General features: G+C 56.0%; 1 protein-coding gene across 1 annotated transcript; it reads left to right on the top strand.

Annotated features, from left to right (window-relative positions):
- The first annotated feature begins 53,769 nt into the window (after positions 1-53,769).
- On the top strand, positions 53,770-135,346 carry JPH3 (junctophilin 3). Its single transcript, XM_026004955.2, has 5 exons — positions 53,770-54,612; positions 86,501-87,278; positions 129,068-129,192; positions 131,041-131,939; positions 133,545-135,346. Exons 1-5 carry the CDS (start codon positions 54,231-54,233, stop codon positions 133,623-133,625), a joined length of 2,265 nt encoding a protein of 754 aa, XP_025860740.1. The 5' UTR covers positions 53,770-54,230; the 3' UTR covers positions 133,626-135,346.
- The last annotated feature ends 6,008 nt before the right edge of the window (positions 135,347-141,354 follow it).

Here is a 141,354-nt window from a genome sequence, read left to right as displayed (position 1 = left end):
AAAAATTATAGCTCAGCTGGGTAAGCCACGGGAGTGGGTTTTCTGTAACAGCTGAGCACAATCCTAGTTTATACTCAGAACAAACAGCCACTTTCACATCCACCCCATGTTCATCACTGAAGCGAACACAAAGCCCAGGATCACCGTGGATGGTGACTCTATTTGAATAGCTATTCACAGATGGACCACGTCTCTTTTGTTCATCTTTCCAAGCACTGGACATAAAAGACTCTCAATAAACTTGTCTTGGATGCATGAGTAAGTGGAGCAGAATAGCAGAAGGCTCTGTGGGTCTGGTGTCCGATAAATCTGGGTTCAAAGCCCACTCCCTCCCTCACCAGCTTTTGGATCTTGGGCAGGTCCATGAACTTCTCTCAGCCTCATTTCCTTCTGTGTAAAATGGTGATACTGTGATCAACCACATCTGAGGGTTGTGGTGAGGATGAGGAGGTTGAATGAGAGTTCGCTCTCATTGGCTGGAATGAGGGCCGCACTGCGGACAGAGGAGGTGGAGAGTGATGGGGAGGTGCCCCCACCTCCACACCTAAAGGGGTGGGATCTGGTCCCACCCTTTACAAGTTGCTAGTCCTTAAGTGGGGTGGCTTGGGCTGGGCTCAGCAGGTGATTCTTCCGTGGGATGCTGTGGGATCCCTTGTGTGGCTGCAGTGATCTGATGGCTCACTGGGGCTGCATGGTCAGAGTAGCTGCTGCCACATGCCTGGTGATTGGTGTGGCTGCACTGCTGTCCTCCGTTCAAGGGGCCTCATCTTCCCTAGGCAGATGGGGCCTCCTCATGGCCATCTGAGAGAGTGAGAGTGGGGTCAGAGGTTGCACATCTCTTCTGCCATACTGTATGGGCCAAAGCCCTTTGCAGATTCGCAAAGTCGCATTGCAGAGAAGCAGTGCACAGGCCTGCATGTTTCAGCTCCATACTGAGAATCACCTTCTTCCAACTATATCATCCCCTTGGTAACCTATCCCCTAAATCTGCAGCTTTTCCTCTGAATAGCATTCTACCGCTGTTGTCATAGATTACCACAAATCTAGTGACTTAAGCAACATGATTGTATTAAAGCTCTGGGGGTCAGAAGTCTAAAGTGGTTTGCAGCTCTGCGTTTCTTCTGGAGGCTCTGGAGGCAAATGTGTTTCCTTGCTTTTCCCAGTTTCTGGAGGTACATTGCTTCCTGGCCTGCGGCCCCTCCCTCCCTCTTCCCTGCCAGCATCTTAAGTGTCTGACCCCCCTGCCTGCCTCTCATGAGGACACTTGGGATTGCATTTAGGGCTTGCCTGAATCATCCAGAGCAATCTCCTCATCTCAGCACCATTCATCATATCGACACAGTTCCTTCTGCCAAGTGAGGTAAATATTCACGGGTTCCAGGGACTTGAGACACAGACATCACTGGGGTGGTTATTCTGTGCAGCACAGATTCTCACATGCTTTCTGTCTAATCTGGTAGTTTCCAGACTTTTTCTAACATATTCTAATATGAGCTTGGAAAAAAAAAAAGCATGCCCCATTCTATGTAATTAAAAGTCTGGGTTCCTCAGCTAAACTCCCTGGATTTACGTCCCAGGCCCACCCCCTGCCTGCTGCCCTGCACACTCCTCAACCTCCCCACACTTCCGTTTCCCAACCTGCGTGATGAGAGGTGCTCGTGTCCTGTGGTGCCTTATCACACGCTGGGTGATTTAAACAGCACACTTCCTCTGATGGCTCTGGAGGCCAGTAATCCAAGATCAAGGTTTCCAGGGAGGACTCTGGCTCGCAGGCCGCCAACCCTCTTGCTGTGTCTTCACATGATGGTTGGAGCAGGCGTGCTGGGCTGTCTGACGTCTGTTCTTATAAGGACACCGAACCTCTCGGGTCAGGGCCCCCCTTAGGAACTCATTTCATCTGCTTTGTCATTGCCACAAGTTCAACCATATTGGAGGTTAGGGCTTCAACATGTGGATGGGGGTGCACAGTTCTGTCCACAGCAGGGGTGATAGCATCTCACTGAAGTGTGAGGAGTGAATCGGTGTGGGTCTGTGAGTGGCTGGGGCAGGGCTGTGTAGCGTGGGCAGCACAAGGGCTAGCCGGCCCTGTTTTATCTCTCGGAAGGCATGGATCTGTGCTCTGCTGCTGCTGCTTTATGCACGTTGTCAAACATAGCTGAGAAACTTTAAAAGGATGAGATGAATTGAAGTGGAAATTATAATTGTTTCTTCCTGTACTGCCAACAGATTCTCTTACATACGTCTTAGGGCACGTGTGCCCTGCTGTCCTGGCCTGGGGGTTCAGTCACTTGTGGCTCTTACAATGCAGCTTCCTGAGCCCCCTCTGAGCACTGGGCTCCCTGATGGTGGAGCCCAGTGTCTGCATTTTTAAAAAATATTTTATTTATTTATTTGAGAAAGAGAGAGAGTGTTGGGGAGAGAAAGAAGCAGGCTCCCCATTGAGCAGGGAGCCCCACGTGGGGCTTGATCCCAGGATCCTGGATCCTGACCTAAGCCCAAGGAAGACACTTCACCAACTGAGTCACCCTGCTGCCCCCAATATCTACATTTAAAAAACATGTTCATGATGTCTGAGAAACTGCTTTTGCTCCTAGGAAAGCACCTGAGCCCCTGGACATCTCTCATGCTGGCCGGGCTCTGAGTCATGGTCACTCTGCTGATCTGAGTGCAGATGCTGCTGAGGAACATGAAGTTCTTATATCCACAGGGGCCACACCACCACGCCCATGCCCAAACCATCCCGGCAGCCCCTCACACCCTGCCCCCCCCATTTCCCATTTTTTTTTCTTTGAGATACAAAACCATCCTGAAAAGTTTGAGATTGGACTGTCACACCCAGGCCAGCACTTCCCTTTAAAGGGTGCTTCCCATGGGACGCCTGGGTGGCTCAGTGGTTGGGCACCTGCCTTTGGCTCAGGTCGTGATCCCGGGATCCAGGATCAGGTCCCGCATCAGGCTCCCTGCGAGGAGCCTGCTTCTCCCTCTGCCTATGTCTCTGCCTCTCTCTCAGTCTGTGTCTCTCATGAATAAATAAATAAATCTTTAAAAAAAATAAAGGGTGCTTCTCATGTTCTCAGTGTCCAGCGAAGCTTGCCCTGGACTTCCATCACTGACTCCGCTTCTCCCTCACTGTGAGCCCAGCTGCTCGCCAGGGACACCAGTTCTGGAGGTCCACCTGCCTGAGGCCGGCATTCATTTTAGAAATGTGGGAAATGCCAGCACCCTGGGCTGTGGCTGGCTGGCTGGGCGAGGGTAAATGCAGCTGCCCTCCAGAGCTGCTTCCTGTTCACTCAGCTTCTCCAGAATCGCAAACCCCAGCCTCCACTCAGTTGGGGAAAACAAACTCACAGTTTGCCCTTTGCCCTCCAGGAAGCATTTACTAACAGAGCAGGGACTGATGAATGCAGAGAGAAACTCTCTTTTCTGATTTACATTTTCATTGCCTGTGCTGGGTGCACAGATTGAAACCACACTGGGGATCCGGTCTGCTGACCTCCCAGCCATGCACCCCTGACATCCAGAAGAGGTGAAGATTCCTGCCTCCTTTCCTGGCTCCCTCCCTTCTTCCTGCCTCCTTTTGTTTTCTTCCCTTCATTGTGTTTTTCCATTCATCTTTTCTTTTAATTGCAAAATTACAGTATGCAGATGGTAAAACATAACCCAAACGCTACAGACAGGTATGCAATGAAAAGTCTCCTTCTACCCCGAACCTTCATGGTGCCAGGCCCACCTTTCCAGAGCCAAGCAAAGTCATCATTTTCTCCATGTATGTTTTCAGAAACCATCTCTATCCACACACACGTATGCACATGCACAGATCTGTTGTTTGTACACATGATTGTGAACATGTGTGCGCAGATGCAAATGTGTGTTTATAATACGTTATACATCTCTTCTTACAGAAATGGGAGCATCCATATGCCTCATTCCTTTTCCTTCATCTGTCCCAGAGACTGTTCTGCATCACCTTGGACAGACCCACGTCTTCTTTCTCACTGACTGAGAGCTGCGTGTTGGTATACGGACATCAAGCTGAATTTATCCACTGCTCACTCCAGAGGCATCAGGCTGTTCTGGGTCTTCACTCTAGTAAACAGAGTTGCATGGAACATCGCTCCTGCACGCTTGTAGGAATGTGCCTTGGCACACATGTGCTGGTGCCATAGACAATGTGGGGAGCCTCCTCCGAGGCAGAACTGTGCTGGGGGAACTTCCATCGTGCTCCTGCCCAAGGCAGCACAATGCCCTGTGGTCTCGTCACTTTAGGTGTTTCGTGGGGGGACTCACTCTCACCAGAGAGCAAAGATGTTCCATCAGCTTGGTTTTCAAATGACTTAACCACAGAATCTACCTCGTCAGCCCTTGGTTTGTGAATATGAGTCCTTCCCTGGAAAACACTGTTATTAAAAAAAAAGAAGAAGAAGAAGAAGAAGCAGAAGAAGAGGGCTGGTGGAGAAGAGCATCCTCAGAACATGGCCAACATTGCTCCCTGAACGGAGGGAGCCAGATGGACTAGAACCCAGACCCGCAGACCCCAGTTCCTTTGTTCTGCTGAGCTCCCCCACACCACAGGAACATTAAACAGCACCATCTCTGTCAGCTCAGACAGTAAGATCTGTGCCTGCGCCCCTCTGAGCCTTCCTCAGTTGCCAGAAAGAGTTTGGAACACACACATCACCCCCTGCCACCGTGTAGCCAGTTAGCATCTGAACATCTCTGGGGTTCGCAGAGGAGATGGAACGGCCCCAGATATGTTCTCCAAAGCAGAAACTTCTTCGGGATGGGACCAGGCCACCCCTGCCCAGCTGGACAGAACAGGACTTTGGGCAGACTTGCCGGCTGCCACCTTGCTTCCCAAACATGGCCGTTTCCGTGGACGATGGCCTGGCCTGCTGCCACCGCGAACCGCCCTGCCGAGCCCACCCCATTCATACCAAAGCAACTGGTCTAGAAATTATTTATAGATCCGAACTCCACAGAAACCATTGTGTCCTCCGTTGCTGTGACAACAGGGATGTGGCGCAAGAGCTGGGCTTGGAGGGACCATGGAGGCCAGTGAAGGCGATTGATTTCCAGCCGGGAGCCCCGGCTCACACACGCCATCGGGGGTCACTGGGAATGAAAGGAGGCTTTCAATTGTGCTTCCAGTGAGGGCTGGCTCGTGTCCCGGAAAACAGCACCACCTGGGTGTTCAGCTGCTGGCTAGGGGTTGGGTTTTGTTCAAACCTCTTGATGAAATCATCCAGAACAAGCCTGGCGGAGCATCGGCCAGCTGTGAAGTCTTCAAGATCTGGCTCCTCACCCCAGGCCAGCTGCAGCAGGCTCCTGGGAGGATGGGGCCCAGGAATCTGTATTGTAGTTTCTGGATTGGTGAAAACCCATGGGACGTGGTGACCTAAACCTCTAGAGAGTCACACACACGCATCTGCATCCACTCACTGTCCTAGGCACTTTTGTTAGCTTTTCCATTTCTTCTGGTTTTCTGCATGGATATCAAACACGTAGAATATAAGTGCTTTCCTTTCAAAAAATAAGGGTACTGTGTCCCCTCTTACGCACTTTGCTTTTTTCACTCAACAATACATTTAAAAAATTTTTTTTAAAGATTTTATTTATTCATTCATGAGAGACACACAGAGAGAGGTAGAGACACAGGCAGAGGGAGAAGCATGTTTCATGCAGGGAGCCTGACGTGGGACTCGATCCCGGGTCTCCAGGATCACGTCGTAGGCTGAAGGTAGCGCTAAACCGCTGAGCCACCTGGGCTGCCCTCAACAGTACATTTTAAAGGTGTCTCCAGGGCACCTGGGTGGTTCAGGGGTTGAGCATCTGCCTTTGGCTTAGGTCATGATCCCAGAGTCCCGGGATCGAGTCCTGCATTGGGCTCCCTGCAAGGAGTCTGCTTCTTTCTTTCCCTGCGTCTCTGCCTCTCTGCATCTCTCATGAATAAATAAATAAAATCTTAAAAAAAAAAAAAGGTGTCTCCAAAATAGTAGCTGCCGCTTCTGTGTTTTTATAACCACACAGTGCTGTCCCTCTGTGTGCGTGTACCACATGCTTACCCGGATCTTTATCCTTAGGACAAATTGCCCAGAAGCAGAACCTAACAGGATTTGTTTTCAGGTGACTTTTAGGAGTGTCCATCTGCTGGAGGAACAGGTACAGGTGTGGGGGAAGGAGGCCACACAGGGTGCCCACATCTGGGTGAAGGGCTGCCTGGAGTGATAAACTCCCAGGCATTTCCACTGGGGAGAGCAGAACAGCTGCAAGAGCCAAAGGTATCTTCCGAACCATCACCACAGCCCTGCCTATTGGACGTGTCAACATGCCAAAGCTTCAGGTTCACAGAAATGGCAAACATGGATCCCCAAGACCAGGGAGGATTCCTGACATCATCCACTCAACTGAAGCTTGTTCTGTTGAAGTTGATTCAGACAGGCAGCTTCTCAGAGGTGCTACCCTAGCTCGGGGGCCACCTGTATTTATAGAGTGCTCCCGTGAACAAGGGAGTGCAAAGGATCTGCGGGGTCCAGAATGATGCTTATTTCCTCCTGAAGCCTGGGGCCCAGCAGGTGGGCACAATCAGACATGCTGGCCTGCTCCCATCACCCTGCTGCCAGGGCCTCAAGATCAGGAACCCTGTCTGCCAGCACCCTCTCTCCATGGTGTACATGGAGCACCAATGCCAAAATGACTCCGGTCGTCACCACATTTAATAATCTGTGTCAATCAAATACCCACCATTTGCTTCAACGTGGATGGAACTGGAGGGTATTATGCTGAGTGAAATAAGTCAATCGGAGAAGGACAAGCAGTGTATGTTCTCATTCATTTGGGGAATATAAATAATAGTGAAAGGGAATATAAAGGAAGGGAAAAGAAATGTGTGGGAAATATCAGGAAGGGAGACAGAACATAAAGACTCCTAACTCGGGGAAACGAACTAGGGGTGGTGGAAGCGGGGAGGAGGGCGGGTGTTGGAGGGGAATGGGTGACGGGCACTGAGGTGGACACTTGACGGGATGAGCACTGGGTGTTTTTCTGTATGTTGGTAAATTGAACACCAATAAAAATTAATTAAAAAAAAAAACAATGAAAAAAAAATAATCTGTGTCATTAGTGTGAAATACATTTATTGGTAATGACGTGGTGATTGATTTCCCGCATTTGATAGTAAACGCTCAGGTCTTTCAAGTAAGCAGAATCCCAAACATGCTGGGATGGACTGTGTCATCCCAGGCCTCTTAGCGGTCTCTGCGATCACTGGGCGCTGCTCCCACACAGGCCTGCCTGCCGGGCCTGCTCTGTAAATCATCCTACAGCTGGAGGCCTGGCTCCAGCAGAAGCTGTGTGGTCCCGAGTGAGCCACAGGCTTCTCAGTTGAGATGTGTTTCTGGAAGCAGCTCCCTGTAAGGACTTCTGACTCTGCTGGCCACCATCATGCTGTGATGGGCCTCACCGCCTCCCCCCTTCTGTGCAGATCCTGCTGTGGGCAGTCCTCAAGCCATGTGGCATGTGGGGCTTGAGCCAGTCTTTGGGATGTCTTAGGGCAAATGAGAAAAAGCACAGCCCTCTGGGTGCAGGAAGCTTAAAGGTTCACATGGTGACAGGGACTCAGCCCATCTGGGCTGCCCGAGCATCTGTGCAGCCTGGTCTGTTAACTAACAAAGAAAACCAAAGCAGCAGAGGTGGAGGTTTCTATCTGCTTCTCTCATGTCAAGGGCAAGCTGGCACGGTTCAGGCACCCTCTGATTTACTCATAACTCTCTGAGTCCCCTGTGCTGATTTGTTTGCCAGCCATAGGCTGTAGGCCGGCCCCCAGGGAAGATCTGCATGCAGGAGGGGCCCCAAGGTGCTGCCAGGCAGAGGGAGCACCTGCACTGTGATGAAGCCTCATGGGCCTCAGCTGTCCCCACAGTGAGCTCTGAGACTAGGGTGACCTTTGGAGGTGTCTCAAGCATGGGTGAGGGGCTGAGCCTTCGTCTCCCCTTAGGGATCACAGGGGACTATGGCTCTGGACAAGACCACTGTCTTCAGCTTGAGGATGGTCCCAGAGAGGGCTGAGAGCGGAGGGCCACCTCCCAGAGCAGTCGGAACCAGGTGGAGTGCAGCATGTAGTGCCTAAGCAAGCTGGCTCACCTCAGGCCGCATCCCAGTCAGCAGGAAGGGGTGCAAGGGAGGGTGCTCCCCGGGCTTTAAGGGTGTTCGGGAGCTGTGCACATCACCTCTGCTCAAACCCCTGGCAGGAACTCAGTCACATGCTGTGTCTCCCTGCAAGGAGGCTGGTGGTGCCATGAGCTGAGTATGCCTGTTAGAAGCCAGGGGTCTCTGCTTATGAGAGGGGCAGGGAGATAGATCATGGCACCAGTGCCACCACAGGCCAGCCCAGAACCCAGGGCCCCAAACATTAATGATGGCAAAGAAGAGACTGGGGCCTGACTCTCTGGGGCAGATAAGAAAGATGGGATGTTTAGAACTCAGAAGGACCATGTGTGTTTGTTTTCTAGGCTACATAATAAATTACCGCAAGCTTAGTGGCTGGAAACACCCGGTAACTATGGGTCAGGAGTTCAGGCTCTCGGCTGTGCTAGGTCTCTGCTCCAGGCCTGCAGTCTTGATGTTGGCAGGGCTGTGCTCTCATCCCAAAAGCCAGCTAGGGAGGCTGGTTCCAAGCTCACTCATATTGTTGGTGGTATTTCTTTCCTTGCGGCTGGAGGACCTCACTTCATCACTGGGTATCACCTGGAGGCCATGCTCAGGCCCAGCCTCACGGCTCTGTCCATGGGCATTTCCAGCACGGCTGTTTATTTCTGCAAGGCCTGTGGGAGGCTTTCCCTTCCTCTATCTAAGACAGAGCCTAATGCAGTCCTAGCAGTGGCATCTCATATTCTAGTGGTGAGAAGCAAAGCACAGGGTGCTTGGAGGGGCTCAGTTGGTCGAGCATCTGACTCAGGTTATGATCTTGGGGTCCTGGGATCAAGCCCCTCATTGGGCTCCTCACACAGCATGGAATCTGCTCTAGGATCCTCTCCCTTCCACCCCCTCAAATAAATAAATCTTTAAGAAAAAAAAGGGAAGCAAGTCATAGGTCTTGCCCATACTTGCAGGGAGGGGATCCCACAGGGTGTGGTTCATTACTGGTCACTCTAGGATATGTCTGCCACAGCATGAGATTGTGGAAACAGTTTCAGAAGGTCTGTGTTCCATTCTAGACTCACTTCTGCTACTGCTGTGTGACTTCAGGCAAGCTACGCACCTTTTCTGGGCCTCAGTGTCCTCATCTGTGTGACTAAGCAGTAGAGATCATGGTTAGTAGTTTTGACATTGAAGTAGATGCACAGTTTTCTTATGTTCAAAGGGTGTGTTTAGCTGTGCTGTTTTTGTATTAATCCTAAGAATGCTCCCAGCTGTGGCTACAGATGCTAGCAATAAGTGTGCCAAGTTTAAATGGTCCGTGTACACATCTGTATAATTCTACAAGGGCCAGAATGCTGCCCTCACTTCACGGACCAGGACAGCTAGCTCAGAGAGGCCAAGAGACCTGCCCAAGTCACCCAGTGAGAAAGCTGCAGGGCTGGGCACTTGGCCGAGGCAGTCCCAGCCTCAAAGCATGTGTCCTTCCTGCTGTCCCTCTACTTCTAATTGGCAGCTGTCACTGCTCTCTGATGGAATTTAACTTTCTAGCCAGTAGGCTGGGGGTGGAGGGAGGCTGCCTTTTTGACCTTGACAAAGTACTGGGCAGGGGGAACCTGGGCCACCACACCATCCTGCCTACCCCCTCCCCTCCCTCTGGCCAGCTGCCTCTATCAGAGCTCAGGACACATTCAGGAAAGGATGGCTAAGCCTTCTGGTGGCAAGGTGGGCCCTGGAGCGGGCTAAGCATCACCATACATCGTTATGACATCCCATCTCAAGGAGAACAATGATCCAACCAGTCATCACCAATGATTGCCTTTGGAACCCATTGCTGCATTTGCCACCACTGCCTTTCTGACTTTTACTGGGGTTTCTGTCTCACAGGAATTGGGGTTTCCGAAGTGGGGGGCATTGCACACTCACAGTAGGACAGCATGAGTAGGTGCTTATGGGGTATGGCTTACAGTATGGTAGGCAGAGGGCAATGAGGATACTGCAGTGACCCCACATGCACAGCTGCAGAGCTGCTTCCACACTGGGCCTGGGGGATGCAGGTGAACATGGAGGGAGCACATGACGCCATTGCCTGAGGGGGGCGACCCTCAGTTGAAGGACTTGGCCAGACACAGTCCTGGGGGAAGGGTCCAGAGGAGTACACACTTGGGGCTCCTTCTGCACCTCACACTCCATTTGCACCAGGGCACCCTAGAGGCATCCAGAAGCCAGAGGAAAAGGATGGCTATCTCTGCAGAATGTGTAGCTCAGCTCGTTGGGCAGACAACAGGGTGGACGGGGGCAGGACGCAGATGTGCAGGGTGGTTTTGGTGACACCTGTGCAGTGGCAGCCGTCTGAGCAGGTGTTTGTGCATTTGCACCAGGTTTTGGGGCACGTGTTTGTGGCAGGCTGAGGATGTAGCCAAAGTCACATGGTGAGCAAGGAACAGAGCCGACATGTTAGTCAGTCTCTCTGGCCTGGATCTGGGTGCAGGAGGAGGTGCAGCAGAACCATTCTGCATGATACATGGAAGATTGGGAGGTGGGGAGAGCAGACCCAAGGGAGGACGCGAGGAGGGATGGAGGTGGAGGCAGTCTGACTCTTTGATGGCACGCTGCCTTTAACAGCAAAGGGGCCTGTGACTACAAAAAGCAAACATCTACAACTCTGGGAAACAAAAGTCATATCTTCCTGACTTTATGGCTGGGAAGGAATTTTTTTAACAAGATCCCCAAAGCACAAATCATGGAAGAAAATACTGGTGGCTTTGATGTTAAAAATGTAAAAATTTCTGGGGGCGCCAGGGTGGTTCCATCCATGAAGTGTCTGCCTTCGGCTCCGATCATGATCTCAGGGTCCTGAGATCGAGCCCCACACTGAGCTCTCTGCTCTGCGGGGAGTCTGCTTCTCCCTCTCCCTCGGCCGATCCCCCCACTTGTGTTCTCTCACTCTTTTTCTCAAATACATCAATAAATAAAATCCTTAAAAAAATGTAAAAATTTCTGTGAAAAAGTGAAAAACTACGAGACACAGACTAAAAGTTACTTGCAATATAAGTAACGGATGAAAGATTAGCAACCAGACCATAGGAAGAGCCTCTGAAACTCTGTATGAAAAAGACAAGGAACCAAGTGGAAAGACGAGCAGAGGACACAAGCTGGCGAGGCGAGGGGAAGAGAGAATGTGCTTGGGCCACGTGTGCTGCACACTGCGGGACTCTCCAGTCCACAGGACCACACAAGTGAAATCACAGCGTGATGCCTCTTCATGCCCAACAGGTCAGTGAAGCACCGGGTGTGGTCAGGATGAGGGAGAGTAGGTGTCTGACACTTGGCTGCAGAGAAAGTCCCAACGTGCAGCACCCAGCAGGGGAGACACCGCAGACATGCAATGACCCAGCAGTACTCGTTAGAGTTCAGGCCACATAAAAATGCTCCCAGATGTGCAAAGACACACGCATGAATGCTCACTGTATTATTGTTTGTAATAGCAAGCAGCCTGGAAGTGTCAATCAGTGGGAGAATGAATCACTAAATTATGGTAAATTTGTATAACGTGATCCTGGAGCCATTGCAATAAATGAAGTAAAGCTGATAAAATCTCCCAACATAATGAAATAGAAAAGCTTAATGGCAAATGTGGCATAACACTACTTCCATACAGTTTGAAAGGAAGCCCAGAAAAGGTGGTCTAGGGTTTACCTGGGATGGCTCGCAGGGCTGAGATGCAGACTCCTCCCTCCACCCTCCTTCCACCTTCTCAGAGAGCACCACTGCACAGGCTGGGAGGGGCTGGGGTGTGAGGCAGTGTGTAGGGGTGTGTGGGTGTGCGGGAACATGAGTGTGAATGTGCATAGCACATGGTGCTCAGCTGCGAGTGTGCCAGAGTGTAAGTGGCAGGGATGGATATGTGAGCGTGGGTGTGAGTGTGTCAGAGTTTAGGTGGCAGGGCTGTGTATGTGAGCATGGGTGGGTGTTAGTATGGAACAATGTGTAACTGAACACATGTGCACATGTTGGGCGAGTGTGAGAAGGTGTGTTTATATGAGCATGTGTAGGAGTGTGTGCGAGTGTGTGACTGTAGTGCATGTGAATGTATGTGAGAGCGAGCATATGAGTCTGACTATGAACATGTATGTGTGTACTGTGATGAGTGTGACGATGGGTGTATGAGTGTGTGCTAAGATGGGGCTGAGTCTCTGGGTCACAGGTGTGAAACCCTGAGCAGCTGGCTATGCTGGTGACTTGGGGGCCATCCCCGAGGTCCCCGTCACTGGGCACGGGTCACTCTTGCAGCCAGAGCCAGAGGGGAGACACCCGAGGAACAGGGCCGCCAGCCTCCTTGGGAGTCACCTTTGAGGGAAGAATTCGGTGATGGGGCCCCAGGCTTGAGGACCTTGTTCCCCACCACCCCCCCCCCCCCCGCCCCCCTTTCGGTTTTAGGAAGGTTCCTACCACGTGCGCTACCCGGGCTGTCCGGCAGGTGGCGCTGCCCAGGCAGTTTGCAGCAGGATATCTGGGTCTGGGCCCACCGCTCTGGGTGCAAGCCGGGGAAACTGAGGTAAGAGTTCTCGTGCCCCCGAGACTTTTCCTTCCACACCAGGGAATTCATTTGCACAGGCGCCACAGGTTTGTGAGGACCTGCTCCATGCTGGGGGCTGTGAGCAGTGGTGAGCAGAGCTTGGGGCTCCCCCTGGAACTCGCATCCCTGAGACAGGACAGGTGTGTGCCTGTGGGAAATGCCTGGCCCTGACACAGGCACAGTCTGTGTCAGACCCCACACCCAGCACAGTCTGCATGTAAGGCCCCCAGTGTCGGCTGGCCCTGAGCCCCGTCTGGGTTCTACAGTTATGGCTGTGCACCTCATCTCTATCGTTAGCCCCTGGTCTCTTCTGTCTCCATGTTTCAGGGATAGGAAGCACATCCTTGTGCACAAGAATGGGGACATCGATGGACCTGACACACTGTGCAAAGGCACTGGGGTCCCTCCACGCAGGCACCTGATTTGTTGGAAAGTGTATGTTCAGGATGTGCTCAAGTCTTGTTACCTGCGGACGTGGCCTTCTTTGGAAATAGAGTCTTTGGAGATCATCAAGTTAAGCTGGGGTCATGTTGGGTGGAGTAGGGTGAGCTTTAAATCCAGTGTCAGTGTCCTTATAAGAAGAGACACAGGACAGACACACAGCGGAGAGCCCCTGTGGTGACAGAGGCACAGCCTAGAGGGCCGGGTCTAGGGGCCCAGGAACACCCTGGGTTGCTGGTCACCAGCAGAAGCTGTAAGAGACAGGAAGGCACCTCCTCTAGAGCCTTGAGGGAGTGTGGTTCTACTGACATCTCACTCTCAGGCTTCTGGCTTCTGGGAAAGCCCTGGGCCTGCGTGCTTTGCGATGGCAGCCCCAGGGCGCTAGTGCAGAGGGCACGCCCAGCACTGGGAAGGAGGCTTCTGGCTCACAGCAGCCCTGAGGGGCAGGCTGGCTCCCCAGGCTTGGCAGCCGACACAGGCCAGATGCGTGCCTCCGGGGCTGGAGAGCAAAGGGCTCCCACCCAGACTCGGCCCAGATCTCTGCTCAGCAGCTGCAAGCTGACCCCTCAGCCACCACTTTCATGCACACATGTCCCTGTGTGCACCCCCCTCTGGCCAGTGTGTGCTCTGGGCACGCACCTGAGCGGCGCTCCAGGCCGAGCATGGTGAGGGGTCCTGTGCCTGCCACTCGCGAGCAGGGACCGGCCTGTGAGCCTCAGCTGTCTCACCTGCAGGAGCATAGTAATAGCTGGCTCACGGGGCTGTCGTAAGGATGAAGGCAGCCCCTGCTGCCCCGCTGCCTCGCCGGGGAAGAGAGGTGCTCTGCTAACGGTGGGTCCCGACTGTGAGGACTGCGTGTGGCTCAGAACACAGGCTGAGTGCTCAGAGGGACTACGGCACCTTGGTTCCCACTGGGAAGTGGCTAGCCTGCAGCAGGGGGCTGGCAGTCGGTCAGGCGGGGTGGGGTGGGGGGTGGGGCTGGAGCAGCCGGGGGCTCAGAGGAGATGCTGCACCCCAGGACTGAGGGGAGAAAGTCCACCTATGCATAGGGCTCACACGTAAAGCTCCGGCACAGATTGTGGGTTGAAACCCCTGCTGGAAGAGCTTTGGACACGGACAAGCAGATACCCCATGGGTCCCTGGGTGGAACATGAATGCTTAGGACGCATTGATTCCACCGGGAAGACTCCCAAAGTTGGGGTAGAGTGTACAGCATGCAGCGGATCACGTGATTTTCTAGCAACACCTGTCAAGATCCAGTTTCAGACACTGACTAAAATCCATTCATGTGAGGGGCACCTGGATGGCTCTGTGGGTGAAGCGTCTGCCTTTGGCTCAGGTCATGGATGTCATGATCCCGGTGTCCTGAGATTGAGCCCCAGGGTGGGGTTCCCTGCTCAGCAGGGAGTCTCCCTCTGCCTCTCCTCCCTTATCCCTGCTCCTGCTCTCTCACTCTTTCTCTCTCTCTCTCAAATAAAATCTTAAAAAAAAATCCATTCACATGAGTATGGGAACCAAAAACAGACTGTGGGGCAGCAGGAAGCACAGGCAGGAGCAGGGGGCCTGAGAGGACATTGGGGCCCGGTCTCCCACCCTCTGCAGAGGGGGGCCTGCATGGTCTGGCCCACAGGATCATCCTCTGTGGCCAGAAGTATCTGCTTCTGTCTGTAGCAGGAATAGGCAGCTGGAACCCCAGGTGAGAGACACTGAGGTTCGATTTTTGTCACTTTTTTAAGGTCAGATATTTCTGTAGGAGCCACATGCTGGCTGTCTAATGGGGGGCATATTACTGATGTCAGTGGACACATAGACTATGAGATACAGTAGTCATTCTGGTCAGATTTGTCACTCTCTCTGATGTAAACTTTGGCGCACCTGGCTGTTTTAAATGAACTGTCAAACACGGCCTGAGGGTCCCTGGGCATCTTCTCTGCAGCCAATTCGGTAAAGCCAGGCTGGCCAGAGGTGCTTTGTGCTTGAAGATGTTCCCCCTCAGTGTTATTTATTGTGGAAGATGTTGGGAACAGTGGACGCATCCAACCACAGGAGATGGCAGGGTGAACAGCGTTGCTTTCTCCAGCCAGAACGTTCCAGGATCCTCCACCAAGGCGGCCAGAAATGTGAACACATGCACTCTCAGGTCCAGCAATTTCACTTCCCAGAATCCCTCTCAAAGGCACGCCCAAGGGAGAGTATACGGTGTTGCACAATTATTGTGAAAAGTCGGACTCCACCTCGCTGTCCCCCAGCAGAGACGGTGTTCAATAAGTTTCTGAACTTGGATGGTGCAATAGAATGCAGAAACAGATGATGGGCAAGCTCAGAGAATTCAGTGGACGGTGGGTTTGTGAAGGTGTGCATGGGGCCGAGGGCCGTTAGCAGGGGATGCGGGAGCCTGCATCCCTAGGCCGGTGGGAATGCAGCCCCTGACCGCCCACCCACCCGGGACACTGTGCAGGGCCAGCAGGACAGTAGGTTCCCAGACAGACGCTGTGGCATTTACAATGTAAAAATGCGTGTGAGTATACCCAGAACTCCTAAATCCGATATATTTTAGTGTCCTCTCTTTGTGGGGGTGTGAGGTTATATAATGAGGTAAAACATATGAATATATGTACATGTGTGAATATATATGTATGTGTGGATACCTCTACACACACATATGTGCATATAGATACATCTATAGAGATGATTTTTAAAAACTCAGTCTGGAGGCACCTCGGTGGCTCAGTTGGTTAAGCATCTGCCTTCGGTTCAGATCATGATTCCAGGATCCTGAGATCGGGTGCCACAATGGGCTCCCTGCTCAGCAGGGAGTATTCTTCTCCCTCTCCCTCTGTGCATACACTTTCTCTCTCTCTCTCTCTCTCAAATAAATAAATAAGGTCTTAAAAAAAAAAGTATAAAAAAATAAAACTCAGTCTGGCCTGGTGAGCACCAAAGGGTTACCAGTGACAACCCATGGATATTAGGGTTAAGGGCAATCTTTTTTTCCTCTCTCTTTGTTATACTTTTCATTTTCTGAAAATTTTGCAATGAGTACGTACTGCTCTTACAATAAGAAAAATAGCTGTTTTGCAATAAATACATAAATAAATGTTGCAAAGGAAAGCAGTGTTACCAGGATTACAAAACAGTACGGACAGACGCTTCCAGAGGTGCCGTGACATGGGCCAAGAAGGTGGGCGGCCTGCAGGTGCTCGTTGTGTGTAGGATGTGTGCAGACAGAGGCGACCCTGCCTGGGCAGGGGGTGCAGGGTGCCCCTCTGGTGGGCGAGGTAGCATGCGAGGGGCTGCTTCTTCCCCTTGTCTCTGCACTCAGCTTTTCTGTAAGATTCCGGCACAAAAATGAACTGAACAGGCTTTTCAAAGAGGGCAGTGAGGCTCAGCTGCGAGGAAGGGGGCTGGACACCATCTCCAGACAAGAGGAAGGGATCACATTGGATTTAGAAGGTTCTATAAGATGGGACAGAGTCTGCTTTCCCAGTTCCCATATGGGAAAACTGTGGAGCTAAAGCTCCTTCCACTCTCGCTGTGCCCTCAGTGTGGCCACTGGCTCTCTGCAAGAGCTCTTAAGACTAGATGCTCTGATAATCCACATCTTCTTGAAAAAGAGCAGTTACGCAACTGGCCCAAGGCCGCACAGCCAGAAGCGGGCTTTGAACCCCAGAGCCAGACTCTGAGGCCGCATGCTTGGCCAGGCTTGCTGCTCCAGGAGAGCTTTCCGCTCCAGCCCACGGTTCCATCCTTGTTGCTGAACGCTGCTGTCCTGCCTGCGTCCAGGCTGTTCCTTGCCTGAAACACCCTCACTTCTACGCTCTGCCTGGGGGGAGGAGTGGCTGGGCCACTAAGTGGGCAACGTCCCTTCCCACACACTGACTTGCCAGCCGGCTTTGGGCCATGCCGCTCACACCCAGGGTCACCGGGCACAGTGGCCGCTTACTCACAGCTGGGTTAGCGTCTCCACTTCCCAGCCAGACAGCATTTTCCCATCCTGCCTACACTTTCCGGAAAACCAGGGTGATGGTTGGTGACTGGACGGGCCCGGCCCTGAGTGGCCTTTCTGGCGGATTGGGCCCCGGGGACACAGGCACAGGAATAGCCTAGCTGCTGGCTATTCCTAGCTGCTAAAAGACCACCCAGCTGCTGGCGTCAAGGTCCTAGTGCCCGATAGACCTGTCCTCTGCGTAGGACTGGCCCTATTTCCTTCCTGGGCAGAACAGAACACAAAGCCTCAGACTGTGACCCCGGGGTTTCCGGGCTGGGACTTGGGGTACAGTGGGACTTGGGGTACAGTGGGGTACAATGGCAGAGGCCGTTGTCTCCAACAGCCTGGACATTCCTGTCACCACTTGGGCTCACAAGGTCCCCACTTCTCAGGAAGGACAAGGACAGGCTGCCTGGAAGCCCAGCAGTGAGATCTGGTTCCCATTGGAACAGGGATTCCTATGGGGTTCATGGAAGGTCTTCAAGGGTCTGTAATCTTAGATGGGAAGAAGGAATTACACTTTTTCTCCACCGATTTTTATCTGATACACGCAGTACCCAGCCTCAATAGGATTCACCGGGAGGCAACTGTACTGCCCACAGAGACTGCAGAAGGTCATATCAGCCAGAGTCAGGGAGTCAGGGCAGGCATCTCAAAGAAATGCTATCCTCACCTCCAACCTTCCAGGCAGGTGCCGTGATCATCCCCACTTTACAGATGAGAGAACCAAGGGTCGGCCCAGAGACGTTACTCAGGCTTGTGAATTCCAGTGCAGGTCCACCTAGGCCCCCCTGCCCATCCATCCTCTTATTTTTGGACATATTTGAGAGTACGTTTGCTTCTCCCTAAGCACTTCGGCATGCATGCCATTAACAAGATGTTAATACTGCGGACACTTAATTTTACTTCTGGAGGTACAGATGTCTTGCCTCCCTCTTGCCTGTCTTCACTCCTACCCTGCAACCAGAGGCTGGGAGATCCTAGACCAGGAACCAGCAGGACCCTCTGAATTCCCCCCCTTGACCCCCGGTTTCTGGAGGACCTTATTCCTGGGAGAATCTGAGGACAGAAGCTGGTGTCTTAGCTTGCCTGGGGCTCATTTCTCTGGAAGCCTTCAGTGCTGTCTTTCTGCTATGGGGACACAAATGCAACTTCTCCCCCTGGATGTCCTGCCAGCTCTGGCACCGATGCCGAGCTCCTCACCTTGGACCAACTGATCCCACAGGTAGTGAGCCCTTCGTCGCTGGAGGCAGTTAAGCAAAGGCTGAATGGAGCTCTGGAGTGGGAGGAAAGATATCGTGGAGCTGATTTGAAACCAGAAAGGGACCTGAACTGCATCAGGGTTTCTCCACCTCTGCTGCGTTGGCACTCTGGGGCTGGTGGCTCTGCTGCTCCGCCCTGTGTGCTGCGGGCTGTTTTGCAGTGTCCCTGGTCTCCATGCACTAGAGGCCAGAAGCACCTCCCACCCAACCAGAATGACCATCAGACACGCCCGCGGCCATTACTAGACGTCCCCTGGGCAGAACTCATGCCCTGCTGAGAACTCGTGAATTAGAGGAAATTGAAGGTCCCTTCTATCCTCAAATCCCAGGATTTATTTTGCTCCCAGGACAACCCCCTCCATCCTCTGTTCACCGCTGCAGCCTTTCCGTTGCTATGGAAACTGGGCATTTCCCTGCCTCTCCATCTCCTTGCCCACCTCATTTATACCTTCTTCCAACCAGCAAAATTCATGTGTGGAGCTGAGGGGGCAGCCCCACATGCAGCCCTCAGTTTCTCCTTCTGCCAGATGGGAGTGACAGTCGTCTCACCCCCCAGGACTGAGGGTGAAGTGAGAGGTGCTGGCCAAGTGCGCAGAATCAAGGAGTCTGCAGGGGAGGAGGGGCAGCAGACAGAAGTGGCTCACTGCCCGGAGCGGGTGGGGTGGGGAAGCTGACACCCAGTTGGAAATGAAGGAAGGGGGTGCACGAGCAGCCATGGACAGCTGGGCAGTGTGCTGGGCTTGCAGACAGACCTGCCCCGGGGGCAACACGCCCTTAGGGGCCTTTAGGGAGGGGCGAGAATGGGGCAGGAGAGGGGGTAGGAGGCAGGCTGGAGGCAGTTACAGCCGTCCAGAAATAGGCAGTGAGGATTGGGCCCGGAGGTGATGGCCAGAGGCGGGCTGGGCAGGGGAATGCAGAGGGAGGGAGGACAGGATCTAATGGAGAAGGAAGAGCCAGGTGTGGGGGCCCAGGTCGCCTGGGGGTGGGGCAAGGCGTGCTGGCCTTCTGGTGGTCTCCCAGCCTGCTTTCCACGGGGCTACCTCTGTGTTTCCCTCATAGTCTCAGCCATCTGGCCAAATGGTACCTTTAGAAATCATTGCCTGGAAAGCACGTGCCTGGAGTGGTTGGAGACAGCCCGGTGTCCATCAGTGGGGTTCTGGTTATGTCTTCAGATGGTGTCACACAGGAAACACACACATCCTCTGTAGCAACTTCGCCTGGCCTGGGAGGGAATCGCGCGCAGAACCCTGTGCCTCATGCCACCATTCCGTGGAGAAGGAAAACAACACGTAATGATGGTGCTTGTATGTGCATCCAGATTTCTGAGATGACCCCGAGAACCTGGCCACATTGCTTGCCTCTGGGGAAACTGGGTGCTGGGATGGCTTCCCTTATTCCCGAGCCGGTTGGGAACTGCACGTGTGCACTTCAGGAAATAGAACCACACTCGGTAGAGTGGACAAGGAGCATGTCTCATCATGGGACCCAGAGGTGAGCAGATGTGGCCATCCTGGTTGGGGCGGCAGCATGTTGGCAACAGTGACCTCCCCCAGCTCCTGTCTTCATGGCTGCAAGTCAGTGGCTGCACCACCACCTTCCATGGCCTCTGCACAGGAAAGAGGACAGTGCAAAGTGCAAAAACCAGCTGAGTGGGAAGGGCTTTTCCAGCAGCCTCTTCCTGACGTGTATGTGTTGTCAGCGGTGCTGGGTCCCACCACCTAAACCAGCTACAAAGAAGTCTGGGAACTGGGGGTTCTCAGTAAGGACCTTGATGCCCTGGATGAAATTGGAGCCCGGGTGGGAAAGAAGATGGAAGGTGTGGAGGCAGGGTGGGCACGCTATGTGCCTTTTGAATTTTGTGCTGGGAAACTGTCACCTATGTAAAACAGAGACCTCTCCAGCACTGGTGGAGGGGGTGCTGGAGAGCCAGTTGCCTGTCCTGCCCCCAGGGTCCCTGCTTGCATCTGTCCCACAGCCTTGGCCTCAGCACACAGCCCCCCATGGGAGCAGGATGCAGGCACAATTTGGAGAGAGGAGGCTCAAGGCAGTGTGGTCGCCCCCCTTCCTGCAGAGGGAGGATGGAGATATGCCAGGGACAGGTGAGATGGCAGATGGTGGCAGAGGGGGGTGGCAGTCTGCAAGGTAATGAGGTAGCTCATTATCAGGCAATTTTTGCTGGTGGCTGAGGGCCCAGCCCCAGTCCAACTCACTCAGCCCAGGGAGGTGAGGTCTGGCCCTGGCCCTGCCTGTTTATAGAAGGCACAGTCCTGCCTGCATGCAAAGGGTCCTTGACGCCCCTCTGTGATGGGCCAGGATCCCCAAATCTGCTACCTAGAGATAGGTGTGCTTCAATGGCAGATCCTGGGCTCCTCCACCCAGAGAAGAAGATTCAGCAGGTCAGAAAGGCCCAACAACTTGCTTTTTTTTTTTTTTTTTTACAACTTGCTTTTTTAAGACAAAGCTTGGGTGATTCTGATGCAGTCAGGTCCCTGGCCCCACCTGGGAGCATATGCAGAGGCGTTTTGCTGAGCGCCTAGGGGGAGCCTGAGCACAACTCCTTTTGTACGCATTAAGTTTCATCCAGTCCTTGGGATTGCCACCAGAAGGTAAAACGGTCATTAGCCCATTTCATAGACAAGGAAATAGAAACCTAGGATGTCAAGGTCAAGGTCAAGGTCACACCGCTGTCCAGAAGTAGCCTCTATCCTGCAGACAGGCTTACTCTCAGGAGCAGGCAAAGCCTCGCAAACCCTGTGCCTGTTGGCCCATGTGGTCTCAGTGACCCGAAGGTGGGCCGGTGTTGCTCCTTTTTGGCAGAAAGGCAGACTGAAGCCTTAGGGCTGTGTCCTTACCCTGAGTTCCAGTCCTGCTGGAAAATCGGCACCTGTATTTGTCAGAGAAACAGAACTAATATTATGTAAACGAGATCTATCTATCTGCACATCATATATTTATATATAAAAATCTCTCTCAGATATATACTTACATATTATATATACACACACGTCTATATTTATGGACAAGTTGACTCATGCAGTGATGGAGGCCAGCATTCCAGAATCTTCAGGGTGGGCTGGCCTCTGCCGGACACCAGGAATACAGCTGATGCCACAGGCCCAGGCTGTTGTGTGCTGCCATAATTCCCTCATACTTGGAGAAGGTCAGTCTTTTGTTCTATTCAGGCCTTCAACTGATTGGATGAGGCCCACTCTCACTATGGAGGGAGATCTTTCCTCAATTCACCGATTTAAATGCTAGTCTCATCTAAAAACATCCAGCATAAGGTTTGGCTAAATAAATATCCGGACACAGTGGCCCAGTCACTTTGATGCATAAAATGGAACATCACAGCACCCAGCAGATATTTATTAAATGAATAAATCAACCCTGTTGGGGCCAGGCAAGGCCCAATTCTCTCAGGGCAGATTCCTTTGATGGGCATGGGAAAGCCTGCTGTGTCCTAGGCCAGCCCTTGCCCTGCTGGCCACCTCTTGCTGTGGTCTCAGTCCTGGGCTCTCATTTGTTCCTTTGCTGGAGGGAGACCAGCTCAACAGGGGCCAGCTGGGTACCTGCCCACTGCTCTGCACAAGCAGAGGTGTCCAGCCCCGCAGGGCGTGGTGGCCTCCCCCGGGGGCAGCCGCCAGTTCTGCTTGCCATTGGAACTGTCCCGGGACTGAGCACTTACCACCCCTTCTGGGAGATTATGGAGGTGTGTGTCTCCACACATTGACCTTGAGGCCCGGGCTTGGCTTCCCTCTCTCGTTATGTAACCTGCTGCCTGCGGGAAGGTTCCAAATGTTGACCGTGCCAAACTGACTTTGCCATCACCAGGGGGCACGCTCAGGGCCCAGGCTACCTGTGGGGAGGTGATGTCCAGCAGGTGGCTCTGGAGTCCAGCTTTCTGGGTTCCAATCACCACCCTGCCACCTGGCGCTGTATGAGTGACATGGCTTGTTTCCTTGGCTGTTGAATGCAGGACACCCTGAGTGGTCGGGAGAGCCCAGGAGGTGATGCGCACAGGCTCTGAGAGGCCTGGCAGGCCGGAAGCCATCCATGAGCTGCCACTGTCACCATCAGTACACTTGGCCGCTCTCCGGCTGTAACGTGGGGTTTTAGGACGTTATAGTCACCCCTAAAAGAATCCCTGCATGGCCTAGGTATCATCCTCAAGGCGCCATTCCATCCAGCCCTGGGCAATCTCTGATTTACCTTCTGCTTCTGTATAAATGCATTCAGACAGGACGTGGTCTTTTGTGACTGCTTTTCATTTTGTTTTCAAGGTTCCCCCATGTGTGGTGTGGGTCAGCACCTCATTCCTGTTTGTGGCTGATTAATGTTCCAGTGTGTGGACAGCTCACATTTCATCTATTCATTCATCAGGAAACGGTCACTTGGGTGGGTTCCACCTTTTGGCTGTTGTGAAGAATGTTGCTGTGGATATTCCAGTGCTAGTTTTTGTGTGGACACCTGTTTTCGTGTCTCTTGGGTAGATACCCAGGAGGGGCATTTCTGGGGCAGAGGGTAGCTCTGTGTTTAGCTATTGGAGGAACTGCCAGACTGTCTTCCACAGGGGTGGCACCAATGTACACACGGCCGCTCAGCAGCCACCTCTGTGCCCAGCAAGCATGGCGCTCCAGCAGGCGGTGCGAGCATAGGCAGCCTCAGGGAAGGCGGCGTCTTCTTGCCGGGTGCATGCTGGTGGGGAGCAGGAAGGCCAGCATCTGGGGAGCATCCAGTTTGCCCTTGGGGGTCAGCCGTGTACATAGTGGCCATTGCAGTGTCTTGAGGCAGCGTCCGGCCTAGAGTCAACAGTGGGATTTATTGCCTGTGGCCACAGCTTTTCACCATGAGCTGTCCCGCTTCTCTGGTGGCAGGAGTCTTCCAGGAAGGACCATTGGTGCAAATTCCCCACACAGTTTGGGGGGGGGGTGCCCAGGCTTGATTTATTTTGTTGTTTCTAGGGAATTTCACAGAGGCCTGGCCAGCCTCTGTGAAATGTTGTCCAGCCCTGACTGGCAGTCCCATGCTCATGTTTTGCCAAAGCCTAGCTTTTGCTTGTTGGGGAGGGTGGGGCTGAAAAAGCTCCTTGGTTCTTAGTCACTCTCAGAAAGTTCCAGAAGTTGCCTTTGACGTGGAGAAATCCCCCATTGGCTGCTGACTGCAAAGTGGTCAGCCCTCCCAGGGGGCCGTTGCCACTTGGATGGAAGCATAGAGGTGTCTGAGCAGACTCTGGTCAGTGGGGACACCGCAGCTTCGGTGTGAAGGCCCCGGTTGCTGGGTGGTCACTGGGCACCCTTGTGCCCACAGAGGAGGCCCTCCTCCTTGCCTGAGCCCTCGACCTCTTGCTCTAACAAGATGCCCAGTCTGGTGCAAGCTGGGCTCAGTGGGGTGGCAGTGGCTTGGAATTTGCCCCTGGCTCCTGAGTGGCCTTGGGCAGGTCACTGGCCGTCCTGGTCTCAGTTTGCCCATCAGCAGGAGCATGGGGTCAATCAACCCAGGGATGTCCTGCGCTTTCCCAGCTCTCTCGGGAAGCGGGCCCAGCTGCACGCTGGTCTTTGGACAGCCGTGCTCCGAGTCGGCTAGCAGGGCCTGTGGCCCTCCCGGAGGCCGAGGCCGGGTGGAATGTGTTTATACTCTGGAGCTGAGGAATGCCTGGTTTCTGGAGGCGGCCGCCCTGGCAAGGGTTCCTGTCTGCTGGGGACTGCCCAGCGTCCGTGGAGCCCTTAGGCCTCCCAGTGGCAGGAGGGAGAAGGGACAGCTCCTGGGAAGCTCCAGACATTTCCTTTTCAACCAAGATAGGAACTTCTCCAAAGCCGTGAGATTCTCTTTCCTTTCTTTCATTTACTTAGCTTTTAGCTCAATGACCTACACTCAGTACCTGTTTGATAAATTCATTCGCTCATTCACTCGATGACAATGTTGGAGTCTGTGCTCAGAAACTGGCTGCAAAGGTCGCGTAGGCTAGTTTATCCCCTGCATGCTGCAGTGGCCACGTTGGGTTAGGTCTGTACCCACGACCTCTTGATGGCCTCCATAGAGCCCTGGAGAGGCAGGGGTTCTTCTGTCCCCTTGAGGAGGAAGAAGTGCCAGGCGCAGAGAGGCAGGGCCGTGGGCCCAGGACTGACTGCCTCCAGCACCCCATCTTTGCTCCACACTGCCTGTCCCCTCAGGCCCAAGCAGGAGGGACTCCTCTCCTGCCCATGTTCTGACTGCCTCCCCCCCAAGGCAGGGTGGTGCTATGGGGACATCTGTGTGCTGTGGGAAAGCCACGAGGGGCCTGTGGTGCCCTGAGGAGTGTGGGGGAAGGCACTGCAGAGTGGCCACCCTCTGGACCTCTCTGCAGACAGCCAGACGTGCCCAGTGCAGGAGAGGGCACTCTGGGAGACTTGGTGAGGCTGTCTGCACAAGGGCCGTGACAGTCCTTGTCTCATACGGCCATGTGAGAATGCTGGGCACTTAGCAAGAGCTCAGTTTTAGAAAGGCTGCCACACTGGGGCTCTGCAAGCCCCTCACTTCATAGATGCCATGGGGCTGGGGGGCTCGGGTTCAGGACCAGTGATACTGAGATAGTTTAATGGTGAAGACAATGGTGCCACTGACCACTGGCAGGATGCACATCCTGACAGCACTAGGGGCTGAGCCGAGGAGCTCCTAGGTAGAGGCTTGAGAAGAACCCTATCATTTGAAACCTGAACCCAGGGACACCTGGGTGGCTCAGGGGTTGAGCGTCTGCCTTTGGCTCAGGTTGTGATCCCAGGGTCCTGGGATTGAGGTCCACATCAGGCTTCCTGCAAGGAGCCTGCTTCTCCCTCTGCTTGTGTCTCTCTCTGTGTCTCTCATGAATAAATAAATAAAATCCAGAGAAAAAGGTTAAAAAAAAAAGAAACCCACTGCAGCCTCTGAGGCTTAAGAAGAACCCTATCATTGAAACCTGAACCCACTGCAGCCTCCTTTGCCTTCCAGAGCTGTATGGGCATCCTGGGGCTGCCCCAGCATAGCCCACACACCTAGTGGCTTAGAACCACACAGCTTATTCTCTGGCAGGCAGGAAGCCAGAATCAGGTGTGGCCTCCCTGGGCTGAAGTCCAAGTGCCCGCAGGATTGGCTTCTGCTGGAGTCTCCAAGGGGAGTCTGTTTCCTCATCTCTTCCAGCTGTGGAGGTGTCCACCCTCCTTGGCTTGTGGCCATGGACTACATGGTTCTTCCTCCCGCTGCGTCCCCACCACCCTGCCACCTGCCTCTCCTGCAGACAGACCTTCTTTGGCCTCCCTTTTCCAAGGCTCACCTCCCACCTTCAGATCCTCAATCCCACAGGCACATTTGCCCTTTGCCCTGCAAGGTCGCATATCTACAGAGTCCAAGGATGGGAACGTGGATGTCCTGCAGGACTATTATCCAGTCGAGCACAATGACATAATGAGCCCCCGGGGGGTGGGGTGGGGGAAATGCTCGTGTATACTGTTCCCTTCCACTGACAAAAACTAGAGGTGCCCAGAGAAGGATGTGAAAGCATAAGAGTCATGGCCTATTCTTCCTGCCATGCAGTGTGAGACCCAGAGCAGAGTTTCCTGACTAGAGTGTTCAGTGAGCTGGGAGTCACCCCAAGGTGAAGCCCCAGGGAGCTGGAGGTCCCGATGGTAAGAGCCCTTGGTGGCACTCAGCGTGTGCCCTAATCCCCACTGCCTCGGCCTTATCTGTCCCAGATGGGATCCCTGGGCTGACAGAGCCTTCGTCCCCAACCCAAGGCTGGCCTCAGACAAGGTCCTGACCCTGAATGGCCTCTCTAACCTGGGTGCAGCGGCACACTCCCTGGCAGGCTAGAGGGCAAGACACACACAGTGGGGGAGACCTGGATGTCCTCTGGAGGGCCCCACAGCCTCCCTGCCTCTTGTGAGCCTCCCCTCCTTCATGAAGCCGCCTTTCCTGACCAGGGACCATAACTAGCTTCTTGGCATCACTCAGGGACCTTCACAGCCAAGGCTGCCAAAGGAAACCTCCAGTTGGTCCTCCTCGGATTCGCATCCTCATGTTGGGGTATGAAGGGCAGCCTTACCCAGGGAGGCCTAGGCATGGAGGTGGGCAGGGCCTCCTGTCGCTGAGTCTCCTTATTTCACAGGTGCGAGTCGTCCAGGTAACAGAGGCAAGCCCTCTGGGGACACGGAGCCTGGGGTGGCAGCTCTGGCTTGTGGACTTCTGAACGCTGTCCCTTGCTGCTGCCGACAGCAGTGCACTGGATCCCTCCTGAGTCCCATTCCCAGCCCGGATGGGGTCACTTCTTCCCAAAGCGATGGGCTACTCTGTGGAGTCTGAAAGTACAAGCAACACTGGATGAGGAGCAGGACAGCCCCCCAAAAGGAAGACGGGTGTGGTGGGGTTGGGGGGTCCCCCAGAACTCCAGGGCCAGGCCAGTTCTCAGGGCAAGACGCACCATGGAGACTAAGAGAGCCTTGCTGGGGCCAGGGACACAAACATGGCCCCCTTGAGGCCACAGTAATTGTGCGGTTCGAGGTTTCTGTGATTTGCACCCTGAAATCTCTCCGGTATTTTCCTATTGACCTCTGAGAATCCTTGTTGTGACCTCTGATCACTGACCTCCTCTGCCCCCATCAGTAATACTAACAACCAGCTCACTGAGTGCTCGAGGGGCTTCCTCGTCCCGCTGCCATCTGGTTCCAGAGCACTGACTTCCGTCTGGTGACAGACAGCTGGCCCTTGGCGTGGCCCTGCTCTGCCGGCCTGTACCCCAGGCTTCCCTCTGCCTCCCCTCATGGGAAGAAGCCTCTGAAAGCCAGGTCCAGCTGATTCTCTTCAGCTCCAGGGGCACAGGTGGCCTCGGAAACCCTGGCTTGGGTGACCACTGTGGTCTCTACTCTCTCTGGCTTGCAGCTGGGCGCTGTCATAGGGGAGAGCCACAAACTAGGCCCCAGGTTGACATACCCTAGCCAGTGCCCTTAGGGCCTGGTGGACTGCCCAATGCATTGGGCACTACCTTCCCTAGGAGCTAAGTTGGAAGTTTCTGGAAGGAGGTTTTTTGCCACAATGATCAGGGGTACAGCCTGCACTTGGGTGGGGGGCTATCGTAAAATTAACATTGTCCCTGCCAGCATGGACAGTATAGTCAAGCGGGAAAGGCAAAGCGGGAAAAAAAAAGCTGCTCCCATAGAGAAGGACGAGCAGCCCTCTGTCTCCTTCCTCCTACCTGCTCTCAGTTCAATTCCCTGCTGCTCCCAAGGGGCCTGATTTATTAATTACCTCTACTTCCCTCCCGTGCCACCTCCCCCATGCTCAGAAGCACTCCTAGCTACTTGCTATCATGCTCTTGATTTAGTGACAGTGGCCCTCGGGTATTCACACCGGGCTAAGCCCCCCACCCAGGTCAGCTGGTCACTCTCACGACTCCCTCCAGAGGCAAGGACAATGGTTACAAAGTCCCTTTCACCAACCAGGCTTGGAGGAGTGAACTTGCCCAGGCTCACACTGCTACTCAAACTCCGAGGGCGATTCAAACGCCAGCACAGTCAGGTGTTCCAGCTCTTGGTTGTGGGGTCTTTTGTCACTGATGGCTGAAGCGGCTGAATTGAGGTGGACACTTCTGTTTCTCTAAGTTTAGATGAGCTGTATCAGGTTGGCAAATCGAGCCACTGCCAGTTTTTGTAAATAAAATGCCCACAGGCCAAATCGAGCCACCGCCAATTTTTGTAAATAAAATGCCTTTTCATTCATTTCTGGCTGCTTTGGTTCTGCAACCCCAGAGCCCAGTAGGTGCTGCAGAGACCCTATATCTGCAAATCCTCAAATATTTACTGCCTGGCCCTTCTTAGGAAAAGTTGGCTAAGCCCTGAGCTGCATGTTTTACACAACAAAGAAAAAGGGAAAGGAGCTTCTCCCCCCAACCTCAACTACTTAATAGCTTCGTCTTGAACTGGCTCTGGAAAGGATTTCCTCTTTTTCTGGAAGGCAGATGGTATTATATTGTCCCAGGTGCAGTGGGCACATGAGTGTCCCTTATACACTTCACTCTACTTTTATATATGTTTGAAAATCTCCAAACTAAAAAGTAAATAATGATAAAAATAAAACATATCAGGTTAAAAATAAAGTCATCTAATAATTGTGTCTTTAGAGGTCATTCAATTATTTTATTTTGAACTAGCAAAATTCAATTATATTATTTTATATATATTCAATTCAATTATATTATTTTATATATATAAATATATATTAAATATATATAATATATTTTTTTCATATATATTTATATATATAAAATATATATAATATATATAAAATAATATAATTATATTATTTATAATATAATTATATTATTTTATAATATTCAATTATATTATTTTATTTTGAACTAGCAAATTTATTTGGAGCACAAACCTTCTGGAACGACCTCAAATGAGGCCCTTAGGGGGGTAACAGGAGGGAAGCAATGAAAGAGAATGCAGATGGCTAACATGGGTTTAGCAAATCTTCTGTGGGAGGACCTCCCAAGTGTAGGCATCATAGCTAATAAGCCTTTCAAGAGTCTCTTTCAAAAGGAATCCTGTAAACGCTTAGGTTGTGAAGACCAAGCATTGAAACCTACAAGTGAACTTGGGAAAACACCACCCTAATGTTCTGTCTGTGGAGACGTGTGTCTTGGAGAAGCGATCAACAACACAGGATGGATTCCAACCTCAGAACTTGAAGGGAGAGCAAGATGATGAGCTTGGGGAACTGAGCGTGAAGGCTCAGGAAGCAGTTCTGATGTTGACAACACACATGATGAGTTTGAATAAAATTGACTCAGGAGACATGAAGTGGAACAAGCACCACGTATAAGTTAATGTGTTGAGTCAGAGCAGGTCAAGCACTGCACCGAACACTGAGACATTCGTGTGAAAAGCCATGGGTTTGTTCTTTCTCAGCTCAGTCATGGTTGGGTGTCTAGTGGGTGGTCTTTGGGGGCCCAGGGCCTGTCATGCTATGGGTCCACTGTCGCCTGGGCATGAGCATCCTGGGCTGGATTCGGTGTCCATCCAGCACTTGAGCTGCAAGCTGGGGAAGGCTGGATGTGGAAGGTTTCTGAGCCAGGCCTGGAGTGACACAGTGTCACCACTGGAGTTCCACCAAGTAAACCATTGTGTGCCTATGCTACCTGCAGGGGTGGCTGGGTAGTGGAGTCAGCCCGTGTCCCCAGGAGTAAGAGGGAGCAGCTGGGTGGACAGTTTGCCAGCCTCCACCATAAGTTCTTTTATTCTTTTTAAGATTATTTATTTATTTATTTGAGAGAGAAAGAGTGCGAGTGCCAGTGCACAAGCAGTGGAGAGCAGAAGTCCGAGAAGGAGAAGCAGACTCCCTGCTGAGCAGGGTTCCATCCCAGGACCCTGGGATCATGACCTAAGTTGAAGGGAGATGCTTCATTGATTGAGCCTCCCAGGAGTCTCCCCACATGTTCTATGTGACCTTATTTATGATCTAAAAATGCATTTCTAATTAATGAGTTAAATTTCATAAGCATTCCTGTGAAGACTTCATTGACATCCAGAACATTTGTATATTCAAGTTGGAGTGAAACCAATTCGGAGGATTCCACCGGGCATTTCCGTGGATTGGAGGCCCCCTCATATCCAGGCACAGGTGAGATTTCCTGATTGAGAAAGATGTTTGCATAGACGAGGAGCCAAGAGCAACTTGCAAAACAGAGCGCTTTCCTGCCTGCTGGCTGCTGCCCTCCCTCAACGACGCAGGGGTGGACCTGCTCGAGGGTTGGTGGTGGGACAGCTGCCTCAGTCTGACCAGTGACAACATGGCAGGCAGGGTGGATTTCATCTTCCCACGAGATAAACACACGCATATCTGCACGCAAGAAGGTCTGTACGGTCAAGATGAATGGTGGCGAACCCCAGGAATAGGAAGGGCGAGTGCTTATTTGGTCAAGATGTTGCTGAACGTAGGGGTGGAAAAGTGCACGTGTGGTAAGTGGAAGGGACACAAGGGCACACCCTCCTTGCAGGGCCCTGCTCCTCTCTGACTGGTGCCTCCCGCTTCAGCTTCCAGTGGCCACCATCCTGGCTTCAGTGCCTCCATCCCCAGACTCCGGTGGCCGCCACCTGGCCTCCGTGCCCACCCCACAGTAGTCTGCACTGTCTGAAGTTCAGCGGCAATCCTGGAGGCCCTGAGCCCGGCTCCCTGCCAGGGGTGCCGTCGCTGGGCTCATAGGGAGGTTCACCTCCTCACTGTGCAGTGGACTCGGGAGGCTTTAAATGCCTCCCAAGGAATTTAAATGCTTATTTTAATTTTCTCATTTTTTTCTGCAATGTGTATATATTACATTATGAAACAGTTTTAAAAAATGAAACAGTTTTTAAAAATCAAAGCTGGGTGGGGGAGAAGCAAGTTGACTGCAAGGAGCATTCAAACAACAAAATGGCACTGTCCTGGGGCTTCTGTTTGGGAGCAGCTTCACGACATGCCAGTCCTGGCCAAGACCAGTCTGTCTGGTGGCCAAAGGCGGGGAGCGCGGGCGGCTGTCACCACAGGCCACGTCCTCCTCCTGCCCCATGATCCGACCCCGGTGTGCACAGGCCCGGTGCCAGGAGCGAGGCTGCCTCTCCGCTCTCTCTGGGCCTCTGCCCACTCCCAGCCTCTGGCCTCTGCCCGCCTTTCTCTTTCCTGCTAAAGCTGGCAGTGGGGCGAGAAAGGGCAGCCACCCTCCGCGAGAATGAGTGGTCAGGCAGCAGGGGCCCTGGGCAGTGAGCGTGGCTGGGCGCAGGTGGGTGCTGGCTGCGGGTGGGCAGAGGCTCACCCCGACAGAGCGGGTCCTGGCAGCCGTGGAAGAAAGGCCGCAGCTTGTGCAGGCTGGGCCGGACGTCGTGCTGCATTCTGGCAGACATGTGGGGTCTACGTTTCTGCTGGAACCGCCAGGATGTGGGGAGGGGGGTTGGAATCACACCTGTCACTGAGGTCCCGTGAGCGGGGGGGAAGGACATGGTGCCTCTCCCTGGAGTCCTTCCTCTGGATTGTAAAGTGAGCATACGGACCAGATACACTCTGGGAGTTTTTGCTCTCCTCGGCTGTGAAGGAGCCTGCACACAAAGATCACTGAGCAGTGGCTCAGAGGGAAACAGATTTATGTCTTCAAGAACATGCCCTAGAGGTTCAGAGCGTGGGTTCCAGAGTCAGAATGTCTGCTCTTGCATCCTGGTCCCAATCTACCAGTTGTGTAGCATAAGGAAAATTACTTTGCCTCTCTGAGCCTCAGTTTCCCCATCTGCAGAATGGGAATAATAGTAGGAGCGACCTCAAAGTGTTGTGCAGATTAAGCGGGTTAGTACATGTAAAACCTTGAGGATGATGTTGGGCCTATGACAAGTGCTCAGTAGCTACCATGATGTGTGCACATACTCACACATGCACAATTCACTTAGGCAAACATACACACAAATACACACAACACATACTCACCTACACACCCACGTGTGTTACACACATGTATATACATATGCATGCATACATGGCCACAGGTGCAAAACATGCAAATGTACACATACATGCATACACACGTGTTCACCCATGTACACACTCAAACGTGTGCATACATGTGTCCACAGAAGCCTTATCTACTGTCAGGACGAGGGTCACCAGGACAAGGGGGTGCCACCCCCCAGGTGTAAGCCTGCACTGCAGGACTTTGAAGGCACTTGCTTGCCTCCCCTCCCCTGGTCCCAGCCTGACCTGTTTCTTCAGAAGGAGGCGGTGCAGCACCACACAGCTGTGCAGAACCAGAATGTAACTGTGCCTAGTCCAGCAGCCCCTTGATTCTGGTAAATTCTTGTTGTAAATGATCAGTCACTCCTCCCAATGGCAAGTCCAGTCTTCAGCTGGACCAGAGGGCACACCTACCATCTTAGATTAGGTTCCAGGAACAGACCTAAGCCAGGATTCAAGTGGGTTCATTCAATCTAGAGGTGATGGAGGAAGATCTGAGGGGCAGATGGGGAGTGGAAGGAAGTACATGGATGGGTGTGTTAATTCTAACCACATTAGGATGCCATCCAACTGTTGTCCTTGGGGGTAGCGTAGGACATAGTGTAGGTCCTGCACCCCATCAGCCATTCAATAAAGGCTGCCTCTGTGCACTACCTGCGCATAAACTCCCAGCACTTCAGCCTACCCCATGGCCAACTGAGTGTGCACTGCATCTGCCGGGTGGCCCTCCTCCTGGATTCTCGGGCTTCCTGCTAAAATCTCTGCTCACCCGTTGGCTCATACCTGCAGTCCATTCTCACATTAACAGGTGCTCACTGAGTATTTTCATGCACAAGGCCTGGATGCAGGGTGAGCAGGCCCTTCCCTGCTCACATGAGGCTCACAGACCACCATTCAGATCTTTCCCCCAAAGTCTCATGGAATGTGGCCCCTGGAGAGTGTGCAATGACAGCACTGCACTCTGAGGGCATGGTGGGAGCTGGCAGGCAGGAGTGGGTGTCTTCAAAAGCAAACAATCTCTCAGGGAGCTCACACCCAGGTATCTCCCCAGGAGAACTGAAACTGCAGGTCCACACAAAAATCTGTGCATGAGTGTTCACAGAGGCATTATTCATGACAGTCAAAACAGGCCAACAAGCAAATGTCCACCTGCTGAGGAATGGACAAAGGCAGTCCACACAATGTAATGTAAACCTCAGCCATAAAGAGGGATGACACTCTGACACAGGGTACAACGCGGATGCACCCCAAAAACGTTTTTCGAAGTGAAAGAAGCCTGCCTCAGAAGGTCACATAGTATATGATTCCTCTTACAGGAAACGTCCAGAGGAAGCAAATTTGCACAGACAGAGGTAGATTCATAGTTGCCAGGGGTGGGGGGCGGGGGCGGGTAGTGAATACTCATGGGGGAGGGTTTCCTTTAGGGTAATGGAATGTTCTGGAACTAGCTTGCAGTGACAGTTGCAACAGCTCAGTGCATGTAATAAATGCCACTGGATTGTTCACTTTAAACAGTTAATTTTATGTTGTGTGAGTTTTACTTCAATAAAAAAAGAAAGAAAAAATAGAGTTAGCAGGGGGTGGGAGGCAGCATGCTTCCATGTGGAGCCTAGAGAAAGTCCTGCGGGACATGAGAGACACCAGAAGGAACCAGGAGGGACCCTCCCTGCTTGGAAGCACCTCCCCGGCCACACCCCACCGCATCCCGCCCCAGGCCTCCCTTGGAAGCCACACTCAGCCATGGTCTCAGGCGTCCCCCAGGGCTGGACTGCCAAGTACCTCCTGTCATCATGTTAATAAAGGGATGACACCTGCACAGCATGTTTGCTGAGGGCTCTCCACTACGCACTGGCCCTCCCCGTCTGCTTCCATTATTCTCTCTGTTGTCCTGGAGATGGGCATGATTACGGAGCTGCTTTCCAGAGTGAGCCTCGGGGGCAGAGATGGTGGGAGGAAATTGGAAACCCAGTCTGTCTGTCTCCAAAACCTCTTGACTTGGGAGCAAAATTCCAAAACACTTTCTGTGGTAAGGATTGCTGGATTCTGTGTCGGAACTGATGTTGGCAAGGAAGCTCGGCCAGGCGATTGAGCAGCAGATCAGAGCTGGTCTGAGTTAATTCTGTGCTGTCCATCCCTGGAGGGGCAGATGGTCGGGTGATAAGGGGACAGGCTGAGGATGGCCTCCTGGAGGACAAGGAGGGGGCCGGGAGGAGGCATGTGCCACCGCTGCTCATACAGACATGCTGCCTGGATTCAGCCCTCCAGGGCACAGCTCAGCATGCTGGGTCAGGGGTCCACACTGGTGACTCCTAGGTCATCACGCCACATCCAATGCCAGGACACTGTAAGGAAGAGATGCTTTGAGACTGTTGGTGATGGAGCCAGGTGATGCTCAAGTCTGCCTATGTCCTGGCCCCAGCCTCTGAGTGATGCCAAATGGGTGTATTAGTTATCCATTGATGTATAACAAGTACCTCCAAACTCAGGCTGAAAACAACACACATATATTAGTTCATAGTTTTAGCAGGTCAGGAATCTGGGAGCTGGCTCCTGATGTTTCCTGTGGTTGCGGTCAGAGGGTCATGTAGGGCTCTAATGGGGCAGAAGGGTCAACTTCCAAGCTATCTTCATGGTTGTTGACAGGCCTCAGATCCTTGCTGGCTGTTCATGGGAGGCCTTCACTCTTTGCTATGTCTCTCCATAGGGTGGGTCCCAACCTGGCAGCTGGCTTTCCAGAGTGAGTGATGAGAGAGAAAGAGAGAGAAGTAGGGAGAGGAGTACTTCAACTCTAACTTCGATCTCCTTAAAAAACATTCAAAGCAAATATGAAAAAAATTAACATTTGTTCGATCTGGGTGGTGGTACATGGGCGTCTGGTACATGCTGAACTATTCATAATTTGGAATCTTGAGTGTATATTGACAATGGAACTGGTATGAGGATGCTCTGGGAGAGGTGGGCTGAACACACTCCCACAGACACTAATAGGATGGAGACTCACAGGGTCATCACGCTCCCCGTGTGTAATATGCTCACATGTGCACATGTATGCCTGCCATGCATGTCACTGAGTGTCTTGGAACCGGGAAGCCGGCCTGCCCACATGTGGTGGCATCTGACTCCATCTGAGATGCTGCACTGCTGGTGGCTGTTAAGCCCTACCCCCATTTCCTTGTGCCTCATGTCCTAGCCGGCTGATAAAAAGTCCAGCTGCTCCCTTCTTTGGTGCTACAGTAGGTTCACACCACACAGCTCCTTTCTGAGTGGAGGAACCCTCACTCTGGCCCCCCCTCCAACCACAGGACAGTCTCCCTTCCCTGCTCCTTCCTGCAATTTTGGAGAAATTGGGAACTGCCCTGCTTTCCCCAGAAAGCCTTAGCATAGGAGTAGCAACCTGTTCCTACTCTTTGAGTGTATGTGTGACTCATCACTCTTGGCATCCGAACCGAACACTGGGTGAGGATCTGCCCTGTTTCTCCAGTGTGGACACCACATAGTGGAGGGAAATTTTCACCTCCTGATTCTGGAAGGCCAGGGCCAAAGGAGTCAGTAATCTGGCTATGTATTCGCATATTAGCATCTTTGTTTCCTGGGAGCAGGCCAAACTCAGCCCCACGCTGGGTTAGCATATTCTGGGGCATGGAGCCCTTGGCCTGGCCTCCATCCCCACCCCACCTGCTGTTCTTCCCTGGGGCTGACCCTCAGGGTCTTAGTGGGAGAAGAAAGAGGAAGAGGACGGCCCCCTACTGACACAGACAGACACCAGGCTCTTGAGGGGCCTCCTCCCCTGTGTCAGCTCATTATCCCTCACAGGCATGTGGCTCTGCTGTACCATGAGGTGCAGCAGCCCTATTACGCTGGAAAGAGGAAATAGGAGCCGTGACTCTCTAAAGTCCCCAGAGCACTGTCTGGGATTCCTTAGGTGTTGGAGTGACAGAGGGACCCAGAGTACCTGACACTTGGCGGCATCTCAGATTCCATGAAATACGGCACCCGTGGTGCCAATGTGTGTTAAAGCAATATGTGTGAAATATGTGATTGTGTGCAAATATACCAGCTTCATGCATCCATAGAACGGGGTGGGGGGACTTATACAAACAACCTCAAGGTTGCTCTGAGCATTAACATGGAAAGCAAAACTCTATGTGTTCTGTGTTCTCCCTCCAACTTTTACCAGGATTAAAGTTATTTTAATATCTTTGCTTCTCCCCTCCCCCCACCCGGACACAAGGAAAGCACAGGCATTTGCAGCTCTGGGAATAGAATGGAAACCCCTGTCCCACGTACACGTCTCCAGTTCATTACACGTCTCATTGCTGGGATTTGCAGTGGAGTCCGCTGCGGTGCTGCATGGCCACTCCTGTCCAGACGGGGTCTCCCTCGGCCCGCCATCCTCTCTGGACTTGCTCACTGCCGCGCTGCAGGGACAGTAGCCCGCAGGCCCAGGAGGCTGCAGGAAGGCCCTCCATGCACAGGGCTGGACCCCGGCTGCCTGGCCTTGGTGCAGAGAGCTGGACTCTCTAATCCTCTCTGGGTGGATTAGGTTTGCAGAAGCTGGCTGCGTAAACAGCCAGGCTGGGCTAGTGGCTAACGGCGGAGGTTCAGGCTCTGCGGGGTGGGCAGGAGCTGTGCTGGCCGTAGGCGGCATGCCAAGAACCAGCTTTCTCCAGCTCCCACAGCCACGTGCGGCTGACCATTACCACCCCACCCGAGGCGGTGGTCTGCCCGGCCCCGCCAAGCACCAGGTTTCCTGCAGGAGGGGCAGTGGCAGAGAACGCGTGGACACCTGGGGACCCCTACCACCCAGAGGGTGCTCCTGGACCAGCGGCATCAGGATTGTTTTAGAAATGCAGAGCTCAGGCCTCACCCAGCCCCGCCGAACCAGCATCTACTTTTTCACAAGGGTCCAGGAAGGACCATGGTGCCATGGGAGGCTGAAAAGCACTGTGACAAGGGGGACCTTCAGGGGACAGCAGCAGGTGCCCTTTGACCTGGTCCTTGCACACTTTGGAATTTATTCAACAGAAGCAATCAGAGGCATATACGTGGGAACGTTTGATCTAGTGATGAAGCACTTACCATGGATGTTTCATTCCATCTTTGTGGCAACCCTGGGGGATGGGTCTCCAAGGCTTATGCAAGTTTGGGAGGCCAGAGTCACCCAGCCAGGACATGGCAGGGTTAGGAATTAAGGTCAGTCACCTGCAGACTGTTTGCCTGCCCCCATCAGCATCTGGGCTGCCTGCTTGTGGGAGTTATGTTATTTATTTGCAAGGGGCAGGATGATGCATCTCCCACCTGGGGGGCTGGCCAGGTATGTTGCAGTCTGTCTCTATAGCTGGCTGCCCTGCTCTCTGGTTTGGGGATCCCTCATGGACACTTAAAAACAGCCCTCCACACTGACCTGAAGACTATGCTTTCCTTCCTTCTTCTTCCCCTCTTAAGGAGTCCCAGAGCTCCAGGGGCTCATATGGCTTCCCAGGGGACGGCGTTCCCCTTCTGCCAGCTGAGGCCTGTGATCTGGCTCTTGCTGTGTGGCTGTTATTGGAATCGCTAGTTTCCACGGACCAGCGAAGCCCCCGTCTGTGGCAATGTAGGGCAGCAATGCCACAGGCAGCCCGAGGCAGTCCTCGTTCTAGAGCATGATGCTTGGGACCAAAGGGGTTGGGAGCCGTTACTGAAGCTAATGCGAGCTCCATGTCAAATGGGTTTCCAGCACTTTATGCAGGTGCAAGAGGGCACACAGGTCCACACAGGCAGGTGTAGCCACCTTCCCCACTGCAGACTCCTGGGAATGGTGTGGCGGGGCCATAGACAGCCCAGCACCAGTTACATGCTTGGGCGCAGAGTTGGCCAGGCATCCTGCTGCCTCTCAGGATGCTTCCAGAACTCTGAAGAGGACAGCATGCCCTCACCACCCAGTGCCACCCCTGTCCCATTTGCGCCCATGATGAGAGCACATCAGAGGCAGCGTGGATTCCTGAGTCAGACTCCTGGGTTCAAATCCTGGCCCCACCACTTAGCAACTCTGTGACCTTGAGCAAGTGGCTTTGCCTCTCTGTGCCTCGGCCTCCTCCTCTGTAAAATGGGTCTTAATAGGATACCTAGTTCATGCAGGTATGAGGATTAAATGAAGAGCACTGAGAACATATGAGCAGGAGGTAAGTGTTACCAGGCTCTAAAGCACGATATAAACCACACCCATATATAAACATTTGCCATTATTGACGGCTACAGACAGACCCCAACAACTATTAAGATGGGCTGTAGAACACCATTTAATGAAATGGGGAAATGTCTGGGATATATTGCTAACTGAAGAAAAAGTAAGTATCAAACAGCCTTCTTAGTACGACGCTGATTTCGTAAACTATATCCGTGTTAACTGTGCCCTGAAGAAAACAACTTAAAGGGCATAAATTATTTACTGTAAGCACTGGGTGTTCGGATAATGAGGATTTTCATTTCTCGTGTGTGCTTTTCTGCATTTCCCAGAAGGTGTACAGTAAGTGCGATGGCTCCTATTTGAATCAAGCACGTCCTTAACAGCTGCTCTACAAAGAAGAAAGCTATAGTTCAGGGGTCCTGACTCTTCCTGCAAGGGAGCTTCCTCTCATTTCCCCAGAATCGACACCCAGCGGCAGGACAGGGTGAGGTGGGGGGATTCAGACAGCGTGGGATGTGACAACCGCTGCTCTCTTCCCATCTTGGTGAGCACAGAGGCCCTGCCTCTCCCATTCTGGGGTGTCTGTCTCCTTTCCTGAGGTGCCACTCACATGGGGCACAGTCCCTGGGAAATGCCTAGGCCAGGTCCTGGCACACAACTCTCCATGAGCAGGGAGATTGTCACCACCTCCTACCAGGTCAGCCCATCTGTGCAGGGAGGAGGGGCTGCTGTGTCTTCCTATGTGACAGGGCCACTCTGAGGCTCAGAGAGGCTTAGTGACCTGCTCAAGGCCTCACTGCCAGCGAGGGGAAGGATTACAACTGAGCACAGCTCTTGCATCCACTCTGGGCTTCGGGAAGTTCTTTATTTGGGCAGTTCTTCATTTGGATAGGAGGTTCCTTTACTGACATAACTGCTTACCATCTGAACCTGATTGCCATTTGCCAGTAGAATGTGTTGAACTTCCACAGTGTGATAGCTTTCTGGCCACGTGGACAGAGACTGCACCTGTCTTATTCCCTGTGCATCCCCAGCCCCAGCCTTGAGCTCTTAAATGTTGAGGGTGAAGGGTCTATGTTTTGGAAGCAAGCTGTAGGGTTTCAGCCCCCAAAGGGATGGGATGGGACTTGCACTCACACTCCATGATTGGCCCCCTCCCTGTTGCCAGCTTCCTTCTGGTCATTCCTTCAGGAAGCCCTCGAATGTCCATCTGCTCTGGGTGCCTTGGGGGCAGGAATGTGTGGCTCAGATCCTGGTCCCCCCTGGCCCCCGAGATGCTGTCTTTGAGAACACACTGTTGTGGGAGCGGGCGACCCAGGCATCATGGGCTCACATACCCCCGTCCTCAGGTTCTCATTGAGAGGGAGGCCAGGCTGCTATGCTGGGAGGACAGAGGGCAGGGACAGACTCTTGAAAGTGAGCAGTCCTCTCAGAGAAGGTGGGTGTGTTAAGATTCTTAGCAATGACACCAAACACACAAGTGATGAAAGGAAAAATAGGTACATTGGGCTTCATCAAAATAAAAAACTTAAAAAAAAAGATTTTATTTATTTGTTTGACAAAGTGATAGAGTTAGAAAGCCCAAGCAGGGGAGATGGTAAAGGGAAAGGAAGAATCAGGCTCCCCACTAAGCAGGGAGCCCGATGTGAGGCTCAATCCCAGGCCCTAGAGATCACGACCCGAGCCGAAGACATATGCTTAACCAACTGAGCCACCCAGGTTCCTCAAATTGGAAACTTTTGTGTTGCAATGAAATACGCCATAAAAAATAAAAATAAAAAAATTCCATAAAGACATCAAAAAGACAACTCACAGTAAAGGAAGAACTCTTCTGCAAATCATCTATCTGACAAGGAGTTTGTATCCAGAATATATAAAGAACTACAGCTCATAATAAAAGCACAAATTTAGAAAAAGGGAAAAGTTTTGTGTTTTTTTGTTTTTTAAAGATTTTTTAAAATTTATTCATGAGAGACACATACAGAGAGAGAGAGAGAGGCAGAGACATAGGCAGAAGGAGAAGCAGGCTCCAGGCAGGGAGCCGGACGTGGGACTCAATCCTGAGACTCCAGGATCACGCCCTGGGCCAAAGGCAGGTGCTAAACCACTGAGCCACCCATGAATCTCCAAGGGGAAAAGTTTTGAATACATATTTCTCCAAAAGAAGACATATGAGTGGCCAGTAAGCTCATGCAGAGACAGTCCACATCAGTAAGCACCAGAGCAGTAGGGTGGCTGGTCCCAGAAATGGGTGGGGACTCCTTAGAAGGTGAAACAGTCACCTCATGACCGGGCAATGTCATCCCTAGGTTTACACCCACAGCAGGTGAAGACATACATGCACACAAAGGCTCAAACACAAACGTTTACCGCAGGGCTATTCACAGGACCCCAAGTTAGAAATAACCTAGACACCCATCAGCTGAGGAAGAGATGCACAAAATGTGGTCATCCACACGGTGGAATATGACTCAGACATAAAGAGGGAGGAAGTTCTGACACCTACCGCAACATGGATGGACTATGAGGACATTATGTTCAGTGAAAGAAGATGGTCCCAAAGGCCCTTCTTGGATGGTTCTGTCTCTATGAAACGTCCAGAGTCAGCAAATCTGTAGAGACAGAGAGCAGATTTGTGCTTTCCAGGGGCTGGGGGAGGGAAGAACAAGGAGTAACTGCTAATAGCTCAAGGTTCCTTTTTGGGGTGATTAAAACGTAAAATTACACTGTGGTGGTAGTTCATAACTTTATGATTATACTGCAAACACTGACTTACATGCTTTAAATGTATATATTATGTGACATGTGAATTATATCTCAGTAAAGTTTTTTTTTTTTAATTCCTGTTGAAAATGCCAGGAAATCCAGCTCAGAGTGATGTGAGCAAAAAGATAATTTATTGGTTTTTATACATCAATAAGTGGGTAAGTTCAAACATAGGCTGGCTTCAGGTTCTGCTGGATTCAGGGGCTGAAACAGGTCATCAGTGCCTGGGTGAAGACTGCCAACACCCAGGCTAAAAACTGGGGAGTGGTCTGAGTGCTTTTGCCTGAGTTGCAGGTTATGGATCCTGAGCACCCATTGCAGGCTTGAGTTGGCTCAGGAGGCAGCCCCCACGAGAAGCAGGGAGGGAGACCTTCCTGGCTTATCTATAGGGAAGGCAAGGCTGGGGGACAGGCCCAGAAGAGGAAAGAAGCTGTCCCCACACCTGATTACACTTTTCTATGCTTTGCAAATACTTGATGACCTTATTCACTCAGTCACCCAGAACATATTTACTGAGCACATGCTGTGTCCAGACACTGAGTTGAGAGAAAATGTGAATACAGCAGCCGTGGTGTCTGTTCTTAATCATCCAGCAGAGAATGGTGCAGAAGAAACAAGCCTGGACCATATCGTGTGCCAGGTGCTACGATTCAGAAGGTCCAAGGGGCATTGGGAGCAACTGTCCTGGCCTTGAACGGGCTGGGAGGTCAAGCAGACTTCCTGGAAGAAGAAGTCACTAAGTGGGGCCAAACAAGAGTGCAGCAGGCAGGGAAGCAGAACCTGTGAGGGAGGAACAAGCCCAGGCAACGTGAGGCAGAGGAGCAGGAAGTAAGGAGTAGACCATGGAGAGACCGAGAGGTTGGCAGGCACTGGGCAAGGAGGCCTGGCAAATTGTGTTAAGGAGGCTGGACGTTATCTGAAGGTCAGTGGGTGCTCATGAAATCTATCATTAATAGGACTATGTGAACACACCTGGCCTGGCCTGCTTGTGGAACAGAGCTGGTCTACACTGGCCAGGGCTCCAATCCACTAGTGTGACTTCTGGACTTGCATCCCCAACTTCTGAGCCTTTCTATGTTGGCTTGGACCCTTGGCTACACCTACCCAACCTATGGGAGCTCAGCCCTCTGCCTATGGCCCTTGTTCAGACTCCATGACTTTCATCTTCCTCTTCAATAAAGGAGCAGATCTGGGAGTCTTCTGCTGCTGCCCAGCTCACTCCTCTTCCCAGGATGGACAGATCAGATACACGGTAGGTGAGGAAAAGTTGGGAGGAAGCCACTAGCTGCCTCCTTCTGAGGAGATCTAATCACCCTTATTAGCCCTGGGAAGCAGAGGAGGAGGAGAAGGAGAGGAAAGGAATCCAGCTGGGAAGCGTTTCTCTAGATGTCTTTATGTCCAACACACCATCTGCTAAGCAGGAAGAGAGGTCTCCTCCTCTCTCCTCCGCCAGTAGACTGTGTCCCCAAGTGCCATGTCGGTGATGCCAGCCGGTGTCGAACAAGGTCAAAATGCAGATCGGAAACAGCCACAGCTGAGCGTCTTAACAGTACCTCCAAGCTCTACTATTTGCTTCTGTGACGTGCTTTGATTCAGCACATGTTGAGGGAATGCTGATTGTTCATTCATTTATTCCTTTGCTCATTCATCATTGACTCTATGATGAATTCTATGATCGCATTCCTAGTGCCAGATATTGTGCTGGGCACTGGGTGGGGAGGAGAGGAACCCAACAGGGTCCCTGCCCCAGGTGAGTGGGTGAGGCCATGAATTAAAGCACAACAACCTGGCAGAGTGGCATATGCAATAATGGCGGGGAGAGCACAAGTGTTGACAAAGGTCAGAGAAGAGGCAGCCCCTGGGCCTGGGGATCCTTGGAGAGGGAGGTTTATTTATTTATTCATGAGAGGCACGGAGAGAGAGAGAGGGGCAGAGACATAGGCAGAGTGAGAAGCAGGCTCCATGCAAGGAGCCCAATGTGGGACTCGATCCTGGATCTCCAGAATCACACTCTGGGCTGAAGGTGGCGCTAAACCGCTGAGCCACCTGGGCTGCCCATGGAGAGGGAGGTTTATGGTAAGTGTTCCTGTGCATACATTTTAGGATACACAGACAATACCCCCTAACTGAAAACAACCCAAATGTCCAGTTACAGTGGAATGGGTATCCATACCATGGAACATTGTGCAGCCAAGCGGACAAAGGACCCCAAGAGACATATAACCATGAGGATGAACCCCAAGAACAACGTTGGGCAAATAAAGAATGTGGACAGTCCAATTCCAGCCACATAAAGTCCAACAACAGCCAGAACTAAACTACAGTGTGAAGGAACATACATTCACAGGTGGGAAAACAAAATGACCGTAGATTTAGATGAACGGTTCTGTCTCAGGGGTGGAGATGGTTATGACTAGGGAGGGGCACACAGCAGGTTTTGGGAGTGTGAAAAATGTTCAGTTCCTGGGCCTGGGTGCTTGATTGTTCATGGACATTTGATATATTACCAATCATTAAATTGTACAAATATGTGGCTTGAACGCAGACAATAGCTCATCTTCTCCAGTGAGGGGACATTTATACTCTTAAAACAAAGAAACATGGTAGTTATATGCTCATGCTCTGCTGTCAGCTGCTTGAGTTCATTTCTACTTGGGCAAGTGACTTGACCTCTCTAAGCCTCGGGTTTCCTCGCCTGTAAAATGGGGATAATAATAGTAGCAGCCTCATAGAATTGTTTTAGGATGAAATGTGATAGTAAACATAAAGTGCTCAGTACAGAGCCAGGTACAAAAATGTAACCACTATCAATCATCATCACCACCATCATCACTATCATCATCACCATCCTCATCCTCATCACCTTTATCTTAATTATCACCACCATCATCATCATCACCATTATCATCACTATTATCATCCCCATCCTCATCCCTCTCATCTTTATCATCACCATCCTCATCACCATTATCATCATAATCACGATCCTCATTACCATCACCATCACCATCATCACTATCCTCATCACCAACATCACTATCATTATCACCACCATCATCATCATCCTCATCGCCCTCTCATCATCATCACTATCATCATTACCATTAACATCACCATTATCATCATCACCATAATCATCACTATCATCACTATCATTATCACCACCACCATCATCATCCTCATCACTCCCCTCACCATCATCACCACCACCATCACCACCACTGTCATCACCACCAACATCACCATCATCATCATCATCGTTGTCATCCTTATCAATGCCCTCATCCTTTTTCTGTTCATCACCACCAATATCATCATCACCATCATCACCACCATCCTCATCATCACCATCACCATCATACTCATCACCACCATCACCATCATCATCATCACCACAACCTCTCTTTTTCTTCTTGCTAATCCATCCAAATCACCTCTACATTATCCTTCTTTTCCTCTTCATCCTTCCCTTCTGTACCTCTCTCTTTTTCATAATAATCTTCATTTAGAAATTAAATAGCCAGTGACAGTGCCCCCGGGGTCATAGACAGTTCTAGATCTTGACAAGGAGGTATAATTATGCCTACTATTTTTCAAAGCTCTTTCATTTTCAATTTCAAATTATCTGTTCCATCAACAGAATATCCCAACTTTTGCCTCAGGATGTCCTTCCTCTACTTGTGCTGGAAAGGCCAATCATGTATTCTTCCTGCTGTCACAATGTAGGTCCTCACTCCCAACTATGGCTGATGGTCAGGAATCAGTGCCTGACTCGAGCTGACCCTATCAGAGTCTCTCCCAGGAATTTAGATCTGTAGAGTCAGCTGGTTTATTGACTGTCAGGGTTGGGACTGAGAGGTGAAAGAAAGAGCAAAGTACAGCAAACCCAGAAGAGTAGACACACAGAGCAGATGGGCCAAGAGGAGAGATGGGGGGCCCAGGATGAGGAGCAGACTTGGGTTCTGACTTCTTTGTTCTCAGCTTCTGTCCAGAGCCTACTTTTACCTCTATCCTCAAGGTTGGAAGGGTCTCTATCTCTTCAACAACTGCCACATTCCTACCTGTGCTGGTCTATTAGTTGCTTAATATTTCTCTTTAAGTGGATCTCCCTCCACCTCCTTTCTTCTTCTTTTTTTTTTTTTAACTTGAATGGATTTATCTTTAAGGAAAACATTACATTAGTAATCTAAATAGAAAAACAATAGCATATGATACTTTCAGGAGACTGTAAAAATAAATACAACAAATAAATAATAAGAATAGATATATTTATATCTATTAAATTAAAATTAAGTAATGAGCTATAAGTAAAAAAGAAGCCTAATTAATTTACAAGGTGTTTCAGGAATGCAAATTAGAATCACAATGAGACACCACTAAGGTACATTCGATTGGCTAAAATTTAAAAGGCTGGGGACGCCTGGGTGGGTCAGCAGTTGAGCATCTGCCTTCAGCTCAGGGAGTGATCCTGGCATCCTGGGATCGAGTCCCATATTGGGCTCCTTGCAGGAAGACTGCTTCTCCCTCTGCCTGTGTCTCTGTCTCTCTCTCTCTCTCTCTCATGAATAAACAAATATCTTTACATAAAAGGCTGATATGAAATGTTGGTAAGGACATGAAGTAACTGGAATGTTCACCTTCTGCTGAGGAGAGTAGTTTGCAAATGGACTTGACCACTTTTGGGAACTAAATACTAAATTAAATATACATCTATCTAGACCTCAAGAAGTTCACTCCTAGGCGTACACTTAAGACAGATGGGTCTTAAGACAGAAGACACATAAAAGGGTCCTTATACCAGCTTCATTCAAGATTACCCCCAACTGGAAACAAGACACATGTTTATCAACAGTCGGAGAGAGAAATAAACTGTAGTATATTCATTCAACAGAATAGTATGCATCGCCAAAAAGAACAAAGTGCTGGGGATCCCTGGGTGGCGCAGCGGTTTGGCGCCTGCCTTTGGCCCAGGGCGCGATCCTGCAGACCCGGGATCGAATCCCACATCGGGCTCCCAGTGCATGGAGCCTGCTTCTCCCTCTCCCTGTGTCTCTGCCTCTCTCTCTCTCTCTCTCTCTCTGTGACTATCATAAATAAATAAAAAATTTAAAAAAAAAAGAACAAAGTGCTGTTATACATGAACAAACCAGATGAATCTGAGACATGATGTTGAACGAAAGAAGCCAGACACAAACGTATGAGTCTCTGGATGTGAGGTTCAAGGATAAGGGAGATCTATGGTGATGCAAGTCAGCAGAGCTGTTTCCTGTGGTGGTGTGTGTGTGTGGTGGGAGGTACATGAGAGAAACGCTCGATATCCTGAACCGGGTGGTGCTACTATTGCCATTGTGCTTGGTACCTACATGGGGTGGGCCCCAGGCAGAGCAGTGACAGGGAACAATTAGTGCTATTGTTGTTGCTAGCTCCTGATGCCATGATTCCAGTGGCCGAGCTGGAAGGATGTTGCACGTCAGTAGGTGGCCACATGCATCTAGGAACCCCAATTGCCATGTACTGACAGGATAGCTCATTTATCCCAGCCTCTGGCTCCTCCTCTGTAAAGTGGTGCCCACCCTAGGGGCTGATGTGTCTTGGGGGAGGTAGGGATTTCAGGGTGGGCCCAGGAAGATATTGCCCTCAAAGTTCACCTGACCTTTCTGGGGTCAAGCCATGAAGCTGGCACTTGCTAGCTATATGTGGCCTTGGGTTACTCGAAGAAAGCTCGAAGAAAGCACCCCTGGCTATCCTTATGAAGGATGGTGAGGGATCCAGATTTCTGGCACTCCAGGTGGAGAGGACAGTTAATTTGTATGAAATTGGAATGTCAAGCTTGGAGATCTGATTCCTTGAGAATTTACTTGTCTATCTTAGGCAACTCATTTATCTTCTCTTTGCCTCACATTCTTCATCTATAACGTGGAAATAACAACATTGTCTTGGAGTTGCTATGAGAGATAAATGAATTAACCACTGGCACTCCATTTGGCACTCCTGTCAGCCACTGTTATGCCTGCACTGCCAGGATAAAAATGCAGGTGAGCCAGTTCCTAAGGAAGAATAAAACTCCCAGCAGAGTCTTCGAGTACTGTTTCAAAGCTCAGACTAGATTTCTCAACTTTTTTCCTTAGCAGACTTTAGATCTTGGAGCTGGTCAGCAACTAATCAGGAACATAGGATTCCTCTGTCTCATGTCCACATGGACCAGTCCCTGGAGATGGGACCTGCCCTGAAGGCCGGATTCTGGCAGTAGACAGCAGCCCAGGAAGATACTCCCCTCAAAGTTCACCTGACCTTTCTGGGGTCAAGCCCTGAAGCTGGCACTTGCTAGCTATATGTGGCCTTGGGTTACTCACTTTACCTGCCTGAGCCTCAATTTCCCCATCTTTAAGAAGGAGGAGATCATCACAATCAGGACCCCAAAGAGCCATACCAAGACTCAGATGAAATAAGGCATTCAAAGGTCTGGCAAAGAGAAATCAGCCAGGAACATCCAATAATCCTGACTACTCCTGATTTTGTTCCCATCCAGGGCTGGCATCTTTTTCTGCCTCTGGATTGGGGATAATCAAGAGTTCTGGCACAATCTTATGACACCTTCAAGTAATAGTCATCCTATATGGTATGGTATACTTTTCCATACAAGTATGGACAGGTGGAGCATTACAACCAGACGATGAGTAGTGGGGGCTGGAAAGAGGACACAGGCCACCTCTAGTACCCTCGGGGTGATCTTCATTCTTGGGCATGACCACCCTCAGAGAGGATAAAGAATTAGAGCCATGAGTTATTGGGGACCATTGAGGCACTGGGGACCCCCAAACAACTTACCCACCTGAATTGAGTCTTGTCCTTTTTGCCCCAGCCCTACAAAGTAGGAATTAGTATTGGTGACATTCTATAGATGAGAATAAAGGGGCATAGAGCCATCTGCAGGAAGCATATGGTCTGTTCTGGTTGCTAATGCTCTACAAACAAACTACCCCAAAACTTAATGGCTTAAATCAGGGTGTCATGGACTGAATGTTCATGTCCTTCATTTCATATATTGAAACCCTAACCACTAGTGTGGCTGTATTTGGAGTAAGGAAGTAATTAAGGTTAAATGAAGTCATAGGGGTGGGACCCTGATCCCAGTGGACGAGTGTCCTTGTAAGAAAAGTCAACAGAGTTTTCCCATTCTCTCCCTCCCTACCACGTGAGGACACAGTGAGAAGGTGGTCATCTGCAAGCCCAGAACATGGCTCTCCCCAGAAACTGACCCTGTTGGCATGCTGAGCTCAATTTCCAACCTCCCATGCTGTGAGAAATAAATTCCCATTATTTAAGCCACTCAGTCTATGGTAGCCTGAGTAGACTAAGACACAAGACTTCGCACATTTTTTCTATAAAGGACAAGATGGTGAGTAGTTTAGGCTTTATGGGCCATGTGGTTTCTGTCGAAACGCAACTTTGCTTCTGTAGTGTGGAATCACTCGTCTGTAGCTGTGTGCACATGAACGGGTATGGTCGCGTTCCAATCAAACTTTGTCTCTATAAACAAACATTTGGCCCCTGACCTATAATTTACATGACCTCTGCCTGGCTTAACATAACAGCAGTATTTATTTTGTTCAGAAATTGAAATTAAGATGGAAACAAGTGTCCACTGATGGATAAATGGGTAAAGAAAATGTGGTGTATATACACATAATGGAATATTATTAAGCCATAACAAAAGAAGGAAATCTTTCCATCTGCAACAACATGGCTGGACCATGAGGGCATTATGCTAAGTGAAATAAGTCAGTTGGAGAAAGATAAATACCATATAATCTCACTTATACGTGGAATCGAAAAAGACAAAACAAAACAAACTAAGCTCACAGATACAGAGAACCGACTGGTTGTTGACAGAGGTGCAAAGTAGGAAGTGGGCTGAATGGGTGAAGGAGGTTGAAAGGTACAAACTTCCCACTATAAGACAAATAGGTCACAGAGATCTAACGAACAACATGGTGACCATAGTTAATAATACTGTAGTGCATATTTGAAAGTTGCCAACAGAGTGGATCTGAAAAGTTCTCATAAGAAAAAAATTGTGTCGGGCAGCCCAAGTGGCTCAGCGGTTTAGCACTGTCTTCAGCCCAGGGCGTGATCCTGGAGACCAAGCATCGAGTCCCACGTCCAGCTCCCTGCATGGAGCCTGCTTCTCCCTCTGCCTATGTCTCTGCCCTCCCTCTCTATCTCTCTCTGTGTTTCTCACGAATGAATGAATGAATGAATAAATAAATAAATATTTAAAAAAGAAAAAAATTGTGTCACTATGTGTGGTGATGGGTGTTACCTAGACTTATGGTGTTGACTATTTTGCAATGCATACATATATTAAATCATTATGCTGTACACCTGAAACTAATATGGTGTTGTATGGCATTATACCTCAATTTTTAAAAATTGAAATCATGACAAGGCACAGTGAGGAAAGCTCCATGGGTAGGGGCTCTGCTCCATGTGGCAATAGCTAGGGTGACCCGCCGGGAGCTGGAGGATTTGCTTTGGAAATGGTACACTCATGCAACTGTCAGCAGTGCTGGCTGTGGGCTGGGGGTCCAGCTGGTGATGTGGGCTAAAAGCTCTGTTTTTCTCCCTGTGTGCATTTCCATGGGCTGCTTGGGCTTCCCCATAGCATGGTGACTGGATTCTAAGCACAGCATCTGAGAGTAGGAGCAGAGACTCTGTCGCCATTTACCTGACCTTCAAAGCCACGTTATATCACTTGGGCTACACTCAGCAGCAATAGGATTGTCGGTGTCCTGTTGCAGGAGAGCACACAGAATGGGACAATCCAGTGTTCGGGTAAATGCAGACATGACAAGAAGATGAGCAAGTATCTGTGAGCTGCTGCTCAGTTGTCTGAAGGAAGTAAACAGGCTTCTGTGGAGATGTAAAGGGGGGGTGTCCTTTATCTAGGGAACCCCAGAGCCTTTCTGGGTCTGAAACCAGAGAACTTCTGGGCCATGGGGAAAGATAGAAGGTAAGGGAGAGGCAGTGCTCACATCTGGAGGCCAGAGAGCTTCCAGGGTGGATGAGCAGTCGACTTGGGCAGCAGTCCTGCTCCGTCATTCTGTTCCCTTCCTCCGGCCACTTTACGGAGGCAGTCTCCAAGTCGCTTCTTACGAAAGGTGAGTATGTGTGGGAAATATCAGGAAGGGAGACAGAACATAAAGACTCCTAACTCTGGGAAACGAACTAGGGGTGGTGGAAGGGGAGGAGGGCGGGGGATGGGGGGGAATGGGTGACGGGCACTGAGGGGGACACTTGACGGGATGAGCACTGGGTGTTTTTCTGTACGTTGGTAAATTGAACACCAATAAAAATTAATTTATTAAAAAAAAAAAAAGAAAGAAAGAAAGGTGAGTATGTAAGTGCAGGTCACCTGAGGAGTATCTGTGAGGTCACTATGGCAAGGTCCTCATCCAGAGCCTGAGGCACAGAGCCATGAAATTCTGAATGGTGCTATGGCTTTTTTTTAATAAGTTTTTTTAAAAGATTTTAATTTTATTTATTCATGAGAGACAGAGAGGCAGAGACATAGGCAGAGGGAGAAGCAGGCTCCCTGTGGGGAGCTTGATGATGGACTTGATCCCAGGACCCCAGGATCATGCCCTGAGCATGACACTCAACCAGTGAGCCACCCAGGCGTCCCCATGGCTTTTTGTTTTTTTCTTCTGGTTTTTGTTTTGAAATTGCTGGGTTGTACTGTGTTTATAGCCTTAGAGAGTTTCCTCCAAAATGAAATCAATACCACTAGCCATACTTCATGGGAAAATGATTTCCAAATGGCACAAAATGAATGCCTCTAATACCCGCATTTTGGAGAATAAAGCCTGTCAGCGATGAAGCTAATGTGACCATGCGTGGGAGAGGAGGCGGGTTCGGCTCGGAGCGGTCAGAGGACGGGTCTGTTGGAACTGCCAGGGGAAGGGTATGCATTAGCCAGAGGTAGAAGGTGCTGACCAGAGACTGCTTGAAGCCTCAAGTCCTCATGTTCCAACAAGACCTCAGTTGTGATCCACCACTGGTGTGAGGAAGGGCTGCTGAATCAGCAAAAACTGGGTTGGAAATAAAATGGAAGAAAGGAAGTGCAGAGTGTACAAGGCAATGGCAATTTTACTTCAGTGAGGCTTGGGGGGAATGGGCGGGTGTCCCATGTAGGAATCCATGACCTCCGCTGAGGGTCTGGACTCCTGATGACAGCGCCACTTCCACTTCTTCGGTGCTTATCATGCCCCAGGTGTCAGCTCCTTGAATCCTCACAGTAATCTTACAGCAGCTAGTAGATGCTCATATCACAGATGAGAAAACTGAGCACAAAGGTAGCAAGTGTCTGCCCAAACCCCACAGCTGGCAAGCCCCAGAGGCAGGATTGGAACCTGAATTTTGTTTGTGAGGCGCATCTGCAGCCCTTTGATCTACACATTCACAATATGTAATTATTCATTTACACCAAACAGTCCCTGAGACACTATTTCCTATCTATTTAGGATTAACAGAAGAGGGGATCCCTGGGTGGCTCAGAGGTTTAGCACCTGCCTTTGGCCCAGGGCATTATGCTGGAGTCCTGGGATTGTATCCTGGAGTCCTGGGATTGAGTCCCACGTCGGGCTCCTTGCATGGAGCCTGCTTCTCCCTCTGCCTGTCTCTCTCTCTCTCTCTTTCTCTGTGTGTCTCTCATGAATAAATAAATAAAATCTTTTTTTAAAAAAAGGATTAACAGAAGAAAATAAATGGAAACAGAATAGGAAGTCTCATAATACCAAGGGGTGGCCAGGGCACGGAGAGCCAGAAACTCGGGGCACTGCAGGGAGGGAAGGAAACCGCTCCAACCTCTATTAAGTCCAAGATGTGCTTGGCCCAACAATTCTACCCCTAGGCATTTAGAGAAACCTTCCAGGTCGCTTAGGGAGGCAGACACCAACCAGAAGGCGCATTGAATCATTGTTACTGCAAATCACAAAGCAAAGCCGAAAACTCCCTAAATGGCCCTCCACTTGCAGAGTGGACAAGGTGGTGACTCCTCTCCAGGCTGGCGGCGCTTCAGGCAGGGGGCTTTGGCTGAGCGCAAGATGGAAAGTTGAGCTTGAACTCTGGGAGTCCTGGACCCGCTAGTTTAGCCAAATATGGGAACGACAGGGCAGGAGGAGGTGTGAGCTGGGCCCCTGGTTGATTGGGAGACCTCAGATCACGCCTCTTCCTTGGGCTAAGTCTCAGGCTCTGCTGCCTGGCTTGCAATTCCTGTCTCCCTGCAGGCGGAGTCTCTCTCCAGCGGCCCTGCAATTAGCCGGGACCCTGTGCAATCTCCTCCCTCCCCCAGCAGCACTTGTCTGCTGCCATTTGCCGCACACGTTCCGTTCCGGGAGACCTGAGAACCGGGCTCCTGCCTGCGGATTTATGGTCCAGGAAATGCATTTTAAATTGGTCCCAGGACACTTGGATCCAGGAATCAGACACCATCACTTGGGGGTGGGGAGGGGAGTATGTATGGAGAAAGACCCAGTAACGCCCTGTGACGATCCCACTTTGCTCCCCCAAAGTGCAACCGCTCTCGGACTTGGGGGCTACCTGTTGGTCAGGGCGCAGGGTAGGGACAGCATTTGGGTATCTTTACTCCAAAGCAGGTGTGTGTGGCCGGACTTTGTTAATTGGCGGTGAGGGGACATTTACCAACTACATGTTTTCTGAGGTGGTTGCCCCCTTCCTCCCCCATGTAGACCTCAAACGGCCCCGTAAGGAAGAAGGATGGATTATTTGTCCTAGGGAAAAACCACCTGTGGTCTGCCAAGAGCCTCTCCAGGCAGGCCAGGGACAGGTGCTGGGCGCCAGAAGCGAGGCGCAGGGTGGGAGAGAGCAAACACGAGGGCGCCCCAGAACACCCGGGGCCTGCTCCGCCAGGCTTCACCCCGCGGCTCCCGGGAGGGGAGGAAGGCGCCCTGGGTGCTGGGCGCCTTCCCGTTACGCGGTTCCTGTCCCTTTAAATCTGAGTCCCGGGAAGGGGGGCGGGGGCGACCCGTCTGGACCCCTATTTCCAGGCCAGCCGCGGCAGAGGAAAAGCCGGGCGGGCGGGAGCGCCGCGTGGGGGTGCGGGGGTGCGGGCGCCCGGGGTCCCAGCCCGCGCCCCGCGCCCTCCACCCTCCACCCTGCGCTCTGCGCCGGGAGGGGCGGCGGGGCCCGGGGCTGGTTCGGGCGCGCGCGGGTCCGGGTGGGGCGGGTGGGGCGGGAAGGCGGCGCGGGGGCGCGCGCGTGGGAGTCGCGGGGCGGCGAGGGGCTGAGCCGGGGGCGGGAAGGGGGGCGCGGGAGCGGAGGGTGGGCTCGGGGGCGCGCAGGGGGCCGCGCGAGGCCGGGGGCCGGGAGAGGGCACGCGGGCGCCGGAAGGGAGCGGATCGGGGGCGGGGGCGGGGGGCGCGCAGGCCGGGGCGCGGGTGGGTGCGGGGGGGCGCGGGCGGGGGCGCGCAGGCCGGGGGCGCGGGTGGGTGCGGGGGGCGCGCAGGCCGGGGGCGGGGGTGGGTGCGGGGGGGCGCGGGCAGGGGCGCGCAGGCCGGGGGCGCGGGTGGGTGCGGGGGGCGCGCAGGCCGGGTGCGGGGGCGCGCAGGCCGGGGGCGCGGGCGGGGCGGGGGCGCGCAGGCCGGGGGCGCGGTGGGTGCGGGGGCGCGCAGGCCGGGGGCGCGGTGGGTGCGGGCGCGCGCCGCCCCTCCCCGAGCGCGCGAGCCCGGCCCGGAGCGCACGCCGCCGCCGCCGCCGCCGCCGCCGCCCGCCCCGCCGCATTGCTGCTGCCGCCGCCGCCCGGCCCGGTCCGCGGCCCCCAATATGGTGCAGCCGCCCGCGCCGCCGCCCGTGCCGCCGCCGCCCGCGGGCCCCGCCGCCGCCCTCGGGCGCCCGCAGCGCGGCAGCCGCAGGTGGGGGGCTGCGCCCCGGGCCTGAGCCGCCCGCCGTCCCCGTCCCCGCCCCGGCCTGCGCCGCCAGCCCGGCGGGCTCGCCTCCGAGGGGCACTTGCCGCTGAGGTGGAGCCGTTTGCACCAGACGCTCCTGCTCCTGCCCCCTCCCTCCCCCTCCCCTCCCCTCCCCCTCCCTCCTCCCCTCCGGTCCTGTCTCCAGCGGGAGCGCGAGACGCTGGTCAGGCTCCGCGGCGCAGCTCGAAAAGGAAGAATCGCCCCCAATTGACTTAAATTCCGCCGAAGCCGGCGCCGCGGCCGCCCGCCGCCCGGGATCTGCTCGCTGTGGTGTTTGCTTTCTCCATTCTTCCTTAAAAAAAAAAAAAAAAAAAAAAAAAAAAGGCAAAACAAAACCAGCCAGCCAGCCAACCAAGAATCCGGTTTGTTGATCGCCTTGGTTTTTTTTTTTTTTTCACCGTTTGCGGGATTTGCAAACCGAGTTACATGCATGTCCAGTGGGGGTAGGTTTAATTTTGACGATGGAGGGTCCTACTGTGGAGGCTGGGAGGACGGCAAGGCGCACGGCCATGGCGTCTGCACCGGTCCCAAGGGCCAAGGCGAATACACCGGCTCGTGGAGCCACGGCTTCGAGGTGCTGGGCGTCTACACCTGGCCCAGCGGCAACACGTACCAGGGCACTTGGGCGCAGGGCAAGCGCCACGGCATCGGCCTGGAGAGCAAGGGGAAGTGGGTGTACAAGGGCGAGTGGACGCACGGATTTAAGGGGCGCTACGGGGTGCGGGAGTGCACGGGCAACGGGGCCAAGTACGAAGGCACCTGGAGCAACGGGCTGCAGGACGGCTACGGCACGGAGACGTACTCTGACGGAGGTAGGTGCCGCTGGCGGTGGCCCCCGGGCAGGGCAGGGCAGGGCAGGGCAGGGCAGGGCAGGGGGCTGGGCGGAGGAGGGACCTTCTCGTCTGCCTCTTCTGTTTACCTCTGGGGAAGTTGAGCTTCTCCCTCCAGTGGGGCCGTGTGCACCTGGGGCATTTCCTGGGGCTCCCTGGAGGCCATAGCTGCCCTGGCTACAGGTTGCCCCACTGCCTGGTGGGGGACAGCACCCCTGTGCCAGCTGACGATTGTTGGGGGCTTTCCAGGAGCAGAGCCAGGCCCAGAGCCGTGGGGCTGAGCAGTGTCAGTGCATCATCCAAGCGCAGGCCAGAGACCTGCTGGAAAGGCCAGGCTGGGCCCCAGGCCCTGGGCCCAGGGCCTCATCTGGGACCCACCAAGGGTGGAGGGGAGCTGGGAGAGCCCCCCACCCCCACCCCCCCACTGCACCGGCCCCTGTTGGCAGAGCTCCCTTGGTGCTGGGCCTCCAGAAGTCAGGCCCCAGCTCTGCTTGTTTTCCTGCGGTGCCGAAGGGCCTCCCTTAGTCCTGATCAACCCAAGCCAATGGAAAGGGAGTGATTGGGAGAGGAACACAAACCCAAAGCAACACAACACGGCAATAAACTTCTAGGTGGTTGGACGCGGGCTAGCGCAGCCAGAGAGGCTGCTAGAGGGAGGGAGGAGGAGGCCCATCTGTTTAGCGAGAGCCCAGGAATCTTGCCTTCCAGTGGCTGAATCATTTTCACCGGTAGTTTAGGGAATGCTCTGTGCCTTCATTCTAGCATGCCACCACATTCAGGGCTGAGCCTGCCTGCTTGCCTGCCCTGGCTGCAAGATGGTTTCTGTGCAGGGAGCCTTGGCCAGCTTTGCAGCTGCCCGCTTGTCCTGGACACTCCAGTGTCCACTTCTCCGTGCATCGGAGAGGCATGGAGCATTTACTGTTCCTGGAAGCCAGACCCCAAACAAGCCCGCTCTCTAGATACCCCCTGCCCCCCTCTGGGAGCTTATCCTCAGAAGTGGCTCTGTGACTCCCTCTTGGTAATTTGTCAGGCATGGATGCCTGGGAAAAGCATGGGGCACAGCAATGACTTGTGTGCTTCTGCTGGGCATGGAGACCATGAACATACGTGTGGTCTTCGCCTTGCCTGCTTGCTGTCTCCACGTCTCATGAAGCAGGCACTAAACACCTGCTCCCCGGCCACATCCAGGACTGATGGAGGGCTGGAGAGTAATTATTATTTTGGCTTATGCAACTGAGAGGCAGGTTCATTATTACTCAAAGGAGAGGAGGCGTGGGGGGCAGTTAATTATATAATGCTCCTGCCTGTCAACGCCGTGCCCGGCCCTGTCCCAGGCGGCCTCTTCTGTGCTGTTGTTGTTTTCATGGAGCAGGTTGGAGAGCATCCCTGACCCTGGCGCGCAGGGGCTCAACTGAGCAGACTCTCTGGGTTTTAGGCGGTGCGTGTGTGTGCGCGCGCACACAGCGAGGCTCGGGCAGCAGATGTGGGTGGCTGAGGTGGGCGACTCAGCAGCCTGGCGCTCCCAGCTGGGCTCCTCGGGAGCCCAAGGGTAGTTGTCACCCTGGGGGCTCTGGCTGTGCTGCTCTGCGGATCTGTCCCTCCAGAGGTGCTGCCAGCTGTGCCTGAGCCAGGAGAGCAGCTTCGCGGTCTCATGTGGGAGCCCGGGGAGAAAGGAGGCAGGCCCCTGTCCCTGTGGAAGTCCCCAGAATATCTAAGAGTGAGGTCTAGCCCTCCAGGTTGTCCACCTTCCCGGACACCTTGGGTGGCCTGCAGAAATCTCTCCTTTGTTCAACAGATACTTACTGAGTGCCTGCTATGAGCAGGTGCTCTGGGTTCTGGGAAACCAGCAGTGAGCAAAACAGACAAAAGTTGTCCTCAGAGAGCTTCCATTTTAGAGGGAAGGGTAGGAATTCCTTTGTGCTAATGGAGGGAAGAGACCTGATTCTGTGGCTGGCCATGAGTTTAGGGTCTGATATGTTGATGTGAGAAATGCTTCCTTCTGTGGATTGATGTTCTTGGGTCCCTATCCCCCATCCAAGCAGCTACATAGCCTTCTGCTCCCCAAAGCACCTCCTACATTGCCCTGCTTGGGCCCTCCCATGATGGAGAGAGGGGGACCATGTCCAGTTTACAGATGAGGCCGGAGAGACCCAGGAGCCTGTGGGACAGGCCAGAGCCCCCCACCCACGGTGGCAGAGTCATGGTTGGAACTTGAATTTGTCCAGAGTGGAGCCCCCACCCCCCCGCATCACACCACCTGTAGGCCAACCAGGGTAGGCTTACAGGCACTGGGTGTGGGAGCTGACTGCTCCCTGTCGGTTGGTAACATGGCATGATGGAAAATTGAATTGACCCTTCCGGCCTGGGATAATCAGGCTGGACATCTGGGGCCACCTTTCTGCGACATGGTCCGTGCTTATCCTCAGGAAGGAAGTGACTGTTGAGAATGTGTGCCCTGCAGCAGCCCATCAGGCAAGCAGAACCAAAGCGGGGTGTTGCAGCTGTGGGTCTGGATGTCCCGTGTGTCCCCGCTCAGCTGGTGGGTGTGGCGGCTCATGTTTTGGGGAGGGCAAGCAGAGCCCTCAGGGAGTTCATGGTCCTGACTCCGGTCCGACTTTTCCCTTGCACAAGGGGTGGGGAGATTGGGCAGGCATCAGCCCAGCTCGCAGTGCTGACTTTGGGAAACGGGGATTTTCATGAATAATGCAGAAACGGCAAATGTATTCTACATTTGGCTGGAATGGGTATGGACTCCATTTCAACTGGGGCCGCCTCTGCCAACTCCTCCTCCTCTGGGTTCATCCTCTCCCCGAGTGCAAGGCACACGCTTTCTGCCCAAGTGAGCCCAGTGACTTCCAGGGTCCGTCTGTTGGGGGGACACCTTGGAGATGGGGAGACTGCAGGGCCGGGGCCCACAGGAGCATATGCTTTGGAGTTGCAACCCTTAGGCTTTGTGACCTTGGGCAAGTTCTTGAACTTCTCTGAGCCTCTATCTCTTCATCTGTACGAAGGGCTGATAACATCTGTAAAGTAGGTGGGGATTGATTGAGGTGTGTGCACGGCTGTGCTAGGATCCTAGTAAGCTTTCATCATTACTTACCACTATTCTGCTCTCACGGTACACATGCAATGAATGCCACTTACGATGATCATTACTGGAGCCAATAGCCAGGTGTGATCATGGTGATAATGATGACAAATGGCAATATCAAACACTTATTAAACAGGTACTGTGTGTCAGGCGTGGGGCACGTGTTTGCATGGATTCTAGCACTTAATTCCCTTACCTCTGTGGGGTTAGTTTTCTTATTTCTCCCATTTTCCCACATTGGGAAGGGGAGGCTTACAGAGGGCAGAAGACCTGACTGGCGGGTGCCGGGCAGCACCAGGATTCGCGCTCAGGACGGTGATTCCAGAGCCTGTGCTTTTGTGTGGAACACGTTCTCTAAACTTCCTTGTGCAAAACGACCTCCTCGTTCCTTCCTCTTCCTCCGCACCCCGCTTCTTCTTGGGGCGCGGCAGCCCGGAGTTGTAGGCAAAGGCACAGGTGCACGCCCAGCTGCTCCCTCCAGCCCTGCTGGCACTGCATGGCCCCTTCTCCACTCGCTGGACTCCGCACAGGTAAATATTTCCTCCTGGTGCCGTGTACACAGGACCCCTCGGACCAAAGTTACCCCCACAAATAAACCCTCCCACAGCCTGAAAGATGTGAGTCATCTCACACACCAGGCCTCCCCCCTCAAATGCAGATTCCGTTCACTGGCCCAGATCCCTCGGCCCACACAAATCACACACGCCCACAGTCTAAATTCTAGTCCCTCTGCGCCTGTGCGCGCGCACACACACACAATACACCTGTCACCCAGAGACGTTTCCACCTCGTCCCCCAAAACACAGCCACGTGTACCCTCCAGATCCCTCCCAACTCCTGCTCCTGAGAAGCAGGTGTCCCTGTGAAGGGTGAGTGCCAGCCTCCTAGGAGGGTCAGATGGAGCTTTGTTTCCACTTTAAACACACGTTTATGCAGTTAATGCCCCTTTTAAGGGGGAAGAAGCCCTCATCCAAACAAAATAAATGACCATGGGGCATATTTTTTTATACTAGGCCATGAATATGTGAAAGCAAACTTTAAAAAAAGAATCCACATGCCCAGGTTAGGGAGGAAGCAGGTCCATGGACATGGGCGGATGGACAGACCACGCAGGCCAATTGGAATTCATTTCAGAAACAAAAGCAGCTCCTGAAGATAAGCATCTCCTCAGAGATTCTGGTTCAGCCACTTTGGTGAGGGAAAAGGCTCCGGGAGGTGAAGGGAGAAAGAAAAAGCAAATAACTAGTTCTTTGTTGCCAATAATAGCTGAGGAGGAAGTGTTTCTGCACGCTCCCCTCACCCAGCGCAGCCCTGGAGCGATGTGGGTGCTTCAGATCAGGCACCTTGCCACACGCGGGTGAGGAGATGAGGGTCAGCACCCTCCGGAAATAGCCGCTCCCTGGCCGCTGAGGTAGCGAGGAGCCCTGGTTGATGGTGACAGCACAGCTGACCGAGGGAGGAGGACTGTGGGCTGGAGGGGGCATGGCTGGGAAGACAGAGAGTGGTGGTGGCTGCTGGGGCTCCTTTTCCTCCTCGCTTTCCCCCAGCACAACTCTGGATAAGTGGTTGTCGACTCTGAGCTGACAGCTGTGTATATAACGCTCAGCATCCTTTGAGGACAACAGGATATGTGGATTTGTGGGATCTAGAGGGGGTGATGTTTCTTTGGATTTCCCACCGTGGTCGCCCCCTCTTAGATCAGCCACTCCCCCAACTTACAGTCTCCCGACTCGTGCAAGGCACATGGGGGATGGAGTGAGCGCTAACCTGGGGTCCTGGCTTTGCTCTGTGCATCCGACCAGGGGTTCCCTCAGACCCACAGGACCCACTGTGTCTTCCTTTAGGACGGAGGAGCGGCTGGTCTCTTCAGCACCGTGGAGAGCGCCGCACACCCGCGGCCCGCGCTTTGCTCTCTTTCTCTTCCAGCCGGGCCGCCAAACTGAGCCTCCCGGCCCGTGACCACCACCCCTGACCTGTCCAGCACCCTCGGCCACCAGAAGTTTTCCTGTTCCTGCCCGCCCTGTCAGTGTGTGGGTTCCATACTCCAACAAACACCACCCCTGGTGAGGGGGGTTTGCTGTTTGCACCCCAATACTGTCATGTTGGGTGCCTCCTGGTGTCTGCTGGTGACCTAACAGTATCTCCTGGCTGGTGGGGTGGGTCTGGAGTGAGGTCTTTGCCTGAGGCTCACTTTTGTGCCTCTGTGTGCGCCTCTGCTCTCGCGAGGTGTGCAGAGGCTGTAGGTATACAACCAGAGCCAGGCAGAGGGATGATCTTGTCTGTAGCAGCCAGTAAGAGACTGCTGTGCCACCTTTCTCCTTAAATCAGTGCTGGGGTTCCTCACCTGGACCAACCCTACTCAGTACAGTGGCTGCTGGCCACATGTGGCCTTTTGAATTTAAATTTGAATCATGGTGAAACACAATGTAGATATTCAGTGTTTCCATCTCACTAGCTGTATTTCATGTGCTCAATAGCAATGTGGGACTTATGGATGGTGCAGAGATAGAACTTGTCCACCATCACAGAAGGTTCTGCGAGTGTGTAAGCTTCGCACAGGGAGGGATGGGTCTATGCCGGTCACTGCCGTGTGTCCAGTGACTGCGGTGGTGCCGGCATGCTGACTGTGGATGAATGAGGGCAATGTATCACTACCATCATGCCACACGTCCACTTCATTGCAAGCACTTACAGCTGGGCATTGAACATTAAAGGGAAAGTTTTCCCTGAGACTCTCATGCCAGTAGGTCACCCTCACTCATGGTTCTCTGAAAGCATCTCTGTGATAAGTCCCTAATGGGTTTTGTTTTGCTCTTGGCTCTGTCATTGCTTGTAAGGCTCTGCCATTGTTTCCCAGGAGTGAGATGGATGGTATAGAATAAAGGGAACCCATTCTGATGGTGTTCTGACATCCTGAGGGTGCGACGCAGTTGTGACCAGAGGGCACGGTGGGAGCACTGTCTAGTGAGCAGCGTTTGTGGCAAAGTGCTGGGAGAGATGCAGAAAAACAAGCAGCCTTTCCTCCGCCTGCTTTATAACTCTCTTTGCTGCTATAGTTGCCTTGGTTTGACTCGTCCAGTTGCTGAGGTGCATTTCCTGAGTCTCTGCTATGTTCAGGGGGGAAATGACACACAAGCTCAGGGTGGCCTTTTGTGAATCAACCTGGAAATAGCTGCTGAGCTTGACTGTGCTTGTGTCTTTTGGGGCTGCTGTCACAGAATTCCACAGACTGGGGGCTTCTGAACAATGACATGTATCTCTCACAGCTCCCGAGGCTGGGAAGTTGGAGGTCAAGGGGCAAGCAGATTGGTGTCTGGTGAAGGCCTGCTTCTGGATTGCAGACTGCCATGCTCCCTGTGTCCTCACGTGGGGAAAGGGCCAGAGGAGTGCTCCGGGTCTCCTTTATCAGGCACTAATCCCATTCCTAAGGACTCCCTGAAGGCCCCACCTCCTAACACCATCTCATTTATTACCTGTGAATCTGGTTGATGCCCGAGGTATGCCGTACGTAGTTTGCAGCGATGTACAAGAAGCAGGATGAAGTGACTTCTACCAAAAAGTCTGGATGTGAAACTAAAACATGTAAATAATCAAGGGTTTCTCATTCTGGAGTCTGGGGGGGCTCTGATGGAACCCCGCAGGCGAGGGTTCTGAGGAGGGAAGGGGAAGTGTGTGTGTCCCTGAGAGCAGCAGAGGTGTCCAGGGGAGGGGACAGCTGAGCTCAGGCTGAATGACAGCGGGTAGGGGGCCGTGGCTTCAAGACTAGCGTTGCCGACTCTGCAGGAGGCATGTCTTCTGTGGTGGAGCCATCACACTCTTTGCCTCTCCCCAGGTGTGGCTCCCACCTTCCTGGGTGTCCAGAGAAACCACAGTCCTCTGTGCTGCTGATAGAGCAGGTGTTGGGCAGGGGGCTGGCCCACCACTGTCGCTATTGGACGGAGTGTTTTGCAAACTTGACTGTGCATCAGAATTGCCTGGAAGGTGCCCAAAGCAGATTTGCTCGCCCCACCCCTGAATTTCTGGTCTGAGATGCTGCCTGACGATCTATGTTTCTAACAAGTTTCAGTTGGTGCTGCTGCTGCTTCTTGTCTGAGAACCCTACCTTTAGAAGCATGGCTCTAGGCTGGTGCTTCTCGTTTCCTTTTTTAAACTTACATTCAATTAATTAACATATAGTATATTATTAGTTTCAGAGGTAGAGTTCAGTGATTCATCAGTTGCCTATAACACCTTGTGCTCATCACAAAAAGTGCACTTCTTACTGCCCATCCCCCAGTTACCCCATCCTGCTATTCCCCTGGCCTCCAGCGACTCTGTTTCCTAGAGTTAAGAGTCTTTTGTGGTTTGTCTCTGTCTCTGATTTCACCTTGTTTTATTTTTTCCTCCCTTCCCCATGTTCATTTGCTTTGTTTCTTAAGTTCTACATATGAGTGAGACCGTATGGTCTTATCTTTCTCTGACTGACTTATTTCGCTCAGCATAATACCCTGTAGTTCCATCCACGTCGTTGCAAATGGCAAGATTTCATTTTTTCTGATGGCTGAGTAATATTCCATTGTGTATGTAGACCACATCTTCTTTATCCATTCATCTGTCACAGGACATCTGGGCTCTTTCTGTAGTTTGGCTATTGTGGACTTTGCTGCTATAAACATTAGGGTGCAGGTGCCTGTTCAGATCACTACGGTTGTATTTTTTTTTAAGATTTTATTTATTTATTCATGAGAGACACACAGAGAGAGGCAGAGATACAGGCAGAGGGAGAAGCAGGCTCTATGCAGGGAGCCCAATGTGGGACTCGATCCCGGGTCTCCAGGATCACACCCTGGGCCGAAGGCTGCGCTAAACCACTGAGCCACCTGGGCCGCCCCACTACATTTGTATTTTTGGGGTAAATACCCAGTAGTGCAATTGCTGAATCATAGGGTAGCTCCATTTTTCACTTTTAAAGGCAACTCCATACAGTTTTCCAGGTGGCTGTATAGGCTGGTGCTTCTTAACCCCAGCAGCACAGCAAAGCCACAGAAGATGGTTCCCCAGGACACTGTTAACAATGCAGAATCTCAGCCCCCCACCCCCAGCCATGGCCCAGGGACATCCAGGGCCAGAAGCCACATGTTTGCAAGATGCCCGGGTGGCTCAAATGTAGGAACTACCACTAGTCCCAGTCTCAGCTTACACGTGGAATCATCTGGCTGCTTTGGAAAATGCTGAGGCCCAGGCCTCACCCAGAGATACTGACTGAGGTGGTCTGGGTGCAGCCTGCGCATTGGGATCCTTTGAAGACTGTCCTGGTGATGCTGGTGTGCATCTGGGATGGACGGCTGGCTATGCATCCAGGGTGTTGCAGGGAGGATGGCAGCGAAGACCCAGCTGGAATTCCAGCCAGGCTCTGGGAGAGTGGCCTCCTGGCCTGGGTCCGTGATAAAACCCAGCAGGGCTGAGAGCCCCTACTCTAGGTGGTTCTTTAAACGCCAGGTCAAGTGGCTCATGAAGTAGATGCTGTGCTTCCTTAAAAAAAATAAATAAATAAAACAGATGTACAGATTTTCAAGCATTTGCCAATGTTCCAGCGAGGGGAGCTGCTGTGTGTGTGTGGCCCCCACTCTGTCTCTGCCTTTTCCTCCTCCTTCCTTACAGGGCACTGTCCCTACATTTAGGGCCAAATTCCAAGATAGTCTCTCCAGATCTTTAATTTAACTTCATTGCACCCACAAGGACCTTGTGTCTGTGCAAGGGCATATTCATGGGTGTTGGGGTTGGGACAAGGACATGTGTATCTGGGGGACACTAGTCACAGACTTCAGTTCGAAAGTGCTCCAGAGCACATACGTGGTCACCTACAATCCCAAAGTCATGGAGATTCCTTTGAAGGAAGGATACTCAAAAAAATTTTTTAAAGATTTTATTTATTTGAGAGAGAGCAAGAGAGAAAGGGAGAGAGAGAGAGAGCATGAGCAGAGGGAGGAGCAGAGAGAGAGCAATGGATAAAGCAGACTGTCCGCTGAGCAGGGAGCCCAACGAGGGGCTGAATCCAGGGCCCTGGGATTGTGACCCGAGCTGAAGGCAGATGCTTCATGGACTGAGCCACTGAAGTGTCCCAATACTCACTATTTTTGAACGTCTGTGTGCTTTACCATAGATGTTATCCCTTTTAGTCCTTAAAATAGTGCTTTGTGTCGAGGCATGCAATGTGCTCCCATGAAAGAGGGGAGAAGGTAATGCTCCCAGCACTGGGTGGCCTGGCGAGGCCGCAGGGCCGGTGGGCAGTGGGGCTGGCCTAGAGCTGTCTGCAGCACTGTGGGGACAGTAGCGTCAGCCACCCCCTTGGTCTACAGTTGAGGTAGCTGAGGACCAGGGAGGCACCCACGGTCCAATAGTAACACAGAGGCAGGGAAGAGTGGCCGCGTCTTCTGAAGCCGGGCCCTCGGTGGCTCTTTGCTCGGCATTCATGAACTCGTGGGTTTTCCAGACTCCTCTGAGAGTGTAGTGGAGCTGAGGGTCCTCTCCCAGGACACATGCTGGTCCCTGCACACGTGACGTTTTGTGGGTGCTTGTGGGGGTGCACAGACTCCCTAAGACTTATCCACGGACCCCAGGATAGGAACCCTCCAACTTTTCATGGTGCCCAGACACGATCATCAGTGTGCACAGCAATTGGGACCCGGAGGGAGGGCAAAGCCAGCAGATGTCTGCAGCCGGTGAGTCCAGAGCAAGGGCTGGAGCGGGTGGCACTGGCCTTCCCCTCCTTCTGTCCCATGAACACGCCCCTTCCTGTGCCCAGGCCCCAGGGCCCTCAGCTTCTCCTGCAGGACCATCGGCTGGTCCAGGCAATATTTGACCCCTGAAACTTCTTCATCCTGCGCCCTCCCCACCAGTTCAGTTAGACTCGAGTGTCAGCAGGTGCCTGGTCAGGAGCTAGGAGCTGCCTGTGCCTTCCTTCATTCGGCCTGCCTGGAAGGCGTGACTCCCCCATTCTGGAGGGGGAAGCAGAGGCCCAGTGAGGCCAAGGAGATGGGGGTGCTGGCTAAGGGTCTCAACAGCTAGCGATCTGCTCCAGACCTCCCACCTTGGGCTCCCCAGGAGGGAACCTAGCAGAGGACACACGTCTGGGGCCATCTGGGGCCAGAGTCCTGAGGACCACACCTGAGAACCACCTGCCCCTTCCCGTCAGCCTCTGCCTTGGGCGAGGACCGCTAACCGGAGAAGAGGAGACCTCTGAAGGTGCCGGAGGGTTGGTCTCACTGTAAGGAGCTCGGGAGGGTTTTTCGGTGGAGAGGGTTCCAGGTACTGAGGGGGGCCCTGAGGGTGCGCCCAGGAGTCCCGCCGGGTGGGGGGTATGCATGGCAAACCAGTGCAGGGTTTCTCGGAGGCTGGTTGCAGAGGCTAACCCGGAGGACCATGAGCTGGTGCCCCTCTGCCCATCTGGGGACTGGGCAGCCAGCTTCTGTGCACGACCGTTCAGTGCCCCCTCCCTCAGCTGTTTGCTTGCTGCTGAGGTCAAAGGCCTGGCTGGCGGGGGTGACTCTGGGGGAGAAAAGGCAAGAGTTGAATGCATTTTGATGAGGCTGGTGTGGGGCGCCAGGGCTCCAGAGTGCCTTTGGGCTCTCCATGCACACATGCTCCAGTGGAGGTCCCGTCCTGTGGACCGGAGGCTCTGGGCGGTGAGACCGGGTCTGGTGAGTTCCTCACTGTGACCCCGCAGCAGGGAGAGCTCTGGAAATACTGCTTGGCTGATGCATGGATGATAAACCCGTGGAGAGCTGGAGGGTAGGAGCGGCAGCCTCATGCAGAGCAGGAGCAGGGGTGTGCAGGGAGGGAGAACAGTGGTGCAGAGGCTCACAGGCCACAACAGGTGGCTCATTAACCTAAGGAAAGGGGTCCGGGGGCAGGGGGTGTGAGCCTAGCTGCCAGGGCTCCACCGGAGGAAAGGGGGTTCATACTCTTGTAGCTAAGTTTTCGTTTCAAGATGCGTGTGGACTCATATGTGGTTTTGAGACTAACACAGAGGCATCCCCTGTGCCCTCCACCCAGTCTCCCCAAAGGTAGCACCTGACGTAAGAACTGCACAGCGTTGCAGCCAGGATGCCCACAGGGACACAGAGCGTTTCATCAGCAGGGACCCCCAGCCGCCTTTCAGAGCCACACCCTCCTCCCTCCCATCCCTGGCACCCACTCATCTGCTCTCCCTCCTGTCATTTTCTCATTTCCAGAATGTTCTATACATGGGATTATATAGCATGCGACCTTTTGGGACTGGCTTTCTTCACTTACTGTGGTTCTCTGGAGACCCATCCATGTCGTTGTGTGCATCCATACCTCATTCCTTTTTTCTGCCAGCCGGGGTCCTGGGCTGTGCGTGTGTGCAGACCACACTGTGTAACCATGTACCATGGAGGGGTGTCTGGGGCCGTGATGAATACAGCTGCTGCAGACTTGCATGGAGAGGCTCTTAGGTGAACATAGCCTTCGTGACTCTGGGATATATGCCTAGGAGTGCAACTGCTGGACCATTGCTGCCTGTGCGGTGTGTTTGGGTCATCGCTCTGGCTGCTGGCGGGGAAGGAGATGGGAGCCAGAGTGGAAGCCGGAGACCCCTGGGAGGGTGCTTGTGTCCAGGGGAGGGGAGATGATGGCTTGGGTCTGGATGGGGGCAGTGGGTTGGGCAGAAACAGAGCCCCAAGTGTTTGGAGGTTGGCTGAGCAGTGGGTGGAGCCCAGACAGCCAGCTCTCAGTTGTGAGCGACCTCCTGGACCTTCCCTTTCAGACAGTGGGGACCTGAGGGCTGAGTGGGTCTATGGGCAAGAATTGCATGTGGGACGAGTGTGGTGTGAGAGGCTTCATGTGGCCAGATGAGGGTGGAAGGCTGCAGGGAGATTGTACACCTAATCTAGGTGGGGGCACCGCCCGCTGGGACTTGACCCATGAAGTCGGGAGGGGTGGCACTAGAGGGGAGAGGCCCCAGGACTCAGAGCGAATGGGAGAGCTGGTGAAGGTTTCTATGCATGTGCCTGCTGCATGCAGATGTCCCGTGAGCCAGCTGCCAGTACTTTGTGTTGTTATTACAAATCCATTAAAGGCACCGGTGCTGGATTATGGCCCCTGCTATGCACCTCGCCTTCTTCCCACTTGTCCTTTCTGCACCCTAGATGTGGTTCTGTGTCTGCACCCTGAGAGGGGGCAAATGGTAGCACCGTGATATGTCTTTGGTATCACCTTTGTGGCGGTGTAAGTGACATAAAGTTTGCCTTTTCAAGTGTACGATTCAGTGGTTTTCAGTATGTTCACGAGGTTGCACAGCTGTCACCACCACCTGATTTTAGAACATTAAGAAATATTTTTTTTCAAGATTCTATTTGTTTGAAAGAGAAAGAGTGAGAATGAGCGGGGTAGTCGTGAAGGGAGAGGGAGAAGCAGGTTCTTGGCTGAGAAGGGAGCTTGTTGCGAGACTCGATCCCAGGATCCTGGGATCATGATCTGAGCTGAAGAGAGAAACCCCTCATGCAGTAAGCAGTCTCACCCTGGACAGCCCCCGATCTGCTTTCTGTCTCTGGGTCTGGATGCTTGGTGTGGATGGGGTCCCACAGGGAGCCTTTGTGGCAGGCTTCGCCCTCAGTGTGTTGTTTTCCGAGTCATTCACGGATGTCCCCAGGCCGTCACCTGTGCCACGACTTGATTCCTCCTTAAGACTGAATAATATCCCATGGTGTGGTGAGCACACGTTTCATTTATCCATACATCGGTCCGTGGACATTGAGGTGGGTTCCACCTCGGGGCCAGTGTGAAGAGGGCAGCTGTGAACAGTCCTGGGTAAGTTGTTGTGCGGACATGCGGTTTCGGGTCTCAGTTCTATAGAGACCTGGGTAGGGTGGTGGGGATTGCTGGGTCCCAGGGTGACTCCGTGTTGGGCCTTGTGCCGCCGTTGTTCTGTTCTCCACGGCAGCTGGCCATCCTGGGCTCCCACCAGCACTGCCATGGGGGCCGCTTTCCCCATGTCCTCACCGCACCTGCTACGCTGTCCTTCTGTTACGGCCATCCTGGTGGCTGTGAAGTGCTGTCTCCTGTGGTTCGGATGTGCATCTCCCTGAGGACTGGTCGTGTTGGATCTCTGTCCACGTGCTCGTGGGCCACGTGCAGGTCTTTGGAGACATGTCTGTTCAGGTCCTTGCCTGCTTTAAAACTGGCTTGTCTTTTGTTGAGTTGCAGATGTTTAAAATACATTGTAGATAGCACATTGACTTAAAGTCCAGCGCCCGCCTCCTGACTGCCCCCCCCAGGATTCCCCTGTGCCTGCTGCCTCCCCATTGGACAGTGGATTCCTTGAAATAAATTTGATGCCTTTCTCTTGCCTGTAGAGTATGAGCGCGGTACCAGGACACAGTAGGTGTTCAGTAAATGTTGGCTTGACAGAACTGGAGCCACTGCCCACCGGCTAGGAGGTCAGAGTTCCCATCCAGGCTCTGCAGTGGAGGCTTTGAGGGGCCGCATTTAGGGGCTGTTTCACCAGCAGGGACATAACAGTCGTGGTGTCCACAGGGTAGTTGGGACCCACACAGGTATTTATTGAGCACTGACCACGTCCCTGGCAATGAGCCGGCGCTAAGTGCTATGGTACTATTGGGCCGGCTGAAGGGACCTGTCCATGCACCTGTTACATAGCTCCCCTTTTACTGCTGACAGGATGGAGGGAGCTGGGCCAGGGCTTTCCCACAGAGACCCAGAGGATGGTGGAGTGGGGCTGAGCAGCCTGGGAGCTTGCAGATGCTCCAGGAGGAGTGGTTTTTTTTTTTTTTTTTTTTAATGATAGGCACACAGTGAGAGAGAGAGAGAGGCAGAGACATAGGCAGAGGGAGAAGCAGGCCCCATGCACCGGGAGCCCGACGTGGGATTTGATCCTGGGTCTCCAGGATCGCGCCCTGGGTCAAAGGCAGGCGCCAAACCGCTGCGCCACCCAGGGATCCCCAGGAGGAGTGTTTTTAAGTGTGCGCGTAGGCAAAGGGAACAGGACCACCCGGGAGCACGGGGAACCAGCGGCTGTGGCTGTGGTTGTGTCAGACTCAAGGGGCAGTGTCAAGGGGTCAGGCCCTGCCTGGGTCTGCACAGAGCCAGCCTGACTCTTAGGGGCCAGGAGGTAACCCACTGGAGATGAAGATCTCAGCCCAAAGCTGGCCTGGAGCCTCCCTGGACTCAGGTGTCCCCCACCACCTGGACGGCGTGGGGCTGAGTGGCGCGTCTGCGGTGCAGGGCCCCATCTGGAGGAAATTAATTGTAGATCCCCGAGAGAATGCGGCAGAAATATAGCAGAGGTCAGAGTTTTCTCGGGACTGGAGGCGGCCCTGGTGACAGTGACCATGAAGTGTTCACAAGTGCAGAATGCCCTGTTAGTTGGAGGCCTGAGCAGGAGGAGGGCAGGGCAGGAATGTGCCAGCCAGGGGAGGAAGTTAATGGAGAGACAGAGAGGGAGGGAGGGAAGGTGGGAGAGACCAGGAGAGGGAGAGAGACAGGGGGAGACAGAGGGAGAGAGACAGAGATGGAGAGACAAAGAGTCAGAGAGGGAGAGACAGAGACAGAGATGGAGAGACAGAGATGGAAAGAGTCAGAGATGGAGAAAGACAGAGATGGAGAGACAGAGACAGAAATGGAGAGACAGACAGAGATGGAGAGACAGACAGAGATGGAGAAAGACAGAGATGGAGAGACAGAGACAGAGATGGAGAGAGAGAGAGGAAGAGAGAGAGGGAGAGATGAGCAGAGGGAGGAGACAGGGGAGAGGGAGGAGGGATGCACACCTACTACTTCTCACCCGTCCTTTGTTTTCACTGGCACCGAGCATCTCTGGGCAGGCACCCCTGCCTCAGTTTCCAGCCCTGCCCCTGCCCCTCAGGCCTGTGAGGAGCAGGAGCCTTAAATGAGAATGAGGTCCCCAGAGCATGGGGGATTCATGATGCCTATGAGCACAGCTCTCCACCCCTGGCTGCCAGAGCTCATCCCCCCTGAGCTTGTTCCCACGTGGCCCAAAGTGGAGAGGTGAAAACCCTGCCTTCACCTGCCTGATGCAACAGGGTCCCGTCCTGGGGACCCCCTTCTGTCTGGAGCCCTGGCCTGGGGGCCCCCCCTCCATCCTTGCAATGCTGCAGGATCCCCAGGTCCCCAGCAAGACAATCAGGCCCAGGGCTGTCTGAGCTGATTCTGAGTTGAGGGGTCAGCACTGGGGCTTCCTCGTCCCTCAGGAGGGCCTGCAGACCCCTGCTTCTGGGCCTTCCCCTCCTCCCACAGCAGCCAGAGGAGTTCCTGTAGAAATGTCCAGAACTCCCTCGGCGGGGTCCAGGCCTTCCAGCCAAGACACCCAGGAACCCGCCTGCCCTGCGGTGGAACAGTCTGGTTTCTTCCTCGTTGCAGGGAGTGGGGGACCCTCCCATGGAATCATGGGGCCAGAAGTTAGAGCCAGCTGTGGGGCTGGGGCTCTGGGTGGGTGGTTTGGGGAGGGCGGGGTTCCCTCTGCTCTTCCTCTCTCAGCCTCCGGGACTCTGGCCGATGGCCAAGGGAAATGGTTTCGGGAAAACCCAATCTCAAGGGCCTGTCAGCCGGACTGAGACAGCTGTCTGGACAGAGTCCCCAAGGGGGCGCAGGTGGACAGGTCTGTACTCACGGGCCATCGCCCCCGCTTGCTGGGCTCCTCCCTGTCCTCACTCCGCCCTCCAGAGCTGCTCTGTGCCGAGACGCCTGTGGAGCTTCTAGTATCCCTCCTTGCTCTGGACAGCAGCGCGCTGGGGGCCTGAGGACACACTGCTGGACGTCCCTCCCCAGGCCCAGCACGAATTTGGAGCTGGCGACCACGGGGGCCGCAGGGGCAGGCGGGGACCCCAGCCCTGCATGTCCTTGGCCTGGCCCACCCTCAGCCGGCCACACTGGCATCCAGCGGGGCAGGTGTGAGGTTCCTCCTGGGCTCTGGCCCTGCTTCCCCAGGATATTTGTAGTCACTCTCCCGGGACATGGCGTATCTGTCGCTGACCAAATCGCAGGTTTGGCCACTGGCCACTGTGGTTCGCTGCCCATCTAGACCTCAGGTAGAGAGAGGGTAGTGAAAATAAAGGTGTAAGTTCTTTCCCCATGGGTCCCAATTCCATCCGCGGACCTGCTGGGAGTCTGCACACTCGTGCTGGGGGACTGTGCTCCCACTCGTCCCTTGGGAGCAGATGTCATGTCTGAAATTGGACTGTCCACCTCCATGTCCTGTGGGGAGTCCTGCCCTGAGCACTCTCCACTGCACAGGCCGTGGGACCCTCTAGGCCATAGAGCAGGAGCCCCCTGGGGCGCCCAATAAACAGGGGGATTGAGGAGGGTTGTTATTTGGCAATTCTGGGAAGTAGGGGTGTGTCCCCCTGGCAGTGATGTCTGTTGGGAGGGGTTGAAACCCCGTCTCTCTCCCCAGGAAGGCTGGAGCTGCCTCACACCATGGCCCGTCCTTTGCAGGGGCTGCAGAGCGGGGTGCTCCTAACCCAAGGCTTTAGTTTTTGTAATTCATTGAGATAGAGTTCACCTAGCACACACGACACCCACTCCAAGTGCACAATTCAGTGATTCCTGGCGTGTTTGGAGCTGTGCAGACATCACTGCCATCAACCGGAGAGCACTTCATGGTCTCAGAGAGAAACCCCGTACCTAGCCGTCCTCTCCCCAGCTCCCCACTCCCCTTGGCAACCACCGAATCTCCTCTCCGTCGCTGGGTTGGCCTGTCCTGGACACCTCATGTCCTTGTGTCCTATTTGACACGGGGCCTCTTGCATCCTCAAGTCCCTTACCATTTTCTAGGGGAAGTACCAGAGCTCTGCTCCTCCTGAAGACTTTGCATTACCCCAGGGCATGGAGGGGGCACATCTGGCTCGCCCAGTCATCCGTTGATGGCCATCTGGGCTGTTCCCACCCTTGGCTGTTTGAAGAACGCTGCTGCGGACGTTTGTGTGCGGGTGTTTGTGGGACAGGCGTTCTCTTTTCTCTTGGGGGTGGACCTAAGCATGGAGTTGCTGGCACATATGGTAATTCCTGGTTTAATGGTTTGAGGAACTGCCAGACTGTTTCCCAAAGTGTCTGCACCCTTGTACATTTCCACTCAGCTTATTTTTTAAGAAGAATCTTCTGGAAGCTAAGAAGTCCTTCCCAGCATCCCCCCACCCCCAGGTGGGGGGTGGATTTATTCCCCAACGTGGCATATTCTGTGTGTGGAGAAAACCCTAGCAGGGATGGGGATGGCAGTCATGCCAGGCATGGGGAGCAGCCCTCAGTGCCACCTCCTGCAGGTGGTCCCGCCACAGCCCTGCCCCTCTGCCTCTCCCCTGCTCTCATCCTCTTCCTGCCAGTAGTGTTCTCACCCTGTCCCTCTCAATCTCAGGTCCAGGGGGTTCTTTGTTCTGCATATTCTCCGCCCGGGTACGTGATAGGTCCTTTGCAGGTAGTGGCTAGGTGAATGAACGTTATTTAGAGAAGGGGTCTTCTCCCCACCCTGCAGGAAAGTGAGGCCTAGGGGGTGGGGAGGGACCTAGAGGGAGCTCTGTAGCTAGGTGATCATCGCGATCCTGCTCTCTATGGGAGAGGTCATGGCAAAGGACACCGATGTACAAGGTATCCCCGACCACTGATCAATCTGTTTTTGTCTGAGAGGGTAGGCTCTGGGAGACCTGCATGGAAAGGCGACAGAGTTCTGGGGGACCCCTCCAAGAAGATAACAGGGACTTGGAGATCCCCGAGGTGATAACGTGTACCTGGGGCCTCCGTCGGGCCATAGTGGGCAGGTTGGGGGTTCCATGAGGCTGTAACAGACAGGTGGAGGCCTCCGTCGAGCCATAGTGGGCAGGTAGGACATTCTGTGGGGCTGTAGCGGGCAGGTGGGGGCTCTGTGGGGCCATAGCCAGAAGGTGGAGCCTTCAGGAGGATAAAAGAACACACAGGGCCCCGTCCCTCGCTCTCTGCCCACATCCTCCTAGGTTCTCATGTTCAGTCTCTGTCTGGCTGAAGTCCAGTGGATTAGGGACCATTGGCTTCATTTTATGGACATGGAAAGTGAGGGTAAGTAGCTCGGCCAACCTCATGGCTGATGGTGCATGCGAGTGGCCTCATGGGAGTCCTGGCTACACCCCACACTTACCTGGGCCTGTCGCTTGGAACTGGCAGCCCTGCATAGAGACCACCTGCCCCAAGCCCTCTGGCCCAGAGCTTGGGAAACTGAGGCCTGTGGAGGTCTTACAGGGGCCTAGAGACGCCTCGAGGGGCTGGAGCCCTTGTGTCAGCTGTGGTGTCTTCCTGGGATGATGGCTCATCAACCACATCACGAGCATTGTCTCAGTGCGGGCCCAGGGCTCAAAGGCTGGGCTCTCAGCAGCGTCCTGGTGTACCTGTGGTGTGTGTGTGACACCCCGACCCTGCGAAGTGACATAGGTCAGAGGGAGATTTCCCAGCACTGTGAGCGGTGGACGCTGCTATCTGAAGGCAAGATGGAAGCTTGCCCAGCAGGTGGCTTTTCAGGAACAAGCTCATTGGTTCTCAAATGACAGACTGTAAAACAGAAAGTGATGGTGGTCCTGGAGCAAGAATGTCTTAGGAGCTTTTGGAGTTCCCTCCTGCTGGGACTCCACCCAGAGCCCCCCGGGGCCACGCTGCTTGGCAGGCTGAGTGTCCCTGGTAAGTCCTCACAGCTCTCCAGGGGATGCTAATGGGAGGATCTGGGTTCTTGACCCGGAGTGGCCTCAGTCACATGGAGGGTGAGTCTCATTCTGGAGTGCCGGCCCGCCTCCAGGGGCTCTGCTTCAGACTCTGCATTTCAGCAGTTCCCAGGTGGCGTGGGTACTGCCCAGGAGAACTGCACCCAATGGAGAGCCTTCCAGTGACCCCTCTGCTCAGTCACTTCTCAGCCCACCAGAGCGCGGGCCTGACCTTACAGGGGCTAACCTTATGGGCCTCGGGCAGCTGCGGAGCCTCTGTGCCCGAGGTGGGTGACCAGAGCAGGGAGCGTAGCACCAGGAAGGATGCTCTCCAGACGGTGGGATTCAGAGTAGCACCTACTCTGTGCTGCGTTCAGTTCTGGCTGGCCTCCCCTGTGAACACCCAAAGGGAGGGTCCCCCCCTTTTTTTTGAAGGATGAAAGTAGTGATCCAAATTGGCAACCCCCGAGGTCCCCCTTTATTCTTGATAGCATGGAGCACTGCATCTAGATGCCCAGCCACCAAAGTGTGGATTAGATGGATGAATCTTTGCTTTTGGTCTCAGCTTAAGGAGAGGAACCTGCGCCTCCGTTCTCACAGCTCTCCATCTGGTGAGGGTCTGAAGATCTGGGCCTTCTAAGGTCCTTCTGGGTTTGGGGCAGGCCCTGATCCCTGAGGCCAGGCAGGACATGGGGCTGAAATCTGGAAGCTGGTCCTGTCAGACACAGCTTCCCAGGTCCTGTCTGGGAAGTGTGAGACACACCCAGGTCCTGTCAGCCTGCATACCTGAGCCACCCACCCAGGGTCTCACTCAGCACGAGTCCTCTCACCACCGGCCTCATCCCGCAGGAGCAGCTCTGCGCATGAAGGTATGAGAACCACCAGGCCCCGGGGGGCACGGGTGCGGTTGAAGCCAGAGCCCGTGTTCCTTGCGGCAGGCTTCTTCCTTATATTTCAGGGGGTAGTGGAGAGAACTGTCCAGAATGCAGGCCTGGGTGTCAGGCACCCTTGGGTGGGGTCCCAGCTCAGCTGCTTCTCTCCATATGGGGAGTTCGGCCAAGGGACTCTGGGCACCAAGTGGAAGAAGACCTCTGCATGGTGCAGACACACTGTGTACCCTTGGCCGTGTGGGCTGTGCCATTCCTCTTGGCAGGGGAATGAGCCTCTTCCCTGCTCTGCGAGGTCAGGGTGACGAGGCAAGCAGAGTCAGTCTCCTTAGGGGACATGGCTTGGAAGGAACGACACAGGGACACCTGGCTGGGGTCTGCAGACCCCCCTCAACTTCAGATTTGCCTTGGACTCTCACCGACCAGCTGACCTTCCTGAGTGTGGGCTTCCCCTGTGGTGAGGACCAGGAGGAGTCAGAGGCTCCTTCCAGCTCAGGGACAGCCAGATCTCCTCGCTCTTCCTGCTGTGTGGCCTTGGACCAGTGCCCTCGTCTCTCTGAACCCCCATGGGCCCTTGTGAGATGACCACACCTGGCAGCCTACCCTGAGTGCTCAGCAAGCGTCAGCTGCCCATGTCCTCCAGCCTCGGTGGCTGTGGTTCTTGACAGCCAGCCTACCCAGCAGGGTTAGCCAGGTGCCCCCAGGCTGAGAGGACAATGGATAGAAAGAAGTCTCAGTGACCATCAGGATCCCTGACTTGAAAGAACAGTCCTTATTCTGAAATTTTTGTTTCCTTATGTGAAAAGCACTTTCCCTGGACTCATAATTGCCAAGACTTGGAAGCAGCAAAGCTGCCCCTCACCCGGTGGTGGATGACCACACGACGGTGCGCAGCCTCGGGAGAGCAGAGTCTCAAGGGCTAGGTACTGTGTGCAAGAGGCCAGCCAGGAAGGCTTTACTGTGCACGATCCCAGCTCTGTGACACAGGTCAGGGCAATGCTCTGGGGGACAGTAAAAGGGTCTGTGGCTGCCCGGGGTTGGGGGAGGGGGTAACAGAACACAGGACTCATGTCCTGTGGGCAGAGTGATACATCTGTAGGGTGCGTGTACGCTTGTCCAAACCCAGATTGTCCAAGTCCGAGCGTGACCCCTGCCATCAACTGTGGACTCCAGGTAGTGGGTTGATACTGGCACATGGACTGAAACAAATGCATTGCAACAAAATGTGTGTGCAGGGGGCACCTGGAAAGTCTGTGTGGTTCCCACTCAGTTCTTCTGTAAACCTGAAACTGCGCTTAAGTTGAAAAAGCCCACCCATGATGGACGGGCGTGGGGAGCAGAAGGGCACCGTGGACACTGCCATGGAGCCCGCATGCTGAGGACCGTGGAGATGCTGGTCTGGAGCCTGGTGCCCCCAGCATACGCAGGTGTGCCCCCCTCCACGGTCCACCCACGTAGAGGGCTCCTCGTGCCCACCCCAAGTGCACTCCAACTGAGCGTCTGGGTGCACTGCCCGCACCTGGGGCCTGTCTCTTGGAGCTGCAGGAGGATGAAGGAGGATGAACAAGGAGCCAGTGTGGTGGCTGTGGTGGCTCCACCCCCTCCTGACCCCCGGGCACTTCCTGGCTCATCTCCTGCCCTCAGCGCCAGAATGACTCTTACCTGTTCCCGCTGCCCAGGGTCTGTTTCCTGCCTCCAGTCTGCACACATCTGACCTCGGGGAAGCGTCTCCCTTCCATCCCAAGGAGACCACTGACATGAGGCCTTGCCCCCCCGCCGGGGCCATCCCCACCACCCTTCTCAGTACCTGGGCACAGCAGTCAGCAGGCTGGCATCCTCTGTGGGGTGTGGGGCTTTGCATCGGCACCTGGCACCCCACAAGGTCTGAATCCTACATGAGCCCTGGCTTCCACTCTGCAATGGTGAGGATGTGATGACTGGTGACGACCCTTAGTGCAAATGCTCCTCCCCTTCCCCCTTCACAGTGTGTCTTCTCATCAAGATAACGTGTGCTCACAGCTGAAGGCGTCCATTAGGGCCCAACACAAACAGCCCCCAGCCCTGGCCCCACCTGCCCAGAGCTTTGAGCCGCTGCTCACCGTGTGCACTTACTGCTTGTTTGTGCTCGTAGTCATCGTGTGTGGACTTGTGTGCCACATGGAGAACTTTGAGTCTTCGAGAACCCACCCCCTTCCCTAATTTTCCGGGATTAAGGGCATATTTTGTTAAGCCCAGAATTGGTGCACTTTGTAAGCACACGGCAAAGGCTTACTATGGGGCCAGGCCCTGCCCCGACTCCTCGCTCCTCGCCGTGTCCCCAAGTACAGCTGAAGCTCCTGACTGCTGCCCCTCTTCAGCTGCATGGTTTCTCAACCCTGTTCTTTCCCCACCTTTCACGTGTTCTGTGGAAGACCTCCGTGTGCAGCTTTGCATGTGAACCAGCCTGCCAGGTTCTCTACCCGTACCTACAGAGGCACACGTACGCGTTATGTGTGATACACATTTTCTCTGTTTCTCTGTTGTCTCCTGGAATTCCCGTATCTATACCCTGAGCTCTCCCGTTCGTGGAATCTCCCCGCGGCTTGCTTTATCATGCTTTACTCCCTCACCGTGCTGGTGTGCGTCCTGCAGTAGCTTCGTAAGGAAAGATGCCTGAATGATTGTTTTGTGGCTTTACTGATAAATTGGTCATGTGGGGAATTCTAGGCTGAAATCATCCAGGACTTGGGGACAGCAGCGGTGGTGGCAGCACCTGCCCCTGATGACTCGGTTTCACTGCTGCAGAGGAGGCCCATACCGTTCAGATTCTCCGTCCCTCACACGCAGTTGCCCCCCTCCCCATCCCAAAGTGGGATCTTTGCTCTTTGGGGGACGGGGATCTGAAACCCCACAACATCGAATGTTGGTGGACTCCTTCTCCTCCATCGTGCTGGCGTCCGTGAGCCCCTCCAGCCTGGACCCTTCAATTCTGGGAGCTTTCCCATTGTTAGCCTTTGGTGATTTTCCGGAACTCCTGCCACACAGACTTGGGGCCCAGCTGACTCATGCGCGACTCTGATTTTCTCCTTACTGTTTCTCACTGCTTTGCCCACCTCTTCTTTTTGTTCCAGTTTCTGATTTTCTTGAATTTATCTTCCAACTCACTTACCAAAATTCTTATTTTAGCCATCATGCCTTTAATTTCCAGGAGCTCGCTCTTTCTCTCTCTCTCTCTCTCTCTCTCTCTCTTTCGTTGCATTTTATTTGCACTGTGTGGATTCGGTGCCTTCTCTCTCTACAGATTTAATTTCTGGGCTCCCTGATGTCTTTCATACTTTGCATTTTTCATGATTCTCTCCAATTCCCCAACCCTCCTCCTGCCACACATTTATTTGTATGTTGGAGTCTTTCTTCCTGTTAGAGGCTTTCTCCAAACATCTAATGACCCTCGACTGTTCTTTTTTTTTTCTTTTTTCTTTTAAGATTTTATTTAAAAGTGAGCTCAAGCAGGGGGAGGGGCAGAAGGAGAGAGTCTGGCAGACTCTGGGCTCCATCCCAGGGACCCCAGACGATGATCTGAGCTGAAGTCAGACCCTTAACCAACTGAGCCACCCGGGCATCCCGGGGTGTTTATTAAAGCAAGATAACAAAAAGTTGGCTGGCCCAGTGCAGCCCCTTCAGAGGATTTCCCTCTTCCTCCTGGCTGCTGTCACCCCAGCCACCAATCCCTCCCTGAGGCAGACTGGCCATGCAGGCAGGGACTGCCTCCTAAAGTCCTGTGTCCGGTTCCTCTCTGCCGAGTGTCTCTCGGGTATGATTTTCTGGTTCTGTATCTCTAGAAACTTTTGTGTCCTGCAGGACAGAACGTGCATATGTTCTCAGCACCCCGGTTTTTATCCTCTCTCTTGGTTTGTCCTCTTAACTTTGACTTACATGTATAGTTGCATCACTTGGCTGACGATGGAGGATTTATATTCGCTTGTGGGGCTGCCGTAACCGAATGTCACAGACTGGAGGGCTTAACCACTTGCTGTTTGTTCTGTCCCCGTTTGGAGGCTGGAGGTTGAAGGTCAGCGTGCCAGCAGGTTGGGCTCCTCTGAGCCCCCTCTGCCGGGCTTGCAGGCGGCCACCCTCTCACCACCTCTTCCTATGCTCTGTGCCTGTACCCCTGCTTTCATCTCCGCTTCTTAGAGGAACTATTGTATTAGGGCCCAGACTCAAGCCCCCTATTGCTTGTTGTGGTAAAATACAACATAAAATCTACCATCTTAACTATTTTTTAAAGATTATTTATTAGAGAGAGAGAGAGAGAGAGAGAGAACAGAGGGAGAAGGAGATGCAGATTCCCACTGAGCAGGGAACCTGATACAGGACTTGATCCCAGGACCCTGGGATCATGACCTGACCCGAAGGCAGAGGCTTCACTGACTGAGTCACCGAGGGGCCCCTCATCTTAACCATTTTCAAGTGTACAGTTCATTTAATACTTGGTATTAAATACAGAGTGTTGTTCAGCAGTTCCTACCATCTATGTCCAGAAAGCTTCTCTTATAAAAACCCCTGCACCCATAAACAAGTCCCGTCCAGGCCCTGGTACCTGGTAGTTCTGGGTTTATTGTCGGGGGAGCCACTGTGCCATCACCCACAGCAGCTGCACCATTTTACATTCCCACTGATGGTGCACAGGGTCTCTGCTTTCTCCACTTCCTCGTGGGTGTGAGGTGGGGTCTTGCTGTGGGTTTGATGTGTGTTTCCCTGATGGCGAGTGATGTTGAGAATCTTCTCGTGGTGCTTATCGCCTCACCTTCTACCTTAATCCTGTGTGCAAAGACCGTGTCACCAAATTCAGTTGGTTCTAAGGTACTGGGGGGCAGGACTGTAACACGGGGGATAAATTCTGTACCCTGACTCCCGTGGTAACTCTTCAGAGCCTAGCTAAAACCAAGCTTTAAAAATGATACTTGCAGGGCACCTGGGTGGCTCAGTCGTTGAGCATCTGCCTTCATCTCAGGTCGTGATCCCGGGGTCCTGGGATCAAGTCCCATATCAGGCTCCCCGCTGGGAGGATGCTTCTCCCTCTGCCTGTGTCTCTGCCTCTCTCTGTGTGTCTCTCCTGAATAAATAAATAAAATCTTTTAAAAATGATACTTTCTAGCGTTGGTGATGATGAGGGGAAGCAATCACTCTCGTGGTCCTTTCCAAGGGTAGTATATCAAAAACCTTAAAACAACAGAGAAAAAAAAACTTCTTTTGAATGAGCAAATTCATTCTAGGAGTTTATCCTGAGGATATAATCTGTACACAAAGATAAATTATCAAAAGTGAGGAATGACTTTAAATGTCCCACAGAAGATGGGCTTGTAGCTTCTATGTGGTGGAACGTTCATGTGTTTGGCTAGCTGCAGCCATCCCTAATGATGCAGAAAAGGTGGAAGGAGGTCCAGGGTACATTTTGAAAGAAGGTTCTAGAACCTAGTCTGCCCATATGTGCGGTGATGCTGCCTCCCTGGCTCTGCAGCCCACAGGCCAGGTGTCCTTGGCCCAGGCTCTTCACCTCCTGCCACATCCCTCACCCCAGGGATGCACCGACCAGAAGAATCAATCACCTGGGGGTGGTAGCCAGTGCACATCACCTGGTCTTCCCTGACCATTCTAATTTCATAGGTCAGAGTTTGGGCCTGGAACTGTGGTTTTCTCAAAAACAAAACAAAACAAAACAAAAAACCAATTGCAACAAGTGTCTTTCATGTTGATGGTCGTGTAGGAAGCACTAGTTGCCTTGTTTGGGAGTCCTGCCTGGCTTGGGGATTCTGGGGTCGGCCTTGGTGTGTGGAAGTGCTGGAGGGTAGTTTGCACTTGGGGTGCAGTGCACTCTGCCATTCGTTTCCAGAAACTCCAGGAAGCCCACTTCCTGGTGAAGTGTGAAGCACAAGAAATACGGGGTGCATCTTGACTGCTCGGTGTGTCGTCTCCAGCTGCTCAGATGGCCCCTGTGCACCCCCCCTGCCCGGCTGGGATGCAGAGATGGAGGGGCCTCTGTGTGTCCTCCTGGGCATGAAGGTGGGGATGCAGCGTGCTCTGGCCAGCCCCCCTCCCCCCGCCACTGAGGACAGAGAAGCCTGGAGCCTTGTAAACGCCATCTGTTCCTCGCAGGGAGACACCTGTTCAGCATGGGGCCCTCACAATCAGGTGTGACACATCCTGGGGCGCACAGACATAGATCCTGAGGACAGGGGTGATTCTGGGGTATCTCAGGGAGTGTTTGGGTTCAAGGGGCACATGGGCTCTCTAGAAGGAGTGAGGGTGTCCTGGGGACCCGGCGCTGGAGAAGCATCTACCCCCGTGCCTTGCTCTGAGGGAGAAGACCCTGGCAGCTTCTCTGTTTCCTTCTCTGGCGGGAAGCAGTCATGCGGGCCTCCTCACCTCCTGGCGGACGTCCCAGAGGGAGAAGGTGGTCAGTCACCCTTCTGGGTCCAGTCACTGTGACGGGAGGGGAGGCACCGCACCTGGTGCCCCCAGGAGAGGATGTCCCTCTGGGAGGCAGGCCAGTCTGGGTGGGGTGGGAGGTTTCTGGAGGGGGCAGTATGGCCTGGGTTGTGGTGTTGGGCTGCGGAGGCAGGTGTGGGGCTGACAGGCCCGAGGCCCTCCAGGCAGGCCTCAGGCTCGGCCCCAGCTGGGCCCACATCCCACTCCTGTTGGTGACTTTGGGTGTCTCTTTTGCCACAAGCCTCAGTGTTTTTTGTCAGGTGAGCAGAGTGTGTCTGGACATCACAGCTCGTGTTCCGCCCCCCAGCTCTCCTTCCTTTGCCTCTGGGGTGCTCCCCTGGGTGCCCCCCAGGACGACCTGGCCTCGCCCCACCCTGCCCTGGGCCCAGGAGGCAGCTTCCTCAGGCTGGGCGTCTGCGGATGCTCAGCCCCAGCAGCTGGGCCGTGATGAAGGCTGCGTTTGCCACCAGGCTGGTCCTCGGGGCTGTGTGACAAGAGCTTTGGAAGAACTGCAGCTGACAGGCGAGGGTTTCGGTCAAACAGGCGTGTGAGAGGCGTGGAGGCCCTAGTGGGACTTCTGTAACTCGAGGAGAGCAGGCTGCCTGCCCGGCCCGAGGTGCTAGACGCTGAGGGCTGGGCTTGGACAGGGTGAATTCTTGAATCTGGAATCGCTGGTGCCCACGGCATGCCCGGCAGCAGCCCAGCCAGATGTTGGACCTCCGTGGGGCCCCACGCATAGCATCAGCCTCACCTGGGGGATTAGGCATGCAGGAGCTCAGCCTGCACCCAAGTCCAGTAGTCAGGAAGTTGGTGGGAGGTTTAGCACCCCACCCCCGCTGGCCTCGTCCTGTGTGCTGCTCCCTGCGAGTGAGCCCCGCTGGCTCCAGGGGGCATTTTTCAGGTGAGGCCCAGGGAGGCTTGCCCGCTCGCCTGGGGTCCCCTTGGGTCTCCTGATTCCGACTTCCAGCTGATGGGGATGGATGGGTCAGTCCGTTATCTTCATTGTGGTGGGCAGGTGAGGGGGTGGCAGTGTCGGTGGGAGGGTCCCCTGCTTTCCTGAGCTGACTTGGAAGGTGGAATGGATGCCCTCAGTGATCCGTCCACCTCTGGGTGTCTTCCTGTGAGGGGCAGCCCAGGGTCAGGGTGAAGGTGTGTGTAGGAAGCTGCCTCTGCTCCAGGGTCCCTCCAGCATCCAGCGGGACAACACCTGTTGGGGCCACTTGGCTTCCCCTCGAACTGGGCACCCTGGCTCCTGCCTCTTCACACACAGGTTGTTTGGGGTGTAAAATGAAACAACACACTGGGGTTAACGGTTTAACGGTGTGCAAATAACCAGTTGGATTCAAACAATCACGGGAATTGGGGTGGGGGAGCTTGAAATGAACCCTTTATCACCCTAGCCCGCCAGAGGACTGGGGCAGAGAGGATGCTGGGAAGGAGGGTAGAGGGGAGCCTCCCCTCGGGAGAAGCCGCCTCCCCATGGCCTGCCTGGTCGCAGAGCTGGCCTGGGTCTGGTCTCTTGATGCCTACATGCCCTTTGCAGCAGGTGCTCCCAGGCCGATCCTAGCAGAGCTGGTCTGCAGTTTCCGAGATGTCGAATCCAGTTTCTTCCTGACGTTGGCCATACTCAGAGATGTGTTCCCACTGGGGGTAACCATGCAAATACAACCAAACTGCAGGCTCTGACCAAGGAAGGCTCCGCCATGGCCAGCTCTTCATGTGCGTGGGTGCTATCTACGGTCTGTGTACCATGTGGCGGGCGCAGTCATCACCCCAGGCCGCCCAGATCGGGGCTCGGGCTGCCTGACTCATGGTGTAACTCCCTGGGCTCTGCTCGGCTGCGCCACGTTGGGCACAGGAGTTTTATTTTATTTTATCTTATGTTATCTTATCTTATTTTATTTTATTTTAATTAATTAAAGATTTTATATATTTATTCGTGAGAGACACAGAGAGGCAGAGACACAGGCAGAGGGAGAAGTAGGCTCCTGCGAGGAGCCTGATGTGGGACTCGATCCTGGGACCTCGGGATCACGCCCTGAGCTGAAGGCAGACCCTCAACCACTAAGCCACCGAGGCGTCCCGAAATTAACCATTTTAAAGTGAACAATTCATGGGCATCTGGCACATTCACACTGTTGTGTGGTCACCACTGGTACTGAGCACCAAGTCATTTTCATCCCCCAAAATGAAGCCCTGTTCCCTGTCCCAGCAGCCACCACTCTGCTTTCTGCTCTGGATTTGCCTGCTCGGGACATGAAGGGTCCTTCCCCTGGCCTTTGCCCCTGTCTGGCCCCGGAGCACGTGTACATTTTTTCCCCTGATCTGTAGAAGGACCTCAGGGGTCCCAGAGCTCAGGAAAACTACATCGAGTCCTTGCTTTTGCTCCACCGCCATGGGAACTGAAGTTTGCAGGGGCCGTGGCTTGTCTTGGCCGTGCTGCTCCTCACGTGGCCCCTAGAAGGCCAGTGTGGCCGGATGCGGGTGCTTGGGGAGAGGGGCGAGGATGGGGAGCCCTAGGTTCAGATCTGCCCTTCGGCTTCTGGCCCAGTGTGCCTGGGTGGGCCTGTGTTCCCTCACCTGCAGTGAGGTGCTCCTGGCTCCCTCAGGTTTGGATGAGGAGTGTTGATAACCTTCGACACTCTGTATCCGTGACCCCCTCCATACCTGCACAGCTGCCTTCCTCACCTTATAGATGAGGAAACTGAGGTTCAAGGAGATGTTCCCAAGGTCACAGATCCAGAAAGCGTGCAGTCAGGACTCGAACCCAGGTCTGGCCCTTTCCCGACGCCTCCCCTGCTGGTCACAGCCTCTGCCAGGCTGTGCATGAAGCTCCTGGAGGTGTCTTCACTTTATTAATTTTTAAAAAATTGGCAAAATAAACATAAAATCTGCCATCTTAACCACTTAAAGTGTACAATACTGGTCCACGCCTGGTCCCGGGGTCCTACTCATAACCCTGGCTGCTGTGAGCCACGGGGTCTCTGTCCCAGCGTGAGACACACCAGCACACCGCATGGCACAGAATCCACCACCACCTTTGCCCCATGACAGTCACCTGCTTACAGCGAGGTTGGCTCTGGGAAGGGGTGCAGTGGACGCTGTGGGGCACACGGGTAAAACCCACATCCTGCCCTCCCATGGGGAAGGGGCCACGCCTGGCTCATGCAGCCTGAGGTGGGAGGAGCTCTTGGTTGGGGCAGGGGTGGGAGCTGGGGAGAGGGTGAGGAGCACCCCTGCTGCTCTGCATTTGGGCCCTGGGCTACGTCCCTTTGTAGAGCATGCCCCCCACCCAGCTTTGGGGCTACCAGATGGCTGTCTGCTGTGGGGGTGCAGAAGCCCCCACCTCAGGGTGGGATGAGTCCCACGGGATTAGGCTAAAGCACATGTGCAGCTAAGACGCCCTCCCTCATGGACATGTCCAGGAGGACACTGGTCTCAGGCTCGGCTTCTAGAAAGTACCTTTGTGGGGGTCACTTGTTCAGTGAACAGGCCACTGTCTGCTGGAGCACAGGGCTCCCAGGTCCCTTGCCCTGGCCTCTAGCCCCAGCTACATCTCTCTCCAGCAAGGCCAGGCATGAGTTGCCAGCAGAATCAGGTGTCTGGTTGCCGGGAGCTCACAACCCACTTGAGCAGGAAACGTGTCCTGCAAATGTGTAAGACCCTCCAGAGTCTGCCTGTGGAATGCTGGATGTTGGCTTAAATGCTGCAGGTCCTGTGCGGGAGCATGGTCAGCTCTACGGGCTGGGGTACCCCGAGGTGTTACTGAGGAGGGGTGCCAGCTGGGTTGGATTGGGTGGGATTTGAATCCCGGGGTCTCAGACAAGCCTGTGAAGGGTGGGGACCTGTTCTGACTTGGGCGTTGTCAGTGACTATGATGGGCAGTGACACAACAGGGACTGAAGTTCTCTGGGGCCACATGGCAAGGTTTTGTGTCTTTCCTCTGGTATAGGGCAGGCATGTGATGGAGAGGGCCTGGGTGGGAGACAGTAGGGAGGAGTTGGGAGTGGGGCAAACTGGAGGGGGCACCCGGTTTGGAGTCCATTTGCTGCTGGACTCCACTCCATTTTTCCATCTGAAAATAAAGATTTTGGCTTGCCAGAGCCTTTAAATTTTTGGGAGAAAGAAGAGCTGAGCTTTTATGTGAAACGTCTCGATTTTGAAATGTTGGCAATTCCAGTTTTTTATAAAAACACCATGGGACAAATAAAGCCTGTGTATTGGTGAGTTTCTGGTTTGCAGCCCCTGTGACAGTGAGCTGGAAGCGTGGTGGGACAGATTCTCCCCATTTTCCCTGAAAAGCCCGTCCAGGGTGGGGACCCCGTCAGTGGAGCTCAGCGGGGGCCCGGCAGTGAGTCCAGGAACGCTGGGGGCTGTTCTCCTCTCCCGGTGACGTAGGTCCCCTTCTGTAGACGAGGAGACTGAGGGTCAGAGAGGCTCCCATCACACAGGGGTAAGTAGAGCAGGGACATGAGCCTGGTTTTATCAATTTATTTTCCCCTTTAATTGTGTTGTGGTAAGATATTCTACGTATCATAAAATTTGCAGCTGTAACCACGCCTTACACAATTCAGTGGTGTTATATTCATGGTGTTGTGCAACCATCACCTCTACTCTACTTTCAAAGCTTCTCCGTCACCCCAAGTAGAAACTAGTTCCATTAAAGGACAACTCCCTGTGTCCCCAACCCCCGCCCCTGACACCTGCCATTCTTCTGTCTCTGAACCTGACTGTTGGAAGGGCCTTGTGTCAGTGTTCTCACATGGTGTTTGTCCTCCTGTGACTGGCTTGTTTCATAGGTTCCCCTATGCTGTAGTGGGTGTCACTTTTAAGGCTGAAAAATATTCCATTGTTTGGATGGACCCCATTTGGTTTATCCATTTGTCCATCAGTGGACACCTGGGTTGTTTCCACCTGTCGTCTATTCTGATTAATGCTGCTGTGAGCATGGGTGTGCAAAGAGCTCTTTGAGCTCCTGCTTTTGATTCTCTTGGGGATGTTGGGTTTGCTGGTTGCAGCACCTTAATGTGCCTCAGTGCTCTTGCAAACCCTTCTTGGATACCCCCAGTAGTTGGGAATTTACTGCCTCCCGGGGCAGCCCTTTCACACCGGGTTTGTAGCCGGGATCTGTGTCCCTGTAGCTGGACTCCCGGGCCCCATGACCATTTGGGGCCACTCACACAGCATCTGCTTCTTTCCTGCCCGCTGTGCTCCTCCCTGTCTTCTCAGGGTGGGGCCTCTGCCTGTGTGCAGGGGAAGCTCTCTGGTTCGCTCTAGACTCAGTGCCAGACTCTTTTTTTTTTTTTTAATTTTATTTATTTATTCATGAGAGAGAGAGAGAGAGAGACAGAGGCAGAGATACAGGCAGAGGGAGAAGCAGGCTCCACACAGGGAGCCTGACTCGATCCCAGGACCCCAGGATCATGTCCTGGGCCCAAGGCAAGCACTAAACCGCTGAGCTACCCAAGGATCCCTCAGTTCCGGACTCTGACAACTCGCTTCCCTTTCCCAACTTCTAAGAGAAAGAAATGCAACGGTGCAAAGCAGGACGGGTGCGTCTTCACCAAAAACCATGGGTGATAGAGTCCTAAAGACATGCGGTGGTCTGTCTGCCTCCCGGCAAAGCCCACCAGGTTGTCCCAGGACAGAAGCGTGAGGGCTCAGGCCACCGCTCCCGTCCTCCGGTCGCGTCGCCCTCCAGAGGCTCACCTCTCTTTCCTTGGTGTCCGCAGGGACCTACCAGGGCCAGTGGGTCGGCGGCATGCGGCAAGGCTACGGCGTGCGGCAGAGCGTCCCCTACGGCATGGCGGCGGTCATCCGCTCGCCCCTGAGGACGTCCATCAACTCTCTGCGCAGCGAGCACACCAACGGCGCGGCGCTGCACCCCGACGCCTCCCCGGCGGTGGCCAGCAGCCCGGCCGTGTCCCGAGGGGGCTTCGTGCTCGTGGCCCACAGCGACTCCGACATCCTCAAGAGCAAAAAGAAGGGGCTGTTCCGGCGCTCGCTGCTGAGCGGCCTGAAGCTGCGCAAGTCCGAGTCCAAGAGCAGCCTGGCCAGCCAGCGCAGCAAGCAGAGCTCGTTCCGCAGCGAGGCCGGCATGAGCACGGTCAGCTCCACGGCCAGCGACATCCACTCCACCATCAGCCTGGGCGAGGGCGAGGCCGAGCTGGCGGTCATCGAGGATGACATCGACGCCACCACCACGGAGACCTACGTGGGCGAGTGGAAGAGCGACAAGCGCTCGGGCTTCGGCGTGAGCCAGCGCTCCGACGGGCTCAAGTACGAGGGCGAGTGGGCCGGCAACAGGCGGCACGGCTACGGCTGCATGACCTTCCCCGATGGCACCAAGGAGGAGGGCAAGTACAAGCAGAATGTCCTCGTGAGCGGCAAGCGCAAGAACCTCATTCCGCTGCGTGCCAGCAAGATCCGCGAGAAGGTGGACCGGGCGGTGGAGGCCGCCGAGCGGGCTGCCACCATTGCCAAGCAGAAGGCGGAGATCGCGGCCTCCAGGTAGGAGGGTGTGGCGGGCAGGGCTGGGTTGCAGGGCCTGGTCCTCTCAGCTATGCTGTCCTCAGGATAGGGACCGGTGTGTCTCGAACTGTGCTCCTTGGAACCAGGGGGCTCCTTGAAGTTTCTTGTGGGGGGCCAGGCCATGGATGGTCTGAGCGGGTTCTGGGCCCGCCAACAGCCTTTCCTGCAACAGAGCAGCATCTCCTTTGTTCCATGTGCTGGTGTTACTTGTGGGGTAGCAGGTGCATACAGAAGGAGGGCTGTTCTGCTGGTGCACGGACCAGCTGGGGGCCCCCGGCACGGGGCCCATGTGATATGTGGTGTGAGATGCGGCCTTTACTGGGTTTGGGTTCAGCAGGGCTGCCGGGCACTGAGCAATGGGTCCTGACGTGGCTGCTGGTGGGCACTGTGTTGGTTTCCAAGGTGACTTTAGTGTTGGGTACAAGCTTCAGGGCTAGAGGAAGGAGCTCAGGGCCCAGCTCCCCTGGAGCTGCAGGGGCAGGTGCATGAGCAGGGTCTGGGCCAGGTGAGGGGGTAGGTAGCTGTGGATGGCCCTGGAGGGCAGGGACGATCTGCTGCAGCTGGATGGGAGTCGCCCCATTGAAAGCCAAGGTCTCCGTGGGAGGCTGCACGCCTTGGTTCTAGGGAAACCATTTCTGAGTTAGCCAGAGCTTCCTGCTGTCTGTGTGCTTTCCTAAGTCAGGGTGGGACCTGGGGGTCTGCCCCGTAGGGCTTGGGTGGTTGTCCCCAGGACCTCTTTAGAAGCCGCAGCCTGCCCAGGCCAGAGGCATCTGGGAGGACAGACCCTTGCATCTTTCTGGATGATTTTGTGTCCCCAGCCAGGGGCTCACTTATAGCTCAGGCTGTCCAACCTCATCACTAATTAAAGATTTAGTTTATTTGGCTCTGATTTTTCTGTGACCTTTGATCCACGGTAGAAGGAAAATGGTAGCCTGGGTTTATCAGCAGAATATGAGCTGCTCCCCACATCTGAGATTTTAGAGGGAAGGAAATCCATTCTGAGAAACCAAGACAAAGACGGAGCTGCTCCCTGAGCACTGAGGTCCCAAATTGCTCTGCTTACCACCCCCCCGACCCATCCACCAGACATGTTCAGGCTCGGAAACAAACAGGACCAGCATTTATGATGACTCCCCTGGGAGATTAAGATGAAATCAGGTTTATTGGTTATCTTTTTCCATCCTGAATGTGACACTTGCTTGTACAGAACGTGGAATGTAAAAGGAAGAAGCGTCATCAGCTCTCCTTGGCTCTGGCATCCAGACGGGCTGGCGTTTGTGTGTATTTCTTGCCTTCCAGTTGTGTTTGGTGTGGTTTGTTGACATCCATCCATAAAAGGCAGTTACAGGGCTTGGGGAAGCGTGCTCCAAGGTGTGGGGTCCTCGGAGCAGCACCTGTCTGGCTGCAGGTCCGTTCTCAGCCCCTGGGTCTGTGAGGCAGCCCCAGGATGTAGCCGACCATCTTCTGCAGAAATGACTTTAACGTCCAGCGGCCAGGAAAACTTGATTGGGACTGAGGCCTAGGATGCAGGGCAGTTGTCCGACAAATCCCACAGAGTTCATGCTGTGAGCAGAGCTCAGAGTCCACACACCTGATGAGCTCCACTTAGGGCAGAGTGACCGCCTCTGCCCATGACAAAGGTTCAAGAACTCCAGTGACAGCAGCTCCGAGTACTGGGGGCCGGCTCAGGGGGACTGCAGACACCATCTGGCTTAGGCCCATCGCTGCTGAGCAGCCTGGGGCGGGCGCTTCCCCTCTCTGGGCTGGGCTCCCTGTGGAAGAATGGGATAATGTGGCGCACAGTGCCCTCAGCCCATGTGGGGCTTGGAGCAGGCTGTGGTTGCCGTACCAGTCCCTCTACCCCCAACCCTGAGACCTTTTGGGGATGTGGATATGCCTGCAGTGTGACCCTGAGCCACATGGGCCTGCTAGTGCCCAGGGTCACCCATTGGAGGCAGGGGTGACAGCGTCCTGTATCCCTACAAATAGAGATGAGGATGAGCCTCCTTTCCAGGCTGCAGGATGGAGCAGTGCTTCCTGCATTTTTTCAATGGGCTTAGATTTGGAAAAAACAGGGCATGAGCATCTGTCCTCGATAGCAAAGCCCGCAGAGGAGAGCTGATCCACGCCCAGAACCCCCGAGGCCCACCCTCCACTGGAGCATGAAAGTGGCCTTGGCGGCTGGGAGGTGGCTGGCCCCAGGTGGGCTTTGGTCATGGCTGCTGCCAAGAGAGGCCAGGCCGTGAGGGCAGCAGCAGAGAGGGGCCACCGCTCCCTCCTCAGGGCCCAGCTGGGCACAATTACTGAGCCAAGTCCATAGAGACAGTGTGATGTCTCCTCATCAGGGCTCCCAGGCCCCTCCCTGGGGGGACAGCTCTGTGGGGACAGCTGCCGAGGGGACAGGGACATGGGCTTTCCTGGAAAACACGCTTGGGGGGTTGGTGGCACCCAGAGCTTGAGTTCTGAGAGGTGGTCCTGTGTTTACCACACAGGTAAGCAGTCAGCGGGGACGGGGGTGTCTGCAGCCTGGTTCTCGGCCCCCAGTCTGTGCATAGGAATCACCTGGGGCCCTAAGGCCCTGGAACTGCTGGTTTGGAGGGTTTGGGTGTGGTCTGAGAACCTGCATTCCGCAGGAGCCTCTAGGATGCTGGGAACTGCCAGCTCTTCCGTGTGGCAAGAGGCCCACAGGGTGGAGGTGCTGTAGGAGACAAGTAGGGGAGAGTGTGCCCGATGGTCGGTCTGGGTTGCAGTCAGAGCAGCAGGTCCTGCTGTCCTTCCCCTGTGACTGCCTGTAGAGTCCTCTGCCCCCATTGGGATGGCTGCCACCCTGCCCTGTCAGTGACTGGGGGACCCCTGAGTACCCTTGGAACCTGCTCCAGGCGGCTTGTATCCCGTGAAGCATCCTTCACAGCACAGCATACCCGTCTCTTTCGCACCTGCTGCATCTCCATCGCCCCTCCCAGTGCCTGTGACAGACATAACTGGTTGATCACAGTGCTCCTGCAAACGCTCTGGCCTGGAGGACAAAATGTGACAGCTGTGATCTCACCAGAGGAGCTGGTCTTCCTGAGGACCAGCCCGGGGTCTGCTTGGAAGTCAAAATCAAACCTGTCCCCTCCTGGCGAGGAAGGATGCCTACAGGACACCTGGCCCAGAGGCTGCTGAGCTGGGGGTGGGCCTGTCCCTCCCTGCTCCCCACAGGGGGACCCTGGGACACAGCACCCAGGCTGCTTGAGAAGGTGGCCACCAGAGTGCAGTGAGCCCCCTGCCGGACGAAGGTGGGGAGGGGTCCAGAGCCTGTGAGTGTTAGGAGGGGCTCGATGGTGGTCGTGAGGGGCCCCTCTGTCTGCTGCCTCTTTCGGGGTACCTCTCAAATGCTATTGTGAAGAGCTGTCAGTGGATATGCAAAGCCCTCACATGGGCCGAGGGAGCTAGGCTCCAGGCCAGGGGTGTTTCTGCCACTGCTGAACCCCTGGTGGCTGGGACGGTGCGTGGCTCGGTAGTGGAGCATCTGTGCAATAGCCATGCTTCGTATGAATGTATAAGTGAAGGAATGAATGGTTCCCTGGGGGCTGGGAACCTGGGAGTGTGGTGGTGGCCACGGCCTCCTGGGGAGCTAGGGTCACCCCAGTTACGTCGTCCTTTCCCAGGGGACCACAGGAACCCTCTTGTTCCTGGGCACCCATGGATTCTGGTGGGTCCAGCGAGGCTGTGCCTCCTGGCAAAGTTCAGAGAAGCAAGAACTGCATTTTCCTGCAGGGTTACTTTGATGTCACAGCTCCCGGGCCCTGACATCCTGCAGATGGGATCAGGTCCTGACCGTGGGGGCTCACTGTGCATCCATGGGTGGGTCACCGGCTATGCAGGGGGGTGGAAGTAGGTTCCCTGGCTGCATCCTGCACCGTGAGGATTACATGAGATGGTGTCTGTGCATTGCTTAGCATGGTGCAGGGTGTGGTGGGCCCTCGTGCAGATGAGGATGAGAACTCACAGCATATGCCCCCCCAAACACCCCCCAGCACACACACCAGAGACCCTTGCAGGGGCCAGGTGTGCCTCTGGGCCTGCTCCTGAGATTAACAGTGGCTGGTCAGGGGATGGAATGCCAGGACATGCTGGGCAGGAGCAAGGACAGTGACCCAAGTGCTCTCTCTCCCTCCCCCTCTTCCTGGTCTGGCTTCCCTCTGGCGCTCCACCTGCAGCCTGGCGCCTGTAGCCAGCGGTTTCCTGGCAGTGGCCGTGGAGCTTGGGGTGAGTGATGAGGAGGTGCGGGGGCAGCTGTGCTATTCAGGAGGGGCTCTGTTCCCGCGGGAGCAGCCCCAGATGGGCCACCGTGTGTGGGTGGGAGGAGGGGCTGTGCCGGGAGGCCCTGGGCTGGGGCAGGTGTCCTCGAGTCTGCACTGGTGGGGGTGGGAGGTGCCCCGGTGGTGGCTGGGTGGCTGAGGACACATCTTCCTGTGTGCTGAGGCTGGCCAGGTCATCCTGGCCGCGAGCAGGGCAGACAGGGGCAGCAAGACATGGATGCTGGACTGAGTGAGCAGAATTGCAGGTGGGAGGAGATGGGAGCGTCCTTGACCAGGCATTTAGATGGGAGATGACATTCCTGCCACACTGGCAGCTGGCCCCTCGCTCTGGCAGACGGGGCTCCCTGACCACCATGCACTCAGGATCCTCCTGCCAGGCAGCCGGCCCGTCTGAGGCAGGAGCTGTCCCTGCCTGCAGGGTGGGGACGTGAGCCGCGTGGGCAGCGTGGCCGAGAGCCTGCCCCCATGTTCAGCGGGCAGTGGCCCAGTCAGGCCTAGGTGCACGCCTCCACCCTCTCCTTCTCTTGCCCTTTCAAGCCTGACCGAAGTGTGGGACCCCTGAATACGGGGGCGCTGGCTAGGCTCCATGAAGCGCTCTCTAAATACAGTGTTGCCACTAGGACAGGAAGGATTTGGTGCCCAAAACCTCCATGAGGCCTGCTCCAGGAGGGGCTTCCACTCCTCCCCACCCCCCCACCCCCGGCCACTTCTTGAGCACCTGCTGTATGCCCAGGCCGAGCTGGTGTCTCTGCAGCCGGGCCTCAGGGCGCCCTGCTGGTCTGCCTTCAGCTGAGCTCCATGGCTTCAGCTTCTGTGAGGCCTGGATCTGTCCCGGGCCGTCCCCAGGGCTTGGGTGCAGTGTCGTCATCATCATCATCATCATCATTGGCCAGGAGATTACCTGGGGGCATCTTTCCTTCTTAAAGGAAATGAAACCTTTCAGGATCTGAAACTGGGGGAGGATGTGGCTTGGTTTTTTTAAAAAAATTTCTTCTTGAAATGATATATCCACGCAGAAACAGTAAGGCAATAAAACAGATTGGTGTGGTGGCTGTGTCCCACCAAGACCAGTTCATCTCCTTAGAGGGAATTACAGCGGAGGTCCCCCTCATCCTCGAGGGATCCCTTCCAAGACCCCTGGTGGATGCCTGAACCCATGGATAGAACCAAGGCCTGTGTGCCGTGTTTTCCAGGACTCTGAACCTGTGAGGAAGCTCAGCTGACAAATGAGGCAGAGTAAGGGATTTATAATAAAAATAAAATGGAACGTCGACAACAATATACTGTAACAGAAGTTGAGGGAACATGGTCTCTCTCACCCTTCTTCTGTGGCGTGGGACGGGGACGTGCCCCCGTGGGGAGATGGAGTGCGAGGAATGACGTGGGTGTGTGACAAAGCTAAGGCCACCTCTGACCTCTGACCTCAGGGCAGAAGGGGGATCGCCTGCTTCCAGACCTTGGTTGACTGTGGGTGGCTGAAACCATGGACAAGGGAGGACAAATCTGCATCTTTTAAGTAGTTTCCACACCCATCTTGGAGCCCAACTCGGGGCTTGAACTCAAGACCCTGAGGTTATGACCTGAGCTGAGATTGAGAGTTGGATGCTCAACCAACTGGGCCCCCCCGCCCAGGTGCCCCAACAATCATACATTTTTTTAAAAGATTTTATTTATTTATTCATGAGACACACACACACACACACACACACACACACACACACACACACACAGAGAGAGAGAGAGAGAGAGAGAAGCAGAGACACAGTCAGAGGGAGAAGCAGGCTCCACTCAGAGAGCCCGACGTGGGACTCGATCCCGGGTCTCCAGGATCACGCCCTGGGCTGAAGGCGGCGCTAAACCCCTAAGCCACCCATGTTGCCCCATTCGTACATTTTTGTCCGACTTTTTTCCATGTCTGTGCAGATAGAGGTCTCACACCCTTGTGGTTTCCTGTTAGTGATGGGACCGTGCTGTCCCTGGCCCACTTTTCTCCTCACCTATGTCAGGGATGTCTTTCCGTGTCAGGATGTCCAGGCCTGAGTGTTTCTCTGATGGCTGCATGATATTCCATGACATGGACGCACTGTATTGGTCCAACCCTGACTCTGTGAATGGGTTTTGGATGCATCCGGTTGTTCAGTCTTACAGACGAGGCCACAGAGGCTGTGCTTGCCGCCTCCTTTGCTGCTCGCTTGCAGATACACGCGTACGTTTAAAGTCCGTGGTAGATGCCGTCACGTGGCCTGGCAGGAAGGCTGCTCTGATTGGCCCTGGCTGGGAGGGAGGGAGGGAGGCCCACAGCAGGAGGTGGGGTGGCCTCAACAGACCACTCTGTCACAGTCAGAGCCTGACGATGCCCCAAAGATGCCGTCCTCCCAATCCCTGGACATTGTGAGTTTGTGACCTTCCACAGCAGAAGGGGCTTTGCAGATGTGAGGAAGGATTTTGAGGGGAGGGGACCAGGCAAGACCGGGGGGCACTGTGATTGTAAGCGTCCCTTAGGAGGTGCACATGGGGTCAGGGTCAGAGGGCCGATGGTGGAGGCCCAGGTGGGCGATGCGGCCTTTACTTGCACTGTGACTTGGGCCCCCGAGACCCTGGCTTCTGCCCTCCAAGGATAGAAGCCAGTCAATGGGTGTTAAAGCCTCTGCATGTGTGGTGATTTGCTGCAGCTCCTTGGGAAGCGTGTCACTCCCTGCTCGGCTGAGGGCAGGGTATGTCACCCCCGGTCCCCTCTGGAGAGTGGGCATGCCCATCCCTTCCCTCCCTGCCAGTGCCAGGCGGCCGGCTCTTCCAGGCCCCGCGGAGCCAGGCTCTCTGTGCAGGGTACGTGAGCTTCCTGCCTCCGGGGGAGGGCCCGCCACCTGCTGGGAGAGGCCTTCTGGTGGGCGAGAGCCATCTGTTCCGGCTCTGGCCTCCCGACATAAAAACCGGAGGAGACACTGGGGAATGGGGTGCACATCCTGGGAAGGGGCCGGGGCCAGCGCCAGCCACGCGCTCACTTGGGGACAAGAGGCTGCTGCTTCTGGGGCTGCGTGCGCCCTCCCCCTGTCCCGGGAGGTCGGGGGCTCTTGAGCGTGAGCCTGGGTCCAGGGTCCTCCGTGGCGCTTCACGGGGACAGGCTGGTGCCCGGGACGTGGGGCGCGGCTCCTGCCCACACCCCTGCGTGCCGTGCCTTGCCCCATGGTGCCTCACCCGTGCACACAGGGTCAGGGGATGTGGGCTGTCAGATGTGATCAGGCTCGTGGCTGCACTTGTGCCACTTGTCAGACAGAATGCACACAGCCTGTGACTCAGCCCCAGGCAGCGTTCCCACCTGGCCCTGAGACAGGCACCTTGGATGACACGGGACACAGGAGCCAGCCGCACCGGCCAAGTCCAGGAGAGCCCTGCGCTGGGGGGCGCAGGCCCAGGGCAGGCCTGGGGGCCATTTCACGCGTCCTCCCCTGACCTGGCCGCCTCTTGAGGGAAGCAATACTTCTTAAAAGGCCTGGAGAAAGGGACTGCAAATTGGTGCCCACAGTCCATCCCCAGACTTGGTGACTGTAGAGTATTGCTCCTCCGTGGGACCTGCAGTTCTCCTGCTGCAGCCAGAGCCCGTTTCTTCCCCTTGGTCCTGCTGTGTGTGCAGTGATCCGGCCTCCGGCGAGGCCTGAAGACTACCCGGGCTGTGTCTTCAACTCTGTAAAATGGGTTGAAAGCAGCAGGTGCCTGGTGGCGTCGCAAGGACAGACAGGGGACACTCAGTTGTCTGTCCCTGGCACGTTACAGCAGGCAGGGAGAGAGGGGCAGAGTGGAGTGAAGCCCCTGCCCTTGACCCCTGGGTGGTCACCGAGTGTCTGTGACCCCACCTGAGTGAGGCACGTGCACACTTGGCACCCAGGACACCCATGTCCATGTTGATCAGACCTGAAAGTTTAGTTTTACTGGAGTTTGTCTCAGTCAAGCCTAGAATCCTGTAGGTGCTTGTGGCAAACTTCACATTTGTTTCGTTTGTTTCTTGTTCCAACCACCACCACCCCTGGCCGTGCCTTTTGCCATGGACTTTGGGGTCCCTGTACCTCAGCCTCAGTCATGTGCCCTATTTGGTCAGTGGGATGGGGTGGGAGTAGCAGCCAGCCCCAGCTCGGCCCTTGTGTGCTCTTGTCAGCACCATGACAGCATGACCCACAGACTCCTGTCCCTGGGGATGAGAGATCCCTGGAAGACCCCAATGTATGCCAGCGAGAATAAATGAGTATTTTAAGCCACCGTCTTTGGGGGGGTTGTTACACAGCATTGCAGCTGACTGATACAGCCTCCCGTGGGTGGTTCTTGAGGGAGGAAGGAGCATCTCTGCTGTGTTCCTGCCATGCGTGACTGTTGGTCCTTTTGGGGTGAACACTCCTCATTGTCCCCATGTGAGTGTCCCAGGACCACTATGACAACGTACCACCCACTCAGAGCAGTGGGGCCTGAAACAACGGGAATCTGTTCTCTCCCAGCTCTAGGGGCAGAGGCCTGAGATCAGGGTGTAGGTGGGGCTGTGCTCCCTCTGGAGGTTCCGGGGGAGGGTCCATCCTGCCGCCTCCAGCTCCGGGGTCCCAGGGATTTCTGGGCTGGTGGCCATGTCCACCCAGTCTCTGCCTCTGTCCTCACTTACCCTCATCTTGTGCTGGTGTCTGTGTCCCTTCTTCTAAGGACACATCATGGGGTTTGGGGCCACCCTGACCCAACCTGACCTCCTCTTAACTAGATCTGCAGAGACCCCAGGCCGTGTAAGGTCATGCTGCAGTTCTGGGTGGGTGTGACTCTGGGTGGAGACTCCTGATTCAACCATGGTGTTCTGCACACCTGCACCACAGCTAGGCTGTTCCAGTGCTTATGAACACTGTTCCGCTTGCTCCTGCACCTCCCGTAAATCACAGTTCCTGTCTGGGGAATCAGTGTATCCTTCAGAGGGCGGGATCGGAACTCACCACCACCTGCTCAGGCCCCTGTGCCAGGGCAAGGGCTTCCAAGGGTTGCTGTCAGGCACAGCTGGATCCAGGGGTCCAGACGATGTCGGGGCTTGCTCTCGTGTATTCTCTCTCTCTCTCCTCTCTCACCCCCTTGGCTTGCTGCCCTCTGTGTGTTCATCTCCTTTTCCAGCAGGTTCCCTGCATGTGGTAGGAAAGACCAGCAGGTCTGTGCTCACGTAATCTTTACAGTTCTCGATCCAGAAGGATAAAAAGAGTGTTGGCTCCCAGCACCCATGTCGGAACGATCTGGAAAGGCCTGGAGAGGCCAGACTGGGTCATGTGTGCACCTCCAGCGTGAGGCAGGTGGTGGAGGACCAGGACCCTGACCACCGCTCCCTGGGATGCAGAGTGGGGCAGGGATGGTCCCTGGCGGCGGCCTCTGTGTATCCAACGTCCCGAGGGCGGCCATTCGGGCTGTTTGCAGCTTTGTGATGAACCTGCCATGTACACCTTCATGTACACAGTTTTGTGTGGACACGTTTTGGCTTCTCTTGGGTATACAGCAGGGGCAGAATGGCTGGGCCATATGGCATTCTTAGGTTTAACCTGGGGACCTCGCTGTTTGCCGTGGTGGCTGCCCCGTGTTACGTTTCTGCCAGCCACACAGGAAGGTTCCGGGCTCTTCTGTCCCTGCTGGCTCTTGTTGTCCTTTGGTTTGCTTCTCTCCGCCCCCGTGAGCATGAGGGGGCCTCTCCCCCGGTGGCTGACGATGGTGAGATAAGGATGCATGTGTTGGCTGTTTGTGTATCTTCTTGGGGGGCCATCTGCAATCTGGGTTTTTAATATTTGTGTTCGCTGCCCTGTTGGCCGTGCTTACCTGTTGGAGTCTGGCTCCCCACCTGAGGCCAAGCTCCCCGAGGGCCGGGCCCTGTGTGCTGCCTGTGTTCCTCAGTGTCCAGAGGGCCTGGGCCATTGTCTAGGGAGCCCTGAGGGAGGGACCCCTTCCAAAGCTGGCCGTGAGTCCTTGACCCCAGGAGGAGCTGTGGCCAGGCTGGGGACAGATCTGAGTCTCTGGGGTTGTCACCAGGAAGACTCAGTCCCTCCTGCCCCGAGGCCGTGTTGTGCTCATCTTCGAGAGATGTTGTTGCAGGGCCTCCCCAGCGTGGGTCCCTCGGGGAGGGCACTGCGGCTGCTCAGGACCCTGACCCTGACCCCTGCCTGCCTGCAGATGCCCCCCCCCCCCAGGCACCCAGCATGTTGCAGGGTGTCAGGGAGGCAGGAGGACGTCTGTCCTTTTCTTATTCTCACCTCAGCCTCTCTGGCTCCTACACCCCGTCCCCTTGAGCCCCCAACTCTGGGCCTGTAGTGGGTGTGTAGACATAGAGTCCCAGCCCTGCCACCCGGGCCTCCCACTATGCTGGGTAAGAACTGCCCCTTGTGGCTGGCTAGAGGTTGCATGTATGGACAGTATAGCCCTGCCTGTCATGGGGGCTGGCACTGGGGTGAACGGTCCCCTAGACTCATACCCCACCCCCCCAGAGCCTCAGAAGGGAGGCTCACATGCTGATTCTCACCGTGACTCTGTTACCCACCACTGGTGCTGTTGGCCCCTTGTCTCCACAGCCGTGACAGGGGCGTCACACCCCCTGTGGGTCCCATGGCCACCTGCACCTGCCTGTCTTGGCTTGGGTAGATTCCTCACTTCCTATCTGGCTTTGAATGCTGCCTTGAGCAGGAATTTTCATGAGGCACAAGAAAAGTTAAGATGAGGGAGTTTCTGTCCCTGCCCTGCTGCTATTGGTCAGCGTGACCATGCGGGGCTGGCTTGATGTCCACTGACCCGTCCCCCTGCCCCCTGGGCGCACAGCGGTCCCCGTGGTGGGGTGGCCATGTGCCGGACACATGTCAGCAGAGTAGGAGCTGGCGTGGAATGACCCTCTCCCTGGGTCCACGGCTTCACACGCATGGCAGCCTTGGGAGCCAAGGCACTCGGGTCCCACGTCCCCCTGGAAGGGAGCCACAGCCACTCAGAAACAGTTATTTAAAAGACTTACCCGTGGTAAAAAACATACAGCATTGACTTTACCAGCAGAGCTGTTTTTAAGTAGACGGCATTACGTACATTGATCGTGTTGTGCAACCACCATCTCCGTCTCCAGAACCTTCTTATCCTCCCAGAGTGGAGCTACGTCCCCATGGAATAGTAGTTGCCCACTGCCACCAGCGCTTCCCACCACTTCCCGTCCCTGTGGATCTGATCCTCCAGGGGCCTTGTATGAGTGGAACCCTACGGCATTTGTCCTGTTGTGATGGGCTGACCTCACTCAGCATGTCCTGGAGGTCCCTCCGTGCCGTGGCAGGTGTCACGAGAGCCTTCCCATTGTCAGCACAGACCCTGTTTGGTTCACCCAGCAGTGGACGCTCAGGTTGCTTCCACCTTTTGGCTGCTGTGAGTTAATGCTGCTGTGAAGTTGGGTGTGTCCTTTTATTGTTAGTTTGTATTGGGGAAAATTTCCAATACGTATGAAAGTGGAGAGAAGTGTCTCTGACACCCGGGGCCACTCACCTGGCTTGAGCCATTAAGAGCTCAGACTGGTCTTGTTCACTTGACCCCTGACCTAGCCTGCCCTTCAGGGTTGCTTTGGGAGCAAATCCTGGGCATCCTGCCATCTCATCCATAAAGATAAAAACAATTAAACCATAAGCTCAATATTATCCCACCCGAAAAAAATAGCACCAATACCTAATATTAAAAATCCAGCGATGCCCTCAGTCTGCTGTCATTGGCTGGTATGGCTCTGGGGTCTTGAGGCTTCAGGCTCTCTCTACCAACCTGCTCTCCTGGCAGCGTGTTTGTTGAACAAATCAAGAATGTTCCACAGTCTGGGATTGGCTGAGTGCATCCAGGGTGGGCTTAACTGGCTCTCCGGGCCTGTGGATTCCCCGAAACTGCTAGTTAGGCCAGGAAACTTTATCAGAATCTAGTTCCGTTTGCTTGTTTTCCACAAGGACACTCCCTTGGTGAGGTCAGTGGTCGGCTGCAGCCGCTGCCCGGTCCGTTGTTGTTTCAGGAACACCCAGTTTTGACTCGATGTGAACAAGAAATTCATGTGTGTCCGTCTCAGCCGTTGCCCACTGGGCCTGCTTGTTACACAGTTGGCCCAGTCTGTAGCCACGGCCCATGGGTTCGAAAGCTGGAGGTCATCCTGATGCAGCCCAGCGCCGCCAGCCCAGCCCGCTGGGCACTCTCGAGGCTGCTGGCCAGACCCCGGGGTGCAGAGGGAGGAGGGGGGAGGGAAGGGGCCCATCCACATGCCGGTTTATATGTTTGGAGGGCACAGCCGTCAGGCGCTCCGGAGCCCTGTGCTGTTTGGATGGATCCAGGCGATGCTGGCCCTGCGTGCGGCAGAGTCCACTTGCTGTGACCCAGAAGGCAGGGGAGGGGGCCGAGTTGGCAGTGGGATCCTGTGCCCAGGGCTCAGGAGCAAGACCCCTGGCCTGGGGAGCTTTTCTTCGCTTCTGTCTCCAGCTGGCCTCTGGGCCTCCTTGTTTCCTGCTCCGCCAGTTCTGATGTTACGATTCCCTTCCTGTCACTGAAGATGGGGAGTCTGAGGGACACCCGGGCTCCCAGGCCATGGCCTCCGGCGCCACCGTCATGTCCCACTGTCAACATGTCGGGACTTTCCCGTCAAGGGTGCACTTCCCCTGCACATGTGGACGCACATGCCTGCGCGGGAGGGTGTTAGGCTGCTTCTGGAGTTCTGTGACCATGCTTCCGACCTGGCGCGGTGTCACAGCACCGGTTAGACATACGCCTTCCAAGGTGCTCCCAACGTGAGGCTCCGGGAGAAATTCAACACCCTGTGTGGAACACGATCCTATCTTTGCAAAGAAGACAGAGGTATGTGCTTATGAATATTCAGATGCTCGAGTTTTGGCTTCGTGGCTTAATACACGTAACTTCCCCAAGCGCCCAACTTTGCCCGTGGCTAGCATGGCGCTGTTGGCTCCAAATGTGGCGGTGGTGAGCAGCAGGGCCTCGGTGGGGTCCCTGCCGCGGGGGCTGTGTGCCCTGCTCCTCTCCCCCCCCCCCCCACGGCACAGACCAGGCCCAGGAGGCCCTCAGGGAGGGCTCGGCACTGTGCCCACCAGCCCCCTTGACTTGGCGTCCCATCCCCTTCAGGACCCCAAGGGTTGGCTGAGCTCGAGGCTGTGACTGCTGGTGCCACCCCCCGAACAGACTTCAAGGCATGGTCTGTGGGGCTGCTCTTCTAAAGGGGGCCAAGCACCTGCTGCTGACTCTTTGGGAATGAGGGAATTTTGGGGAGTGGAGAGGAGGTCAGGTGGTCAGGGTCCAACCCCACGGGGCGTGTTCTTCGACTCGGACCCAGTGGCCAGGCTGGCCTCCAGATGCCCACGGAGGTCCGGAATGACCAGGAGACCAGTTGGTGCAGACTAATCAGTGGCGGCCTGTCTCAGGGGTCTGGGACCTGTGAAGGGGGATCGACCAGCTACATGCAAGGTTTTTGCTGGTGCAGAGAGGCAATGATGGGTACCCTCCTCTGGGGGATCTTTAGCATCTCCTGTCCGCTGGCACATCAACAGCCGATGAAGAGGAGTCTGGTCTCTGCTCCATTGCTTCAAAGTCTCTAGGATACGGTCCAGGCTCCCCTGCTAATCACAGCCCTCCTTGAATTCTGGCCTTGGATCTGCCCCTGCCCCACCCTGGTGGGAGCCTTCCTCTGGGCAGCCTTCCTCTTTGCACATTCTGTTCCCTCTGCTTGCAATGCCCTTCCTTCAGCCTAGTGAGCTCCTACACAACTCTCAAGACCCAGTTCAGATGCACCTCTCAGAACTCATCCTCCAGTTGGAGAAGAAGAGTCAGCTGCCCCCTCTCAGTGATCCCTCCATGTTGGCATCTGTGTTGAGGTGCAGTTTTTATCGTGGGGGGACCATGAGCTCCCTGCAGTCAGGGCTTTGCTTCTCTGTGCAGCAGACATAGGAAGGAAGAGCACAAGGAGGGAAGTCTTCTGACACAGATGAACTTATCTGAGGAGTCAGTGTCATGTGCTGTAGGGTCAGTGCCTCAGTTTCCTGATCTGTACATCGGGCACCACTCCCAGGGCAGTAGACTGGGACAGGAGGGTGTTCATGGAATGCTCAGCACGTCCCTGCCACCAGAAAGCCCTCAGGATTGTAATAGTCTTCAGCCTGAGCTCCTCCAGGCTGGCGCAAAGCTGCAACAAGCTCACCAACGGTCCTCCAGCAGGGCTCTGGGTCCTATGTCCCCAGAGTTCCCTTGGGTTCTGATCACGGCTGTGCCCAGCCCGAGGGAAACCACGCACGTGCATGCTCACCTGGCAACCTCCTGGCAGAGCTGCACGGTGAATCCCGCGGAGTCTAGAAAACATTGTCCCTGCAGACGAGCGGCTCTTCGTTGCAAGCACCCGAAGATTGTGCCTGGCGGGTTGCTGTTGTTCACCTTGGTGGGGGCTGGTGGCAGCCATGAGCCTCGGGGGCAGAGTGGTGGCACCCTGGGGCTCGCCAGGGCCTGCCTTCTCCTTGAAGATCTGGTTCCATGTGGCGTGGGGACCTCGGTGGGCAGGTGTCCTATCACACCGAGGCCCCCAGGCCTGGCTCCTGCTCGGGCCCCCTTGGCTTGGGGCTTTGCTGCCTGGTCTCCATCTCCCTGCCCATGGGGTGAGCATCTTCCACTAATGTTTTCATCTTCATTTTCTGTGCTTTCTATACTCTAACTTCCTGGGGAGATGGTGAAAGTATTTAACAGCCCACCTGGCGTGGCGCCAGTGGGCCATTGTCCCGCCTCCGCAGAGGGGACGTGTGTGACCATCACAGGTCCACACTGTGCTGTGCCTGCCTCCCAGGAGGTTCCAGATGAATCCAAGGGAACAGAACGTGCATGCCACACCTCCACCGAGTACACACTGGGATCACGGTTGCCGCTCCACTGCCGCCCTGCCCGACGAGTCCCCTTCCCACCCACCCGACGGCTTCTGCAAAACTGCTGAGTTCACCACCGCCTCCCACATGGGGTCTTGAGGGTCGTTGGCAAGCAATGCCCCTCGGGGTCAACCAGCCAAGGTGCCCTGACCGTGAACCTCCCTCCTCCAGCTGTCCCACCTTGTAGGCCGTGTGGGACCCATTAGGCCTGGTTCACAGCTGAGCGCCGAGCCTCCTCTTGTCCTGGCATGTCTGCTCCCCCTCCACCTGCTGTGCCGGTCGGCTCCGGCTGCCGTGACAAAGTGTCACAGACCAGGGTCTCCTTATGAGCGGGGGCGGGTTTCTGTGTGCGGTGGGGAAGAGGCTCAGTTACAGAGCAGTGTGACCTGCCCGGTGCTGCTGGATCATGCGCATAAAGGGGTTGACTTGGCAAAATTTGTTGCAAATATAATATAAACCATAATGAAAAAGTTCACGATGGCCTAAACCAGAGAGATGCTTATTTCTCACAGGTATAACATCGCGGCCGGTCCCTCCTCCAAGGTGTGACCAGAGGGTGGTTGGGCGCTGTGCACACTATTGGCGCTCAGTGACGCGGCCACTCGGCCACCCAGGAGGCTGGGACACATAGTCTCCATCCTGGGCGCCCGGCTGTGGGGGAGAAGGGCAAATGGTTCCTGGCCACGGAGCGGTCACTTCTGGGGTCTGAGTGTCCCCACCCCATCTCCACGAGGCCATGTGGCCAGCTCTGTCTCTCCCACCTGCCCAGCCTCCCTCCTCCTTGGGGGCCGAGGTGCTGCCTGCGTGTGAAGCTGTGTCTCCAGGGCCTGGCCTGAACCCGGCTCCAGGCACGTGCTCAGCAAATAACACGCGGATGAGTGAGAGCCGGACAGTGAGAGTGACTTCCTGAGGTCGCGGAGCCCCTGAGCGCCCGGCTGGAATTTGAACCCACACACAGTGCCTCTGGGTGGAGAATTCGGCGTTCTCTGCGTTCTGGGAAGGGCCTGAGCGTTGGGACAGGGATCCTGTCTGTCTCCACCCGTGGGTTCTGACAGGCTGAGGGCTGCCTGGCAGGGGAGGCCCGCAGGTGACCTCCTCATCCTCCATGCCATCTTCTTGGGGATCTGGACCCGAACCCCTGTCCGTGGGTCGGCAGGTGACTCTGGAGCGTGGCGTCTACACCCACCCCTGTGGCCCCGGCTCCCTCCCCTGCCCTCTGACCCCCCCTCCTTAGTTACTGGCTCAGTAGGCAGCTTGGCTGGCGCCTCCGGGAAGGAGATGAGGTGAAGTGTCTGCAGAGGGAGCAGGTCCCAGCAGGGCCACTGTCCCTGTGATTGTGGTCACCACTGGCACAGCTGAGATGCATGGCTCTCATAGCCGAGGCCTGAGCCAGCCCGCCTGTGTCCAGAGCGGCTTCTGGGTGGGTGCTGGCCACCGTTCACCAACTGGTGCGCCTGCCCAGGGCTCTGGGTCTCCAGGGATGCAGAGGCCATGGCAGGGCTGGACCAGGGCCACCAGAGGCGTGCATGTCCTCTCCGGGCTGCCTCGGGGTTTGCAGGGGAGTGGACGCAGGAGGACCTGTCTCTGGTGAGCTGCCCTCTCTGGTGGCAGGTTTTCCAAAACTTGTGTTGTAGGGAAATACACAGAACATATGCCTTACCACGTGGACCACCCTTAAGTGACCGGGTCAGTGGTGCTTCGTATATTCACACACGTGCCACTGGCCCCACCACTGTCTGCAGAGCTCGCCTATCCTCCCAAACTGGATGCTGTCCCCTTGACGCACTGACCCTGCCTCCCCAGCCACACTGCCCATCAGCTGCTTTGTGTTCACGGGTGATGCCACCAGGGCCTCACATCCGTGGGACTGTGCAGCGTGTGTCCTGTGTCCAGGGACAGATGACACTGGGGCCTTACGTCCATGGGACTGTGCAGTGTATGTCCTGTGGCCGTGGCATCTCACTGAGCACAGTGATGTCCTCGAGGTCCCTCTGGTTGCAGTGGGCCTCAGGCTTGCTGTTCCCTTTACGGCCAAGGGGCGTCCTGCCATGGGGATGGGCCTCGTGTTGCTCACCCCCATCCCGCGGTGGTCACTTGGTTCCTTGCGCGCTCTGGCTGCTGTGGACACATGCGCACAGCTCCCTTGTGAGACCCTGCTCTCCGTGCTTCTGGGGTGGGTCGCACGGTGGTCCTTGGCTGGGTTCCTTGAGGAACCGCGGGGCTTTTTCTACAGCACTGCTCCGACCTTTGTTCCTGTCAATAGGGCCCCAATTCCCCCACATTCTCTCCGACACTAGCTGTGTCCTGGTTGTGTGATGGTGGCCACCTAACATGTGCGCACTGGTAGCACTTGGCACAGCTCATGTTAAATCTCGGTCTCCTGTCTCCATGAACAGCCAGGTACCCACTCCATCCCGTCCCCTCCCGGTCTGTGGACATCCTTGAGGGCAGCACTGTGTCCTCCCACCCTGCCCCACTGCACACTAGAGTTGTCAGCCAGTGCGGGCTGGGTGAGACGTTGGGGTCCCCGCCTGCCCCCCCTTCTAGGCCGCCCCTCTCTGCTTTGGAGGAGAAGTCTTGCCGGGCCTCCCAGGTTGGGGCAGCTCAGGCCCTGGACCTCTGCTCACTCCTCCACGAGGTCCTCATAGGACAGGGGCCGGAGGGTCAGAGTGAGAGATGAGACCAGGGCAGCAGAGGTCAGAGAGTGAGTGGGTGCCGTCGCCTGTCTGTGACTCGAGCTCCCCGTCTGTAGAGGAGCTGGGGACAGAGCTGCCCCAGGCTGCTCTGGTGCCTGGGCATGGTGGCTTTCTTGTTGGTGTGACATCCCTCCAAGAAGGGCTTCCGGAGCCTGTTCCAGGGCCGCGGGCCTTCCCCCAGAGCGGCGATGGACATCTGCCCATCGAGGGCAGAGCCTGCGAGCCCCAGTGGGATGTTAGGGAGGTGGAAGCAGAGTGGGGGGTGCCCGACACTCACACCCAGGTCATCCCGTGGCGTCCAGTCCACACCCACATCCCCACTGTAGCCGTCAGCCGCAGATTGGAAGCCGCACCCTTCCAGGCAGGTCCCCAGCCTCCCACCAGCTGACTCTCCGGACACGTGGCCCCCACACCTCCCCTCCCAGAGCCTGTCCTTGTCTGTGAGACGGGACGGCAGTGCCCACCCCACAGGCATCCTGGGCACTAAATGACAAGCCCACATGAGGCTGGAGAGACATGTCTGGGGGTCACCTGGCTTGATGTTGGAGCTCAGGACCCCGTATCCTCCTGGTTCCCGTTCGCATCCACTGGATCTCCTGCAACCCATCCTAGCTTCTCTGAGCCTCAATTTACCCGTCTGTCAAATGGGACACCAATAGCCCTGGCTGGGCAGGGAGCAGAAGAGGGCACGAGGGTGTCCTTGTGCCCCATCCCCAGCAGGGCTGCAGCCCCGGATGCCCTGGGGCCCTGCCGTGGCCCATCGCTGCTGTAACAAACACATCTATCACCTCGTCCGTCTGGAGGCCTGAAGCCTGGGTCAGCTGTGAGCGGGGCTGGTTCCTTTGGCGGCTCCAGGGTGCATCCCTTCACTGCCCTTTCTGGCTTCCGGAGACGCCGCGTCCTGTGGCTTGTGGTCCCTCCTCTGCCCCCATGGCCAGCAGCATAGCTTGGTCTCCCAGCTTGCTATCCCACCTCTTTGGCCCTGTCTCATCTCTCGCTGTGACCCTCCTGCCTCCATCCCATCTACCAAGGACATTGTGAAGACGCGGAGTCCCCCTGGATAGTCCAGCACGCTGTCCCCACCTGGAGATCCCTGATTGAACTGCAGCTGCAGAGACCCTTCTGCTGCACGAGGGGCACTCCCGGGCTCCAGGGCTTAGGGCATGGACGTCTTGGGGCCGGCACTGTGCTGACCGCCCGATCCCAGGTGCACCCTCTGAACCTGGGGATGACAGTAGATCCTTGTGGGAGGGAGTGAGGCCTCTGCCCCGAGGGTGGACTGGCCTTCTGGGGGTCGAGCTGCCAGGGCAGCTGCACCGAGGGCTGGTATCTGGGGAACGTGCCCCTCACCCCCAAAGCACCCCAGCCTGCCAGGGGTCAGAGAAGTGTGGGTGCCAGGGGCTCACGACCAGCTCCAGGGGGAAGGGATCACTTCCGCCGCTGTGCCAGCCTCTGTGAAATGTGGTTTCCCAGCGGGTGTTCTGGCTCTGGTGTCTGGAGCATCCACGTTCATCCGCCGGGGGAGGGTCAGGCGGCGAAGTAGCGTTTACCCAGCACCCGTGGGTCACGGGCAGCATAGGCCACAAGCGTGGCTTGTTTCATGAGTTCATCCAGAAGCACGGCGTGTGCCCGCGTCTCAAATGTGATTTGTCAATAACATTTCCAGTAATTGGTTTCCTTGGTGGCCTCACGGGCTGTAGCTCACCTACTGAAAACCACCCACGGCCGGCACAGGCGAGTCCGTGGTCTCGGGACGGCCACCCCATGTCGTGACCGGGACGGTGCAGCCCTGTCGTCAGAGGTGCGCCACGGGAAACGCTTGCCTGGCCTGGGAGGTGCCCCTCTGACCTTTGAGGACGCTGAGAACCAGCAGGCCAGTGGTTTCTGTTGGCCGCAGACTCCGTGCACCCCTGAAACCTAAACGACAGCTGGGTTTTTTCCCTGCTGCCTGGTGTTGCCAGGGTCGTGTCTGATTTCCTGGGACCATCAGCTAACAGGTCTGGGTTGGGACTGGTTTGGATAGAATTGGACGTTGGGGTCTGGCTCACTTTCTAGGTATTTGTTTTGGGTCAGGATCCTATGAGGGGCGCAAGGGGAAAGGGGGCCCTGGCCCCCCCCACGGTCAGTCCTGGGTCTGGGCCTTGTGTCCACCAAGCCTTGCTGAGGGTTTGGGGTGAGGCGCATGCCCTCTGCCAGGGTTGGTTGGCTGGCTCTCCCCCTAAATAAAATGTTGGTCAGACGCTAATCACTTGCCAGCCAAGGGCCTGACGGCCTCCTCTCGGCTCGCTCTGAAGTGACCCGTGCCAGCTCTGCTGTGGCCCGCAGGGATGAGCACAGGACCCTCCCCACAGCATCAGCCCCACGGAGTCTGGCGCCAACCTCCCAGCCTGGCGGTGCTCGCCAGCCTTGCTGTCAGGATGTGCGCCGGGGCTGGAGGGGACGAGCAGGTGAGGTGTGATCAGCCTGCAGACCCGGTGACGGGACGCTTTCAAGGTGGCTTTCTGAATAGCGTAGACGTGCCACCAGGTCGGCTACAGTGTTTGCTCCCGACTGGGGAACAATCTGAACATGACCTAAGTGGCGTGATTTCTTGTGCGTGATTTCATCCTCCAGAAACACAGGGTGGACAGGCAGCTGCACCCCCGAACTGAGCAGGGACAGGGCGCCCCCCGAGCTTGTGAGCCGCCCTCCTGCCACCGCCTCTGGCCCCTGAGCAGCTGCCCCTCCCGCCCCCCCCCCCACCCCAGGCTGGGTGCCCCCCAACCCCCGCAGTCCCCGCAATCCCATCGAGCCGCGGGCCGTGTATATTGTGGTCCTGACGTGTTCCACCCTGAACGCAGGTGCAGTTGGGCTGCCGTTTTATCAGGCTCCCGTCTCCACGCGTCGCTGATGAAGGGTTTGAGTCTCCCCCATGACCCCTGCGGTACACGTCTCGGGATTCCGCACGGTGCGGTGATTGTTAAGAAAACACCTGCTGCGTCCCGGCCCTGACTGCGCTGTGTTGACAGGAGGCAATGCCCTTGATTTCACGAAATGCTAAAGAATTTAGAGCTTAAAGCTGTTACCTCCCCAGGGGCCTGAACCCTGGCTTGCCTGAGGGCGTCCAGGGGGCAGTGGGGCCGGCGGAGGCAAGGCGCAGGCCTCGGCGCCCGTTCCCCCTCTGCCCACAGAGCTGCTGGCATCGTTGGCCTCCCCGGGGGGCTGGTGGGGGGAGCGCCCAGGATGGGGTTCGGGCAGCCTCAGGGAGACCCCCACACCTCCCGGCGTCTCCCGGGGCCCTTCAGAACCATAGTCTCTCCGGACGTTACTTTTCTCCAGACTCTGCTTTTCCAGTTAATACGTATCACAAACATTTTTACCAAATGTTTATTTAAACTTCCTGCAGATAAGCCCTGGCGCTTCCCAGCCCGCTCTGACGGGTGAGGCCCAGCGTGGTGGTGACGACGGGAGGGATGGCCCTGGGAAACGCCTGCCAGCAGGTGTCAGACCTACTTCACATAGACCTGCGTCCACCCGGGGCATCCGCTCCTGGGGCCCCGTCCCACCTTCACCCCGGCTGATGGTCAGCTTACAGTCATCTCGTCGGGGCCCAGAGCTGGCCCTGTCCCAGCTGCTCACATGTGTGACTTGCCCACCTGTCACCGTCCCACTTCTCAGGTGATGAGGCAAATGCAGGTGTGCAGCTGAAGGTGTATGGCTGGGTGCAGCCACTGGAAGGTAGCAGGAGGACTGAACTAGCATCCTGGTGAGGGCAGGGCCGGAGACTGGTCACCACGGGTGGTTCAGAGGGACACCCTGGTCTCTGCTGCTGGACAGGCATGTGGCCCCAGGCCATCTAGTGGATGGATGGCTGTCCCCAAGTAAGTGGCTCTGGGGGAGGCTCTGGGGGAGGCAGGACGGAAAGGCCCCCAGAGTTGTCCAGCCTCAGGGCTGGCTACATGTCCTTACTCCAGTCACACCAGTGAGACAGGCGCCATGGTTCACGTTGCACATAGGGAAACTGAGGCTGAGCTAACAGCTGCTCCTCCCCTGCCCCAAGCCCCTCACTCCTTGGATGCAGGGAGGGGAGGCAGCAAGCCCATCCACCCAGCCCTCTGCAGCGTGTTCCACTGGAACCTTCCTCCCAAGGATGGGCACCCGGGGTGCTGAGCTGGGACCCCACAGGGCTTGGCTGTCTGGGGACCTGCTCTTTGCTCTCAGGGGCTGGCTCCAGTGGGTGACACATGGGGCACACAGAGGCCTTGGTTTCTGCCCCACAGGCTGGTCCCGCTGAGGGGCCTATGGGACGCGCAGCCACAGACCCTGGCAGGGGGCCCTGCTTGAGCCGTTGTATCCATAATGACGACCACAGGAGAACCCTGGTGGTGGGCTGGTGCGCCCCAGGAACAGTCTCCCATGAGGCCCTGGCCTTGTTGGGTCAGCCGCACATCACAGATGCTCTCAGCAGCCCCTCCTGCCACCCCCTCTCTGGCTGGGGTCCGAGGGTCCGGGAGGCAGGGGCTAGGAGGGACATGGATGCTTGGCACCTGCCCTCTGCTGTCCCTTCCTCCTGTCTGCCCTGGGTCCTGCTCCTGCTCACCCTGTTGGCTACAGCTACTGCCTTTGCTGAGGCCACTTTCACAGAGCACCGGCTTCGCTATCTAGAATGTTCTGTCCCCAGCTAGAACTCTGGTCCTCATGACGCCCTCCTCCCCTCTAAGTCGGATCTCATTGTTGACCTCTGACCCCAGGCTGCCGGGCACCCCCCTCACCCCCATCCTGCAGCGTGGATGCAGAGCCAACAGACACAAACCTAGGATGCAAGGCCATGGCTAACTTCAAGATGCACATTCCCCGTGGTGACCACCACCCCTTCAGCAGGGACCCTGGGAGGCAGGCATCATTGTGTTCCCACGTCCCCGTCTGTAGAATGTGGAAGGCTAAAGGGACTGTGACCCTCAAGAGCTCGGCACGGTGGCACTGAGCCCCAGCTGGCCCGCTGCAGCCCTCTAGTGCCCCTGATGGCTGTGTGAGTGTCTCCATCCCCCGTGGGCTGGGCCTTAGGAGCCTGCCATTCTGGAGGCCAGAGGCCCAAACCAGGTGTGACAGGGCCTCGCTTTTGCCATGGCCGGGGGAGGGTCCTTCCTGCCTCTCCACACTCCTCCCCAAGTGTTTGTGGTTGTGGCCACATCCCTTCACTCCCTAACTCCGTGGCCATGTGCCTCCTTTCCTCTGTCCCCTCGTCTAAGGACACTCGAGATGGCGTTTAGAGCTCACCCCGTAATCCAGGATGATCTTCCGTCTCAACATCCTTAACAAAATCCTATCTGCAAGGACCGTCTTCCCAAATGGGGTCACCACTCGACCTACAGCTGTGCCCTGCTGCCCTGGGCCCACTGTCTGAGTGCGGGCAGAGGAGGAGGGTGTCACATCTGATCTAAGAGTCTCCCCTCCATCTGCTGATCTGCTGTCTGCCTCTCCCCTCAAGCCCCAGAAAAGAAAGAAAGAAGAGCGCTCCCCCTAGGCTGGTCAGGGCCCTGAGGATCCCTCTTGTGGTCCTTGGGGCCGAGGATGGGATCATGGGCTGTGCCCGGCACCGGGAAGCCTGCCCTCAGTTCTCCATGGTGACAGCTGCTGTGTCGGGTCAGGTGCCACCCCTCTCGGAGCCCCAAAGATGGAGAGTTTAGACACTGGTCCACACAGTAAGTGTCTCAGGCTGTGCTGCCTCTGGGGTCTCTGCTCCCTTTTCTCTGCAGCCCCTACAGTGTGAAGCGTGCCCCTCCCGGCAGTGGCGGTGGACCCTGCCTGGTCCTCAGGTATCTTTCCAGGGTCTGTCCCTGTTCTCGCTCTGCGTGCAGAAGAGCAGAGCACCCTGGCACCACTGACCTTTGCTCCACGCTCTCCGCTCTGCTGCTCCTGGTGCAGCGGCTTCAGCTGCGCTTCCTCTGAGAAGTCCTCCTGGTGTCCCACCCCAGACCCACTGACTTTGCCACGTGAATGCTGCTTGCTCAGAGGCTGGCCTTTTGCCCTGAGTGACAGATCCCAAGAGAGGGAAAGCCAGCATTTGGGGTGTGGGGGGCTTAGGGGGAGGGCTCCCTCTGCTCAGGGTACTCTCGACATGCCGCCCAACATGCCTTCCCTTCTGTAAAGTGGAGGACGCCGCCTGGCCTGCCAGGTGTGTCTAGAGCAGTCAGTGTTGCTGATTGGGGCCTGGGTGATGCCCGTGGCCTATAGGCCTTACCCTCCCCACCCCACCCCCCATGGAGTACGGCCCCTGGCCAGGTTGCTCAGTGGTCAGTGTCTAAGGGGTCCTTTGTGGCCAGCTCCTCAGGTGCTCACCATGGCAAACCACAAAACTGGGCTCTGGGGGGGTACCTCCCCGTCCTCCTCTACCCCCAGGCTGGGACCCTGGCCTCAGAGCCCCTGCACCCATCCCGCCACCTCAGACACCACCCAGCAGAGCTCTGGCTTGCTCCTCACACACCTAGGTCTGGTCTCCAGGGAGCTCCAGACACTTGACAAACATGTCGTTAATCCTCCCTGTGTCCTGGGACGCTACCTCCTGAGGCTCTGCCTTTGGAGAACTGCACCCTGGCATAGAAGCCTCTCTCAGCTTCTAGGACTTCCAGGGAAGCGTCAGGATGCTCCTGGCACCTGCTGTCTCATCCCAGGTGGGGGTGGGAGGGGGCAGTAGAGGGTCTGCCCTGGGCCCTCACAGCAGCAGGGGGCACAGGGGGTGTAAGGAGCAGACCCTGTTTCCCTTCACCCCAGTAGGAGGCCCAGTCGAGGTGTCGCTGAGTGACAGGTGTGGGACCCGTGATGTTCACCTGCTGGGTGGGGCGGGCTGGGAGGCTGAGTGCCCAGAAGCACCCAATCTCCTTGCCTGACTTGTGGGAGGAGCTGAAGAAAGGAGATTTGGCTGCCTTGAGGCTGAAGCTTGTGCCTGGACCGGTGTTCTATCATGGTGGGGAAGAGTGGGCCCTTGGGCCACACACTTTCCTGTTCCCTCAGGCAGGTTGCAGAACATTGTTGCCTCGGGGTCCCTTTCTGTAAAGTGACCCCAGCAACAGGTGCGCAGACGGGTACCGTGTGGGAAGTGCAGGGTGTTGGCGGTCTGCAGCCTGGGGTGACAGCTCCAGCCTGGCTCAGGGGTGGCTGGGACCAAGTAGCATGTGTGTGTGAGCGTCCCCGGTTTGGGGGAAGAGGAGGCCAGGCTGGATCTGCTGTTGGCTGTAGCCAGAGCAGCAGCAGCGCCCAGCACCCCTGGGGCACGTCCGCAGGGCCTGGCCCTCCCGTGGGGCTGTGCCTGCAGACTCTCTAGATCCCCCAATTTATGTGTCTGGCTGCACATGGAACCCAGTCACCTCCCTGGCTTCCTGGGGCTGCTGCCAGGGCCAGCCCACCGGCTGCCTCCTGCACATCTCCACCCTTCCACGGATGGAGACGAGGACGTGGGGAGGTTTCTGTGGCAGCGGCGGCAGGTCAGTAGCAAGCAAGGCCCATCCCTCAGGCAGCCGGTTGCTAGAAGCTGAGGCCTTCAGCGCGACTGGCGTCCCTCCTGCAGAAAGGATGAGGAGCTGAGGAGGGGTCTGGCGGGGTGAGTGATGTGGGGCGCCCTGCAGCAGGGAGGGAGGCCTGGGGCGGGGAGCTGCTGGAAATATGGTGTGTCCTATAAATGGCCTTGGTCTCCATTTGTCCTGTAACTGAGCCCCTGGGAGAAGCAGGGCAATGGGTGAGACCCATGGGGGTGCAGGTAGGAGCAGAGCATGGCCGCCGCCTGGCATCCCTGCCACCAGGGGTCCCCAAGGGCCAGGCCTGGCTTTATTTCATTTATTCTATCAACAAATGTGTTGATTCTGCTGTGTGAACAGTACTGTATCCGGTACCAGGATCCACAAGGGTGGAGCACGGGCGAACGTCTGCCACATGATCCTCCTCAGCGATCACCTGTCAGGCCTCCTCCGTGCCTTTGCTTGTGCTGTTCCGTCCTCCTTTCCACACGCTGATATCTCGAGTGTCTGCTGTGCACCAGACACTGTGTGCCGTGGGACGGTCACAGTCCTGCTCGGAGAAGGATATGTTTCCAGGAAACAGCAGAAGTATGTTGATGGATCGGTTTGACGAATGTCCATGTTGGTGCCTGCCTTGCGCCAGGCTTGTTCTTGGTTCCTGGGATGAAGATGCACCGTCTGTGAGAAATACAAAAGGAGATAAAAGCCCCGTGCCTCTGGGAGCTTCTAAGCAGGAGGGGGAGGCGGAGGCTACCTGCCCTGGCCTGGCGGGGGGTTGGCAAGTGGACAGGAAGGACTTGCCAGGAGAAGCACCACCTGGTCAGAGGTCAGGGGGCCTTAGAGATTAGTCCTGGCCCTTCCTGAGTCAGGAGACAGCATAACATCACCAGAGGGTGGCAAAGTGGTAATCGGGGTGGTTTTGTGGGTGTGCAGACGGTGCACTTGCCACCCCACACCCACAGGGGCCCCGCTCTGGGGGTTTGGTGCCTGGGGTTCCCATCTTTGAAATTCCCAACCTCGGCAGCTGTGTCATGTAAATGTGGTCTGATGGGACCACAAGCTGCAGGCTTGGCACCTTGGCTTCCGTGGGACAGGTGTGCAGCTGCCAGCCCTCGACCTCTCCTGTCCCTTGGTATCCCCTTCATCATCCCACAATGGTGACTAGGTCATGTTGGTGAGGGACGCAAGTCCCACCATCACCCGCTGCCCCAGGGGGTACCTGGTAGGCCCAGGCACTCAGGGCCCTGAGTGGATGGGGTCACAGCATGTTTGATGGGCCACATGGCACGGCACCTTGCTCTGCTCCATCAGACAGTGGCATGTCAGGGCCTGGAGATCCTGCCTCCACTGGAGGCAGGGACAGCAGGCCCCGGGAGGGCAGAGTAACCACCAGGTCCCGTTTATCACTTGCACCAGGGCCCCTGGTGGTAACCTCCAGTGCATGGTCCCTTCTGCTGCCCTGTTGACGTGGCCCCAGAACTGGCCCGTGCCGTGCCGAGGTTCCTGGAGGAGGCAGGCACCTTTCCTCTCCAGCCCGTGGAGGCCAGTGGTCCTGGGCCCAGTCCAGGCGTCATGGCCACATGGGTTCCTTTACTCACGGAACATACCTGAGTGTTATTTCAAAGATCAGGTTTGGGGCAGGGTGTTAAGTAGGCAAACCACAGAAGGCAGGGGCAGGAGCTGCTTCTTAGGTAAATGTGTGTTCATGGGGGGAGGCTGCTGAGAAGGACAGCACCCACCACGTGACTTAGCTCTTCGTACGCCCAGGATATGCCTGTGCCTGGCCCCCATCCTTGGCCCCTCACCCCCTATGCTTCTCACCCCCTGGGCCTCCCACCTCCCGGCCCACACTGGTGCCCTGCCCCCGTCCTGTCCTGTGCCCTCCCACCCCTTAGGCCCCCATCTTCTGGCCCCCTGGCCCCCAGGCTCCCCACCCCCTGCCCGCACTGGTGCCCCGCCCCCCGCCCTGGCCCCATCCCGGTGCACACATAGTCACAGGCAGAGGTGGCCTGTGCGCTCGCCCGCGGGTGGAAGCGCAGCACTCAAATTAGCCATCTTTCCACTTGCTCAATGGGTATGTAGGCTACTCGCAGGGTGGCGGTTCGCCTGCTATTCCTGGTGTGCGGGGGCTTGGGTGTGGGGTGAGGGAGGAGAAGAGGGGGCGCTCAGTCTAAACATAGACTGGGGCCGGGAGGGGCGGCGAGGCGGGAAGGGCAGAATGATGTTGGAAAATCAGCTCCTTAAGAGAAGCGGGTGCCTGAGGAGAGGAGCCTGTGGGTTGCCATGGCAACCAGGATGCACACCCCCAAGCCCCCCAACAGGAAGGCTGGGGCCTGCGGGCATTCTGGCTGGGCTGGGCTGTGGGTGGCAAACGCACCTGCCATGCCCCGGCGGGACTTGCTGCGGGAGCCTCAGTGTTCTCACCTGTGAGATGGGGATGGCAGGAGCGGCCTCCCTGTTTCTCTGTAAACTCCTCCACCTTGGGGTGCCCGGGTGGCTCAGCGGTTTAGCGCCGCCTTGGGCCCAGGGCGTGATCCTGGAGACCTGGGATCAAGTCCCGCAATCGGGCTCCCTGCATGGAGCCTGCTTCTCCCTCAGCCTGTGTCTCTGCCTCTCTCTCTCTCTCTCTCTCTGTTTTTCATGAATAAATAAATAAAATCTTTAAAAAAAAAAAAAAAACTCCTCCACCTTAACAGGAGAAACCCAGCCTCCCTCTTCTTAACCAGAATGCAAATTAAAACAACAATGGAATCACACTGTGTTTTACCTGTCAGCTTGGGAAGGGCTTTTTAAAAAAATGACAGTCACCAAATTAGAGCAGATGTGTGGAAACGGCAGCTGTGCTTCTGGAGCGTGTCCTTGAAGACAGATATGTGTGTCGAGATTCAAATGTGCCGGGATATCGTCGGATCGTGATTTGTAAAAGCAAAACCAAAAACAACCTCCATGTTCATCAGCAGGAGCAGGCACAGTTTATTTCGGGGGAAAAAAAATCCATTAAAAAGAACAAGAGAAGAGAGCTCTGTGTTTGCTGGTGTGGAACAATCTCCCAGATACAGCGTTAGGTTGGAAAAAAAAGCACCAACGACAAAACGGCAAGAGGCAGAGCAGGGCGCGGTGTGCGAACATCTGTGTCCGAAGTTTGTGATGAGTGTGCGCGCGTGGGGGCTGCTGCCCGGCCGAGCGGCGCGATGTCATGCAGGCGCCGAAAGGGGTGAGGGAAACCTCAGTGAACTCGTATGCACACCTGTCCGTGACACATTAGATGCGACACAACTAATGGGAAAAGAATATGTAGCGTATGGCGCCGTTTGGGTTTCTTTTTCTTTTTTTTTTTTTTTAAATTTTTTTTTTATTTATGATAGTCACACAGAGAGAGAGAGAGAGAGAGGCAGAGACACAGGCAGAGGGAGAAGCAGGCTCCATGCACCGGGAGCCTGTCGTGGGATTCGATCCCGGGTCTCCAGGATCGAAGCAGGCTCCATGCACCGGGAGCCTGTCGTGGGATTCGATCCCGGGTCTCCAGGATCGCGCCCTGGGCTAAAGGCAGGCGCCAAACCGCTGCGCCACCCAGGGATCCCTGGGTTTCAAATATAAGACGTGAATGCCTTTAAGTCCGCAGACCGTGCGCCGGGCGAGAGTCCGCCAGAATTAAGAGTAGTTCCCTGTGGGACGTTGGATGGGTGGGCAAACAGGTGGAAGTGGAAATTCACATTCATTCTCTACACCTGAAAAAAGAGGTTTTAAAAGGACTCCTCTTGCTTTTGTATATTTAGAAATGTGTGTGTATGTCCAGCTGTCGTAGCCGGTCTTTAGGATGATCTCCATCACCCACTGTCTCCCTCCAAGGCGGATCCTGCTGCCCCCCCACCTCACCTCCTTGTTTTCTGATGTGCTGCACATTGCTCATTCCCCTGCCCCTGGGCCTTTGCACTTGCTGTCCCTTCCTCCTGGAACTCACCGCCTGGCCAGCCCCTCATTACCTCCAGCTCAGGGATGCCCTGTCCCCGTGCCCCAGAGCATTGGTGGTACCCACCGCGCTGTGTTTCTGTGCACCCCAGCCGTCCCCATCAGCCGTGCCACCTCCTCAGGGCAGGACCCGCCTCGTGCTTTGAGTCCCTGGTGCCAGCACGTGGTCGATGGGCACACCAGGCCCATTCTCCGTGGTGGGGGTGGCTGGTGGGCTACAGTGATTGAGCAGTGCTTTGGGTGGGGTGGGGGGTGCTTCTGTGTCTGGGGTGAGAGTGTGAGCCTCCTTCTGTCTTCTTTGCTGTTCGAAGACGGTGGTTTTCTGGAGTTTTGTCTGTTTTTGTAGCAAAGAGTTTCTCTGAGCTCCAAGAGGAGCTCCATGATGCCAGGTGGGAGGCGGCTCGGGTGCGGCCAGAGAGCAGGTGGAGACCCCACACAGTGGCACCACAGCCCCAGACTTTGAGTCCTCGGCTTCCTCCTGAGAGAGGTTCTTTCGACACAGCAACCAAAATACAAGGCAGACGAGCAGGTGCAGGAGCCGGGGGCGGCAGGAGCCGTGAGTGAGCGCTGACGGGCGTGAGCTTTCTCGTAAGGGCGATGTTATAAAATTAGCTTATGGTGATGGCTGCACAGCTCCAAGTACGCTAGAAACCACCGACCTGTACCCTTGGAACCGGAGGCTGTCAGAGTACACGAACTGTAGCTCGATAACGCCGCTGAACAACGAAACCCACAAAGCAGCCGCTAACAAGTGGCTGTGTGCGGTCTACGCCCAGCTCCTGGCGCTCCGGAGAGAGCCCTCCCGCGGGACCCTTGCTATACCCGCTCCACAGTTGGGTAGACTGAGGCTCACGGGGGCCCGACCTGCCCCAGATGGAGTGTTCCTGGGAACCGGGCGCTGCGGGGTGGGGGGCAGGTGCAGGACTGCTTCCTGGGAGCATCTGGCCCGGGACGGAGGGTCTCGAAGGGCGGGCCTCAGGGGACCCGTGCAGCGGACCCTCCGGCCGTGCCTTTCTTCGGAGCGAGGGAACTGCGATGTGACTGAGGATGTTGAGATGAGGTCATCCTGGATGACGTGAGCCCTACGTGTAGTGACCAGTGTCCTGAGAAGGCAGAGGCAGGGCCCGGGGTGAGCGTCTGCAAGCCAAGGAGCACAGACAATGACGGCAGCACTGGGGCTGGGGACTAGGCAGGGGGCCCGGGCCGCGATTCTGGCGAGAATGAACACGGGTCTGTCGCTCCCGCCCCCAGGGGTGTGGTGGCCTATTCCTGCCGCCCCAGGACATTGGCACAGCCCCCATCCTCTGGGCACAGCCTCTGTGTCAGGCGAGGGCCGTTTCTGGACGGGCGTGGAGTGCTGGCGGCTGGCTGTCCCTCTGTGACGGCACCTCTGTGACCCTGTCGGCGTCTGGTCGCCTTTGTGAGTCAGCCTTGCTTGACCCCGTCAGTGCGCAGGGCAACATGTCCTTCGTTAGATTTTTTTTTTTTTCTCTTTCTTTCTTTGAGGATTTTTTAACAGGAAAAGAATGGGGGTAGGGAAGGATCTGGCGGGAGGAAGAGAAGCCAGCTGTTGTGGCTTGATCTAGAATGTTCCCTGGCTTTGCAGGCCGCTCCAAGGGATGTCTTTATCATTCTGACCAGATGACACATGCTTTCCAGAGACAGGCGGGACTCAGGCTCTGCAGAAACCTGCCCCCCCCCCCCCCCCATTTCCCTGGCTCTGGCTCCCATAGAAAACCTCATTGAAATCACCACCACGAGGGCTTTCCTCTCACTCTTTGGCTCTGTTTGAGTTCCTGTCTGGCTTGACAAGGGCTTAAACATGCCACCAAACCCCACAGTCCTCCTGTGGACCAGCTTGGGCGGGCATGCGATGCTGCCTCTGCTGCTGGGGCTGTGACAGGTGACAGGCGCTGCGGCCGCCCAAGTGGGCCCGTGGGGAGGGTTAGTTCTCCACCGGGCCACCTGTGTCCCCTCTGTCCCTGGCCTGTCCACCCACACCAGCTGTGGGTGCCAGTTCCCACCTGCCCAGGCCCCTTTGGAGGCCTCTTGCTGGTCTTGGGAGGAGCCCGGACTCTGGGATCCAGCTCCTGCCCCATCCTCTTTCTCTGCTCATGTCCTTGGGTGCTCTGTGACCTCATTCCCACCCAAGACCTCACATATCCCAGTCTCCCCCACTCACCTTTACCGTTCTCCTCCTGGTCCTTCAGATCCCAGGTCCCAGTCTGCCTCCTCCAGGAAGCCCTCGCTGACCTGGTGCTAGCCTGGGGATGTGCGGCATGGTGGTGAAGGCCCGTCTTGCTCTCTGAGCCTCCTAGGGGCAAGAGCTGGGTCGTGCTCTCTCCCGCGTCCGCAGCACCTGCATGAGGTCTGACAGTGGTGGCACTCCAGAACGGCTGGCCGTGGGGGTGACTCAGAGCTGAGGTCTTCCCGTCTCTGGCGTTGGCATCCTCACCTGTCAGGACAAGCTGAGTGTGCTGCCCATCACCCACACCCTGTGCAGATGCTGGGGTCCAGCCCTCATGTGCCACTGGGGCACCTTGAGGGTGGGTGCTGGGCACTCTGTGAGCACTGGCTGTTGGCAGGGTGCTGGCGCTGGAGCATCGAGGCCCTGACCCGTGACTCTGGGAGGCTGATGGAGGCCAGGAGAGGCAGCCCGGAGCTGAGGACGCACCTGAGAGCCTCCAGCCTGTCTGCTGGGCTTCTCGGCTGGCTCCTAGGACAAGCAGCAGAAAGCCAGTGGCAATGTTTTCCACGGGGTGTGCGCCAGGGGCTCTGGGCCAGCACCCGGCTCTGAAATGAGCCCCCAGGCCGTGGGACTGTCCCATAAGCAGCCCCCCTGGACAGAGCACCTGGCCGAGGGCCGAGGGACGGCGGGCCTTGGGAAGGCAGCTCCCTCCCTGGGGAAGGAGGGGCCTCCAGAGGACGGTGTGCTCTGGAGCTAACCTGACGGCTTATCTCCAGGGACGGCCCCCACCCAGGGCTCCCGCCGCACCCCCTGCCGCACCCCTGCCCAGACCCCATCCCAGGCGCTGATGAAGCTCAGCTGACAAGGCCTTGACTACATAACCCCATAGGCGTTTTGTCTTGTTTGTCTCTGCCGATGAGCTTCCAGGTCCCCCACCCTGGTACTGGCTCCTCCCATGCCCTCTCGGGGGGTGGGGCTAGCTCGCACAGACCCCCCAAGACCTCACTGTAGGTCGCTCCTCCTCCAGCTGATGCGTCCCCGTGATGGGGAGGGTTGGGCACAGGTGGGTGGGTGGGGGCCCCCTGATGGGCATGTGCGCCGTGCGCGGTGCATTTAGGGACCATCAGACTTGGCTGGGGCTCCCTGCGTGCTTCTGCACATGTGGCAGACACCCAGGGGCAGCACGCAGCTCTCAGCTTATCCGCTGACCACGGCTGCTTGGGGCGGCTGAGAGGAGGACCCCCCGGAAAGAATGCGGGATTGCTCAGTGCTGCCTGCCCTGGAGGGGCGTGGGAGCAGCCTCTCTGCCCCACTGCTGATGTGGTTTCCAGGGCCACCCTCTGCACAGCTCTCCTGTGGTTCCTGAAATAAAGCAGCCTCGGGGTTATGCCACCAGGGATGTCCCGGGGCCGTCCTCCACCCCAGGGTCACCAGGGCCTCCCGGTCTGCTCTGACTGAGGCAGCTCTCTCTGATGCCCTCTACCTGCCTGCCCCCTGGAGTAGGGGTCAGCCCTGTGCCTCACGCTCCATGGGCCCTGCCAGGGGCTTGGCCCCTTAGATCGGGGTCTGGGGGATGGACCAGGACCTTCTCCACTGATGGGCGGTGCTGCCAGCCAGGCCAGAGGGGGAACCCAGCTGTGGGTCCCCCGGGCGTCCTGTGTGCTGGGCACGTGCCAGCAGCATGGCCTGTGCGGCCTCTGTTCCACGGCCGCGAGGCTGGGGCCCATGGGGCCTGGTGATCAGCCCAAGGATCTGGAAGGCCTCAAGTCTAGGCCTGTAAGGGCACATCCAGGGCTCTCTGGCCAGGCTCTGGTGTCCTTCCAAGGAGAGCCCACCTTCCTGGCACCCCTGAAGGACAGAGGATGGAGTCCTGGTGTCAGGCAGCATGCTGGAGGCTCAGTGTGGCCTTTTCTGAGCTGGGTTCCTGTGATTGTGCAGGTTGACGGGGCCTGAGAACCTGCATTTGTGGCCAGCTCCTGGTGGTGCTGTGGCTGCTCTCACGTGCTCTCCCTGCCAGCATCTCCCTCCCCTCTCCTCTTCTCCCCTGCACCAGCCCTGACCCTGCTCCTGCCCAGCCCAGCCCAGAAAGGGTCCACCTCCTTACAGTGTATCAGAGAGTGGACTCACAGGGAGAAGTCATGTGGGTTTGCAAAAGCTGCAGCCTCGGTGTACCGTCGTGGATCTGAAGGGGCAGGCGAGGGCAGGTGGGGGCAGCGGGAGGGCGGGGCGGGTCACTGGCAGGTAGGTGGTCCTGCTCAGGAGGCCCCGAGCACACCCGGGCTGCAGGACAGCACCTCGTGGGCAGATGTGCAGAGCAGGCCAGCTGTGGGCAGATCGGACTCAGAAGCTGGCTCTGCGTCCCCTGGGCCTTCATTTCCCCTTCTGTATGAACAACGCCTGTTCCTACTTGGAGCCTCTGCTGACGGGTGCTGGGCTGCAGGGCTTGGGGAGGCTTGGGTTCAGAGAGACAGGTGGCACCCACAGCCAGGTGCTCCGGGCACTGGCTCAGAGGGGGTGGGAGCGGGCTGCACCCCAGCAGGGGTGGGGGTCCCGCCCTAACAAGGGGGAGCTGTCACGACCGTGTCTGCAGGAGCAGCTGGCTCCGAGTGGGCCTTCCCCATGCTCCGTACGGAGGTCGGGTCGGGCTCTGGCCTGCTGGGGTGGTGGAAGGGCTCTCTTCCTTCGCTCTTGGAACTGGGTTTGGCCTCAGCGTCTCGGAGCCACCAGGCCAGTGGGACTGGCTCAAACCAAAGGCCCGAGGGTGACTCGGGGACCAGAGCTGGCTGAGGAGGAAGTGATGGTGCCAGTAAGGGGCTTGTTTGTGGAGGAAACAGCACACCCTGTGTCAGCTGGGCCGCGTCCCCAGATGCTGCAGGGGGCCGAGGGTGGGCAGCCAACCAGAACTGCTCACCCTGGGTCCTGGGGGCTGGACGTCCGAGGGGGCATGTGGGCAGCCTGGACCCTCCAGAGGCCTCTGTCCTGGGCATGTCTGTGCCCTGGTCTCTGCTGCCTGGGGGCCACCCTGACAGCCACATCTTAACTCCATCAGTGGTCATGCCAGCTGGTACCGGGGTTAGGAGTCCCAGTGTGTCAATTGGGGGACACAACGTGGCCCTTCACTTTGACACATGTCCTCTGAGGCTGCAAGCCTCCCGGGCTCAAGAAAGACAAAAGCTGCATTTTCCAGACGGGAAGGGACATCCATGGTGACCCTGGGTGGCTGCTAGAGCACAGCTTTGTCACACGTGGTCTCAGAGCCGCCAACCACCTCCCCGGGTGCCTTGCCGGGGGTGCCCCTTCATTTGGTGCACTGGCGCCTGTGCGGGCAAGAGGCCTCCGAGCCTCCCTGTGGAAGAGCGTGCTATTCCCGCTGTGGCCCACAGGTTCCCGCCACTGCCCTCCGGGACTGGGGACGCAGCCGCATGTGCGATGCGGGCAAGACCTCGAACCAGGGGCACCTGGTGGGCACACGGGATGTGCTCCTGTTCAGTGACATCAGGCCCCTCCTTAGCCACGTGGACCCCCATTGCCGGTGTCCTTGTCTCTGCTGCCAGTCCCGGGGCAGCCCGCTGTCCCCTCCCTGCGTGGGGCCGCACGGACCATGGAGGGGCCCAGGGCTGGGCTCAGGGGGCCCAGCAGACGGCACACCAGAGGGATGGGTGGGGGGGCCCGACACACACAGGTGTCCCTGAGGGCCGCCCTGGCTCGGAGCGCCAGTGGGCTTTCGAGCGCAGCCCTCCCTCGTGACGGCTCTCAGCGTGTCCCTTAGTTGACTGACCCACTGCTCTCCGGCAGGTTCAGTAACGTAGAAACAGGGCTCACGGCGCCAGCTCGACGCCTGGGGAAGGAAGGATTTTGCGTTAATAATTGTTCTGGCCCTGAGCTGCCAGCTTTTCTTCCAAGTCCTTCCCTGGGCCCCATGCAGGGTGGGGACAGACAGGTCGGGCACTACCTGGTTGCGGGGGGAGGTGGTCCCCAAACCCGCAGCAGGCTGGGGAGCGTGTGCAGCCCGGAAAGCCCTGGCCACGTTGCAGCATGGTGACCCTCAGACATGGTGCGGGGGTGTCATGGGACCCTGATCACAGGAAGGGGCCAGAATCAGAGGCAGATGGTGGCTGCCGGGGGCGGGGGTGACTGCTGATGGGGCCGGGGTTTTGGAGCTGGAAATGTTCAAGAGTCAGTGGTGATGACCGCCCAGCTCTGCCCCGAGCTGTAAAAGGGTGAACCACGGGGTGGTTGGTGTAAGAGACAGGGAGCGGGTGGCAGTCACAGCATCTGGACGCCACGGCCAGTGTGACCTCTCCCGGGTCGCCTCTCGGGAAACACGGAGGCCCCTTGGCCAGTGGCCCTGGCGGGAGGGGCAGGTGTGGTGTTGGGCAGGTGCCTGGGTACCATGGAGGCATCCTCAGCCCCGAGGCCTGAAGCCCCGTGGGCCACCCTGGGACCTTGTGGGGTCACGAGGGAGAAGGGACATCTGTTTGGACCTTCGTTCAATGGACCTTCAGTGTGCCCAAAGTGTGTCTCCCCCTGTGAAAGGCAGGCCCTCATGTGGCCCGAGACGCATGCGTGTCTTGCCCCACTTCCAGCCACACCCCCAGGGCCCCTCTCGGCCCAATCCCTCCATCTCCATCCTCACAGGGCCTCCGCTGTGCATCTCTGTCCGGCTTATAAGGACACCAGTCATGGGATTGGGGTCCCTCCCATTCACAGCGACCTCATCTGAACGAAGCACATCTGCAAAGATGCCATTTCCAGAGAAGGTCACATTCGGAGGTTCTGGATGGATGTGAATTCTGGGGGAGGCTGTTCACCCCCTACAGGGGCTTTCAGAAAGCAGATGCCTTCAGATGGCGGTGGCAGCCTGAGTCACTTATCGAGACTCCTGACACCTTTCTGAGCTGGAGGAGAACTAGATCATCAGGCCAGACCTCTGTGCCTCAGTGTCCCCATCTGTCCGGGGTGTGGAAATGAGGCAGGGGTCATGTTGCAGTGTGGAAGACCCCTGCCGCCAGGCTGGTGAGGGGTGCGCCCCTGCAGCAGGGCCCCCGTGGCCCACCTCTGACACCCAGCACGACCCCCCCCCCAAGCACCCCCAGCCCCTGCCAAGGCCCCTTCAGCCCCTCGGTCACCAGCACTGGTGCCAGCAGGGGCCTCGCAGCCACATCCTATGGCAACCTGACAGAACCCTGGGCCCCTCCTTTCCAAGAGACCTGCCTCCACAGAGTAACAAGCAACAGAGGACTGTGAGGAAAGACACATTCTGAATTGGGTGGTGAGGAGTCCGGCAAGGCTGGAGACCCCAGAGCTGGGGAGCCCGTCACAGGGTTACACGCACCCCCTGCTCTGGGTCTGGGGTACTGCCTGGGGGCAGGATGGCCTCAGTCCAGAGTGGGAGTGGGCAGCCGGCTGGCTGTGGGGTCCGACTCATGCACCTGGGAGGAGGGGGCCACCTGGCAGGGGGGGCTGGATGCAGAACCACTGCGGGTGGAGGGGGAGTGGGCCGCGGTCAGGGTGGGGGCATAGTCTGGGGGCTCCAGCGTGTGGTGCAGTGGTTCTCAGAGGTCCCCGGCCCGCCCGCCGGCAGCGTCACCGGAGCAGTGGGAATGCAGGTCTCTGGGCCCAGCCCCGCAGAGTCAGATACTCTGGGGCAGCCAGGATGTCCAGTGTGGCCCATCTGGACCCAGTAAGGTCACAGTCCCAGGTTCTGGGTGGACGGGGTGGCGGGGGGGACCGGTCCAGTACAGGTTGCAAGGGTGGAACCGGGTGGGGGATGGACTGGGACAGGTCACCCCGCATCCTCTGCCACCCTGTCTCCAGTAGCCCGAGGTGGTGGCCCGTGTTGGAGGGAGCCGTGGGGCGCCGCCCCCTCCCCGCCTGCCTGCTGGGCCCCTGTGGGGGTTGTGGGGGCAGGGGGCTCAGGTGCCTTGGGCTTCACCCCTCCACTCACTCACCCAGGGGGCCTGACTGCCCGGCCGGCCCTGAGAGTCTCCCACAGAATCAGCCCTCGTGACGCGCCGGGAGGCTTTCTTCTCTATTAAATGCACTCTTCTTGATTCAATTTTATTTTAGGGTTGGCACAGCACAGTCTTTCTCTCTATGTGTGAATGTATGTATGTAAATACACGTACGATGTTGGTGAATTAACGTTTGTGGTATTTTTACCAAGCGAATACATGGAAACCAAACAGTGGCCCCTGCAGGGGTGGCATGTGAGTGGGGCCAGGGGTGCAGCACGCCCTCCTCTCTGGCAGCCTGCCCACCATGGGAGGGAGGGTCCCCTGGGGGTGGGGGCTGAGGCCCTGTTCCTGGGCTCGCAGGACCACGCCCCACTGTGCTGGCCTGGAGGACCTGCCGCAGTGTCTGGGCTTGAGGCCGGGTGCTCACGGACGGTCTGCAGGTAGTGACCAGGCTCTCACCGGCCAACGAGCCAGGCCCCACAGGCGAGGCATAGATGCTGCCCAGACGTGCTGTGTCCAGCAGAACCCCTGCTCTAGCAGCAGACCTGCCTCACCCGGAGAAGGCGAGGGTGGGGAAGGGGGCTGGGGTGTGCTGACTTTGTTTACAGGGGTTTGGCCAGAAATGGAAGGGAGCATCAGTCTTGATGGGCTTTTTATTTTTATTTCAAACATTTTATTTATTTCAGAGAGCAAGTGCGCACGCACAGGAGCAGAGGGAGCGGGAGAGGGAGAAGCAGGTTCCCCGCTGAGTGGGGAGCCCGATGCGGGATTCCATCCCGGGACCCGGGATCACGACCTGAGCTGAGGGCAGATGCTTCACCAATGGAGCCACTCAGGCGTCCCTTGATGGGCCTTTTGGATGCGCCCCACATGGGGGAGGTTGCTGTGGCCCAGCCACGTGTCCAGTGGGGACGGAGGACTGGGGGGGTGGCACCCACGTGTTTACACGTGTTGTTGGGGCTCCAAACAACGACCCGCTAGCCCGACACTTGGGGGGATTTCAGCCGAGTCCTGCATCACGAACACACGCTCTCGCTGCTGCTGTAGGAGCCCTCAGACTCGCTGCTTTAACCAACATGAAATCTCATGCATGTTTTCCTGCAACTCCATCCCGTGCGCCACCTCGTCTAATCCAGCCACCTGCACTTGGCTGTCGCTCTGCAAGCTCTAACCACGCCTCCTCAGCGACCGTCCGTGGCAGTGTCTCTAGTGGCCACGCTGTGCCACCCGTCTCTCAGTCCAGAGCCATTTGGGCTCCACATCCACCCACACCTGATTGACACCAGTAACTGTTGGGAACGGGGAGACTAGTGGGCAGCAGAGGACGTCCCGCCTTCCTGGGGAGGGGCCTGGCGGGGGTGTGCGCCTGCCCTAAGCCCCCCTCGTTCAGCCTAATAGCGCCGGGCCCTGAGCCAGACCCTCGATGCTGGGCTTCAGGTCATCCTGGCCCCTTCCAGTGGTCTTCCCTGAGCTCACTTGCCGTGGCCCCAGCCGCCAGCAGTGAGAGTCTTTGTGGGAAGCCCCTGAGGCCCCTGTGAGGCCGAGAACCTTCTTCCAGGCCCAGGGCCTGGCCATCCCTCCCCGGAGCCACAGGTCTGAGGGTGCCTGACGTGCCCCTCGCACCCTCTGGCACGCCCCGTGTGTGCGACCGGCTGGCGCTGCTCTCCTAGGTCCAGTTCGCTCGGTTTGCTCGTGAACATGCCCACGGGTCAGCTTCTTACTGGAAGGCGCCGGGGTGCGGGCCCTCATGGGGCTGCAGACGCCAACAGGCCTGCCCGTCGTCTGTCCACGGCGCCCCCCCCCCAAGTCCAGGAGCCCCTGGGTCCCCTCACCTGACCCTCTCCGTGGCTCCATTCTCAGCCCGCACGACATACTCCTTTTTCAGCATCCCAGCTCATGGGCAGGAGTGCCCTGCACACCCACGGGCCGGGCCTTCCTGGACTCGGTGCACGAATGTGTCCCAAGGCCCCTGTGGACAGCACCTGCTCACTTGCCAGCCGTGTATCCAGGTCCTGGGTGGGGGGCGCCACAGTGTGGGATGCACGGGAGCCACACGCACTTGGGCCCTGTGACCATGGCGGGCGCCTTGTCAACACCACGTGGTTGTTCAGAAGCCCCCACGCTGGGGCAGGGTGGGAGGGGGACGGCCTCCCTCTGGGTGACGGAAACGTCCTGGAAACAGACGCTAATACTTGTTGCACAGCCTGGTGAGCGCGCTCACTGCCCGACTGCGTTTCTGGCTTGTTATATGAGCTTCAATTCCGTTGAAAAACTCAGTCCCCAAAGAATCATCTGGGCAGGAAGTCCAGAGCAGGCCCACTGCCTGACAGGGAGGCGGGGGTCCCTGGGGTGCTTCGGGCCGTGGGGAGGAGTCACTGATGAGAAAGGGCCAGGGCCTGGGGAGTGCAGTGCAGGCACGAGCATGAAGACGCTGGAAACCACTGGGGGCCGTAAATGGGGCAGTTGTACAGCACGCAAGTTACCGCTGGATGGAATGGCCATTGCCGCAAACCAAACCACCACATGGAACATTCTGGGAAGAGCTGTGGCATTCCCCCAGAGCCAAGCTCCGCTGCTGTGTGTTTCTGGGCATGCTGAGAAGGCCCCGTCAGCAAGAGCACCTCTCCTCCCCGGGCCAGGCCATCCGGCTGGGCCCTGTCTGTCCATCTGTGTTCGGGCTGCGTCTCAGCCTCAGGACCTCGCTGCATGGTGACGGCCGCTGGCCTTGCAGGGCCAGGAGAACACCGTGTGGGGCGCTTTGAGCAGAAGGTCAGGGGGACATGGGGACCCACCCAAAGGCCCCTGTGCACCAGGGCTGCGGCCGAGAGGCTGGGCAGGGTGTAGCAGAAGCGGCTCCTCCAGGGCTCCTGGGAGCCCCGGCACCTGGGGAAGGGGTCCCCACCTAGTAGTGACCACTCGTCAGCTGAGGAGTCATTGAGGACAGTCTGCCCCTCTCAGGGATGGGCCGTGGCACACTGGCTGCTCCAGCGCTGGGAAGCAGTGCCCTGGGGCCAGGCCAGCAGGCAGGTGGGAGGCTCAGCCACCCGCCTCTAACCGTTAGAGGAGGAGGATGAGGAGGAGGAGGAGGAGGGTCCCCTGGAGTCCGGAGCTGGAGCCTCTGGGACCTCTGGGTGGGGAGGTCGTCCTGCCGGCAGGTGCACCACCACCCACCCTGGGGTGTGGCACCATCAGGCTGGGCCACTGGCTCGTGTATGTGTGTGGAAGAGTCGCCCATGTCAGGCCTGAGCTTAGGGACTTCGGGCCCACACGTGAGGTCAGTGGTGCCAGAGTCTTGCCGGGGCGGAAGCTGAGTCACACAGAAGCGTGACCTCCCGGGGCCATGGCTCCCCAGGAAGGGCCGTGCCTGGGCTCCATGCGGCAGTCACCCCCAGTTAAGAGCCAGTGGGAGATGGGCTTCTCCCAGTGCAGAGCCCGTGGGAAGCGGACATGCTTTCTCTCTAGAGACCATGATTCATGCTGACTTGGGGAAACCTCTCAAACTCTGAGCTGGTTTCCTCCACACATACAGGAGTGATACCAGCTTCCAGAAGGTGCCAGGTGATGGCCAAGACCGTGCCCTGCAGCGAGTGCTGAGGGTCGGGTGGCCGTGGGCCAGCAACCGTGAATCCAGCCCCGTCACCCTGGCTTCCCTTCCCAGAGCCCAGAAGGTGCCATGTGATGGGATGAGGGAGGAGGGCAAGGGGGTAGAGGCGGCCACGGGGTTGGCGCTGTCTCGCGAGGGGAGTCTGGCTCTGACACGGTCTCCAGCGCTGCCCACCGATGCCCTCACTGGGCCCGGTGCCAGGCTGGAGCTGGGGTTCCTTATGCCCTCGGACCTGGTCCTGGCATCAGGCCTGGCCTGTTCGGGCTCTGGCGCCCGGCCGGCAGGTTGCTCACCCCCATTTGTGGCTGGGCACAGGTGTCCCCCAACTCTTCCTTCCCGGGCAGACCAGCATTGATCAAGCTCCTGCTTGTGTCGGAGGCTCAGAGACGGACACGACACGGGGAAGGAGGGAGGCTCCTTACCGCAGGAGCTGGTGCTCGCTCGCCCGGGGTGAAGGCTGTCCTTTGGGCGCAGACATCTGTCCGAGGCCAGGTCCCGCCCTCGCTGTGGGGGGCCCTGTGCCTGGAGGCATTGGCAGACCCTCGGCCGGCTGCTGGGTGGGCAGTATGTTGGCTGAATGACTACAGGAGATTCGGAGGCCACTGGCCCTCCGCCTTGCTTCTGGGGCCCTTACCGCCCTCCCTGCCTCCCCCTGCCAGGACCTCCCACTCCCGGGCCAAGGCCGAGGCCGCCCTCACCGCAGCACAGAAGGCTCAGGAGGAGGCTCGCATCGCCAGGATCACTGCCAAAGAGTTCTCGCCTTCCTTCCAGCACCGGGAAAATGGTGAGTGCGCATCCCACAAGGGGCATCCGTGGCACCGCAGCACACGCCTCCCTCAGACGTGCATGTCGGGGTGCGAGGCTTCGGCATCACCCGCCCCTGCATGCCTGTGCACCGCCATCTGTGCACCATGCCTGCTTTCCATGGAGGTCACTGTCCGTGTCCTGTCCCTGCCCTTCCTGCTCCGGTCATTCTTCTGTAGCCACTCTGCCCACCCGGTGGCTCTCAGCCATGCAGAGGCTGCTAGGACAGCTGAGGAACTAGGGCTTCGGTCATCATGAAATGTGCATCGCCACATGGGACTGGGGGTGCTGGCCGAGGTGGTTGGCGCAGCTCTAGAGCAGGGGGCGCTCTGGGCCCCTCCTCCGGCAGGTGCTAGAAGCCCGTGCGTGTCAGCCGGCTGTATGCCCCTCTTTCATCACGAGGGGTTAACAAGGGCACAGCCGCGTGCAGCCCGGTGAGCCCACAGCCTGGGGCCAACAGGTGGCCTGGAGCCTCTGGGGTGAGTGATGACCAGAGGCTGCGGAGGCCCTTAGGGTGGACCAGCCGCCCCATATCTTTCCACCTTTGGAACCCCCGAACCACAGAAGGTTAGGACTAGAGAGCAAGAAACCACTCAAGGTTTTAGGGCCATGTGCCAGTCTGTTCTGAGATAACCCCAAGCTCTCCTACAGCTTGTGGCTCTAGGCCTCGCGGGTAGGGGTTCTGGCCTCCGGGGCAGCCAAGAGGCCAGGCCTGTTTCTGGGAGGCAGGAGGACCCGAGTGGCCTTGGCAACCCCAGGACTCTTGTAAGACAGGGGACGCCAATGTTGGGAGTCCAGCCACTGATACTGCATGTTCTGCCCTGATTCTGACAGTGATACTTCCAGGAACGACTTGTGCTCTGGAACTAATCTCAGCTGAGAATAATCTCCCGGCTGGTGGCCTGGGCAGTAGAGGTGCTAGAGCCTCACAAGAGGGCACAACTCCCTCTGCTGTGCGGAGTCCACAGGGCAGCTGGACCTGCAGCCTCCAGGTCTTACCACAGGGCATGGCGTCCTGGGCGCCCTGGCCCTTGGAAGTCCCAAACACAACAGGGCAGGGGTGTGATCACTGGCCCCCTAGGAACCCCAGTGCGGGAACCAGCCCTCGGTGTGGAGCTTCAGACCCTGTGCTTGAAGGGGTGCACTGTGCCCCCAGATACACAGCCTCCCCGGGACCAGGTAGGGCCTCCTGTGGTCACCAACAGCCACGGTGACTACTCAGGTGTCTGAAGCTCTGCCTTGTACTGCTCCCTGCCCCATCTCAATATTCCAGAGGCAGGAGCAGGAGCCTTGTTGGCGTGTGTGGCCGATGGCATGGTGCACCTCTCCTCCCTCATAGACGGAGGGGCCGGGGCCCAGCCCTTGCCAGGCTGGGGGGCCATGTCTCCTGTGGCCCTTGCTGCCGCAGCTCAGAGACTCCAGCATGGGGGTGGAGAGGGGACAGCACGCTGCACCCAGGGAGGCCATGAGACCCTGGAGAAGGCCTCCTTACCAAGAGGCTTCCTTCACCTTCTGGAGGGACCTGGAGTACGGGTGGGCCGTGGGAGCACAGAGCAGGCTGGCCGTGCACTTGCACACTGAGCCTTGGGTAACCAGGGTGTAGCCAGGGGGGTGGACTGGAGCCTCCGTCCACCACTGCACCGTGGGACCTACCGTCTAAGTGCCCGCCAGGTGGGGGGCCTGTGGTTCTATGAAAGGGCTTTGGGCACCATGGCGAGGGCCTTCGCCCCATCCTGCTCTCCTGCGGTCCTCTAGTGAGGTCAGGCCTCACGAGACACCGAGGGTGTGAGTAACCCCACCCGTGTGTGCTTCCCGCCCCTCCATAAAGGGCTCGAGTACCAGCGGCCGAAGCACCCGATCTCCAGCAGTGATGTCGAGGTGGCCTCCACGGGGACGCCCTTGCAGCAGGAGAGCCCCGAGCTGTACCGCAAAGGCACCACCCCCTCGGACCTGACCCCCGACGACAGCCCCCTGCAGAGCTTCCCCGCCAGCCCCACGGCCACCCCGCCCCCGGCCCCTGCCTCACGGAACAAGGTTGCCCACTTCTCCCGGCAGGTGTCGGTGGATGAGGAGCGAGGCGGGGACATCCAGATGCTCCTGGAGGGCCGGGGAGGGGACTATCCCCGCAATAGCTGGGGTGAGGAGAAGGCCGGAGGCTCCAGGGGCATCCGCGGCGGTGCCCTCCGCAGCGGTCAGCCTGCGGACGACTTCCGCTCCCGAGGCTCGGGCCACAAGCAGCCCAGCAACCCCAAGTCCCGGGAGCGGCGGACGGAATCACCCCCCACGTTCTCCTGGACTTCCCACCACCGGGCCGGCAACCCTGGCTCTGGGGGTGCCAAGCTGCTGGAGCTGGACGAGGAGAAGCTGAGCAACTATGAGATGGAGATGAAGCCGCTGCTGAGGATGGACTCGTACGTGCAGGAGGTGCACCCCCAGAAGAGACGCTACAGCAAGGGGGCGGCCTGCCGGGGCTTGGGGGAGGACCACCGCGCCGACGACCGGGGCTTTGGGACCCAGAGACTGCGGTCCAAGTCCCAGAACAAGGACAGTGCCAGGCTGGGCCCCTGCGCGGAGCCCGCGGTGCAGAGGTTGGAGAGCCTGCGGCTGGGGGACCGGGCTGAGCCACGCCTGCTGCGCTGGGACTTGGCCTTCTCCCCGCCCCAGAGGTCCTCACCTGTGGCACTGGAGTCGGACGAGGAGAACGGGGACGAGCTCAAGTCCAGCACGGTGAGCGTCACCGGCCACTGGCAGTGCGGGGAGGGACCCTCCCCAGAGGAAGCCTGGGTGGGCAACAGGGTATGCACTTGGGCGGTTCTAGAAGCTCCCAAAAGAAACAGGGCTGTAGCGGGACTCCACTGCCTCTGAGGGTCCTCCCCTGCCCTGGCAAGGAGCCCTTGCTAACACTGGGTTTGAGGACGGTCCCAGGTCCTGGAGAACACAGAGAGCTGGCCAAAGCAGCTGGGGCATTGGGCTGCACCCTGGCTCAGGACTGCTTTGTCCAGACCACACTTCTCTCACCTCTCTGCTTTGTCCAGACCTTCCCTTGGGGGCCAGGCGCTGGGGTCCTCCCACGATGCCCACTCTCATGGGCAAGGCCATCCATGCCAAGGCTTCCCTCCCCACGAGAGCTGCAGTCTTCACAAGTAGCCTGAGAATACAGCCCCTCTGGCTCACCTGCCTTTGGGATCTGACACTCAGGATGGGGTCATGATCTAGGTCACCACGTCCAGTGGGGGACACCAGGGCTTGCTCACGGTCCTTGTATGCCTCCAATGGCAGGCAGCATAGAGGATAGAACGTTGGCTCTGGGCTGGACTGTGTTGGGCCGGGTGGGTTCTCACACAGGAGGGACCTTCTGGGACCCTTCCCCTGGAGGCTTCCACCCTGCTCCCCTGGCCACAGCTTCTCAGACCCGCCTGGGCCAGCTGGGACCTGCAGCATCAGCCCACGAGGGCCTGTTCACCTGCTGGTGGAGGGCCACACGCCCCCCATGGGGTATGCAGAGCCTTGGACACATCTGGGACCCAGCAGAGCTGCCAGGTGGAGTCAGCATCCATGCCTGTGCCCAGGAGTGGCACCATCTGGCACGTCAGGGCCCTGTGCTCCTTGAAGGGAAGCTTTCTGGGGTCAGGTGCCTCTGTCCTGTTGGTGGGCTGGTTCCTTGGTGTTTCTGCCTCCCCGTGCCCAAATCCCACCACAGAGCAGCCCTGAGTGCATCTGCTGGGCCAGATGAGCTGGCACCCAGAGCTCCGGCCACTGACCCAGCAGCCAGAAATGTCTGCACACATTTGTATGTGGTACGTGTGCCCATGTGTACACACATGTGCACAGTGCATGTGAAGTTATTTTAGGAAGCTGGATGAGGGACAGGGGTGGGAGAGGATCACGTTGGTCCTCTGGAAGATGAAGCGCCCTGGGGGAGAGGCACAAGCAGGTGGCTGGCTTCCAGCTGGGCTCTGCTGGTGCCCCTCGTCCAGCACGCGGCCTCTGCACTCCTCAGCGCTGAGGTCCCAGGGACAGCCAGCCCCAGGAAGGGAGGCTGTGGCCCGGGCAGCCATGCTCCAGGGGCAGGAAAGGCCGGGCGTTCTGGGTGGGCCACATGGGAAATCCGGGGGACAGTCATCTTTCATTCCAGCTGCAGAGCTGGGGACGTTTCATTGAGGCCACCTGGCGCATGGGGAGGGAAGATGTACAGGGGCTGCCCGGACCAGTCACTGCAGCCTGAGGAGGAGGACCCTCTCCCGGCCTTGACCACAGCACCTGCTTGGGGGAGGGGCGGGGAGGGGGCAGGCCGGGTGTGGGCTCAACTCTCCTGTCCTCCTCCTGTTGCAGGGCTCGGCTCCCATCCTGGTGGCCATGGTGATCTTGCTCAACATCGGAGTCGCCATTTTGTTTATTAACTTTTTCATCTGATGAGATGTCGCGTTAGCAAAAACGACTGGTGTACAAAAGGGACCTTAACACACGACAAAAGGGAAGGATCGTAACTCGGACAGCCCGACAACCACTTCCGAGTCTTTTCACAGAACAACATGATTGGGTATTACTCACAGTTTGCCTTTTTTTCTGGGTAATGTTTTTTGGATTTTAGCCAAAATTCTTTGCTTGTATAACACGATGCTGTGTGGCATGGCAGAAGGAGGCCAGCACGCCGACCCTCCAGCTTGGTGTGGAAAGGAAAGGGATCCCAGCAAATCAATGGCCGAAAACTAAAGCGGCCACGGTCCTCGCCGCCATCACAGCCGGCCTGGGACTGGAAGAGGAGGCAGTGGAGGAAGGCCCCCGCGTGTCCAGCTGTGCCCGGCCGATGGGGAAGCAGCTGCTGTCAGGCTGAGCACAGGAAGTCGGCTACCTCTGCTTTTCCTTTGGGTCCTGGCAGAGTGAGCGGGTGACCGTATGGGCGTGCAGCAGGGGGGAGCGGGAGTGCCATCCCCGTTGGCAGCAGCCTGGGCGTCTATTCGGAGTATGTGCTGTGTACTTGAGGAAGCAGGGACCTGCTGCCTCTTCTCTTCCCCCTGAAACGCCACATCCTGCCCTCTGCTCCCTCTGGCCTTGGAGGTGAGGCTAGCTCCCCACAGAGTCTGAAAGGAAGGTCCTTCTGCTCCCTGGGTCTGCCCCCACACCCACGCCCACCATCCTTCCCCCCAACCCCTCCCCCATCCCCAGGAAGCAGGGCTGCAGACAGGACCGGGGGCGGAGAGTGGCGTGGGGCCACTTAGCCCTCAGGCTGGCCCCAAGTGTGGCATTTGTACACTTGGCATGCAGCAGGTGTATCCAGGTACCCTGGCCCCGTCCAACGTCTATGGCAGTGACCTGGCCCTCCACACCATCCTCTCTCACGGTCACTCAGCACACGGTCCCTGCAGCGCTGTCCTGTGTGGGCCTCCCCTCCCCTCCCGATGTGCACACTCTGTCTAGATGCCTCATTCGTACCCTGGAGCTGAACTGGTCCCAGGACAGGAATGTGAACGAAAATTCCTAAGCAGTCGTAGCTTCTCCCTCTCACCCGAATACACGTGGTTGAGTTTGGGTCTATATCCTCTACCACTGTTGCTCCATCATCCAAATGAAAGAAAAAAGGTTCCAGGAGGTTTGGGCGCCCCATGGTCTTAGCGCTGGAGCCAGCCCCAGCCCGTGGGTATGGACGTGTCTATGGGGCATGGCCACGTCCATACACAGGCCTCTGCGCTCACACCTGGGACGGCCCTCACCGGGAGCTTCCACAGCCGTCCTGGGCCCGGCCCGGCTATGGACTCTGCCTTGCTTTGCTTATGTTCAGCTGTTTCTCTGCTACCTTTCAAGCAGATTTCTTTACTACACTGCACTGGATTGCTATATTTTTAACCAGAAATAAACTAAAGATTAGAGCATGTTCCAGTTAAAGCCAGTTTTATTTTTTCCGTTCTACATTCACTCCCCACTTCTTCTCAGTTTGGCTTAGTCTGGGGGTCTTTTTTGGGGAGTGGGGACATAGGAGAGGGAGGCGAGGATCCGTAAGAAATACGTTGCTGGTAATGTCACTTTCTAAAGGGAAATTGCATCTTTTTGTACATCTTACTTTCCGTTCTTTTTTTTACTATCGAGTGGTTGCTGCAGATCTGAGGTGAACCAAATAAAGACTCCTGCTCCTTGCAGCTCAGAGTCCTCCATGCTGGGACATGGGTTTTATAGTTGTGTTTGTAACTCTTCATAAGGACCACAGATTTTAGTACATTCTGGTAACAGGATGACACAAAATGGTACCTACATTTGGTTACACACACACGTGCGCGCATGCATGTGCTGACCTGGGAGGCGCTCAGATAAATGTGTGTATGCCGCCCGGTGAAAGCAGGAGGGGCTCACACAGTGACTGGCTTGGGTCACATCACGCATCTGACCACTGAAACCACAGCTGTGGAACCCAGAGCGCTTGCCCTTTCCCTGCCCACCGGGGAACTACCCGTGGGTTCCACGAAGACCACAACGTCCCAGGTCTCAGAGACTCTAGAAGTGGATCTTGAAGTGGTTTCCAAACTGCTTAAGGACCGGGCAGCTCAGCAGGCATGAGTGCTTCCGTACACCTGGCTGGCTTTTCCTATAGGCCCCAAGCCTTGGGATTCCCCAACAGGTGTGCCTGTCCTACTTTGGGGCCAGGGCAGCTAACCAGCATCTCTCCTGCATGTTCCCGATGGACGCGCATGTGGAGCTAGAAAAGGTCACACGGGACTGTCAGGAAGCATGGATGGACATGCATGTCAGGGCTGGCCCCCTGTGGTACCAAGTGTTGACAAGTTTTAATTACTCCCAGAACAACCTCATGAGAGTCCTTTTCTCCCCTGACAGCTGCTTCCATGTGCTAGATGTGAAGTCAGAGGCCAAGAGCTCCTGAGTTGGGGCCTGTGGGGAAGGGGGCAGCCAGGTCACCGCTCCATGCCCAGCTCTTGCCGCCCTCCCTGGGCTGGGAGCCCTGAAGTCACATGTCACCTAGAAGACCTGGGCAGGATGCTGCCCTCCCCTCCCCGCCCCCGGGTTCAGCAGGGGAGCTTGTCTGTGCCCACGGTACACCTGCTGCATTCACCAAAAATGTGAGGAAACTTACATGGCAGGCTACCTCTGCTTTCTGAAATTTGCTCAGGGCCTGTAAAGTGATTGGATAATTTCAAGCACATGAAAAATTATTCACACTTCCAAGCTTCCTCATCATTAGCACACGGGATTCCCAAAGACACAGAGCAGGGGTGCAATACAGACGCCCAAATAAGTGACCAGGAAGAGGACATCGATGGAAAAAACTTCCGGGTACCCAAAAAAGTGCAATGCCCATTGCCAAAATCGCTCTCCCAAGAAGTCCACAGCCACATTTACCAGTTGATAAACTCACGTCTTTGCTGAAGCTACTACATGGGCTATGAGCACATGTACGCAAACGCAAACACACACACACACACACACACACACACACACACACACACACACACACACAGTGGCAGAGTGGGCTCCTCAGCACCTGTGCCAACCCAGATGCCCTGGTGCCTGGACTCGGCTCAGGTCTCACCAGCCCTCGGTGCCTGGTTTTGGTGCCCACACCAACAGGCACCCCACATCCTGGCCAATACCTGACGTCCCCACGTGGTCCTAGAAACACTCCCTTTCATTTTCAACAGTCCCAGTTTGGAGGATAAATTACACGGGCACCCCACTTAAAACCAAAGGACGTTACTGAGAGCCTGACGGGCTCCATGTAGACGAACACCTGAGGGTACAAAGAAGATAATGTGCTGGTGTTTTCTGCATTTTTTTAGTTTGGGTTTTGGCCACCTTTCTTGATCCCCTCCTGAATCAGCACCAGTTGTGGGTCCCCTCTGGAGGCAGGTCTCATGGGCACTCGGGTGGACACGCCTCAGACACCCACAGTGCCCTCCTCTGGAGGCAGGTGCTCACTTCCTCTTTACAGACACAAGAGGACACCTCTCTAAACTAAGGAGAGGGCCAGCCTCAGGTCTGGACTAAGCTCACTTTCTCCAACTCCTATGGGTCTTGTCTTCCGGTTTTTCTTGCCTTTGGTCTCAGAAACTTAACATAAAGGTGCCTACTAGATTTTAAAGCCTCTCTGTCCACAGCCGCGTGTGCGGCCTGACCCCACATAATGGCCAGTACGGAGCAGAGCTGATGGCGTCTCATGTGTCCACGGTGTCCTGCCTTAGACAGGATTTGCTCATGTCAGATAAGCATAAATGTGAAGCAACAGGACCAGGAGTTCAGACAAAACAATGAGGAACAAGGGTGAAGTGTGCTCTTGCTGGCAAATGCAAGGTGCCTTGTTAGTTTTGTTCCCTGTCCAGGCCTGGCCATGTGTCCCGCGATACTGTCCGTAAGAGAAGACTGGAAAAATGATCTGTCCTCAAGTGTCCCTGAGATCTGTTCTCATGAAATGTTGCTAACTCAGCCTTAAAAGCAGAAAAAGTACAGTTGCCTTTGTTCAAAAACAGAAAAATGAAGCCGTATTTTTACAGTCTGAAAGCTCTGGAAACCAAGGGTCGCAGGTGCTGAAAGCCTCCATGGAAGAGGGTAGGGAGGACACCAGGCACCTAGGAAAGCTGCAGACAGGAGACACCAGCACCATGTGGCGCCCGGATGGTGAAAACTACTAAGGACGGCCTCACCTTCTCCAAAACTATAGCCCATGAGCTAGGAACAGAGGTCGCTTTCAGAGTCTGCCTCTGCGTAAAACCCCCACATGGAGATACTTGAGAGGTAGGGGGACAGACGCAAGCTCTCTGGCGTGTCCTTTGACCTCAGAGAGGCAGGCAGCCCTGCTGAGGGCAGATCTGCGCAGTTGAGAGCAGCCCAGGGCCAGAGTAGGTGCGGCAGCCCCGGCCTAGGGCTTCAGGGGATGGCGGGCAGGGAAGGCAGAGAACAGCACACCTCATACCTACCTCACTTGTCTGCGCCTCCCCCCACTCCCACCTGCTGAAGACCCCCACACACACCTCATTGCTGTGTCTGTGCATGCCCTCTCCCACTGCCCTTCCATCCTGTCTGAGCCGCAAATGCCCGGTGACACAGGGAAGTGGCAGCCCAAACTCATGAAGGGCAGGAGGCCCCAAGGGACGGCAGGGCAGGTGGGCAGGGCAAGTGTGGGCTGGGCCCTGCTCCCCCTACTTGTTGCTACTAGCACCTGCCCCGACGATTCATTCCATGCCCGCTATGAAGGTCAGAGGTCAGCGTGTGATCTAGCAGAGCAGCTTGAGATTTCTAGTCCCCTAAGATCAGAGTTATTGTCTCCCAGTGCTTCCTGTGCGAGGACACACGTCACAAATGAAGAGCTTTCCATCAGATGCTGTTCAACCACGAGGCCAATAGCACTCCTGCCACCTGAGGAGGTCTCCTTCCCTGAACACTGTCCATCCCCAGGATACCCTATACCCTCGTCTGCCTGCGGAAGGCAGGAGTGAGGAGGAGAGCTGCCCCCCAGGCACCCAGCAGGGAGAAGAAAGGTGTGGGTACAGGAGGGGGGTAGTCAGCTCCACAGGCACGCCCCAACACAGGCTGCTCCTGCAGCCCCAGCTTGGGATCCCTGGGTGGGCCCTGCTCTATGTAGCACTGTCACTGCCACCACCAGAGCAATGTGGCCTGCACTTCCAGCCTGATGCCCGCTGGTGCTGGGTCGGCCCTGTGCGTGGAATGCCGGCACTCGGGGTTACTGGCAGGCGGGGACCCCCCGCTGCCGAGCTGCTGGTGCCTCCAGTGCACTGAGCTGATGATCCCACAGCTGGACTCTGCTTACTTGTACCATTCACCACGTCCAAAGAAACAGCAACCGCTGTAGCCTGATCGAAACAAAACCGACGCAGCCCTCACTGCTCAGGTGAGCAGCGTGTGCACACGTGCCCTCACACTACACAGGAGACCGCTCACCCTGACAGAGATGCCTTTTTGTGAATTCTGACATAAATCGGTCTCGATCTGCGTTTTCTCTTTCCCACTTTCCCCCTGGTGCATGTAAACTTTAATACAGTGCAATCGTTTGTGCATTGACAAAAAGGGAATGTTAACTATGTTTTGATTTTTCTTATTGATGAAGCGGCTAAAAATGTTACCTCGCCATTTTATCTTTTAGCTGGGAAAAATAGCTTGGTTACTTATAAAATGAAAATTAAATACTTTTCCTTAATGAATGTAACACTTCAAATCATACCACTATTATGTATTTCACTATCTGAAAGCAAGGGATACTGTCAAGATTTAAAACAATTTTGCTCCTTTTAGTAATAAACATCATTTGAAAACTTTGGGTCCCTTGCATCATCTCATTACAGATCAGGGTCTTCACGGCAATCTCCTTCTAATGCCAAAATTTTGAGAGGGAGAAATGTGAATTCCCTCTTGGGGCAGAGCCTGCATTCCCCCTGGATGCAGCCCTGTGTCCTAGGTCTTGGGCAGGAGGGCTCTGGGAGCCCAGCCTGACATGCACCCCCTCCTCCCTGAGTTAGCCCCACCAGCACCACTGGCCCCACACACTCCCCTCCACAGGCTCTGCCCCAGGGTCTCATGGCATCGCTTTGTTCAGCCTCCTTTGATTTATGTTCATGGGGAGCTTACTCAGCCTTCCTTTCTGACGAGTTTCTCCCACCTCAGGACAGCTCCCTAGATATACTCGTGTCTTTCCAGACCCACCTCCCCAGTCCAGAGCCCTGGCACATGGCTCCCCCACTCCACAAGCCCAGCTTAGGTCTGGTCCAGAAGGTCCCACTCCTGCTCGGCACCAGCAAACCAGGCCCAGCACTGGCCGCACCCATGGGGGCTCAAGTCCTGATGGCTTATATCCTTGGCCACTGGCTGCACCCTAGCTTCCCACTGGGCACCAGTGCTGTTGGGTGACCAGGCCCAAACTAAACCCAGCACTGCCCATGCTCTCTCGCAGAAAAGAAATGAAGATGCCTCTGGTTATACTCAGGAGCCACTTGGGCCAGTAAGACAACACCGGTCTCTGGTGACCATGCACACAGCCTGCTGTGTTCAAGACACCCGGCACATACATGGCAGTCACTTCGAAGGCTGCTTCAGTGGACGGCAGATGGATCTCACACTCACTCAAGCAGAAGCAGGTCATACCCAGTCCCAGTCAACACCATCACCATCTCCTCACCCCAGCACAAGTGGGGGGCTGGTTCCCAGGTGTGAACCTCACTTCGGTCACCTGAGCCTGACCTCCCCTGGGTGGCAGCCTCTGCCCCCTCGGTGTGTCTCCACCAACAGCTAGCTGCTGACTCCCTGCCCGTACAACTTGGTAAAAAAACCCAAAAGATGTCAAAGTGCAATAAATACCATCTCGTATCTTCTAGAGACAAATGGAAAAACACTCTGAATGGTAAGGACGTCCAAGCTTAACTGGTAGTTCCCGGATATTTGTTCTATCCAACCCTACCCCAGAAATCCACCACCTCTGACCAGCCCTTTCGAATCCATCCTCCTGCAGCATGACCCAGAGAGCTGCTGAGCTGCCCCTGGGGCTCAGGGAGGATGGAGAACTGTTCACACTTGGACCCCCGCCCCCAGCCCCCTAGGAGCTCTGCTGGTGTCTGAGGGGGTGCAACCAGCAAACAGGCACTGTAGAGAACAGGGCAGAACCCAGTAACTGGGCCGCTGGGCCGGGGGCTTACCGACACCTCAGCCAACCAAGGAGCAGAGAAGACAGGGTGTACAATCCTCTCAGAGCCCTCACTGACCTGGAACACCGCTGTTTCCAGCTGTTCTGACTCCAGAGATGCAGGCAATGGAGGCCTCAGGCTTCATACTGGCCACTCATGCCTGTGGTGGCCATCAGAGTGTCCACAATGTCCACTGGGCACACCAGTCACCGAGAGACCTCACGGTGGTGTGCTGGTCCTGCTCCTGGGGATTCTCATGATCTGAGAACACATGGCCGCCTCTCCCATTGCTGAACACCTAAAGTACGCCTTCCCTGGTGTTTGAATCACAGCAATTATGCAGCAGAGATAGCTCCTTCTCTGAAAGCTTGTTTGTTTATTCTCATTGGTCCACTCAAACTGAGTTTTTAGCATTAACCCTATGGATATGATGGCAGAACAAAAACTTATTTGTAGAAGGAGTTTCTTTAGAGGATTTGCTAGTTCTCTTTCAACTTGGCTGATCCAAA

Source organism: Vulpes vulpes, chromosome 12 (assembly GCF_048418805.1).
Source record: "Vulpes vulpes isolate BD-2025 chromosome 12, VulVul3, whole genome shotgun sequence".
Classification (NCBI taxonomy): Eukaryota; Metazoa; Chordata; class Mammalia; order Carnivora; family Canidae; genus Vulpes; species Vulpes vulpes.
Note: the sequence above shows the minus strand (reverse complement) of the source record. Positions and strands in the feature narration are given on the sequence as shown.

What these genes read in the sequence shown, in the direction of transcription:
- JPH3 (XM_026004955.2), top strand. Translation starts at nt 54,231, where the DNA reads ATGTCCAGTGGGGGTAGGTTTAATTTTGACGATGGAGGGTCCTACTGT. An exon ending in GGAGACGTACTCTGACGGAG is followed by an intron (nt 54,613 to 86,500) that starts GTAGGTGCCGCT and finishes TGGTGTCCGCAG; the next exon opens with GGACCTACCAGGGCCAGTGG. An exon ending in CTTCCAGCACCGGGAAAATG is followed by an intron (nt 129,193 to 131,040) that starts GTGAGTGCGCAT and finishes CCCTCCATAAAG; the next exon opens with GGCTCGAGTACCAGCGGCCG.